The sequence below is a fragment of the Centropristis striata genome, chromosome 20 (assembly GCF_030273125.1).
Source record: "Centropristis striata isolate RG_2023a ecotype Rhode Island chromosome 20, C.striata_1.0, whole genome shotgun sequence".
NCBI classification, from domain to species: domain Eukaryota; kingdom Metazoa; phylum Chordata; class Actinopteri; order Perciformes; family Serranidae; genus Centropristis; species Centropristis striata.
The window spans coordinates 18,243,627-18,381,708 of record NC_081536.1 but is presented as its reverse complement, the minus strand read 5'-3'; the positions used below and the strand labels follow the sequence as shown (position 1 = coordinate 18,381,708).

The window sequence follows — 138,082 nt, the reverse complement described above, 5'->3', positions numbered from 1 at the left end:
TGTGGAGACACAGGTGCTGAGTCATTGTGACCTGCACGAAGGAGGTCATATCAACGACTCACTACAGCGGAGTGAGTCCTCTGTCACTCGACATGCAGACGAGGAAGATGTTGAGACCTCTTAAACGGACTTGATAGGGATTTCCTCCGCTGCCTGATGGAGTTGACACTTTTCTACCTCTGTGCCATTTCTGTGAGGGCACTTTACGCCATGCGTCAGTCTACATCACCCCAACCTTTCCAATGTGTCCGAGACCATTGCTGGGTAATTGAAAAAAATGTGGTAGGCCGAGGCCAATGTGACAACTGAGAAAGTCTGCTTCAAATCCTAAATAGGCTATCTGGGGTGAAACAGCAAGCGGGAGCAACTGAATATCACAAATTACAGCTATTTCCCCTGGAACCAATTTCAGCTTTCTGTAGCCTGAGTTGAATCCTAAATTTAGCATTCATTGAAAAGCAAAGGAACATGTCAATACTTTGATATTCATGGAGCGTTAAGGAAGACATGCATTGGACTGACAAGCGACTACATTTCCTGTGGTGTTTGCGACGTCCATCTGACACAGCCGAGGACATCCAGCTGTCCTCTAACACTTGGCCTTCGAAGCTGCCAGCTTTTAGAAGTTGAGAATAATTGAAATCTGAATGTGATCTACGACTTTCTAAAACTTATCCACAAGAATTCATTGGAGTACAAAACAGAGAAAAATATGCCGCCCTTTCTTGCCTTGGACCACTGTGGTGGCCTGGGTGTTTTTTGTCATTCATATCTTGTAACTCAAGAAAAAGATTTATTTTTGTTGCTGCTGGTATCAATTGAAAGTTAACCTTTGAAAAGTTTTAATACAAACAGTCTCCAATGTGGCCAGCAGCTTTGAACAGCTTCAAAACATGCAATTCAAAATCTTCAAAAACAGCTAAAAAAAGATTTTGTTATGTGATATTTAACCCTGTGAATGTATGTCTGCAGGGATTTAACTCTTTTCATCAGTGTCCGAAATTCATCCCAAAATACAATTTAAATTATCCCAAATAAATCCAAACTGTCCAATATTTGAAATGACTCTTTCTACAACAAAGTGATTGTCATAATTTAAAGTAATGTATGTCATATAGAAATTTAAATAAAATAATCATGGGAATGATGCAATTACATATTAGCTCCCATTTTATAAAAACATACATTTTATACACATTGATTTATTGAAATCACATGTATTCAATTCATGAATTAATTTGTATTATAATATCTGCAAACTGAGGGTGTTCATTCATTTTTATACTTGTTACACACAGAGTGTCGATATGGTTTGTGCCAATTGGTGATTATATATTGTGACTGAAGATTTGCTTTTTTTCCCTTGTGCCTAGAATCTGTGTTTGCTCACTCCTAAATTAAGCATCTCTTGTAACTCTTCAAAAATGTGTTGTGGTTTAATCACAGTTGTTTTTAAGGGTAGGTCAACCTTCTTCCCCACAACCGTCACAAAATTCATTTTTGTATCGCCTCCTCAAGTTTTTCTTCATTTTCTAAGCATTGTTAAAGCACTGTGCATAATTTTGGGTTCACGGGCACAATATTATCCCATTGTAAGGAATACAAATGAGCAGCAGGAGGCTCTTACAGTGCAGAGCTTAGTGGACGAGGGCCAAGCAAGGTCTCTCCTTTAAAAAGACAGTTTCATACACTTCCTGCATGCCTGAGGAGATATATTCAAAAAGCCTTTGTTCAAGGATGTATGAACTCTTAGAATCTCAGTGTTCCATTTATTCAGGCCATTGAAGTGCGAGTTATTTTCTTTGCTGGCTCAAGCAGAGAATCATTTGCTCCCTCTCCATCTCGCTGCGTTATGCGTTGGCCTCCAGGGAGGCAGAGTTTCATTACAGACGAAGCCCAGTTTAGCATGTTTGAAATGGCTCACATCGATCTGTTGGCACTAGTAGATCACTGACCAACATTCTGCATGAGTTGCAGTTAGGAGCTAAGTGTCTGCACCTGCCAGGTAATGAGGGCAGCTTTGATGAAGCTTAACCTCATCGCTTTTCAGGAGCCTTCTTTGTGAAACCGTTTGATCTCGAGAACCTTTTGATTTTCAACCGTCTGTTTTTGTATTTTTTTTTATTTTTATCATCTCCTCCTCCATTTCTGAAGCTCATTAGGTATGGAACATTTTAGTGCAGACGTTGATTTATGAGTAGATGCCAAATGTGATTCAGGTATTGCATCCCAGAAAAAAGTAGGTAAACATGACCTTAACACGATACAATTCTGTGAGGTATTCTATCCATCAAACACCTTTAAAAGATGTGCATTCAAAGCATCAACACCTTGTCAATAAGACTAAAAGATAATGAACTTCCCCAACAAAGCTATTCTTCAACCAATACCCTGAGAATCTGTATCACGTCTGCTGTCAAACTGCGTACTGCTGCATCTGAAAAATGGAAAGGCGCTTGACAGATGTGTACTGGCAAGAAAACACTCTGTGATTGTGTCTGTCCATCACGCGACACCTTGTTTCCTGGTCTCACTCCGGAGAATATGGGAGAGCTATAGAGTCTGAGTCGGAGTGTGTTAGTGTGTGCCATGGCTGACACGACGGTGTCCTAAATATTGGACAAGTCTATTATTTGTTGTGAGATAGAAGAGGATTGTACAATGACATCTAGCACTCAACAGACAGCGGAGGAGGGTGTATACCACACTATTTCTCTGTGCATCACATAAAGGTCTCTGATTTCTTCTTTTTGAGTGCTCTTCCTTTTCGGGCAGATGCTCCTGTGTGAGCCTCGAGGCTGGGAATAAACCACCTACACTCATTCGGAGCCATGTGCCAAGTCTCCGCCGAGCTTTAAATATAGATTTCCGACGAGTCCCCAGTTGTTTGAGGGTCTCTCAGGCAATAGATGTGTTTCCACACCCCACTTAGCCAGACGCAGGGAGTTGATCCATGCAGGGGAGGAAAGGCCCCACAGAGGTGATGGAGATACCTGCCACCGCAGCAGCACCGGCTGATCTGTTACTGACAAATACTCTCCCTGGGACATGAATCTCCTCCCGATGCCTCCAACAGAGCCGGGGCAGGCGAAGGGAAAAAGACAGAGGGGGAACATCCAAAAAGAATATAACATGCAGAAAAAGTAAAGTGTCTGAAGACATGTCCTGCTTTATCCAAAGTTTCAAGGGCAGATTTATCTCTCTAGTAGAATGAAAATGAAAAGTATGTAGAGTAGCTTTTCTGCTTAGAGAGAGACATTTAGGGTTTGATTTGGTCCAAGTCAGTTGAAGAGGTTGTAAATTTGGAGCGTTTTACCCTAAATTTGTTTTTTTTTTTTCATACAGAGAAAACTTGTACAAGCATAGTATCAGTGATGCAGTGTATTTTCAGCCAAGCCGTATAAAAAGATGCTTTTTGGATAATATTAAACGGCATGTTTACTTTTCACTTTCTCAGTCTTCAAGGAAGAGTATTTTTACTTGAATTGCCCATACCTAGAACCTTCAACCCTTAAAAGGGATGCAACATGGGCAAAACACGGCAAAAACGAGCCTACCAAAAAGTTGGTAGAGTGGTTGCCCATCGATCGGTGGTTCGATCCCCGACCATGGCGGCCTACATGCCAAAGTATCTTTGGGCAAGATACTGAACCCAAAATGGCTCCTGATGCTGCGTTCATCGGTGTGTGAATGATTTCCCAATAGTGGCAGGTGACTCCATTTAGTAGGGCTGGGTATTGTTAAGAACCTTTCGATTCAATTTCGATTCTTTAGGTCACAATTTGATATTGATTCGATTCAATATTGATTTAAATGCTTTGATATCGATTCAATAATAAGTAGAATTACACAAACAATTAATCAGAGTACCTGTTGATCATTTTAAAATCATTATTTACTTTCATGCCCATATGAACAGCCAAGGTATAATTCATAGCATTGTTGAGCAATAACACATCTGAAAATAAAGCATTAGCACAATAATACTGAAAACGGACTACAAAAGTAAAAACAAAATTTTAAAAAATTACAGTACTGTATTAACATTCAAGTAAAGTGCATGTAAACTTAAATTATATTTATTTTCTCTTGGCAATTGTGATATAACTCACATAACATTATGGAACAATAAAACAACTTAAAATAAAGCATTAGCAAAAGAAGATTAGAAGAGCAGGGTCTTTTTTGTCCCCTGAAAACAGCCTGGTTACTGATTGGATAGATCGCTAAGCGGGATGTGACGTAGTACTCTACACAACAACAACACACGCCATTTGTAAAAGCTGGCAAAGCAGAGTTCCCAACAACTAAATTTAGCAAGTATTTTTCAAGAAAGCGACTGGAGACAAATCCAGCGACTCCTTCTTACTCTTCTTAACGAGCCGCTAACGAGCCGGAGGCCGGCTTGTTAAGAAGAGCCGCCGTTAGCGGCAGTTAGCTACAGTTAGCTCTGTAGCAGTACAGTGTGTATGTGCTGCTGCAGGAGGTGTTCACTTAGCGATCTCTGTTTGTTTACAACAAGCACCAGACACTCTGTGCACAGTTAGCGATGTCGTTAATTCACAATCACTATGTTTATGATCTCCAGAGACTCTGTTTATAATTAGCCATGCTGCTTTCAGCTGCTGACGTTGTGCACAGTTAGACTACAAAAGTTCATCGCGCCCCCACTGGCCAGGAGCTTGAATCGATTCAGAGGATTTAATGAATCGATATTGAATTGGGAAAAAATATATTGCAATGCATTGATGAATCGATATTTTTGCCCACCCCTACCGTTTAGGAAAGCCTCGGCCACCAGTATGAATGTGCGGGTGAATGAGCGCAGTCTTATAAAAGCACTTTATAAGTGCAATCCATTTACCATTTACCATAACGCTTGAAACAGAACAGCCATGGCCTTGTTTCCTGACTGATAGAAAATACAGTAAGTGGCTCCATATGGTTTGTTGCCATTGTCCTCTTTTTAATCATGAGGTACATTCAAGAGCATCTGCTAATGCAGCAGAAATATAATCCTCAAATTCTGTCTTTGTTTGTAGTGTTGCATGTTGTCTTTCCATCAGACTGCCCTCACTTTTCAAGTGGATTGGAATTTATTTTTGTTATTGCTGTCTTTTCTTTTCTTGTTCACTGGTCATTGTCTTGTTGCATACAGATGAGTGAATTTCAAAGTGGAATCAAAGAAAACTGTACACCAGGAAGCCAAATTATGTAATAAAGCGAGGACATGTGACGTGTAAAATGTGTCAAACAGCATGTATCAGCAGTGTGTTGAGATTCATTTAACTTGTTCAGTGTTCAGGGATGGAGTGAGCCTAGCTGGACCACCAAGTTTGCCATTTATTTTTTTTTGGCCTGTAATCAGCATGCATTGGTCCCATCTGCTCTGCCACTGGCTGAGTGAGCTTCCTGTGACCAATCATACGGCAAACATAAAGTAAAAGCAAGCGCTTGTCGAAAAGGAAATGTTTCTTTGTGTTAAAGCTGATGGATGAATGTAACAGTGTGCAGTTTAAAGCAACTTCTCAACGAGGAGGATCAAGATGACATTTTTTATTTTTTAAAGGTGCCAACAGATGAGACAAACACACACTCTACCTTTGACAGCAACACCTAATCTTTGTCAGCGCTGCCGTCTGCTGACATCCCCCTGTCAGCAATGACACATAGTATATCCACAAAAAACAATGATTGGGGACTTAGCAACTGTTATCTCTCACATTACTGTTAGTTATGTTCACTATTTTACTTAAAGTGAGAATAAAAAATGCATTTATAATATATTTTAACTGTTTCTTCTTTTAACTGTTCCCCGCGACCCAGCCCGGATGGATGTTTCTTCAATGTATCATCTCTCAAAACTACTTCAAATGTTGTGCTTTCGTCTGTTGTCCAAAAGCTTGAGGCTTGTTTTAATGATATAAAGTGGAGATACATTATTAAAGTGCCTTGATTTTTAATAACAAATCACTTTAATTTGGCCCATCAAATCACTTAATAATTTATCTGGCTTACATTTGTGCTAAAATAATTAATCTTTTAATTGATTGGTTGGTTGACAGTCGCTACAGACAGTCAGCTCTGGAAACTTCTTGACTTTGGAGAAAAAAAAATTACTCAAATATTTGAAAAAATAAATTGATAATGAAAATCATTACTTGCAGCTCTCCAAGGCCAGTGGTGCAATCACATACTCTTTTTTTCCATTTCCAGAGTTGGGAAATAATATTTTATTTCAACTTATTTGTATATTGTTGCTCAGTGTCAAAGCAACATGTTGATAGCTATTTACAGTATTTGCATGACAACCAAGAATAAAGGAAACTGGAATATGATCAGGAACTGAACAGCACATGAATGCAGCACAAATGACCTATCTAGCAATGTTAAAGTGAAAAGTAATTTGTGTCACCACCCTGTGAGAGATATGCTCCAAGATGTAATGTTACTCGCTTAGCCTATGCTACACCCTTCCACCAGGTTTCATGAAAATCGGGCAAGTAGTTTTTTCCAGTATCCTGCTCCGGTGCAGGTATGTACCCTCACTAAATAAAACACCTTGCAAACAGCCACACAGATTCTTTGTCAGTCAGTAAAGCGATGGGTGCTCAAGGACATTAGAAGTAGTTAACATTACTATGACCCATGACCCTTTGCTGCACATCACCCACTGTCATTCTCCACCCTCTGCCATTTCAGTCTAAAGATTAAATAAATAATAATAAACCCCCAAAGAAGTAGGCCTACCTCAGTCTTTTTTTTATGTTTACGTCAAAAATCAATTTTTCTCAACTTTTCTTTTGAAATACTGTGTGTGCACAGCCTTGCAGTCTCACACATTTGTATGCTGATTATTAAAGTAGGATTCATCATTATCAGAATACAGATGTGAACACACTGCAGTTGAAGAACACCTTCATGAATCTGACATGTGTTAAGACCTTTGTTAAGAGCCTAATTTGATTAACACATTGGAAGATATATTGGTGAATGAGACCCCAGTGGTAGTTTAACTAAAAATACACACCACAGTATAAAAGGCTCTGTCACAACAGCTCTGCATCCCCGATGATACTGATGTGAAATCTCTTTTGTGATTGTAGGAGAGAAAGTGCAGAGACATCACCTCTAGAGCACAAAGTACACTAATGCTGCCCAGTTCTGCCACAACCAGAATAGCTGTACTTCCAACACTTCTCTTATCAAAGACTAAAGTGAACATGAGCGTCATATTTCCTCATCTTGAAACGGATAATAAAGTAAACCAGTCATAAAGTATCGCTCATGCTCCCCAGACTGTTTGACCCACACAGACAGGCTGCAGCTTCATATAACTCGCACTTGTTTCACGTCACTAAATGTCAAAATATCTGAAGGAACATTAAGGCTTCCCAGCCTTCCCATCCGCTTAAAAAAAAAAAATATCACCGTGCAAAGAAAAGCTGTGAAGCCATTCTTAAGAGTAAGGCACTCATCTCTTCTTAAACTAATTATTCAAGGCTGCAGGCACTTAACATTAGAAAGCCGGCCTGCTGTGCTTTGCATTCACAATGGCAGAATATCTATGATAAAAGGAGGATTTTGAATCTCCCAAAAATTAATTCATGTAATTCTAGCAAACAATGGCATGCTGTATTAAAGTATGCAATGGATTGATGACTCATTTAATTACTTTTTTTCAATTTATATGCTCAAGACCCTTTCAGTGGTATATTCATATCATGCTGTTCTTTGGCATGATTAGGCTTTTTGCTAGCCTTTAGAGATGTGCTTATACTGTCTGTCTTTTTGTGTTTCTCTCTTCGTTTTGATAGTGTCTGGATGTCTATAATCTGAGCCTGTGTGTGCTTTGCTGTCTGTGGGTGGCTGTGTGGGTGAGTTCAGATACATTATCCTCGAAATAGAGAAGGCAAGCTTAGGTGATAAATGCAGGTTTGAAGCTTGAGATTGAGATGTGCAAGACATTACAGGCCAACAATTTACAGCTCCACACTATGAAATTAACAGCCTAAGCATTCACCTCTCATAGTGATCCTTTTTTCAGAGAGTTCTGCACATTTCAAACACACTGAAAACTGAACAACATGGCAGATACAAGACAGCAAAAGCACAATAGTGGGATTTAAAAGTTAAGATGTGTGGACACTTTCTATACTCATTGAAAAAAGCAGATTCTAGAGCAGAGATAAAAGTTAATTAATAAAGTAGTCAAACAACTGCAGCTGGGTATTTAATACAATTTTATTTTCGATTACGATTTTGGCTTCAAGCAATTATAAAAACAAAATAACAGAGATAAAAATGAATATTGTGCCACATTCTGTTTCACTATGATGCTCTCATTTTGTCTTGTGTTTTAAATCAAGCGCAACCTGCCTTTCCTTTGCAGTTGTGCAGTTATATTGAATATTTATGTTGGAGGTGAACTAACATTGGACCACATTTGATTTTATTTACTTCTTTCTTTATTGCTTTTATATTATTTAGGCTATTTAAATGTGTACATTTCTATTCTTTTGTTAAACAATTATTTTTTCATTTGATTTTCATTTTAATTATAATTAAAGTTCAAGAAAATCCACTGGTACAAAACATGGGGTTTGGGGGGTTTATTAATGACTTTTGCCATTACCAAGCAGCCCTACATTTGACAGAAAATTAACCTGGAACAAATTAATTTCAAAGTAGTTGCAATTATTTTTTTTGTGCCATGCTAGCTGCATTGCTTTAAGGACTGCAGTTCTTCCTGATTTATTACTGAGTGTTAAGTGTTTGTAGGCAATTTCATATCTCCTTATCTCCAGTGGAAAAAACATCCTTGCATTTATTCTCATGTATGCATCTGTGTGCATGCTGTAAACGCTGGATAAAGTGAGAGATATCCATCATAGGTCGGTGTTGATACATTTGCAATAACTTTAAAAAGATCAGGCCAACAGTTTTAACCAGCACTACCAATAGGAGAAGGAAGAAAAGAAGATCTTCAGTATAAAGATCTTCAGTATAAAGAAGATCTTTATACTGAAGCAAAAGAAAATGTGCAGAGAAATTGTCTCTCTGGATCGTATAGTGGCGTTTAACCCCTGATGCCAACACTCATCTCTGATGTACTCAAACCCATAATAGGTTTGTTTAATCCGTCTTAGCTTTCTGACATGCTCTTTGCAGCTGAAGGCCAAAGGGCTATGAGTCAGCACTCAAGCTTTTCTCGCTTGCTCTCTTGTTTTGTTGTTTTTCTTTGCACCTGCCTATTTTTATTCTATCTAATGGTTAGGTAATGGTATTGAGAACAGGTGCCATTTGAGAACCAGTTGTAAGTAGACCAATCCATTGAAATAAAATGCCTCCGAGTCTTTCTGACAGCTTTGCATTGCAAAAAAAAAAAAATCACATCTAACTCATGCGTCTACACTGCAGAACGCACGACAAAAAGGAGTCTTGCTGGAGAGGAAGATACGGTCCAAAGTGCATCTTAATATCTCACACACACACCTTATCCATTCCCATCTTAACTAATGAAGGACAGCTTGGCACATGAGCTGGAATTTTGTCCTTAATTTACTTCTTACAAAAGGACAAGATAAAGCTGATTATTTAACAAGAAAATATTAAAACTGTGGTATAAGTAATTAAGGATACTGTTGACAGATTGTAGAGGTCGGTTTTGTTGACAGTTTTTGTCCTTTAATATCAAATATTGCTTTGATCTACCTTGAGGCCCTGTGTTATGAAGTAAAAATGTCAAAAGTTTGTCTTGCATCTTTTAGAACTGAAGTTACTGAATGCCCTTTAAGACTGTTTCTATTCAAGCACCAGTGTGGCAGACAGGGAGGTTTGAGGAGTGTCCCTGAGTGCTTTGTCTGACTTCATTCTGTGCAGATAGTCCTCCAGCCATCTGTTTGTCTCTTATCCACATACTTGATGAGAGGAAAGGTCCAATATACTGAAGAAAAGGCTACAATTTATTTTGCTAACCCATTATCAAAGCACTAAGTACCAGACACTAAAATACATCCTCTTAATTCGCCATATACATAACCTAGACCCCATTATAATTCATCAGTGCACAGTCTGTCACAAAGAAGAACTAATTCTTGCTTAACAAAATAAAACTCCATACTACCATCAAAAGGGCAGATTGTTGCAATACTTCGTCTACTTCGAGTCTAAAACAGGAGTCTGACAAACACACACACGCATGCACGCACACCATTGCATGTATAGGTAACCTTATCACAGATAAGCACTGCAACAAATGTCGACGAGCGTTGGTTTGAAGGCCAATTAGTGGCTTTTCCAACTGAGTACCAGACCTGTATAATAAAAGAGGCCTGACACTCAGCTCTTTGATATGCAAGTTTTCAAATTAACATGAGACAATTACCAGAGCTCAAAAAGAGTCCTGATTATCTGTGCCAAAACTGCAGGTGCGTCAGTCGAAAATAAAAATTAAAAAAAACAACAAAGCTAAAAGCAAACAGCTTGTCACATTAGCAAGGCTATGATGAGGTGTACATGAAGAAGGGTCACAAATAGCTCAATAAAATGTCAACTAATGTTTTTTACCTTTAGCTTTGCAAGTGTTATTTTGGTACTCAGAGCATTAGATAGTGTTCATCCGTGCTTACACCCAAGAATTATGTTTGTGGGAATACCCTCGTGTCGTTGAATCAAACTATTGACCTCATCTGATTATAATGTATTTGTGTGCATGAATGTAATAGTCAGTGTATAATCATTTATTTTCTATAATTTCACTTAAATCTGTTCATTTTTGCACTCATGTATGCAGGGGTATACAAAAATAGGCTTTTTACCATGTGGTTATTTCATACACTTACTATTATTGAATTACCAGAAAACATGCAATCTAGATATGATATGACCTATAGCAGGGTAGAATTTGGCCCTATACTCCATACAAAAGTGTTTTTGCAGAACATTATGGTGTCACAGTGAAGTTGGCCTTTTACCTTTGGGTATAAAATGTCATTACTTCATTATGCTATCCTATTAGACATTTCTGTCCAATTTCTTGAGTTATGGCCAAAAACGTGTTTTGTGAGGTCACATTGAATTTTGCCCAGCAACATATAATCACTACATCTTTGAGTCCAAGTAGATGTTTTTGAAAACTACATGTCGTGCCACAGCTGCAGCTCGTGTGGAGGCATAAAAACTATGTTAAGTTTTTTCCAAGTAAAACTTTTCTCTAAAAGATTTAAACTTTAAAAACAGGTACAAAGCTGAGATATTTGTCAGGTACAGAATGTAGCCTTCACACAGAACTGACTATTGCACCTCAACGTACACAAGGACATCTTTTCTTTTCTTTTTTCTAATTTGAAATCCTGCAAAGCCAACAAATTCCCCTGACAGCAGGCACTCTGAAATAGCAGACGGGTGATGTGTAGGTCGTTAAAAAGGTGATCACCAATGTACAGTTCAAACTGATCAGGATAGCTATGCATAGCAATGAGCGTCTGTGTGTGAATTAAGGCGTCAGAGCGCGGGGGTCCTGTCCTAGAGGAGGTAGAAGTCAAACAGCTGTCAGGGGATCCAATTATGGTCATGTTCCTTTGCCATCCCACCGTGCAACGCTCCAGTGTTGTGTATTCCCCCTCAAACCGTTCCTCTACACTCAAGTTAAGCCGTCTCGCCTGCAGCGTTTGTGAATATTTGAAAGTGTTGCCGCAGGAAGAGAACGAGGCTGGCATTTCTCCTTCAAGTGAAGTGGCCGGGTACCCTGGTGGCAAAAAGTCTCTCTGCCTAAAAACATAACACAAGTCAAGTGCACAAAAGGCCCTCTGTGCCTTTGTCACTGCTAAACTGTTCAAGAAACTCTCCTCCTCGTTGCCACAGCAGGTTCACGAGTTTAAGCAACAGTGATAGAAAGTGGATGACGAAAATGACCTAATGATACAAACAAACCCCTAATTGAAAGATCAGCTGTCAGAAGCATCTAGAGTAGAGAATCTAATTAATATAAATTTTATGTAAAACTCATTAAATTAAGTTGCATTCAGTGTACTTTAGCTACCACCTACACACACAAGCAGGCCTGCAACCAATTAGGAGAGTTAATGAGTAATACAGGAACTCGTGACATACCAGTAAACAGAAAATGTGTTATATTATTGCACTAACCCTGTTAAAACTGACTGAGATTTAAAGTACCAGCTGTCAGCTTTGGCCTCAGCAAAGACGTTCTGCAACACAGTCCTGTACACTGTAAAACTACTCACTTAGCCATGCCTAGTCCCTACATTAACCCTGCTACAACACACCAGGGAATAAAACCACAAACTGTACAATCACAATTAACAGTGTCCTGTTTATCTTTTATGCACCACTACAGGCATACTGTGCACACTCACAGGAACAAACTATTTAAAGCACTCGCGTCAAAGTATAGTACAGTAATGTCTTTGTTTTTCAGCTTCAACATGACAGTCAGGCTTTCAAGTTTTATGCAACTGTATGAAACAAAGAGTACAACCCACTAACTTTAAGAAATTAAATAAAAACAATTGACCCTTGGGGGAAAAGATGAGACGCACTATTTCACACTGCCAATGCCACATAATGAGTGAGGCTTTTGTTTAGGTAAATTGATCATGAAACGAAATGTAAATCTTAACACTATCTCTATCTCAATATCAAGGAAATAGAATGTTGGTGTATTGCTTCGTAGTCTACAAATTGCTATTAAGTTAAACTGTGCTCACTTTTTTTCCCATTTACATGCATTTAATTTACAGCACCTGGAAAAGTTTTCAGCCTGGTTTGAGCAAACTTAGCCTATTGACATACAATACTGCACCACAAACTTAGTGTACCCATCTTCGGGTAATGCAAAGACATTTTAACCCATTAAGGCCTAAAGCGCCTGGGAAAAAATGCCTGGAAAACCTATGGGCGATTTTCAAATGACCCCCTAAAACCTGAAGTTTTTCTGGAAATTCAACACCTACTAAATAATAGATTTTTCAGCCTCTGTAGCAGATAAAAATGAAATTCAAAAAGTATTTGAGAGCTTATACCCGTGGCTTTCATACGAAGTTGAGTTTAAATATTCCTCATCCATAAATACCGGTCGATTGGTTCCGAGGGTTCAAAGTCCAGATCAGCAATAAAATGATCGGCGCTGTTTTCATCAGATCGCTTCCGTCACTTACTTCTGAGCTCCTCCGATATAGTAGTCTTCCGTCATGATTTCAAAGTTCTGGAAAAGTCCGATGTTGCATTGCGACACTCCCGCATGTATTCTGATCATGATTCTGATGCATTTCATTGGCCAAGAGACCGAAAATAGGTGGAAAAAAATACAAATACTACAAAATGACATATCCGCTGTCCCGACCTTAATGGTAGAGTGACGCAACAGCACTCCCGGTTTTAATGGTAGAAATGCGGTAATGCTTTCCCGGCGTCAATGGGTTAAAGGAGTGATGAGTCAATTCACCTGTTTTTACCTTGTTTTTCTATAGTCCCTCCCTACGCACCCAGCGCCCAAAGGAATGTCCGCAACACAGCAAAAGAAAATACATTCAGAGGTAGGGGTGTGCCATATCGTATAGTTCATGATAGTACCGTTTTTTTTGTTTTTTTAAATGATGAAAAAAAATGTATATCACAATATTGGCAACATTCCTACTTCTTGATGTAGTGGCATAAGGGTTTCCTATTAATTACCTAGACTGTGTGCTGCGCTAACGTCACATTTCAAGCTACTGAAAGTATATTTATGTTCATAATATAAAGTTATTTTGCGTTGTGTTGCCATTGCTCAGCGGAGTGTCTGTCACCAGTTAGTCAGTCAAAACCCCGAGCCACCTCTCCGTCCTCCTGTCAACGTGCCTACCTGTCTCAGTCCTGTCCCCACATCATCTCTTTGTGTGGGTGTGCGCCAAACTAAATACTATCAACCTGTACGGGCTGGTCAGAGGTACTCTACTCTCGACTATTACTTCCTGTCGCTAAACACGTGCAGCTTTTAAAAAGGGCACAGTGTGTTAACAGCATCCAACACAGAATTTAAAAGAAGACGCCTTAAATAAACATACAAGAACCCTTCATTCTCCTTTACAATATTTCATTAAAAGACTATCCATGTCCTACTGGAAAACCCTGTTGACTGTGAAACATGTTATGTGAGGTGTTTGCTCACATTTAGCTCTCAAAGTGGACGAGATTGATGCATTTTACTTAAAAATGTAGAACAATTTTCCGGGCATGCCCCTGGACCCTAGATGGTTATTCTTATTATTTGCTAATACTCAAGAGTGAATAATATTTTTTTATTTATTTGGCAATTGTTGAGATTTGCAATTTATACTACAATTTAGATTTATGATTGGTTGTTATTTTGTTGTATGTCAAGAATATTGTTATCGCAAAAATAACCATATCGCCCACCCCTTGTCAGAGGGCAGGGTCTCTGCAGATACAGACACCATCACATGCTTCTAGTAGCTCATAAGTGATGGTTGATTATAGGGGTTGATAATATCACGATATTTCAGAGTATTTTCGCGATAACAATATTGACGATATTAAAAAATACTGAAAAATATATAGAAAATTATTTTTTAGTCTGTAGAAATAAATAAAAATTGTACAACAAAATACAAATCAATCATAAATCTAAATGTAGTGTAAATTGCAAATCTCAACAGTTGCCAAATACAAAAAAATTACTTACTTGAGTATTAGCAAATAATAATAAAAAATAACCTTCTAGGGGGTCTGTACATTTTATAGTACAATGTGATCAATCTTGTCCACTTTGAGAGCTAAATGTGAGCAAACACCTCACAAACACATCATTGCCTATTTTAATTAATTATTGTAAAGGAGAATAAAGGTTCTTCTATGTTTTATTTAAGGCATCTTATTTTGACAGTCTTCTTGTAATTTCTGTGGTGGATTCTGTGCTCTTATTTTGAAAGCTGCATTTGTATAGCAACAGGAAGTAATAGTAGCTTTTTGTGATTAAAACAACTTTAATTGTTAGCTAATGTTAGCTCGCGGCTAATGAACGGCACAATGCAACAGTGTGTTTGGACCGTTTGGACCTCTGACAGGACATGTTGATGTCGGCTCACGCACACACAGACGCACAGAGAGAGAGAGTGGGGACGGGACTGATACATTACAGACAGGTAGGTGCTTGTTTTGAACTTATTTATACAGTCTATGGTTTTGAAGCGCAGTGGGAGGGCAGCTCGGTATATTCAGTGCGTGTGTGTGAATGCGTGCGCATGTCTCGGAGGAGGACAGAGAGGTGGGTCGGGGTTTTGACTGACTGACGGGTGACAGACACTGCTGAGCAGAGACACAACGCAAAATAACTTTATATTATAAATAGTGTAGCCTAAATATACTTTCAGTAGCTTGAAATGTTGACAAGAGACTCTGGCGGGCCGCCATGGTCTAGGTAGTTAATAGGAAATTCTTATGCCACTATGTCAAGAAGTAGGGCATGTTGCCAATATCGTGATATGCATTTTTTTTTACCCATAAAAAAAATATACCGGTATAATCGTGAACAATACGATATGGCACACCCCTAGTTGATTATCTTTGTATCAGTCTGTATATTGGTTTTTTAGTTTTGAGGAAATCCTACTCATTGTGCCTTTAATGTTGTCAACGAGTGCAGCAGCAATAAACAGTAAGCAGAAACTCAACATGAGAAATGTGATAATGGCATGAAAAACAGCAAAGCATATTGTGAAATAAAACCCTCTGATTTCAATAATTTTTTTCCTTTTGCACAACAACTGTTATATAATATAACAGGGAAAAGCAATGTCATTGAGCTGTGAGCAGGACAGCAATAATATTTACATCTTTAAAGCCATTCACATAATTATTTTCTACCAAATTTGCAGTGAGCTTTGGGAAAATCCAACCAAACAACAACAACAACCACCCAATCAAAGGGTAAACATGTCTCAGGACCACTTCAGCCCACAACATTAATAATACTCAAATTATGAGTAATCATATTTCATCTCTGAGGAAATGAACAGCTTGAAAGAATTACACACATGCCAAACAACAAGAGAAGAGAAAAATACAGCCAGTACAAGAAGTTAATTCAACTAAAAAAACATTGCATATGGGTGTATCCAGCAGCGAAACAGCGGAAATTCTGCAGCCAGCAGAGGCCAAATGCTCATCATCAACAAGCAGAACAACACAACAGCCAGCAGCGAAACAGCAGTACAACACAGCCTACAACATGCAGGTGAGCACAAAAAGCAGAAACTCACCTTTGAGAAGTGAAGTGGTGGATTTAAGTCCAAAACTGCAGACAACGCTTGAGGAAACTTTGCTGCTGGTTTGAAGTTCCGTCTGAGGCCACAGGTGATGCGATTAGAGGCTAACGAGCAGAACGCAGCACGAGCGCTTGTCCACAAAAGTCCTTTGAAAGTACCTGTTATTGTCCGTGTTTGTGAAGTGTAGCAGCAGCTGTCTGAAGTATTGTTAGCAGCAGAGTTAGCAAAACCAGCAGAGCTGCAGAGTTTAACCCATAAGAACCCACGGTGACACGGGTCCAACAAACACTTTAAATCTTCAATAATCTCCTATATTCAGATTTATGCTTGACCTTAACTCATGAAGTCCCTAAGCGACACATACTCAACACCCTGGTGTGGTGGTCACGTGACTGTGGCAAGACGCGACTTCTCCAAAACGTGGCTGTGACTGGAAACACAAATGTGAAAAAGTAGCTAATTTCAAAAAGCTTATTTTTGTTACGAGGCTAAGTTTAAACCCATTTAACAATTCTAATCCGTTAATAGGGAACTGAACAAATTAAAGTCACAATTTTGATATATGCTATGGAGATGCAAATAAAAAGGCAAATGGTTATTTGTTTTTATTTATTATTGATTTATTCTTATTTTGTTACTTAAAAACAAATCTGAAAAATAATGTGTTGTTAAACAGCACTAATGTCACAATTTTTAAATATGTTGTGGAGATGTCTCTGTGAGCATAAAATGTGTCTAGTTTTTTATTTTAAAATAAGAAACATCATAAACATAACTACAATAAATGCCCAATGTATCGTATATGTCACATCTCAGATCTTTGACATTTAGGGGTAGAATTTCTACCCTTTTTTTTTAAACAACAGAAATGTGTTCAATGTGATCCACTGGTGGTCTGTGGTATATCCCCCATAATTTTCCTTTAAGGATTGCTGGGTCTGGGTAGCTCTGTAAGATGCGAATATGTCGCCACTTTTTCTCTATCTTTAACTGTTTCTGGAAATGTGTGTTTTTGATAATTTCTGTCTGTGAAATACTACTAATAATAATCTTTATTTATATAGGGCACTTTTCAAAACCTGCATTACAAAGTACAACATAAGTAAGGCTGTGTATTGGCAAGAATCTAGCAGTGAGATCCCCCTGTTGCATGATGGAGGGGTTGCAATTCAACATACTGCAATAGGCTGACTGCAAGCAAGGTAATATATTGTGATTTTTAATGTATTTTTTAAGAAAACTGTCATAGTTTAAAGATTACTACACCATATGCAGATAATATGAGAAAAAAATGCAATCAGAACAATGGAATGTGCATTTGCTGTTTATCACAGACCCTGCAACATTCAACATCATGTGTATCACAAAACATATTATCACAATACTCAATTTATGTATGTGTGGATGTATTTGTATTATTCTTACACTTCTATTCACAACAAAAACAAAATAAAACAGACATCAAATCATCAGGATTTAAAAGGACAAAAAAGCAACTTGGTTGTATAAAAACCAATACCGTGTAGGAAAGGATAAAAAACAGCAAAAGAGAAGACAGTCAGGTTCAAAGGAGATTAAAAACTCAAGTCAAATCAGGAGAGGCTCTCTGATAAAACAGAGGAAAGAAAAACACTCAAAGGATACGTCTGACTCAGTCGTCCTGATTTCTTCGGGCATGTCGTTCCAGAGCCTCAGGGCCTTGACTGTAAATGCTCCGTCCTCTTTAGTTTCCAGCCGGGCCTGTAGAACAGACAAAAGACCTCTGCCCGAGGATCTCTGAGTAACAGACCAAGAGGTCAGACATATAGCAGGGAAAGAAACTATGAGGGGTCTTAATAGTAATAATAAAATCTTAAAATCTATTCTAAAACATAAGGATAAGAGTAAAAATGCTAAAACAGGAGTGGTGTGATTTTGCCTCTTTGCTAGTCCCTTAGTCTATCAAGTCATTTCTGGTCCTCTTCCTCTTCCTGTCTGCAGGTTATGTTAGGTTGAGTGACTAATAAATAATCTCAAATTGATTTTTAATCTATTTAACATAGGGCACCAGAACATCTTTAAATTCTGGTGGAGGTTTGAAACTTCCAAAGATACTCAATATGTCAGGCTGAGTTTACAATATATCTATTTCATGAAAGGATGCAGACATAAAATTTTTAAAAAAGTAGTTTTAGGTTTAAATATTATGAAACTTCAATTAACAGCTCGAACACAGAGTATAAATGTGTTGGAAGAGATTATTTTTAAGGCGAAATAAAAAGGGTAACGTTAAGGGTTTTACCACACTGCTGTTAGAAGTACTCATGGTATAAATTTGCATAATTGAAGAGCTCCAATTGTCCACTTTAATATTTCCCTATGTCACACAACAATGTAGATAGATAGATAGATAGATAGATAGATAGATAGATAGATAGATAGATAGATAGATAGATAGATAGATAGATAGATAGATAGATAGATAGATAGATAGATAGATAGATAGATAGATAGATAGATAGATAGATAGATAGATAGATAGATAGATAGATAGACTTTATTTATCCCAAGCTGGGAAATTACAGCGTGTGATTTACAGTGTGAAATGTGCACTTTTCTCCATATTATTCATAAAACTACTCTCCCAAACCTGTGTTCTCTAAGCAGCAACCTGCAGCACTGCAACAGTATACAGTGAAAATGTGCAACATATATTTGACAGTTTATGATGAAAGAGCCTGGCTTCCTTTCAAGAGAAAACCTTTTGCACTCCATCTACCATTTTTCCAAGTTAATGACAGTGTCACGCCGCTCCTTGTGCTTGGCAGGCTGTTATCCACCCATCGTCTCTGAAGCGTGTAACCTCATTAGTAAGTGGACTATATGCAAGGTGTACGGAGGCTGCATGTTTTTTTGATGAATAGAGATGAGTTATGCTACTTAGTTTCATTTATTTGTCAAGAAGGGAGATGCCTTTTGCTTTGAGTCCCAAGAGCAGCCTCTTAGGAGCTTAAACAATGCTTAAATTTCCATAAAAGTGCCCCTGTGACACTTCTGCTAGGGCTTTGTGTCTGCCTTTGAAGTGGGTTGGAATGAACAGGGAAAAAATGGTGGTAAATATTCTAAAAATAACAAAACAGACAAAAGCACATTCGTTTCACAATCATACTTTATTTCCACAGAATTACAACCAGTAGACAGTGAAAACAAGGAAAACAAAGAGGTGTCTTTTTCATCTTGAACTGAGGTCAGCAGCTTTGTATGTGTGTGTGTAAGCGATGGTGAAGGTCTAAAGTCCAGATCAATGAACAGCATTGACTGTTAAAGAAGTACCTCCCAACATAGGAAATGGGATTTCACCTGCGGCCTCCATTGATGGTGCAGCGCCGTTTTCTGCTCTGATGTTTGACATTTTGCAGCTGACCTCCAGTTAAGCATTCAAGGAAAACACGTCTGAAGGTTATTGGTCTAACATGCAAGCAATTCTGATGAAAACAACATATTAAAGAAACATGGAAAAACATGGCAAAGCCCCATTCGCCACAAACATAAAATTAGCTGAAACGCGGTTATCAGATTTTTGGTTCAACCTTTTATTGCTGGCTTCCTAGAAAAATATGTTTGCAAATAGAGACTCTAGGGAAGAAAGAATTAAATCAAAAGGTACTGTAAAACTAAATAGCTTCTAAATCCAGTTAAATGCTCATTCAGCATTAACAACTAATGTCATTTAAAGTGCCTCGGATCAGAATTTTCAAAAAGCTTTATTTGCTTTTCTTTCATTTGCATAAAAGGTCGCTAAACACATGGTGTAGCGCTCCCTCATGTTTTTTTTGCTTCAAACAATATTGCACAGTATAATGGAGACAGTGCTCGGCAGCTGAAAGCAGCTGATATTGGAGATAGTGTAGTGATGAATACAGTGACCTTGCATATTATGGGAAGAAAATATATACAGCTACACTGCAGTACTTTATTTGCTAACACTTTAAACGTCAAGGTGGAAATTCAGCGAAGATGAAAACAACAACTGTTACTATTGAGTGGTGGATTTGAAACTGCTGTAATAGTGCATCAATGGACTGAACCGTGTCTGCTGTTGCTCCTTGTACAATAAATATACTAAACCACAAGTTAAATATGTGAGTAGTGTTACTCCAGAAATAGACAGAGGCATATTTGGAAGTATAGGCTTTCAGTATTTTACTTTAAAACCATCATTAGGAGCAGGTTATGGTGGCTAGGAAACAACTCCTCTTAATGTGGTTTACGATATTTTTTTTGGCTAGTTATAAGCAGCAAGGAAAGCAACTGTAATCCTGGTACAGTGGCTTACAGTATTTACTAATTTAACAGATATATAGCGTTCATTTGTACCCTTGATTGTGTCCACTTGACCAATGTCAGGTATTTTTTCTCCTGAAAGCTTTGCCAGCGAGGCGCTTACTTTTTCTCTGCAGTCTGCAGGTAGTGTACAGTAGAGGTGTACAGAGATGGATCTGTATTCATTCAACCAGCAACGTTATCCGTCTCTGTATCTGCATTCAGATGGAAGACCAGGAATGAGTTTAGTTTATAAGTCACATTAAATAAGCCGAATATTGTATTTTCTAACATAATATTAATTGGCAATCCCATAATTGTAATTTCAAAGCATCAAATTTATTTAATATTGGCATATAATAAACTATAAAGTATATTTAATTAATTATCGTGTTTACCTGCTTGTAACCAAACGGACGACACTGGAACATTTTCTATACCAAAATCTTGTCAGAAAACCTATAGATTTTGCATTTAAATAGAGGTATATGTTTATGGAGATTACAATAGGTGATGGTTATCTATAGGTTTGTCACTACAAGAGACTCCCTACATGGCTATATACACACAAATGCTCATTTGATGTATTGTAAATACAAAAATATATATACTATAGCAGCTTTAAAGTAACACTGAAAGCTTGAAACCACAAATATGCCACTGTTTTTCTACTATAGCTTCTACATATCAGTGGATGTCCTAGTTATGATTCAAGTAACGTGTCCTAGTTGCTGTGCATCTTCATCATATTGCAAGAAAAAATCTTTGATAATACATATTGTATGCCAAAATGCAGTCCTGTGCCATTCAGAGTTTTAATACAGAACAGCCCGGCCTTTCTCCTGTTGTGCAGTGCAGCTTAATAATTTGTGAACCTTTCGCAACACAAAGTGAATCAAGATCCTGCATTCGAATTGATCCGAGTTGCTACAGAGAGCCCAGTTGTGGTTTTGTTATAGCATAGCTCGCAAGACTGATTGGCTTGACTGCTAAACTGAGCAGGGACATTGATTTGGAGACGGGGAGTACAGCACAGGGAGAGAGCGATGTCACTGCCCTGCTTTCCCTGGCATGGGTTTGCCTTTGGCCTGTGGGCAGACACATCTCTCTCTCACATACACATATACACACACGCTCACACTCTTCCAAGAGAGAAACACTGGCAGCCAGAGGTGTCTGGAGACGCACATATACACACACTCAGACCCACAACACATACAGCGGGCAACATTGATTTCCTGTTTGGCATTACTAAGCAGTGAGTGACACAGCTGAGGGGATTGGACTGCTCTCTGGACCACAGTGCACACAAACAAACACGCTATGTATTCCATGTCCCTCTCCCCTCTAATACACACCTTCACGACATTTCATAGACAAAACATTCACGAGCAGAAAAGTCTGCCAGAAACAGCTTATCCTGATCATAGCACCTTCACTATTTCATCTCTACATCTATTATTCTTTGCTCCCTCCTCTCGATCTGTCTTCTTTTCTCTCCCCGTGCATCTTTTCTCCTCCTCTGTATGTGTCTTTTCTTCTCTGTTTTCATTAAAAGAAATGTTTTTTTCCTGGCTTCACAGATCGGTGTTGACTGCTTGGCTAGTTTGGCACAATGTTGAACCGTCCAACAGGTAAACACGTTTTCATCAGCCATATGGATCCACATTTCTAGCCTTTACCCATTTCCAAGGTAATCTAGGGACGGACACCTTTTTTTTTGGCTACAGTGGGCAGATGGATCAATGTGTACTTGGAGAGCTCATTTTGTGAGAGCAACCAAACACACACTTTTAAGCACTTTTTTACAGTGTGTGTACGCAGGTGCATTTTTTATAGTTACTGGGAAGTGTGAACTGATGTGTGTGTGTGTGCTCCCTCTGAGTTTCATGTCTCTTTGAGTTTTGTCAGAGTTCCTGTGCGTGTGCGTCTATGTAACTCGTGTGTCAGGATGTGTATGCGTGCAATGTGTCTGTGTGTGTCTCTCTCCCTCTCTGTCTCACTACGTCTATGTAGGGTGCATTATTGGACGCAGTAGACCGGACAGTGCCAGAGGCGTACACCAAGCGGTCACGCGGCGTGACAGAGAAGAGAGCAGAGTTGCTGTCAGAAGGCCTTTTTAACACACTGCTGCTCTCCGTTCGGGGACATTTCGGGAGCGTTTGACTGCAAAAGGGCTCCGCAAAGGAGAGATAAACACAATTCTCAAAAAGTCCCACAGAAACACCACTAAAGCCCCAAAGGCTCCCTACCTGAAAATACTGCACTAATACCTTTGATGTTCTAAAAGAGATGTGCAAGAGAGCGAGAGGGGGCGAGAGACAGGGGGGAAAGACGACAACAGCTAAGACATTCTCACACACACACACACACAAACACACACACACACACACACACACCAGGCAGCAGCTTCACACGTCTGATGACTCCCTGTTAGCTGATGTTTCCATATGTGGGTCATTAAGGGAGACAGTTCACAGAAGTCAGTGTGCATTAAAGCTCGGCTGTTAATCAAATTTTATTTTCTGTTACAATTGTGGTTTCCAATGATTATGAAACAAGACAATGAAGATAAAATGATTACTGGGCTGCTCAGCTGCTTCATTTTTTTCAGCAGTTCATGGTAGTGCACCAACATTGCAACATAGTTGCTTTTTATTTTTATTGAATTATTTTATTATTTTTAAATAATTTATTTTAAATAATATTTGTATTGTATTATATTATATTTATCGTATTAATTTCTCTTATTTTATATATATTTACTTTTTTTTAGTTCAAGAAAATTCCATGCTTAAATTAAAAAAAAATAAAGTTCAATAAATGCATGTTTCCAAGACAATGAGTAATCATGTTTAATGATCGTGATCTCAATATTGAAGAAAATGATCAAGATTGTTATTTTTGCCATAACCAGCAGCCCCACTGTCCAATGCAAAAATGTCACTCATAATAAGTATTTTGTTAACTCCCAAGTCTTTTTTTCTTTACTGTTATTTTTTTCTCAGCCTGAGTTTAACTTACATGTCCTTATATCAAATTATTATGTATTCAAATTAGATATTTGATCAGCTTTGTTACATGGTCATGTTACTCACTGTTTTCCATCCATTAATGCACAGAGTAGCCATAAATGATGGACATATACCTAGTTACCTGAACACACTTAATTGTTTGAGTGCTTTATTGCGCAGCTCTTTTCGCTACATTATGAAACCTATTTCCTCAGTTGCACTGTGTTTCTCCTAATCATACCTCAGTATGGTATTGTTTTTTTAAAGCCTATATTTCCATCTGAGCTGCATCTACACAAAAGGTCAGAGACCCCTTTTGCAAATACACACAGGCTCAAGGGTTCACTTGGGATGTAAGTACATGTATGCACCTCACCTCTGTCTCTCGGCTCTCACTTCCACACACACACACACGCACAAACGTATATTTTCATTCTCGGAGTGACAGCTCCAGAGCACTTTGACAAATTTGTTTTTTCAGTCGTGGCCCCTTGTTCCACTTCTGCTGTTATTTTATTATTATTTTTTTTCCTTTCTTTACCACTACCTTGTTTTTGCCTCCATCTTCCCCTGGGCCTTCTATTACACTGCAAAGGTCACATCCGTGTCACCTCCGTATTTAAAACCAAATGCACCTGTGTGTCAGAGGGCACAGCTGTGTGATGACAAGTAAACTTACATTTTTAAATTTAATAACAGCCAGTGGATATTCCAAAACAAAACTAAAGCCAACTTTTCTGAATGGGCATTTCTTCTTTTGTAAATCCTCTGAAAAATGTCATCAGCGTATTCTCAAGAGGGGGTTCGTATGATTTCTTACGAATAAACCTGCTGCACAATGCTGGCAATGCTTCAGACACAAGGTTGCAACACATTGTAACATGTGACTATCATCATTTTAAATGTTACAATTGCTGTTTTAAATGTTAACAATCGCTGTTTTCAACATGTTAATTTTGTAAAATGGTTAAGTTTAGACAGGGTTAAGTTTCAAAATACCTACTTCTGGACTTTCTGGACTTTCCGGACTTTCGACAACGGACACTGTTCTGCTAGTCCCTTCCTCGTCGATAAGCTATCTTAGTGGCTTTTAACATCACATTGCTTCATCAATAGCCAAAATTTTGTGGGACATCAACGAATTCCAGTGCATTACTTTTTGTAGGAATCACTACAAAACCTACATGAGATCACTATGGGGATTGATGTTAAGATAAGATCCTGCTATATACTGTTGGTATAGGTTGGAGTTGCAGATGCAAATTTAGAACAATACAGCAGTCACAATACCAAGATCCTGAATGGTCCACACAGGTTAAGGAGCTCAGTGTTTGTTCCTTTGACACTCAGAAGTTACAACAATCACACTGTTGTTATGGCCGGGGAGAGAAGGGGACAAATAACAATGTCAGAGTGATTCCAGTTTTCAGTTTTGATGGGTGGGTTTAAGCTCCTCAGGGAATCTTTGGCTTGGGGAGGCATGAGCGACTCGAAGGGATCAGGATCTTGGCCGACCTAGGGTCTTTGAGTGTCCCCTGATCAGGCTCCTCCAGGCTGGAGCTGGAGCACCGTGGATCCCTGCGAGGCTCTGATGCTCTGTGAGGCTGAAGCAGTGAAGTGCGACATGGACTTGAAGCCTGAACCTGGGGTCCAGCATTAAAGCAGGGAAGGCCTCTAGACGGAGGGGGCAGCTGCTTGGTCCGGTTTCCCAGAGGCCCTAAGGAACACCCCTGCTTCAGAGAGGCAAAGCCACCAATGCCCCCTGGCTTGAGTGAAGGGAGAGACACGCGCTTGTGAAGGCGAGGAGGCTGCAGCATGCGAGGGCTAGGCGAACCAGCAGATTTAGGAGAGACAGAGCTCTGCGGTACCACAGCAGGGACTCTCCGTTCATGCTGTGCTGCAGACTGAGTTGCTGATGCTGGACTGTCTCTGGCAGTTACCCCCTGTGGAGCCCCAAAGCCTGGGCGGCGCAGGTGGGTGCTGAGGAGATGACTCAGCTTGTCAGGGTTTTCTGGCCCGGACACATCTGCCATAAGGTCTTCAAGAGGACGGTCAGCGTCTATATGCGTTCCTTCTTCTGATCTACTCCTTGTGAGGTCACTGCGGCCCTCGGTGGGGGGAGTTTTTACTAGTCTTCCCTGGCGGAGGTGCTCGTTGAGGCAGGGGTTGAAAGGCTGTAGTATTTGAGGCTGCAGAAAAGAGGACAGAAATATCAATTTAAAAAATGGGTATAAAATAATCATGGACTAGTTGGTGTATAATGAGGTACAAGTACGAGTTGTTTTTAACATGTTCCAGAAATTGCTGGATAAAAAAAAATCCCACTTTTTTGTGTCTTTGATCCCTGTGGAATCTAGGCTTTTGAATATTTTGCTGCAGCAGAGGGAATTCAAAAGCAAAAAGCAAACTGAATATTGTGACTTTCTTTATTTACTCTTTCATATCTACTGCCAGTCGCTGAACTATTCCTAGAATGAGAGAGGCAAAGTCACAGAGGAAGCCCTGATTCAGCACTTAAAAACAAGCAGAATAACCTTGTCATGTGAGTGCGTGGGATCCACTGAAGTCTTTGACTCATTTTGTGATCGCTGCTGCAGAGGGGCTTCAAAACATTCAAACTGCGAGCTACGATGCCCGCTGCCTCTGTAAGACCGTGCTGAGTCGTTAACCACGTGAAACATAGACCAACCGTGGTGTTGTCCTCCACCAGGGGACACACAGAGTATGAACACAGAATCATGAACACCTGTACAATGAAATTCAATTCTGTAACAGCCCCTTTTACAATTACTGTCTCAGTGAAGCTTATTATGTTTGGTGTGTATTGTGTTAGAGAGCTGTTAATTATCCAGCACCACAAAACAACAAACTACAGCTTCAAAAGAGTTGAGTTAACACCTCTCTGACACAAAAACACAACACAATCTCATCATGACTTAACAGAGTTCGCAATTGTTTCAACACTCCAGTATTGGATTGGTTTCGATTGCACAAGTGTTCATGGTACATCTGTCGACTCCTCACACATACTAAACACACGGATTCACAGATTATAGATACTTTAGATCACAGCTCCACTTCTAAGACAGAAATGTAGCTAATTTATATTTTATTAGGGGTACACTATATGTCTGGCTGATAGCCAATGCTTTTTGTTGTCATTTATCACAAAAAGGCGAATATCGGCCCAAACCAATGTTCAGCTGATATACCGGTGCTTCCCTAGTGCCATAAGGTAACTTTAACCTTGTTTACAACAAGTATTCGGCAGCACATTTCCAGATAAGCAGCAGAATACAAGGCCAACGGTGCTTATTAGTCCGTACTACATGCAGCGAGAGCAGAGTTGCTCACATCAGAAAAAAAGTCAATATTGAACTATATGAATATCTCATACAGTATACGAGCACATTTTCTGAATAGCTTATGACCTCAACATCTATAAAAATCCTTCAAACCATTTCTTATGCCAGCCTACTTAGTTTAAGACAGATTCTGTACGGCGTGCTGACGGCATTATTCAGTTTTTACCATCAGAAATCAGAGGGCTGGCCTTTTTTTCCCCCATCAATGTCCAGTGTGCAGAATCTAAATCCACCTGGAACCATCTAAAGCTAGTAAAAAGCATGAACTCAGTCTTAGCACAAACATACCCTCTGTGAATTGAAAGTAAAAAGATCTCAAAGGATGTGGATATATAGCTGTGCAGGTCAAGCTGCTCTGCCTGGTTCTACCATCACTCATTTATATTGTGACTGGGAGTGGATGTCCGAGGCCACAGCTCCATCTCCTGGTCCCCTGCCACAATGGCTCCTCCAGCCTATTACAAAACACTTTTTCACCTCTTAATGTCCGTTCATTGCTTCTTGTCTTTCAAGCAAGAAAATGCTGTTTAGTTTAGATTTCAAAGTCTGTAATTTAAAAACTCTTTGACAAAGAATGTTTCAGTTGCACTTTGCAATAGCACTGATTAATCTGTCGCTCAAATCATGAGCATGCTGTTAAGCCTTTTCTTTTAGCTTTGACATACAGTACAGTTCCTTTTGTGATTCAGTCGGAGAGTGAGCACTCCCTATGGACAAATTGTTCAAAAATATAATGACACTTTGTTCCAATTCACAAATTACAAGTGTCACAATGTAAATTACCTAAATAAACCAGGCTTCATCAGTATGAATACAAGCCTTGTATTATGTTTTTAAGTTTGGTCAATGCATTTTATGTTAAAAATATTAATTGAAATGTCCAATCTAATAGGACTACATGAGATAAGAATGTATGATGCCTTTAAATGCAATGTTTGCCTTGAGTGCATATATTTGTAGCTGGGCCAGCTGGAGAGAGCCTCTGACAGTTACAGCAACATGCTGTGTCTGTGAGGTCAAAGTCAATAATTATTGGCATCTACAGCTGTCTGGTACAGATACTAATAATTAGCAGCAATCATTATGAGCTCTTCACTGCACTGCCAAGAAGTAAATATCTCAGCTCACTAATGATAGCTGTCACCTGAATAGAAATGTTCTTTTTAACCAAGAAAGATTCACATTTGAAGCACCTGGAGGATGTCAGACCCCACCATAACCAATCTCATCTGCAGACTCTCACTGTGAAAAAATGACTGCGTGATGAGAAAAGCAACATGCAAGAATTTGAATTGAAACGATGTAAATTATCCCTGTTATGTCTGCAGGAAGACAATGTGACTACAGCACATAAGCAGATCAGAGCGGCAAAATGGTGGCACTCCATTTCAAAGCTAGATTAGATCTTGTAGTATCATTTAATATAGGTAGTTGTAACCAAAAAAATAAGGGATTCGGATCGTTTAAGCATTGGAAATAGTGTGAGAGCAGAGGATGTGTGATTACTTTGATTTGTCTTTTGCTTGCTGTGCTTAACCGCTTTGATAGGGGAGTTAGAATGAAGGCGATAGCTCAGGACAGCAGTAAAATGCATTCACGTCCCATAACACAGGGGTATTCTTAAATGTTATTCCTTTCAATACACTCAATCCAAATCCTTCAAGGTGAACACCAAGAATAATAAAGCACCTGTTCAATGAATAAAATAGAGAAAAACAAATCCACACAGAGAGATTCACTCATGCATGCAAAACAGTTCTTATATAAATAATATGATAGGATGGCGCAAATTAAAAAGACAGAAAAAAATGAATGAAATGTGAAAAAATGAAAATTACCATAACAAAAAAGCATCCCTGTGACCTCGAAGTACAAATGCACAAAATTCAAACTCCAAATGAAAATAAAATGCAAATCATGCAGATGCTGATGTACAAGGGCATGCTTCAGTCATGTCACATGACATAAAAACCGCAGCCCAGCGTGCAGCAGGTGGGGGCATCATGTAGATTGCACGTTAAAGAAACATTACTGTACCACGCTGTGTCAGTGAAGTACTGCACTAGCTGCTCCACTCCTTTTCATAGGCATTAAGTGTGGGGGAGGCAAAGGTAGAAGAGAGAGAACATGGGAGATTCATTTTTAGTAGTGATGCAAAACAGAGAGGAGATGAGCAGAAAAAAAGGGTTAAAAGACAGGAAGAGAGGGTGGGATAAGATGCAGAGAAATAAAGAGAAAGGGGAAGGGGGATACAGATGTTTAAAAAACAGACACTTGTTGGAGTGAAGACATTTCAAATCCAGAATTAGCACCCAGTCCATGCTTGCAAGAAAATGCCACACATTAGCTCAACAAACAAACCAATTTAATGCAAAACATAATTACTGCATCCAAAATTCAGCACAACCTGCATGAAGAGTCCACTTCCTTCTCTTATTACAGACCTGACAATGTTTCATTCTAAAGACCTTCATTACTGGCAAGAATTCTTTGCTGGTTTGTTCACTGCCAGAGCTCCCAGTGGGATGTCAGAGCATCAGCGGTCAAATCCATTGTTTATCATGTTATATCTAAATATAACTGCATGCCGACTATATTTTACCGTGTTTCAGTGTCATTACCTCTTTCCTCCTACTGTTTTTCCTCCTACTGTACAGACTCTCTTTTGATATTCTGTGTTTCGTTTAATTAGACTGTGCAATCTACTGGTGGGAGCAAAGATGTTCCTTGATTGAATGTCGGGCTGTACTCACATATTTGTCAAAACAGTCTATAAACACAAGTGTACTTGAGATTGAAATAACCTGTGATACACTTAAAGAAAATACACCTGTGCCACATTTTATCACCTTCCCCCTCGATAGAAAGCTGAGCCCCACCGGGAGAGATCAAAGGAGCACAGTGTGGGTGCTTCTGTTTATTTCTTTCTTTTCTTTTCATCTTTTGCTCTTCGCTTTCTCACATACGTGTATTTTATAACGTCTATTTACCCATTGTCACGGTCTACCTCCTTACTTTTCTATCTCATCAGCACAGCACAATACAAAAGCTTTGTTGTGAAATTCACTGTTGTTGTAATTGTGCTGTCGTTGGTTTGGCACTCCTGTCTTTCTCAATAAGTCATATTTTGTTAATCTGCAGAAAAAAAATCGATCATGTTATGGTAGTGTGTATTTGTTCAAAAACAGAAGACAAATGCTATTGATCAACATTACATATATATTAACTTACTGCAGATTATAGCAGATGTATTAATTTTGTATGAATGTCTACAAATATTAAAACGTTGAGGGCAGTAAAGTGAGGGTTAGAAATGCAGGTGTCTGCAGGTTTCAGAAAGTCGCCAAAGTCAGCTAGTTTCTGACTGAACACAGCTAATAAAGGGAAACCTGAAACTATAAATGGGCAGCACGGGAAAAGGGACACCAGAAAATTAATGGTTATGGGATAAGAAGTCAGAGTGTGTTTGGTAGAACAACAAGGAAAACTATTTTGCATGTTACTAATCTTGTTCCGAATTAATCTAAAGGCAGACATACAGCACAAATCCTGCTGTAATTGCACAGTGGAAAGAGTTCAAATAGCTGGAGTAGAGATATTTCAGGAGTGCAAGAGGTTTTAATTGGAGATAAAGTGAACATTTTTCAGGCTATTCCGAGACCTCTGGAAAATGCTGTGTTGTGAGAAAAAGGAGGCTGCAAAGGATGTTAGTGACTCACTCTGTTTGCGCTGGGGCATGCTGGTACGGGTCAAGCCCTGGTGCTGTGCCTGCCACGGGGACAGCAAGGGGGTGGGCAGCACACCCTACGCAGAGAGAAACACAAAGCACAAAAGGCATGACGTACCAGAACACACATACACACACACACACACACACACAGAAGCATGCTAACATAGAAAACACACACTGTTAATGGATAGCCCAACTTACACAGTGCACAAAGACACACACAGGCAGACATGCACACATATTGATTCACAGACATTCAAGTCAGCGTTAAATCCATCCTAAAGATTTGCTGCATATTTTGGTTTAAGTTAATGAGTGTTAGTGTTAACATTAATTCTCCCTCCATTTCCCCTGAAGTAGCTTTTTTGTTGGAAAAATACTCTTATTCCACACTGTCTGACAGGGTCATCAATATAATATTTTGTATCAGCTTGTTTCAACTATTCATTGAAGCTACATACATATAGATGATGTTTACACTGAGTGAAATAATCAAACCAGGTTTATTCTTTTTATAGCAGCCCTTTTCCCTCACGTTGAAATATTCAATATAGAGCATAATTGCGCATAATTCTGCACCAATTTCCCGACAATTCACAACAATTCATGTCATATTTGGCGTCTATGGACACTCTGGGACCTCTACCAAAATTTAAAAAGTTCTCTGATTTAAACAATGTTTGGCTGCACACTGGTACGAGGTCTGTACTACTGGAAAAGTATCTTATTGTGATTGTTTTTTAATGATGTAATTGTGACATGATTTGTGATACTTGAGGGAATGGTGAGGTTTGCATAATAATTCTCATTTTTCATTTAAAAACATATCAAAATGATCATGGTGTGTTTTTCTTCAAACGATATTTTTTCTAAATGGAGAATGGTTTGGTCTCTAACAACAGTATACACTTACATGCTTCACTCCACATCACATCATTAAGCCATTGTTAATGTAAATGCTTGAGTATCTGAACAGAAATGTGAAACATAACATTACCTTTCACACCTTCTGCCACTATAATGTGTGTTTTGCTAATTTAGAGTACCCAGGAGATTATTTCCTCACATTGTTTGACATAATATTATACGCATTATCCAATAAAACATTCACTACCTGGAGACTTCCAATTGTCTGTCTGTTCTTTCTCCCCAGGCCACTCTAGAAACCATTTCTTCCCCCTACTGTATAATTGTTTTTACATAAATATCGTCAAATCCATTATCAACTATCCCTAGTGCCAAGTCTACAATCCATTATAGAAGAGCACTCCATCATAGGCAGTGCAAAAAAACAGGGTGACACTAGAAAGGACAACTTTTTCAACACTTTAAATTAAAAGGACACCTTTTATAATATGTTAAACAGTAACACTGATATGCAAGGATAACAAATTTACACTTACAATATAAGTGGTTACAGTGGGTGGCATCTGCATATACATCTAAATGAGGCATAATATTACAGCTGAAAACATAAGTGATATATTTCAGCACTTTTTTCCACATTTGCTGTCTATATGTTCTCATTAGTCACATTGTGCATTCTGTCTTCTGACCAGTATCTGCATCTCTGTGCACAAACATGTACCTGACAGAACACAAGCCCTTTTACTGATACCAAACCTATCTTCAGGTTAAGCAATTCATAGATCCCTGGCTCCCAGCGGGAGAGGCAAAGTGAAGGGGCAGCAGGGCCATCGCGTTAAGCCGACAGACAGAGTAAAAACTTATCAAATGCTATCTTTCCTCAATAGTGGAGATGGCCGCCGCTCAACTAGGACTCTAATATAGAGGAGAGAAGCACTGAATCTGCCAGAGTGAAGAAGGAACAGATAGAGAGAGATAGAAGAAAAGAAGGGGAAGGTAGCAACTTCCCAGCAGGTCCAGCCCAAGCTATTTCAGAGCCCTCCTAGTGTGTCTGCTTGAGGAGGGAGAATGAGTTCCCCTGATCTGTTCCCGTCCATGTTCTGCCTTGAACACCAACAACTGTTTCAGCGGGAGGTCTTGGCAGAAAACCTCCCGCCGAGGCTTCATTTGCAGAGTAAAACCTTAGGCAGTGAGAACAAGAAGGTATGTCGGGGGCTCTCGAACGATTCTAACAGTGTCTGGCAGCTTTATTAGACCTCTGCAGAAGCTTAGCCTGTCAATTTTTTACACTTTTCCATTGCTGTAAAGACTCTCCAATGAAGGGCTGACAGAGCATTTACAAGGCCAAGGAGACAGAAATTGTGAATACATTTCATGAAAACGTCTTTCATTGTTTTCTCACCAGAACAGAGACCCTGGGTTCGTTGCCTGGTAGTAGTTGCTCCAGCTCTATTCAACAACACAACAAGAGGAAAACAAACATGGTTTCGCTTCCTTGTTGCTGCTCTCACAACTCCTTCAGGTTGGTCTAGCTTGCACAATGAGGATGAACTTTGACCCTGGCACTGGGGAATAGCCACCCACTCATTACACTCTCCTGGTACAGCTCACGAGGTAGTGATGGAAGCATGAATCTGTCTGTACCACTCTCAGGGACAACAGTAGAATTTTGCAGCAAATCTGAAAAAACAAAACTAGACCTCCTTTTTTTTCTACTTAAGTTATCAGAAAAACAAGCTCAGCACATGTAAGCAGTGGCAAATAAGGTCCAGTCTGCTGATGTGCAAAACAGCATTAGGGAAACACTGAAATTTGAGGTAAAACTACCTTATTCAGTGTTTTTACAATTCTCAATCACTTGATATGTTTGTTACTAGATACTGGTAAAAACCTCCCCAACCATGACCTGTGAAGGAATTCTAACTCACTGCAACGATGGCATAAAATGTCCTATTGCATGTTTAAATCTGTACTTCACAAAGTCAACATTTTATCAGTACAAAGCAATTCAAGATCCCAATGTTATAGTGACAATGGTTGTGTTTATTTTGATAACAAAAGTGCGAAAAGCAGTAACTCAGAAGACACAGGGATCATGTGTGTAAACAAAAGGTTTCACGAACAAAAAAACATTTTTCTTTGGGGATGACATTTTTAGGTTGTACATTAAAAGAAGGTGCTTGTAAAGGGCTTAAAATACTTTGTGCTATGGCGAAAGGCTTGAACGACATTGCGCTGAAAACATGAAAAAAATGAAGGGACAGAACAATAATAAACAACAAATAAAATAGAGCAGTCGCCTTTGAAAAATCATTCTCAACAGAAATAACTGCCATATCAGTAATGGGTGTAGCATGTTCACTAGAGGCTCTCATAGTGATTTGTTTAGCGACTTCATTTGTGCAGAGTCCCAAAAGCAGATGGCAAAACTTGGCGAAGTAGGACAAGAATTTAAAAGTCAACTAAAAGTTTGCTATCGTACAACCTTTTCATCAAACAACAACAGTATTCAGATGAAACCATGATGCTAATCCCCTAATCCACTACACAGAGTTTATTGCAGTTACAGCTCACACCTCAGGTTGGGCCACACTGTTTCACTTCACAGACTTTGGCAATTAAATCCTCACCTGTCCGAGATCACTCTGCTGTGCATTGTGAATTAATGTGTGATGGTGTGTCTGTGATGCAAGGGGGCAGACAGACGAGGTGTGGGTGGAGAGGTAATGTCAGCATCTGAGAGGGGAAAACTTGTTCTTTCAACCTAGAGCTTAACACTGATCACCAACCTTGCTCAATCCTCCAGCCCGTCCATCCCTCCCATTCTCTCTATCTCTCTGTCTCTGTCTCTCTCTCTGTGTGACAGCAAATTAATCTAATTACATCTGAGCTAAGAAGTAGAAGGCTAATGTCGAAGAAAGAATGACGGAGACAAAAATACGGGGAGAAAAATCGCTGAAGCAAGACAGAAAGAAAGAAAATAACAGTGTGAGAGACCAGGAGCGATAAAAAGACATGAAGGGAGGTGTGAGAGGATAAGAAGAGGTGAAGAAGAGGATGTTTAAAAGGCAAAGAGGGAGTAGGAGGGTGGCTGTAATTATCTTCTCTGTCTGCTACTGATGAAACACTGCCTATTGTGTTGCCATTGTTTTCCTGCTGCTGCTCATCTGTGTGTTTGTTTATCTGGGTTATTAACAAGGTCGGCTCCCCGGTCCTCAGTCTGCTGAACTCATTGTTCAGTCACACTCAGTCTGCCCCGCACTTGAGTACAAGAGATACATGTGGCACATCCCACTCACACTCAAACACACACATGCACACAATCAGGGTCTCACGCACACATATGCACACAATCAGGCTCTCTAAAAACAAAAATGCACATTCACATACAAACACAAAGCTTGGCTGTTTTCTATTGTGGTACATCTGAAATTACTAAAACCATACAGCTCATGTTTTATTTGTTGCAAAAAGCAAAGAAGGCACAGAAAACATTTCTGCTGCTATGATTGCTCTGGGGAGCTTTTCAAGAACATTATTTTTCTACAAGTGACATTTAAGTAGTTTCTAGTGCCACTCTGCATGCGCGTCTTACTGCGACAAGTGTGTCCACTATTTGTCTGCTTCTTGTAAACCGACATATACTCATGTGATAGTCTGCGGCAGTTTTTATTTCCTAAGCATGCTTTTGGACTCAAAAACGGACTGTAAGCAGATTAAAATGGGAAGCTGCGGGAGTTCATTCCCAAAGCAGTTGGTTAGGATATGTTGCCAAAGCCTTCCTACATACTGAGAAGTAGAAGTTGGGAGATGAGTTCATCACCAACAGTGAAATTGGTTAAAGCAGCCTACAGAGCGACAGCCCACAATGTTTTGGTTCCTGAGAAAAATGATGTGAATGAATGGCTCCTGAGGGGAATATATGATCTGCTTGAAGATGCAGCTAGAATAATGAACTGCAAGCAAAGTCTGTCACAATAACTACTTTATGTTGGACAATATATTGTTGCAGAAAGAACTGTGATCTAACATTTTAAGACTATTTTATGCCACTGATATAATAGTAATTTAATCGCATAATGATGCAAGTACATGCTTTCTAAGAGCCATGAACCTTTAATTCTGAATACTCAGAAATGGGAATTGGAATGTGAAAAAATATTAAAATATCCTAAATAAATTAAACACAAATAAAATAAAACCACACAACCAAAACAAAAATGAAATGGATTCCCAGGCCCTGTTAACAAAAAAACACTTCAATATTAAGCTTTTGGCACAGAGGTATAGAGGGTCATTCCATACTTTACAGGCAATATTTTGCCAAACCAGCTCTTCAATGGTTAGAACTTTTGTTAACCTTGAGATCGTTTTTTTCTATTAATTCGGCTGCAACAAAGTCTTATAATGGTTGGGAAAACCCTGCTGTGTATTCATGCATCACTTTGACAAAACGTTAGCCTGCTGTACAACGAATAGTAAATGTTCAAAAATAGCCATGTCCAAGGGTCACAGGCTACAAGCTCACACTTTTGTTACACTCTTAATCTGAGCTGAAAGCACAGTGAGGTGTTTCCTTTAATCCTTGTTCAAGTTGCTGGAAAGACTCAGGAAAGACTGAACTCTAGACCTCCCAACACCAGGGTGCACATTACCCCGTGGGCACCTGATAAGACAACTAGATATCAGCAATAAACCTATAAAACGATTACAGCCTTTGGCCTTTGACATCGAAATTATTCTTGGCTGACCCTTTCAGTTTAGCACTCAAAAAACGCTATCAGAGGGCAAGAGCTACTCCAGTGCTTTGATACAGCAGTACTTTAAATGTCAGAGAAGCAGAAAATCAACAGGAAATGGCATTTCAGAGAAAGAAGGAAAAAAAACAATAACGATGACAGCACATTATGAACTTGTGTGTGTATTTGTGCATGTGTGTGTTAGAGAAGCAGTACTGAAAAGTGAAATAAAGACTTGATGAATGTGCGAGTCGGGGAAAAGAAAATAATATTTGTGAAACAAATGGCAAGGGTTACAAAGAGAATAGCTAGAAAGACAGGCTCACAAAAACACACTGAAATATTTTGTGAAAAACATGAGGTGAAAGCGAAGCATTGTTTGAGGAACACGTTGAACCCAGGCTCGCTGAAGGTGCTAGGTCTGTCAGTGCGATACCAAGAGCTTTGATACCATCTCAAAGCAAGAATAACAGAGAAGGAAACATCCCTTTCTCTCCATCATTTGTTTACTCTGTGCTCCCTTTTCTTGTTACCTTGTCAAAAACCGCAACAAAATAACTCACAGCTAGCCTTTTAGAGCAACCGTATGCCCTGAAAAAGTAAAAATGCAACTAATGTTTGTCCCCACAGCGTCGTAAAACACAGCACAGAAATTAGCCTGCACTCTGGTGATGACACAGTAATGTAGATTAAAGGGAGAGGAAAGGGAGAATGTCGACATCCAAAAACAGGAGGAGACAGACCAGAGAGAGATGCAAAAACTCAATCTGCCTCAGTCTCAGTGTGTTATTATACACCAGGCGCTACAGGTCACAGGTAGATGTTCCCACCATGGAGATGCTTCCTGTTGAGGGCAGCTACCCCTGCTTTGATGGTTGCCATAGCAACTGTTAAACCATATGCTCTTGTGGTAAGCAGGGACCTACTGTAGTTAGAGAGCGTGTTTGTTTTTTCTCTCTGTAGCATATGTGTACTTCAAAAAAATATATTTTTGACAATTACTTTCCCACTGCAGAGGCTGAGCCTCATTTTTAAAAATGTATTCCAATTATACTGACAACACAGGAAATCTCTTTGGTATAATTATCTAAAAATTAAATTATTTTCTATGTAATCTTCTTATACTGCGTATTTCTGCCCTCTTGTGTGAGTGTAAGTGTAAGCGTCACACACTCAGAGCTGAGAGCAGGTCAATTAGGGGAGTGTTTACTAGGCACCCTGCCTGTGGCACTCCTGCTATTGAATCAATACTTGGCTTCCACTCAGCATGCTATTGTGGCATGATACTGAACACATTGAACACATATCTATCCATTATCAACCTCGCTCTCTTGCTCTCTCGCCTTCCTTCTTCCTATAAATCTCTCTCCCTTTTTCCTCCCACCCTCCACCTGTTCATCCTTTTTTTTCAGTCACTTGAACATCAGCCTCATAACTCCCTGTTCAATAAGAAATCTGGGTATTAGGTGTGCAAGACACAGTGACAAGCCCACTGACATCCCAATAACCTGTATTCCATAGAGGGGACATGGTGTAATCATTGAACTATTCAGACATGGCTGGCCTAAGAGAGGCAGCAGATAAATGGGAAAATGATTAAGTGAAAAAGTGGAGTGACTCAGCAACAAACTGCACACTTGGTCACCAGTGTTTCCTACTGAGATGTGTACACCTGCACCAGGCAAGCGCTGATATACAATAATATCTTAAAAATTGTTGTAATAAAGTGAAACACACACGTTATTCTTAAACAGTTCCACATTTTTTGTTTTGCAAATCAAATGTGTGTGTGGTTATGGGTGCTGTGAATGTTTGGACTCACAGCATGGCTTGGTGGTCTCCAGTACGTCTGAGTGGCCTTGTCATAGTGATGCTGCATCCGTCTGTCCATTTGTCTGTCGCTCTGTCGTAGTGAGGGAGTCGAGGGAGCCCTCTGGTGGTGGCACTGACACCTGACTGGCCGTCCTTGCTGAGGGGGCAAGAATGAATGAATCAATGAAAGAAAGCTTATAACACAATAACTGAATGTGTTTTTTATTATTTCATTTTAACTTGGGCCACATTTTCTTACTTCTACATTCATGTGGGCAATAAAACTGTCACTCTGTAGAGCAGTGAAAGCACAGTGCAATTAGAACCACCTCAATAAAACGTTTAACTCCTGAATGGCTCAAAACTCGAAGGGGGCATATTCAGGTTCATACTTGTATTTTGGATTTGTTCTAGGTCTGGGACATAATTATATTTATACTGTGATATGAGACTAAATATCTTCTTCGATTTTGGTTATCATACTATGCAATAGGGCTTGTCTTTTCCTGGTTTTAAAGACTGATTTCTCTGAACTTACCCAACTATTTTATTATTTTCCTTTTCCCATTATATATACACAATACTGATGATTATGATCTATTTTTACCCAACCCATGAGCTTTTTCTGATACTAACCAAGTAGTTTTGATACCAAAACCAATAAGCTGCAACTGAAAATCATCATAAATCACAAGTTAAAAGGTCTGGTTTCTAATGGGATATTAACCCAAGTCTCCTGGGTGAAAGTGCTATGTTTGGCCCAATTATTCCCCACAGCTTCTCTGCATGCACTTTGTTGCTCGCTGTACTACTACAACTACTAAAAAAAGCTTTCTAGCAGAAGGCTTTTTGTCTGAAACCCATATCTCCCATGTGCTCAAGTTGTGGGTGGAGAGGGGGGCGGTATATTCTAATAAGTCTAGATGTGAATAAGAAGGGGAGCCAAATCTGAATAGCTTGTTGAATTCCATGTTTCTTTATCGAGCACTGAACTGAAAATGTGGTCTTATATTACATTTCATGGGTTGGTAGATACTCCAGACCCTCAACTGTATGTGCACAAGCACTAAAGAAATGTTCACGAGATATGTCCTTTAACAAATACTTAAATAAATACTACCTAGATACTTAGAAGGGCATAAAAAAAGGAAGAGAGAAATATTTTTTGGGTTGTAAACATTGCAGGTAAACCACCACATGGTTTTAAAATATCAGATTTAATAACATGAATAAACAGACAAAAAACCAACAACTAAATTTGACCCCCAGAAAAGTATTATCTCCTCCATGTGGCTGCCTTTAAATTCCCAAAAACCAATGACATTTAAAAAAAAAAAATCAATGAATATTTCTATGCTAAAGCAATCATTGTGCATCTCCACTTCTTCAGATTGAATGTGGAAGCAGATTACTGAACTGACAAGCATGATTGGCCACATCAGGCAAAATCAATCCCTGGTTGTAAATGGCTATAATTACCCTTACATGGTAATTTATAGATTCTGCAGTAAATTAGACTGAATGACATTTACCTTAAGCACATATTCAAAGAAAATTACCTTTCCTTTCATTTGTCAAAATCATTTTGACTGACTGACGGATGTGAGTAATACATCTGATTTATAAGCCTTTACCGTTAACTGCCCCTAATGATGCGCCTAATGATGTGCTTTATATGATAGAATTTTGTATTAAACCTCATATTCTTCTTTCTTATTCTGTGAATTTATAGCAGAGCAACATGTACTTGGCTGCAATGAAGATGGCTGAATCTGACAGAAATTGTTAGTTTTTTGCCAGCTTTGGTGGAAACTTCAATGCAGTTCAAAGAAGAAGAGCACATAATCATGAGCAGTCTGCCTCAGCAGCGGTGGAAGCAGCATCTAAAACTGCATTCTGTCAAGTCAGGCTGAGAAATCAGTTTTCTGTCTTTGATAGCTCCACTTTTCTCTCTCCCATTATTTCATTTCTCTCCTCTCTGCCACACAGACACAGACACACACAGACACACGCACACACAGTACACTGCAGCAGACTTTCTCCCTGCCACACACAGCTACTCGATTGTTTTCTTATTACTCCATTATGTTCAATTCAGTCAACTGTCCCCCTTCTGTCTCTCAGCAGTTTTCTCTGTAACACTTCGTCTCCCTCTATATATCTGACCCCTTACCAACTGTAATATCATCTCTTAACCAATTTCAAGGACAAACAGCAGGTCCAGACTTTCTCAGGGTGTTTTTGAAACCTATAGTTTGTTTGCTCTCGTCCGAAAGAGTTCATGAGTTTGATGAGTGTCAACCTCCAGGGCTTAAAGATGAAGACCTGAACGTGGAAGTGCCAAAGCTGCAGTTTCTTGAATGGCTACTTGAGGCTGGTTTGTGTGCTCTAACCCATTACAGAATGCAAGTACACCTGGCTAAAGAAGCCGAGGTTGGATAACATTCCCAACACAAAAAAAACCCACTCCAGGCTGAGACCACCGCCTCAAAGGGTCTTGGTGCAACTGTTTTGGTTCCCAACCGAGTGGGAATGCTGTGTTTACCCTACCCAAATGAACGGCACCTGGGGGGGAACAAACTAAAGTCTGATTTAATCGGACATAAATGCCCCTGTGTAAAAACACCCCGAGTTATCATGTGAACCAGATGTCTGGCAGTCTTCACAGGCTCTGACTTGTGTTGGTTCAATTGATGTTTTCTCACAACCCAAAAATTCAGGGTCTGTCAGCTCACTGAATTGATCCAAGACTGATGTGTTTGTTTTTCTGGCTTCATCATTGTTTAATCCTGTCCTGCAGGGACATCAGATGCCATGAGAACACAAACCAACTTCTTCATTCTTCTAACCTCACTTCAGGTGTCCACATAGTGCTTCCAAGACAGAGTCAACAGAGTAAATATCTCAGCTTCTCAGTCCCTCCTCTCTTCTTTCTACTCTCCCCCAACACATTCACTCTTTCAGCCTCTATACTCATTAATGTCAGGCAAAGATCTGAAAATAAGCCCCAGCTTTTTCTTATTCTCTTTGCTTGTTGCCGCTGAGGGTGCAACAATATTGTGCTCGACTAAGGAACCTGCTATGGGTGGGTGCTAATTCTAATTGGAGGGATAGTATATGGCAGGAAGGCAAGAGGACAGGCCCCACTTTGACATTTTGGTATTTCTAGATACGGCAGGGATTTGAATAATGTCAGCCAAGCATATGGTTGTTTGTCTAACAAGCGAGCTTGGTCAAGACACTAATGAATGTTAGAGTGGAGATGGAGTCAGCTAAAAGGGAACAGAACGGAGGTTATTGGTAACCATGAAGGTACACTGACAAGAGTGCACGTGGGAGTCCAGCAACATACTGAGTAGAAACTGAACTCCCACCTACAATGAAAGGTACTGCAGTAGGTCTTCACTGACCACCAGCTAAACGGTGGATATATGCACATGTATCATGTGCCTTCCACACTGTGTTTATCAATTCCTCTCTGTCTTCAACAAGCCATAAAGCACAGAGTGATTAATTTTATAAAAAAATATTTCTCCTGTCCTTGTTCACTCTGTTACTTTTTTTTTCCTTTCTCTGTCTTTCAAAAATCCAATAAATCCCTTATTAGTGTGAACAAAAGATAATTGAAGGCCATGCCCGGGCATTCTTAACCATCTCAGACCTGAATTGGTGTCATGAAGGTGAACTACTAGAAGAGAAGGTACATGTTTGCACATGAGAGCTACATAAAAGCAATCAGCAAACATGAGCACTGGAGCTATTACAGTCCTATCTGTACATGCTCAAGGAACACATGCCTCGCCCTGGTAATAACTATCTGAAAATGAACCTGTATTGATATTATACATGTAGCTCTGACCTTCACAGTGCATGAGCCTGGATCATTTTCTTGTCTGTGATGAGTGTCACCACAGTTGTCATTCGTAGATACCATTTTCCTTTCACTGGAGCTCATAAAAGCAAGTATAAGGCAACATGAGGTCAAACCCATTTGTGTCACTTTTCTAAGAATTCTAGCAATTCATTTATCCAATATTTTCATTCAGTTTCTCCTTATTGTTTTGCTTACCATGTATGTACAACACTAATTGCATGTCTGAAAGAGGGACCCCTCCTCTTCAATGCCTCCTGAGGGTTTTCCCTTTTGTTTTTGTTCCTTATCCAAGTCAAGAGTCTAACTATAGAGGGAGTCATCTTTTGCCTTTGAAGTAAATCTGTGATTTGCAAAAGCTGGCGGTCAATCATTTCAGCAATTATCTTGTCTGTGCCTAATCTCAGTAATAACTCACTATTAAGATACTACATTAAATATTAAAATACTATATTTAATTCCCTTTTTTCTCTGCTGGACTGATTATCATTTACCTTGCAATACTTGTTCATATATTTTTGTTGTATATCATACTTTGTCTTATGATACCACATTATATTTGATATTATTTGTTATATTGCTGTATAATACATCATGTTCTGTTACATTAAGTCATACTATATATCATGTTGCATGCACAATACTTATACCATATTCAGGGTGACGGTTGGCCTGCAGACCACTTTCTAATTCACAGTTACAATAAAGAGATTAACACAGTTTTTGTGTTAGTGCTTGAGTGTAAAAAAGGTACCAGAGTGCATAAAAACATTAAAATAGAGCAAACTTATCTTAAGTGCCATGGAAGACCCCCCGGACCCACTGAAATTGATCCAGGCTAATCCCCAAATGTCATAAAAACCCAAGACCTCTGACTGAAGAGCACCAAACTTAGTCAGAGGATTATCAAGGATAATTCTGATCCCACCACACTTGCTTTGCATTCTACTCCTATTTTAGTGTATGTGCCTGTTATTATTTTGTTATATTACTATAACGCATATCATATCTATATTAAATTATGTTGTTTCTGTTGTACTGCTAAAACAAGAACATTTCCCCACTGGGGATCAATAAAGGTGTATCTTATCTTAATACTTTTCAAATATCAAACAATAGACATCAACAGCATACGATACCTAAACTAAAAGATCAACTGTCTAGTGTAATTTCTGTCAGAGTATAAGTCAAACAAAAGATTTGCACAGTTTATTGATAGCTCCCAGCAAATTAAATTTAATAGAACATTGTTTCAATCCAACAGAAATCTATGTCAGGCATTGTCAAAGCTATTTGGTATTTGCTGGGAGCTACCAGTGCAGTGTGCAGATCTTTTGTCAGACTTTTGCCTTCATTTGTTTTCTGATTCAGTACCTGTACGAATTTTGTCAGATGCGTATGCTCTACACTCTTTTTAATGTTGAGTCCCAAACAGAAAGCAGGGGTACATTGTATTCCTGGAATTGAATGGTTACACTGAAACTATATTTCCCTTCCATCTTTTCAGACTTTTCACTTGTATCATTCCTGCTCACGCTAACTTACCATTTGTTCTCGCTGATGTTGTTGTAACTGTTGACACTGCAATGTGAGTTGAGCAATCGTCTTGTCTCGACTCCTCAACTCGTCTCTGAGCACCTGCACTTCCTTGATCAACTCTGCCAACTGAAAACACGCACACATACATATAACCGATTCTGTAACAGTAGTGAGCTACATATATATATATATATATATATATATATATACACACATATTTATATATACACATATACATATACATACATACATACATACATACATATATATATACATATATACATACTACATACATACATACATACATATATATATAAATATAAATATACATATATATATATATATATATATATATATACATATACATATACATATACATATACATATACATATGCGTGTATACAGCACAATCAATCATTGCTATGCAAGTTTCTTACCTGTGATGCAGTGGTATTGTCTTCAATCTCTTCAGGAACATCTGCTGGTGAGTCGGTATCCTCCAGCTGAAAACAAGCAACCACACACACATGCACAGCAGCAGGCGCACACACAGACACAAGAGTACACAGTGAGCTGGATCAATGACAATTGCCTTAGGCATGCCTCAAGAGCAATATTTCGCTACAGTGGAATAACTTTACTCTTTAGTATATACTCTGTGACCCTGAACTGTCTGCCTCCAATGTTACCTGAGGCAGAGCTGAGAGTGTTTTTGAACATTCAATACATTTATTTAATTGAGTGCAGAAAAATATCTATAGAGACTGCTTAAATAAGCGCAGCACTTTTGTATTTATTTTCAATGCACATCCAGAATTAATTTTGTATGAGCCGAATATTCAGCGCAACACTTCAATTACCTACGCCTGATTTTGATTAAACTTGGCGGATGGGTGTAGCATGGGCCAAGGAATTTAACATTTAATTTTGGAGCGGTTCTTAATTGCGGCACGGGGCAGATACACAAGTGTTTTCTCACTTTTGTGAACTTTGCGAGATAGGGCATGTGTGCTCAATTCATGTGTGGTTGGAACAATTGGGAAAAATAGTTCCCGACTTGGAAAGTTTTTGTTAACACCAATTGTCAAATTGTCAACATTTCGAGATAGGGCATGCCTTGGCAGAGTTCTGTGCACTCCGACTGCCCTTCTAGTTACATTTTTCCCCCTTAATGTTAAATGTTAATGTTTAAATTATATTTAATCTGGTTATAGTCAGTAAATTGTTGAAAAGATGTTTCACTAATTATAAAAGTAATCAAATAGTCCTTGTGGAAAGTTTTTAAATTGCTGTTAAAAAAAGATAAAGAAATATAAACGTCATTCCAACACTACATTCCACCTGCTCCTTATTCAGGTCAGGTAGATTAATTAAGTTAGAACCAGCATGTCTGGGTGTCTGATTGTTAGCACAATAAAACAAAGATCAATTAGGATTCAGCAAGTCTGGAGCCTCATTTTACAGTTGCTGCCTTGAGCGGAACATCGTATATTTAAAAAAAAAACACAATTAAGAACAGAGTTACTAATGGGCCGACAGAAATATTTTCCCTCTTGAGGCCATACAGCCAAAGCGTTTGACTAATTGCAATGAGCACAATGAACACATCTGAAGGAGACATTTGATTTAAATGCAAACGCAAATATCACTTTTAATGCTGCAGAGGGTAAATTGAGTTGAGGCATTCAAGATCATTTAATCTGTGTGAGATGTGAAGTGCCTGTGCCTCTGTGCATTTTGGCAATTTCCAAGATGGGTTGCCTGTTTTTGTAGGAATGTGGGTTTTGTGGGTTTATCTCAAATTCAAGAGCACAGATCTTTAGCTGACATCTTTTATTTCTGTCCTCTCCTCCCTTGTCATCCTCTCTTTTTTTTTTACCATTAAATGGATTTCACAGACTGACAAACTGAGAGAGAAAGATCTAGTAATCAATTTTACACAGGCGCAGATATGCAAACAGCAATCACAATTGTTCAACATAAATGGTATATTGCATATATAAACATCTAAACTTGAACATGCTGTGACACTACAGCGTATTAAAACCACTCGCACATCTTTCTTTATATACGGTATCTACAGTATGTGCAGGACAGTACTGTGTGATGATAGGATTCATTAAACTGATGTAATTAAACATTTAAAAACTTCTAAATACTTAAAGTGGAACCACATTAAAAATTAAAACTAGCTTAGTTCAGTTTTGTCAGAAAATACTTTTAATGTTGCACCTGAGGATAGTGATGAAGTGTACTCCTGGCAAACTTGAGAAGATTATTTAAACTAACCCTCTGGTAAACTAATAAAAACTGCATTAAATAGACATCAGCAGCTGAAAACAAAACCAAAATCCAGACAATGTTCAGTGGCACACTGCTTTATCCAGAATAAATGGTATGTAGAATGATGCACTTGATGTGGAACAAAATTTCACAACCTTTTAGCTGTACTGCTCGCAATATACGCTAGTTAGTTAGCACAACAAGCTGATTGGCATGCAAGTCAGTCACTATTGTGAGTGCAAATGGAACAGCTGAGCTGGTATACCGGTCTACAGGTTGCCAGTCAGCTACAACATTGAATTGTGTATAAGATGAGGGCAGTGATTTGCCACTGCTCACCGTTGTAGGTTACATGAATGGAAACACATCCAACCTGGTAATGTACATTTGTCAGCATCACCCAGGTATGCTAATCAACAGGGCGAGGAAAAAATGAGCTGAAGCCCAACTCCTTATCCTTGCTCCTTTCAAGCAGCTTTTAAAAATTATTAAAGCAACTCATATTCACTGGGATATAGCCAAGATGGAAGTAATTGTAACACTTGTTGTAATGCACACTTTTTCATTTTCAGTATTCTGCTTATTTTGTATTTTCAATTTCAATACATAATAGATGCTTTCCGTTTTATAGTGTTTGTGCAGGGTAATACAGAAGTGTTTGGAAATGTTTACCATATTTTTTATTGTTCTATTGAAAAATAATTCAAAAGAAATGTTTCCTTATACATCTTTTCTGCGTGACTAAACACACACACTGAACCTTGACTCCTTAATCATGGTATGAACCACACCACGTCTTCTGTGTACAGTTAAATAATGTATGTCTTTTTATGTGTAAATGTTGCCATCCTAAAGACCTGAATGCATGCATGCAATTGTGTCTGCAAGTTTTGTTACAGGCAAGCATACACATTTGTGTTCATTCATCTTTTTGCAAGTGCGTGTCGAACCTGTAGTAACGTTTTGAGCCTGAGAAGCTGGTTCTTGAGGGAGCCACAGTCCTGAGTCATGTGTTCGAGTGTGAGTTCATCCAGCATCGCCATGTAGCCATGCTGCCTGCCTTCAGAGGGGACGGGCCGTGAAGAGATCCTTGAAGCCTTGAGACCATCGTAGTGCTGGACGACGTGGGCCCTGAGAAAGAAACGAAAAGCCAGAGAGCGAACACGTCACAGACAGAAAACAAAATATTGTTGGCTTTGTGTTTTTACATTTTACATTTTCACTTTCTGCAGGTTTTTTTTTATTTTTTTTTATCTTTCATGCCAAAACAACCTGCTATCATTGTAGAAGTGATCAGGTCCACTCCAGCGATGATGTCTACGCCGCTGCCCCTGCCGACCAGCCCTCTCTGAGCGCTCAAAGTGGGACATCCTGTCAGCGTCTATATAGGAAGAATGTAGAGCACAGAGCCAGAGTTAAGAAACTTGTATAAAACCAAGTGGATGCAAGTGAGAAATTAGTGTTTGTGTTTGGGATATGCTGTAAATGCAGTATAGATGCAAAAAGTTTAAGAAAACCACTTGTTTTTCTGCTGTTATTTGTTGAAGTGAAAAGAGTCTACATTAGAGGCTGAACATGAGCAGTATTTCACAAAGCAAATAATTTGTTTTCTTTATCTTTCTCCATCATTTTCTGTCTTTTAGTACCGGTTCACATATACACAAACTCACACACAAATGCAAGAATAGGAGTACATTTTTCATATCTTGTGGTAATAAATACTGCTGTGTATATTTTCGATACTCTATTCAAGAATATCTGCATATAAATCATGATCTGATCCACCTCATTCTCTATTTCTATCAACTGTCTCCATCTGCAAATGCAAACACACATGCTCGCACACACACAAGGTGACAGGCCATTTCATTTTCAAGGAGGTAAAAGGACACAGTATTTGGCAGCACTCAATAGCATATAGCTGTGAAATGAACCATGACTGCAACAAAATTGACAACTAACAGAGCGTGACCCCCAGGAAATCAAAAGGACCCTTGACTTTCTATGTTCCAGATAGTCTTTAGACTGAGAAAAGGGAGAGAGAGAAATAAATTCTAACAGATTGAGAGACACAATCCAAGGAATGCAGCAGTGGTGGTTAAAATACTTTACCCCTGAGTGTCACCACATAGCACAGGAGCAGACAGTCTGTTTCATTCTGAACTGTTACAATCCAGGAAAACTTCTGCGCTCCCAATAACTCCTTTTCAGCTCAGAAAAAGTTATCTAAAAAGTAATATAACAAGAATATATTCCAACTTGGAAAAATAGTCCACAAAGAGGAGAGAAACTCAGACGGAGAGTGGGGAGAAGTGAGTCCTTGTCCCGTCAGCTGGTGAGCAGTTAAAGGGCCAGAGAGGGAAAGTGAACCCAGCTCCCACCCAGCCTGGTTCTGTCTTTGTTGACAGCCTTGTTTTTCTGGGAACTCCCTAGGAACTGGAGCTTGGGAGAAATGACTGTGGTGGTGGTGAGAGAGCAGCTGAGGTAGCTGGTTTGTGTCCAAGCTAGAAAGTCACCAGCTGAGGCAGGCAAGGGAGAAAGACTGGGGCCTCTCTCCTGTCACGGGACCTGACAACTGGATGAAAATATTATGTGAGGCCCCTTCTACCCTTTCCTTTTTTTAAAGTCCTCTTCTCCTCTTTCCCTCTTCCTGTTCTGTGGCAGCGTCAGGGTGTCTTTCATGGGGCGGAACACCCTTCCCTATCCTGTGTCTCAGGGCCTGCCCCGTGGGCTGGGTCTAACTGGACTCTTCAGCCTGTCTCACTTCACTCTGACTCACATGACACTAGCACTAGCCATGACATAGAGTGCTATAAATAAGGCCGCTTCCCAAAAAGGAGTAGGAAGGGACGACACTCTAATTTACATTCCTCTGGAGTGAACATTCCTCTTCCTCTCTCTCTCTCTGTCTCCATCTCTCAAAAACAAGAGATCACTGTTTACAGACTTAAGATTGATATCAGAGATGCGAAGCTGCCTCAGTAATGTATACGCAGTTGAAATTTTACAAGGCACACCTAGCCAAAATGAATGCAATCTAATACAACAAGCCTGCAATAAATCCTGGTTGTAATGTTCATTTTTTGTTGAAGATGTTATTCAAGGGGTGTTGATTCAACTTTATGGTAATTTTAGAGGCTTTATTTTATATCAATGACAGTATTCTAAATATTAGAAACACTTCTGAGTGGAACAGAATAAAATTCAACAGCGCAATAATCTACAGCCTCCAATATGACCATAAAGTTGAATCAACACCTCTCCAAAACACTTTCAATAAAATCTGAAAATTATGGCATTTATAAAGGTAGGATTTACTGGAGATCTGTTAGAGTGGACTGCATTGCAAAGTGTACTAATACATAAATAAGCAGCTGTGTATATGAGCATGCATGTGTGGATGGTAAGCACTTTTAACATTTAACCAGCAATCAGTAGTAACAATTACAGATAATATAATTTATATAATTGTAATAATTGCTTTTTGACTCACTTCTAGGCCAAAAATAATGGAATTTTGACTAGTAGAGAGTGTAGTTAAAGATATTTAATGTAGAATTTTGATATTAACAATTGCTTTCCTACCAGTGGAAATGTTTACTGTAGATGTCTAGAACTAAATCAAACCTAGTCAAATTAGACTATTGATTTCTATTCAACTGTTTATGGATCAGTCTTGACATGCTCTGGGTTAGGGTTAGTTCTAAGTCAACTATCCATTGAGTAGTTGCATTCAATTCTAACTACTAATATCGACAACTCACTTTTCACCCATCAAAATGTTAATAACTGAAATTAACAATTCAATTCCCACTAGTGGAAATGTCAAGTGACTAGGTTAATTTTTTTAAGCATTTTAAAATAGTTTGGCAGATATCACAGACAGCTACTATTCTGTCCATATACTTGTATGTGCACATGGACTATTGTAAGTTCCCTATTCATTATGTCAGTAATTCCACATTAAAACAAGTACATTAAACGCATTAGCCACAAATGGGACTTTTTATAGAGCTCGCTTCAGGACTGACAAGGGAAATCTCATTATGTTTCATGTCAGGGGAGGTCAATATTCATCAACCCTTCTGTCCCTCTCCCTTCCTCCTCTCATGTATGTGAAACACTAAACAATATCGGATTAGTCCATTATAACCTTGTCAATGCCTTTATTATGTGTTAATAATCTGCGACCTGTTTAACTTTCACACCTACAAAGAAGCTATTTTGCTCAATTCCAATGAGATTGGCAACTGATGACATTTACAAAGTGAAAATGAGTAAAAGAGATAACTACAAAGACTTCAGTAGATATGATCAAGATGGGAGCGGACGTTGTTATCTGGGATTGTAAGCTATTAAACTAATCATGCTAACACAACACTGCTGCTATCAAAGCAATCAAATGTAAACTCTGCTCTTGCTATACATGCACTGTGGATATGCTGGTACCATACGCCAGCGTTGGCCATCTGTTCATATAAACAGAGCCACACAGCTGGATGAATACTGCTCCAAGTTCGCTTCATACCTACCTGTCACTCAAGGTCAGTTGTGTGGCAGTGGTGGAGATGTAATTAAATAACTCTCAGCAACTAGATATTGAAGAGTAACAGCACATAATAGACAACAAGGTATCCATTAAAAGATTTTTAATGGATGTTGCAGAGGCAACTCTTCACCCAAGGCAAGGCAGGATTCAATTTATTCAAGCCATCATATGCCATAAAGGGATACTGCTGCAAATAGAATTCCCAGTCCTTGGTAATGCATTAATTTACACCTATGATCAGAACAGTTTTGCTGGAGGTATCCACTTATTTGAAAATAATGGAAAACGTGCAGCCAATGAAACTAAGGCATTTGTCTTGGCCAGAGAATAACCTCACAAATTTAAATCCTGTATAGGGTAACAGCAATTAGTATTTATGTGTGTCTGTGGGTGTGTGTGCTGACCATGCAAGCCATCCTCTGGGAGGTCCACATCCAGCATGAGGTCATCATCATCCAACTCTCCTGTTCCCAGTGGCTCCAGGTTGTTCAGGATATCCTGAAAATCACAGGTAACCATCACTTGTTAGGCATTAGATAACATCACAGGTAAATTATAGGCACATTGTGAGTGCATTAGAGTCATTATATCATTTTGCCTCTGGGCAAAAGTGTTTTTGTTCAGTACGACCAACTGCTGGGAGAAAAATATCTCGACACCAAGGGCCAGATACATGCAACTCAGAAGCGAAACAGAAAAACACATATAGAACACATAAAGGCACACATATAAAGATGCAGTCTTTGGCTGATATTAATAAAGCCTTGTAATTTAAATTGTGTGTATGCAAATAAAGCAATTCCCAATTTTCCAATTAGCCAGAAATGGATGTTCAGAAAAATCATGTTTTCATATAAATCATGATATTTTCGTCCTTGGTCTGGCATTAGTAATGCCTTCCAACAGCACCTAAGCAGCTTTTTGTTGCTACAAACCCATATCACTTTATTACAAGAGTGCTCAAAGGTTTGATTGTTGCTGTGATACAAAGCATTGCTATTCATTTTTTACTGTGAAATTAAGGTGGTTATCTAAATGATAAGGAAGTGGACACAAGAGCAGGAACACCTTTACAATGCACTGCTCTTGCAGTTATTATGCATCACTGTTTTTAATTGCATTATTTTGCATTACATTTTTATATTAATTTGCTTGATGTTATCTTTTTATTAATATTTATTTTCATTCCCTGTAATTGAATAATTTGTCATTAACAATAACTATTTATGAAGCGCTGTCAATTACTTTTTTATTTGATACTGTTTCACATCATTCTCTCACTCCAACAGCTCAGATTATTCCATACACCAACAGATAACAGACACAGATGACAAAACAGCCTTCTGGAAAAATATCACTCAATTATGAATGATAATATAGAACACTTTGAAAAGAAAAACACTTCTCATTACAGCCTCAGAATATGCAGTTAGTCTAACTGCTGCGCTGCTGTCTACCGAATAATTCAAAGCATACCCAAAAGCAAAGGACTGAATCAATAGTTCAAAGCTTTATTTTTCAAGGCAATTTTGTGCTTCATGAAACTAAATTGACAGGGCTTTGACTAAAAGACACAAGCATAAAATTACTCATTATAAGAAATCTCATGTGTTCCACAATAACTGGCTGGTTAGTGTTATTGTTTCAGACTTAATGAAGAAGGAAAATGAAGGAAATAGAATAAACAACGAATAATTCTGCAGTCCTCCAAATACTGTCAACCAAGATGTGGGTGGAATATTTGTTGTTTGAAGAGTATATGTACAAATCAACCCGTCACATCTGTTTTATTCAATCTCACTTCCAGTGTCCTCAGATTTTTTGTCTCTTTTCTCCTCCCCCCTGTTGCTCTCTTCTCTGGACCTTGTAACTCCCACCTACTAAATATAAAGAAGTTAGACAAATACTTGATAAAGCAATTCTTTGAGATTAAAAAAACCCAAAATGATTTAACCAGGGTAGTTTTACTGGTAGGGATTCAGAAACAGCTGACTGGTAAAATGTTAGTGATATACTGACAACAGATCATGCAATACAGTACTGAGGTAAAGCATATTCTACTGCGGCGCCAGACATTTTACCTCTGGATCTTTTCAGCTGTCTTACAGTTCACCTGTATGTGTTAAAAAGCCTTCACCCTCCATACGGTACACCAGCTACACAACAAAAGCAGCAAAACAGCAGCAGCTGCAGAGTCCTCCATCAGTGTCTACACTGTATTTTTTTTCAGCCAGAGTACCGAGGCGCACTGTGAGGTGTTTGACACAACTCAGTTCAGTACAAAATTATACACTAAGGTGTGCAAGTGGAAAAACACTCCAACAGACTCAGAAAGTATCTGTGGGCTGGTGTAGTTAAAATGAAATCCTATCGGTTTCGTCAGAAGGATGACACCGGGACACATCCAGTGTAGACAGCGTCAGTCTCAAGTATATTATTACACAAAATTTCATCACTCTTGCCTAAAATCATGCAAAAGTTGAAACAAAGGCTGTAGATAAATGATGTGTGGTGAACCACTGTTTTTTTTTTCATGTTAAGGGGTCTCTTTCTTTTCAGTTGGTTAAAGATGTATCACAAATGAGACATACTGCCAAAATCAACTTTATCGTGACACCACCATTATCGTGGGAAATAAATTGTAAGCGGGTTAAATTTAAGATTTCATTCCTATGTTTTGTCTTACATTCTTACCTACTGCACACACTGCAGGAGTGAATTGTGGTTTAATAACTTATTGTAAGTCGCTTTGGACAAAAGCGTCAGCTAAATGACATGTAATGTAATGTAATGTAATAACTTGTTCGAGGAGCCAACCCACTGCACTACCTGAACTCCAGCCACCCTGTATCCTTGCAGTAATGTATAAACCTAAAGTGTATTAATTATAAAAAAAATTGTCAAGAAAACACTCAATAGTATATTTTTTTTTCATTCCAGCAACGTTAACAACACTCTCCGTGTCTGCCTTTCATTGACTATTTTTGTTGTCATTGACTGGAGTGTGCGTCTGGAGGAAATTCAATTTCAAACAGTCCAAAGAAGTCAATTCAGCTCAATAATTTAATAGGCTTTATTGGCATGGCATTTGAGATGTTCTGCCAAAGCAAAATTCTGACTATGAAAGACAATAAATTAAATTGAGTGGTTAGCATTGTTGCCTCACAGCAAGAGGGTCGCAAGTTCGAATCCAGCCTGGGGCCCTTCTGTGTGGAGTTTGCATGTTCTAGTCCAGGTCGGCGTGGGTTCTCCAACAATCCAAAGACATGTAGTCCAGAGTTGTCTGTCCCTATGAGTCTGCCCTGTGACAGTCTGGTGACCAATGAGTTTGGATAACCAGTTAAGGGTAATGAATGAATGAAATAAGTAAATATTTATTTTATAAATATATTTATTTATTTTTTGTAGCAGGAAGTGCCATATTTAAATGCCAACACTGTGTTTTCTTTCTTTTTCCCCAGTGAGGAGGAATTCCCTTTCTGTCAAGAATTTCACGAGAATATTTTGGTAGGTAGGTAGGACAGTAGGATATGGGCTTAGGTTAATTACTGAAATTGCATAACAACAAATGTTCAACAGTAACATTCAGCCTGTCCTGCACATCAATGTTATATTTTTCTCTGCTGATGAGTTACTCACGACTGCACTCTGACCTCTTCCATGGAGCCTGAGAAGAAAATCAATTCTACCAGACAAAGAGCATTGTATCATATTGTTATGGAGTATGAGAGTTACTGAAAAATCTTCCTACTACAAAGAGTGTAAAAACTATGGGGAAAAAACTACTGCACAGCTCTGCGGCTGCTAAACCTGCAGTAAATTAACAATAAAAAACCTGTGTAACTCTAAAAAGCACCCACAGTGGATGAAATGCACCTCTAACTGTGCTGCACAGCATATTGAGTCTTGGTAATCCTGTGCTATTTGCAGAAATTTAAATGAGGTAATATGCATACATTTGCTGCAAATTTGGCCCCTTTCTGTGCAAATGAGCCTATTGCAAAAAACAGCCCAATTTTCAAAGGTCAGTGCCATTAGCCACATGCATTTACAGTGAAATTATTAGCATCTTTAGAAACCAGATGGCAACTGAGTGAATTTATAAGAAAAGTCCTCTCAAACTCATTAATTTTAAGAAGTGTCATGAGAAATAAAGGCTTCAAGCTTCCCTACATCATTTTTAAAATATGTGAGAAAAAAAACAAGTTAAAAATAACATTCACATAAACAAATAAACAAATAATTTGTACTAATTTGTAGAAATAAATCGTCCTTCCCTTCTTAAATCCTGCTTGCACTTTCTCTTTCCTCTTTCTTCAGAAGGATTTAATGGAAGTGGCATTATGACTCAGGGTGACTCTTGGGGTATCTGATGTTATCCCTGCACATCTGCTTGGAAGTATATTCACTGCTTAACCCCTCACAAATGGTGCATTGGCCTCAATCACATTGTAATCAGATGCAAAAAATGACAAGAGCTTCAGCTGCAAAACTTTGTGGGCGTGTGTGCACTGTTATCATTATAGCAATATCTTTTGTGAATTAGACCTTGAGACAGGGGCAGAAAGCGGTTGCAAGTAATTCACAATTCATGCTCTCTTTGTGAGACCATTAATTGTGAATTTACCCTTATGTTATTTAATAATGAATCCCAATAAATGCATGAGTTGTAGACCATCAGATTCTGCATAGTCAATATGTGTTATGAACTGGTATTAAAATGCATCTGAACCGCAGCTTTGAGCCAATTAAATTGTAGCGGTTGTGCTTGCTCTCGCTAACGGAATAATGATTTGACTTATTGGAGTATCTAAATTTGACACATGACATGCACATTTTCGATCCATCTTAAGACACCCCGAGATGCTACATCAATCCAACCCCTGCAGCATGCATTCAGAATTGTAACAGCCAAGGGAAGTTCTTCCAACATACTCAGTTTCATGGCATACTCTCTGCTCCCCCTGAAACATCTGATGAATCTTCCAACAAACAGGGACGGATCAAACACTGATTAAAACATTCAAAATCACTGGGAAAGTTTGGAGGCTAAACTTTTCTCTCTTTGACAGTTTGCCCTCAAATAACCCAGGTGTCTGCACAACAGACTTGCAGAGCGATGTTAAACCTCATTACTGGAACCTTAATTCTACTCATTGCTTTCTTGGAGAGTATCTTTTTGGGATCTCTGGTAGACATTTGGTTCTCGTGAGCTGCATGCAAATTTACATCATGGCACACAATCAGCCAAAAAGGCAGTAGGCAGTAGTAGTAGGCAGTTCATTTCTGGTTCAAACAACTTAAGAAAAACACAAACTTCAGCATTAGGTAAATGTCAAATTAATATGCCAGGGAGAAGTCTGTTGACTGACTGCATTTGTTCTTTTCAGTCTTTCTCTTCTCTTTTGTCTCACAAGAAGTATCCACTCTTTTCAAACCAGCACCTTTCTATTTCATTAAACCTTAGCTGAGTTACTCTATCAAAGGGGAGGGCTAGAAATCAACATAAAACATATTTTTCCAGGATCATTAATTTTCTGAAGGTCAAATACTCAAAATAATGTCCTAAGAAACACTGAAATACTACATGATAGCTTGACTGGATTTGGGAGTGATGTGCTCAGCTGCTGTTGCTGTGCATGTGTCTCTTGTGTGACATTAGCACCCCTACTTAAGAGTATAATTTTTTATACTCCATATCTTGGGACTCGCTGGTGGTTTTGATGGAGGATATGTCCTCTACCCCAATCATTTCCAGATGTCATTGTAATCCATTTACTCGACTCATTTGCAGCTCTTGAACTAAGACAGTTTTTCAACAGAAAGTCAATTTTCATTGTCTGTCTTACTGAATATTATATAACCACTGTGTGAAATGTAATGTAATCTAGTACACCCACTGTCAAAGCCATATTGGTGCTATTGGTTATACAGGGGTAATTAGGTGTCTGCTGTGAGCTCTAAGTGTTTGAGAAATGAATGAACGGAAGGAATCTGAACATCCAAAGAATGACACCCAAGTATGGGTTTATGAAGAAAAATACAGAATACCAGAAAATCTTAATTAAAAACTGAATGTATTGATTCTACTTTAATTGTCTTGCCTTTCAACTGTGGCTATAATAATAGGCACCCAGTCAGTGTACATTTTACAGAGGGAAGGTTTAAGGGAAGGAAACAGTACAAGCTGTCATCAGAGAGTGGTCTTGGTAAAGGCTCAAATACTGAATTAAACCAGTTCCAAATAAAAGCTGGAGAAAAAAATGAGGGAAATAAACACAACATTACAACAGCAACACATTATGACTTACATGCGTTACAAGTTTTCATTAGACAAAATGCCGCCTCATTGCCCAGCAAGAGAATGTTGTCTATCTTTGACACTTGCTCAGCTGTCTGTTTAAAATCTGGTCAAGTTTTTTCTGCCCCAATCCAAACCATAATTTAATATTAGTCCTGATCACATACTTCTACTTTCTGAGATAATACAGCTGCACAGTGCACACTTCAATTAAATTAAAGTTATTCAAATCAATCCACTGTATGTGCTTGACAACTGAAAAGCTCTGCTTTGCGTTAAGAGATCTGCCTGTGTCCAAGTAGTTCCTTTAAGTTTTCGATCTCTTTCTTTCTTTTCTACAAAATATATGATGGCACAAGCCCTCTCTTTTTCCTTGTTGAGGATGGGAGGACACAGACAGCAGAGGAGAGTTGAGAGATTGTGGCAGCACTTGTTGCATGTGCATTAAAGCTTTGCAGGTAAAATCCTCTTTGTGACAGTTAACAAAGGTTTGGATGGGCTTAACATGGTTCAACATGTTGTGATGGACCCAGATACCGAGTCTTTTAGATTGGATTGCAACATATCCATTTAAAAATGAATGGAAAGTTATATATACTTATACCAAACTGTGACTCCTAAACCATGGCAGAAACGGCCCATGACACCTGTGCACTGTTATGCCTCTACTAGTAAAATCTTGCTACAAATGGCAATATCATTTCAAATAACAGTTTCTTTCTGTTGTGTCATGCTTTGCAAAGGCAGAGACAATGAAACAAAGGCAGTGCGCAGGAGGCAAGCTGAGTAAAATTGTTTAATGAGCGACGGCTGCTGCAGAGCAGAGCAAAATAGAGTTAGGTAACCCTCAAATCAACAGTATGCTTTTTCAGTGTCTCTTTTCCCCCATTTCATTCTGTCCTTGTATATTGTTGACAAGATGACAACAATATGCTTCCTGTGTTAGAGTGTATAAACCTTAGACATAAAACAGACTGTCTCAGGAGTCCTGCTTCACCCAATGCCAAACAAGCACACATCAGCTTTCTCTGCTCTCCAAACAACATGTTTTATAAGATGATCACAGTTTGAAATGGTCAGATCCATTTTGTTGCCTCTATATGGTGTACAACTACTGCTCTGCTTGATTTGAATATATATAATGATGACTGTATTTTAAGAGAGTGAGGTAATGGGATGCTGCCAATTATCTAAACCCTGCAGTTGCAAATAAAGCCATGAGAAAATCAAAGCTTTTTAGCAAATTCAAATTCTGAACGAAAACAGATAGATCTCCCTCTCTCCAGTCCACCTTTTTTTTTTCATTCCATCTGTATATATTTGGCTGTATATTGAACCAAACACTCGCTCTAGAAATGTAAATTATAGTCCCTTTCCTTTCACAGAAGCCTTAACAAAAGTGGACAGAGCTGGTACCACTATCAGGAAGAACAGAGGCACTATCCATGGAAGACTACATACTGAAATACATCAGCATAATTTAAAATAACATAAAGAGTGTGGAATGTAAATTAGAATACTGCAAGATGAATTGGACATAAAAGGGAGAGAAATTCAACTAATGAAGTGTTTTATATGTCAGTACTGGCACTGAGGAATACATCAATCAAACAGTGTCTTCTGAAAACGCAGTTTCTGTGACATTAAAATTTAATAAAATGGCATACCATCTTTTTCTACAAAATTAAATTAACACTGTAGTCCATAATAATTTGGACAATGACAAATTGTCTATTATGTTGGCTCTGTATTGCAGCACATTTAAACTGAGATTTAAAAAAAAACAGCTCTTGGCCAAGCTGACTCATAGATAGGTGCATAAAGTCTATATACTGTATACTATATATAAAATGGCACATGTATTATGCATTAGAAGCCTGATGTAAAAACTAAAGCAATCATTCTATATATCACTTCTCCCTGCGGTAATTGTCTGTTGGTGGTGATGCTTTAAGTCTTTTTTTGACACTCATAAACTTTTGTGTATGAGTGTTTCCTGTTAATGAGATTCCACAACTTTATTCCACAACTGAGAATTTTTGTGAAAAATGAAAATTAAGTCTTATTATGAGATTACACTAACAAATGTATGATGTCAACATTTTCTCAGCTGTGGTTTCTATCAGAGGTTTATAATGTAATGCATTGAAAGTATAACAAGTTATTTGTTTAAGAAAACAGGCTTCTGAATACCTTTGTATTGTCATTGGTGCAAAATCGACATAGAAAAGGTCCATTTTCATTCTTGCTGAAAACTTCACTATATCAGCCACCATGGCGATATATGGATTCTTCCCCTCTAAAATCAGTATCAGTCTCAAAAATCCTGGATCATTGTGTGGATGGTATCATTGTCAATCATGTAACTGCAGGTAAAGTATCGTGAATAAGCCAATTATACTCAATAAACCAAATTTGTCAGTGAAAATGGTTCTCCTTTTCTGTTGGTGATCAGGTAATATATTATTGTCCTTATATCTCACATGGGCCCAATAAGCAGCCAATTTAAGATTAACAATATGTGAGGGCCAGTTCAAAGACAGAGTGGTTATAAAATGCAGCATGGTAATGATCTGTAGTAAAATAATAGTCACGACTGTGGTTGGAAACTAAAGGAGTCATGATGGGTAATGATGGAAGTCTAGGCTGTAATTTTGGGAATGAGTCAGAGCGCAGCTGTCACAAGTTGTGCATGATGTTCTCCATTGAAAGCGCTGAATACACAAAAAGAGGTCCACAAAAAACACTGTTTACCTTAAAGGGCTGCTGCTGTCAATTTAAAATCAAGACAAACAAAAGCAGGTGAACTATAAGCCTCATTAATGCAACAGCAGCATGTTTCATAAATGGCTAAGCACTCTGCAGACAAAAGGCTTAAGCACCTCACTCATTTAAACACTAATGAATTGCCCTGTCTCAACCTGGCTCCACAAAAGCCTAAAATTAGAGAGGAAAAAATAAATAAATCAAGTATAAGAGACAGCGGTACTGCAGCTTTCAGGAAGCAAAGGGAAAAACTAAAGGATTACAGAAACACCATGAGTTTGGTTGGAAAAAATAAACGGGGGGGAGAGGGAGGGAGAAGGTCGAATGGATAAAACAACTGCAAGAGAAACCAAAAATCTGCTAGCATAAAGAAAACAGGAAAAAAAGGAAAAAAAGGAAAAACTATCCAAAACGAGAAGGGATCAGGACTAACAGAATTGAAAGAGGCAAAAGGGAAACACTCGGGCGTTTTTCATTCAAGGTTTCATGCTGCGAGGAGGGACACTGGGCTGTAATTTAAAAGGAAATGTATTTCTTCTAATGAGACCCACTCCCAGACACATAAATAATGAAATCAACAGAACAGTTCTTAAGAAAACAGGTCCAACCCAACACTTACTGGAACAGTCTGACTAATTCTGTAAGTTACTTATCCATTTAAATGGTTGAGTTCACATTAAGATGAAACCTCGCACTTGAAGATACATTGTTATTATAATGTAATGCAATACAATATAATATAATATAATAACCCAGCAATGCCTACTACATTTGAGACTGTTAATGTGTGTGGATGAGAATCAATAAGTGCTCAACAATAAAGATTGTCTGATTGCCCACAAAAGTAAAAGTTTATAGCCTGTTAGTGAATCTAACAACTTACCTGGTGGTAAAGAAGAATAAAACATATTGTTCTTTCCTGAGCTGATGATGGATGTACCTCATGAATGAGTCATCTATCTTGCTTTCATCTCTGTTGAGTACTGCACATACGCAGTGCAGATCAGGCAATTGCAAGAAATGGAAACTGCACACATGACAATTAACTTAAGTCTTGTTGTTGTCATTTGATAACAAATTGTTATTCAACATTTAAACAATTGTATAGCGTCAAGACAGTAAAAACTGACCTTGGCAAGGCGATTTCTGACCCACTCAACCATGTCTAATGTTGTATTCAACGTTATTATATCAAAGGTGGACCTAATATTTGGTATTTCATTGTATTGGGAGTATATTGTGAGTGAATTGAATCCAATAGCCCAACAAAAACCAAATATCTACAGCCAAACTCATTATTCCATCCCTCGTATTGTGGGGTTTAGTCCACTGCACAGGTGTTGCTATTTTTGTGTCCATCTTGATGTAAATAGCAGAAAGCATCTAAACTACTATTTCAGCCTCAGCTTTTCTCTGTGTCCCATGCATTTATGAGTGCTTGTGAGTTGCCTGACAAAATAAAATAAGTAATCTCCAATATTTCAAAAAATACTTCAACCATTTAAATATAAATCATGCCCAGGTCTACTGATGCTGCACTGCATGCATGATAAATTGTACTGAGGCCCGGGATACATTAGCAGTCACTGTGAGAAGTGTCCCTCCATTTCACAATGCCAAATTTGTAAAGCTGGTACTGTACCCGAGCTGCATGGTGCATCATGGGAATGTTATTAACAGCTCAGGTAGCCCACTCCTTGATTTTGCACAGAGGCATAAGAATGCAGATAGAGCCATATATAGCCAGAAATATACTGGGACACACAAACCAGGAATACTTACACGCACACAGTGTTGTCTTAAGGATGCACAGTGCCTCCAAGTGGACTGAGCACACCACTGCAGTATAGTAAACTAGACCTGTTAAGAGCTGAATATCTCATCCATTCTCTCATACCAACAAGAAATGAACAAAAGGAGAGTTTTGTTTATATAAATGCTAAACACACGAGTTGCATCCTCTCTAAAGAAGGAGTTTATTGTTCTTTTTCCTTACAGCCATGATTGCATGCCTTGTCTTTTTACAAGTCATTAAAACTGCATCTAGTTACCCTGTATTTCTTTTTCTCCAGCATTTAAGTCAAAGCAGGAGGCCTTTCACATGCACAAGACCAAAAAAGAAGCTTTACTAGCAAATCCCTGACATTTAATTAAACTACTAAAAAAACTGTATTAAATATTGTTTTAATGCCTTGCCTTACCTACCACATATATCATGTAGGATATTTCTGAATTAATTACAAACCTTTTTGGACACAGACACTGCCATGTGAAAGGATTATATTTGTGGCTTTTGTTCTTCTCATTTCAAGGAACTATTTACTCATTGAACAAAGGAAGAATTAGTGTGAGAGAGAGAGAGACAACCAGATGGAAGGAAAATAGGAGAAAAAGGGTGGAATAGTGGGAGCTCAGTGCATCCAATTACAGTAAGTGGGCTCATTTCCTCTAATCAAATAGCTCAGTTAAATATCTCAAAGGCAGATTTCCCCATAGAGCTGATCTTCACACATCAGCAATCCATCCAAGTCTCGCCCTTTCTCTTTCCGGTTCTACCCTTTCACTCCTTTTTTTCTCTCTTGCTCCCACTCACTCATCAGATCTTTCCCTCTCTTACAACAAGGACTATCTCTATTCCCTTCTTCTCTGACCATCTTCTGTGAAAGATGTTACTGCCTATACTGCATATGTTCAGTAAGAGAAGAGCTATGAGAAGAGATAGCTTTGGGAGCGATACAACATAAGATAATGGCATTTTCATATTTTTCAAAGAAGGTTTACACACAAGATGGCTGCTTCTGATGCAATCACAGCCTCCAGCTTCACTCACAGGGGACTTACATCCTTTACGTAAACACAAACTAGCAGCCCTGTGGAGCTTTTATACTGGTAGAATAGAACATCATTGCATTTTGTCTGAACATCTTTCCAATCACTCACTTTTTGCACAAATATTTCAATTACAAAATGATGTGATATTATCAAGCGCAATAATAATAGCTTAATCAAGTCATGTGAAATGCATCTTCACATCTGTACTTCTGAACTGTTTGTGGCACATTCAGTTGAAGATTTTCTAATCTGTTTATGATTATTCTCCAATTATGTAATTCTATAAAGATTCAGCAGTACTACTGAGAATATCATGTGCATATTAGGGGTGTAATCAGCAGTTTCATCAATGATATGTCAATTGCTGATATCACAAAGTCTGCCACGACACAATTTCTATTTGATTCAATTCTGGGGGCTGCAATCAATATGAAACAATATTATGTGCCCCTTTAACAGAGTCTTTTACATCAATATCAAGTCACAAAATCAACTTAAGTGTGATTTGACAATTTTATTGCTGAGCTTTTACATAAATTTAAAAGAAAAACAATCTATTATTTTTAAGAGAGGGGAAAAAGCTCCCTTATTGTCTTCTTCTTGGCTGCTTTCCATTATCTCCCCTGCACAAGCAATGTTTGAATGTTTAAAGAGGAGGTGCACTTGGACGGAAATGTTGACACAGACATACCATGGGAATTTCAAAATAAAGGTGTACCACAAAGATAATGTTACACATTGAAGTTTTCACCCTGTATCGTTGTTTTTAGGTAATTGATAACTGAATCAATGCAATGAGTCTGATTAATGGATATTTACAGTCCTAGTACATATACACTAAGGACATAGGTTAAAGTTGACCATGTTATGGTTAAATACACAAGCTGAGATATTGTCCATCAAACAAGTTAACCACATGATGATAGTTTGACCAATCTTTAGAGGTGGAGAAAAAAATCAATACAGCATAGTATCGCGATATTTTGCATGGCAATATTATATCGATTCATGGCCGCCAAATAACGATATTTAGTGTTCCGGCGGCCAGTATTTTCGCCATTTTTGTTTTTTTATCTTGAGGCCGTAGCAGGCTCAATTTATGGATAATGGTACCATATGAAACTAGAAGATCTAAGGATGCGTCAGGATATTGTGTCGGAAACTTTTTCAAAATAACGCTGCAAAGTTAGGCTTTTTTTATGTTTTATTGAAAAAATTCTGAGCAGTGAAGCTTGAAGTTGATTGAGGTTTAAGAAAATGCTGCAATTGTTGTCGTCCATACATGTTTGATATTAGTTAAGTTCAATTTGACTGAATACTTTGATGATCAGTCTGCAGGTTTGATTCTCATTATGGAGAAACAGGACTGAAGTGAGATGAATAGACTGAGAACTTTCTCTCATTTGACAAAACTATTCTGGATTTAATTTAATTTTGTGGACACAAACTGCAGTTAAACAGATAAATCACAATATATTGTATCGCAGTACTCACCATACCACAAAAATGCTAAAAATTCCAATAATATCGTATCGTGACTCAAGTATTGGGATAAAAAAATCGTATCACGGGGCCTCTGGTGATTCCCACCTCTACTAATCTGCTACATGATCATGGCTACACACACACAAACATTAAGACATGCCGAATGGCTCTTAATCAGATACACATGACTAAAGCATGTGTGCTTGTACTGACAGCAGCAATGAAAATACAGACAGAGCATGCAATCCGCACACACACACACACACACAGACACACTAATATAAGGATTTATCCACGTTTTCTTATTGCTAGTTGCTACAAATCCATTATTGTGAGATAAACATGTTACATTTTTAGTGACTTGAAACTTGTGTCAACATCACATGGTAAAAGTAGTAAACACATAAAGCTTATTATATCATTTCTAATCCAGCTCATTTTAAGCTCTTTACACATTCCTGAGATCAGGTGCTGTGGTGCAGAAGTACAGAGAAGCAAAGTGAAGGCCAGCGATGCTATTAGCACACAGTTTGTGGCCAGGTCAGCATTCCTCTCAGGGAGAGAGAAGCCTTGGCATGAAAGCAGCAGAAAGAGCTGGCAGAAACCTCCAGACAGTTTTGCTTTCCTTTTCAACCTTTGTTCTGCTCGTTTAATCCCTGATTAGAAAAGGAAATTATTCAAAAGTGGAACTGATTAATGGACTAAACCACATACAGTGTGCGTCATACTAAAAAGGCCTGAAATTGTAACCAGGTCTACAAGTGCAATGCTTGATAATGGCCTCGAAGTATATTAACACACAAAGTCAACCCTCTATTAAGGGAAATTTAACTTAATAGCATAACAAATATTAATATTTTACTATACGCGGCATGTCAAACACTTTGAAGGATCAACTATAAAAAAAGTTTTCAAATCAAAGACCAAGGATTAAAGGGGACCTATTATGCTTTTCCTTATTTTCTTTCATATACGTATATAAACATACGTTTTATCTCACCACTTACTTATATACAGTACATATATATTCAGTCAGTGTGATTATGTGTTAATCTACTATCAGTTTAGCTCCATGAACATTATCTGCATTATGCTTTAGAAATGTGTATTCTACATTTTGAGACTTTTGAACTGTTGTCTGTTGTGTCCATCTATATAATGTACATCTCTTCTCTCAAGGTGTCAATCCTTTTACATTTCTTTCAACCCTCTCCCTTTTCAATACTACTGTACTTGGAAGTTATCCCACTTCTCAGTCACACAAGCCCATTCTTTGCCAACAAGCAATCAGTTAAAGCTGCAACAGCTTTAAGTGTTCTCTGAAGTTTTTAGCCTTAGTAACCGTATCACTGCTGAAGGGTTTTGGCTGCTCTCCACTCCTTTCCCAATCTGAGATACGCTACAGAGCAATCTGCCAGTTGACATTAGATGGGAAGGAGTTGAGAGCATGATGAGCTTGTTGGCAGACGCTACAACAAGTGTGCTTACTTCCTAATCAGCTTTATATAAACAATTTAGATATTCTACTTCAAAACATATCAGAGCAGAAACTAGTAGTTGATTTACTTTTAAGCAATCTTGAATTAGTTATCAACAGAATATATGATATTAGTCTGACAGTATCCACATTGAGGGAGCTAGTAACTATTTAGATCATCAGTGTTTTTGACTTGATTTTTTTTTTCTTTTTCATTCTCACAGCAGTGGGAAGTCATGAAAACAGGGACAAATAGTTTAAAGAAAGACCAGATTTAGTACTGACAAATCATCAAAGGTTTTCCTGCATTGCACATATTTATGTCAAAATTCATCAAAGATAGAAACTGGGACTCACCACGCTGTTGAGTTCTGAATCATCATAGCTGTCACATGGATGTGTCCCAGGCACCCCAAGGGGCTCAAGACCCTCCTCATCCCACATGTAGGTTCCACCAGAGCTGTTCGAAGGTGACATCTCTACAGACGAACCCTGAAGAACATCACCATGGTCTGGAGACAACACCAGTGCTCCCTGGGAGTCCTGCATAGGGCTTTCTTCTTTATGCCCTGTAGAAGTTACATAAATACTTGACAACTGACACAAATTTAACACAAACTTTTTCAATTTCCTTTAAATTCAGCACCAAGTTTTTTACCTGCTAGATCCATGTCCCAGTCAAGGGTCTCATTGAGGAAGTTATGTAGGCGTGTTTGAGTAGTGCTGCCAGTTTTCCTGTTGTCAGGCAGGTCCACATCACTTAACACATCTCCCACACAGTCAAAGTCATCTAGAAACTCTTCACTGGTGTCGCCTCTGTCTAGAGATGAGGCAGAAGATAAGGACATGTCCTCCTGAGTCTCACCTGCTGTCTGACCTGAGCTCTCTCTATGATCACCACTTCCTCCTCCTTTTCCTGCTCCAGAGCTTCCATCACTTTCACTATGTGAGTGTGCATTGTTAGACACACCATTCTGCTCAATGTCTACTGCTATCCCTAATAGCCCTCCACATTCAGGGGCAGTTGAAGGTTGTATATCCCCCTTGACCCTACCTGGAAAAAGAGGCTTCTGCTGTTTGGCCTGCCCAGGTCGAGCCAACCTGTAGCCCAAAGACCCCGCACTGCTGCCCAATGATTTGGTCAGCACACAGCTGGGGAGCAGAGGCTTCCTCAGAGCGCTTGGAGTAGTGGGAGCTGGAGGAATCGAAAGGGTGGGCAGAGAGGAGGCAGCTGAGGGAGTTTTATTGTACTGAAGTCCTCCACCTAGACCTCCTAAGCCGCCAATGCTGCCATTCAGGCCTCCAAGTGCTAAACCTACTCTTCCATTGCTCAGCTGAGGGGGTTTGAGGCAACTACTCCGAGGAGGCCGGAGCTGGGTGTTTGCTAGAGGCTTGGCTAGCTCCACAGCTCGGTTAAAGGAGAATGACCGAGTCATAGGCTGACTGGTGGGCGAAGGAATCTGCTTGAAATGAGTGAAGCTGTTCGAACGCACCATGTTGTCCGCTGCCAATGTCTTCAGGCTGTCACTGGATTGGGACAGGCTGTCTTGAGAGCTACTTCTAGGAGAGCTGGAGTCTAGTCTTGGCCGGACAAGGCGGGATTCTGACCCTGCTCGAGCAGGAATGCTAGAGCCATTTTGACCCATTTTAGGACCTCCATTCAGTGGACTTTGGCCTAGCTTGGTCCCTACTTTGGGACTCATCTTCAAAGATTGCTTGGGGATGGCCTTGGGACTGGAGACGGCCACCATCAAAGCACCTGACCTCCGCATCTTTGGTGTTGCTGGAGAGCCATTCTTTACATCCTTTACCAATGAGGGAAGCTGTGCCTGAGCCTTGTCTTCAACTCCATCCCCAGGACTGATGGGGGTGGCTGGGTGCGAGATGGTGGTCCCCTCATCTTTTTTCCATTTCAGGGAAAAAGGAGAGGCACGGATAACACCATTTGGGCGTGTTACTGGGGGGGTTGTTTTACCATCCTGGGTCGGAGTGGTTGGCTGTGTGGAACCATTGGACAAGGGGCTAGCGCCACTGGCCGAGGATCGTCCACCAAATTTAGGCAATCTGGATACCATGGCAGACCTGATGAGTGCTTTTTCTTCCATTAGATGCCAACAATGGCATGGAGGAACATGGGATCACACACAACTAGAGAAAGAAAAAAGAAAAAAACGAGAAATGATTAGATTTAAGTTGTGAACACAACATCTGTAACAGTGTTCTAAATGTCTGTAATGATAAACAGTAATAATACTAAGGGTAGTCCTGTCCACCTGCTGCAGTGGTTGCATGTCTGTCTCCCTTTTAAAGGTCACTGACTGTGAGGAGCATTAGGATTTAATCTGGCAAGATTACAGGGTGACTTGAGACTTTGTCACGGCAAGTCTGGTTTGCTGCTTGAACATAAAGGTTAAATTAATCTCTGTCTTTATGCAACTGGTACACAGCCACAAATGTCAATGAAATGTGGTACATCTGATTGCTAATACTTGTAATTCTATTCAAAGCAGACAGATATCTGCAGTTTTATCTGTTTGAGTCCACGTGATCTTTAGATAAAATCACGCAAAACTTAAGGGTAAAGAAGAAGAAACAGGAAATTCTTAATGGGAAGTTAATAGAATAAAGAGCTTAAACATTTTCAATGCATTTCACACATGACATGACCTGTAGCTGGCACTGATATTGGAGGATATGGCGCCAACATGACTAGCCAACAAAAGAATGGGCAAACGGATAGACAACGCCTGGGGGACAAGAGGAGACCAGTGCTGGGAAGGTGGCCAGCACACTGTGAATGGTGAATGGAGGACGTACAGCATGTAAAGCCAATGGAGGCAGAACACAGGGCTATTTCCTTCTACTCATTGTTAAATTCATTCAATTCCAAATCAGCCATGTGACAAGGGTACATGTGTTGGTGGTGCACCTGCATGTTGCATCCATCTGGCTGGTGCTGGAAGATTATGAATAGGAAAGTTACTGAGATCCAGATGGCTGATGAGGTTAGCAGAAAGTGATCCATCTGCATGAGGGAGCAAAGCAGTTACTAAAACTGTCTGTTGTACCCAGTAGAAATTAAATAACTGTTGCATCAAAAATAACAACATTTACAGATGCAAACTAACTTTTAAGAAGTGCCTCTGTAATGTCTATCCACAGTTGGTCACGCCATTTCTCGCATGCATGTGTATCCTTTGATAAACTGGCACAAAGACACAAAGGCAGATACTGGAGCAATAATCCATTCAACTTTTGAAGGGGTGGGGGAGGGGTGTTGTGTTACAATGTGGGTCTCCTTCTCTGGAAAAAGCTCCATACCACGTTGCCCCACATTCCCATGCACAGACACACGTGTCTACAATCAAAGAAACACACTCATTTCTACCACAGAAGTCTGGCTATGCCACCGTTCTAATCTGCTTCATAAACACACATGGGCACAAACGCAAAAACACAGTTGCACACACGCAAAATCAGGTCAGAGTGTGCAGGCTGGGCAGCCAAAGCCTCTTTGCCCTGGGGAGGGGGTGGTGACTGTGTGTGTCTCTGTGCGTTTAATGGGTAACAATTAGATTATGGGTTTTTGCTACTGTGAATGGCCTCAGAACCTCTCAAGTTTCATTCACATCCAGCGTGGCAGATCGCTATTACAAAGCAGCAAATCCACACACTGTTATTGCAAATGTGTATTCATCTGGGTCATCTCACTCATCACCCAGCCACTGGAAGATATCCGTCTGCAGAGCTGGTGTTGGCCTTGATGTTTCTTTTCCTTAAGTCACCATAAAGAAATACTACATCTAAATCTATACTTGTCATATTGTGGTTTTGTTAACAATATTGGGCTGCTGCATTAGGGATGCACGATATATATCGGTACAGATAAATTATTGCCTGATAATGGGGAGCATATATTATTATGTTTAATGCTGGTAACAAAACTGTAGCTGAAAAATTATTGGATGATAATATATAAAACAAAATTGCTTTTATTTACTTAACAAGAGCAGCATCTGCAAACTCCGAAGGTGAAGAGTGAATCCGTTTTTATGTATTAAAATGTGTTTTAACAAAACAAAATAAGGCAAACCTGCTAGTCAGCTACAGACACAATATGGTTGAAACTCAGCCCTGTTCAATAATACTAGTACCAAGACAGGTCAGCTCAAGAGAACCACCAATAAACAACAAACATTCTAACAGACTGACACACATTCAGAGGTAGGGCAGTAAACCGTGCAGGCCATCTGTCAAGTGCTCATATCTGAAGGTCTGCCCCTCCCCCCAGAGTATAGTCCTGTAAATAAATATCCCAGAGCTTTAGCAACATCATGTATAAGGCTTGCACTAAACCCCATATAAACCAAGGCCAACAACCAGCCTGCTGTGGCTCTGTACTGCATATGCAACAACACATGAAACCTTGAAAGTGGGAAGGGATGAATAATGTAAAGAAAACAGTCCAGGAGTCCCACGGAGTGCAGGGTTATAATCATAGTTATATATACTGAAAACATAATACTACAGGGAAAGTAAACTATGTACACTGCAATGAGAAACACTCTTACAAGCCTAAGTGCTGTTGATTTTTATTTTTAACCTGGTTTAACATTGAGGTCTGCAGAGATAGTTTAAATAATTAAGTTTATTTTTGTTTTCTGGTCTGAATTCTTCATTACACTGAGAATTGTTGAACAGCAAGAAACTGTTTAATCTTGATGTCCCAAAACCTCTATGTTTATAGATTTTTTAAAGGTTATGGAGCATATAAACATCCTTTATTAACAAGTGTATGTATGGTCTCTCCATGGTTTCAGTCAAGAGAGTCTGAGAAAATACATAATGAAAGGGAAAACAGAAAGAAGGAGAGAGAGTGAAAAAGGATCACAAAGAGAAGACGAATGGACAAAGAGACAGACTGATACGGTTAAATAGAGTTAGAATGGGGGAGACAGAGAGACAAAACTTCAGGCAGGTTCCCACAGATAGATCTTCTGCTAGACCTGAAACTTAGCATCTCAGCAGTCATCCCTGTGTGTGAAATGAGCAGGAAAGTGAGATGACATCTTTTCTTACTCTCTGACAAACAGGGAATGCAGGCTCTCTGTCTGTCTGCCAGTGAAGCTATTTGGCCTTACTTCATTTCCGACTCAGAGGACAACCAGACAGAGAGCACCTGGCAGAGATGCGGGAAGGCTGAAAAATCGGATCTGCAAGAATAAGGTCATTCATTACTCCTCTGGCAAAGCTTTCACTTTTGAACCACACAGGCACTACAGAGATGCATTCTTCAGGAGTAACAGGATGGATGCAGATAGGACGCGACAGGCCGAGGGCGATGATCTATTGGGTCATTGGGGCTACGCATGAATGAAGGTGCTCCTCTACACACAGTAAATCCCCTATCCTGTTGTGTATCCCCACACCCGGTCTGTCCCCGTCTCCCAGTGCTCATAGTTCCCTATCATTACAAAGTCTCGGTACCATCTCTCAATAGCAGAATGCCAGATAACATCCATCTTTTCTCTCTTACCTTTCCTCCATTCAATTTTGAAAGATTGATGAGGGAAGAATTTTATTCCACTTCATTCAGACTGTGGAAACCTCAGAGAAGGATCCAGAGTAAGGGATATATATAAAAAAGCAATCCCCTTCTCTATGGCATTTTAGAAAAAATAATAATATCAACAACTGTAATTAAAATCAGACATGATGGGTTAAAATCCCTTGCTGGTAGCAGTGTATGCAGTTATTGATGACTTGTAAGCTGTATATTAGACCTTGGTATAAACTGTGACTTCTGTATATAGTAACACCCATTACTGCAAATCATTTTCCAAAGTATAGTATTACTTTTTAGAATGTTATAGGGCTGTATCTAATAGTTTGAAACTTCATTCATACCATTGATATTCAGATTATAAATCAACATTTGAATGCTGCGCAGAATTATTGACACATATTCCAACAACTCCAGTGTTGTCCAAAAGCCAAATGTATTAAAAAATGAAAGATGTAATCGTAATGTCTAAAATCACAATATGTCTCATCTAACAGAATATACTACTTCAATCCATATTTGTTGGTGTTCAGCAAAAACATAATTTTCACTGCACACAAAGAGAGGCACACACCTGTATTAACCTGATGTTCCAGCAGCAATCTGACAGAACCATATATTACATTCACATAACCACAATAACAGGAAAAAAAATCAATTTCAGCCCAATTATAATAAATCACAAACAAAAAAGAGTCCTGGATTGTTTATGCATTTCCCTGCCTTCTGTGAGAGATTTGTTTATATTCATTTTAGTTGTGAATGAAAATCAACTTTGAGAGAATTGTTCCATTAAATTTAGTCATCATTGCCAATTTGCAGCTATTGCTGTAGGATAACATAGTTTTAAAGAACAGATATTAAAAAGTGTTAGAAGAGGAGGGCCACCTTGCCTGAAATGAAGACCACCTCAGCTAACACTGTGGAAAACACATAAATATTATAAATATAAAGTAAAACAATCTTCAGAAAAGAAGAGCAGTAATATTTCACACAGCACATTGATATTCTGAGTGAGTCTGGCTATTGTTTAGACCATCATCAACAACTTCCTGGGGGAAATTATGTTTGCCTTACTTGCAAAAAACACAGATTGAACATGTTTCATTTGGGATGTCTGATTTTCAAAGAAAAAACTTTCTGACATACTGACCACTTTTTTTCTTTGGTGATATAACTATCTATTTCCTGTGTTAAGTAACTGATAGCTTATAGTTACATTTCAGCTTCCTTAATACAACAGGCAAACAAAAAGTTTTCTCTATTAAAAAAAAACTGGATATCTGTGCAACTGTACAACTGTACGGAAAACATAAGGAGGGTCAAGATGGATGGACGGATGGATGGATGGATGGATGGATGGATGGATGGATGGATGGATGGATGGATGGATGGGTGGATGGATGGATGGATGGATGGATGGATGGATGGATGGATGGATGGATGGATGGATGGATGGATGGATGGATGGATGGGTGGATGGATGGATGGATGGGTGGATGGAATAAGCGTGAAAAATTGTAAACTGGTTCATTCTAGGCATGGCAATTTGTTGCTGTTCATCTTGGTAATCTGTCTTTCATAGTACTGGAACAATCAATTATATGGATCAATAAATGTATAACGCTAGTCCAAAGACCACAGTATGTCACCCAGCTGGCTCCATGATGACACACAACTTTTTTCTATCTAGCAACACACCAGATACAAAAATGACCACTATCTAAGAGCTGCTTTCCACTTATTTTAGTCATGAAGACTCTCAACAAATCCAAAGGGCTTGTTACAACCAACCACATTATTGCTAAAATAAAAAATATATAAGTATTTATTTATAAATGTATATATTTATATCTAGGTCTTTTTAAGTATCTGATCTGACAGTGCACAACGTCATAATAAACGACAATCAAGTATGGCCGATTTTCTCACCTCCTTTTGAAACTAAACCAAAGAGGAGCTTCATTTACATATATTGATGGAGCTGAGTGTCCCAGTGGTGTAATAACTAGGACAGTCATCTGGACAGGGCTGTAGTGGACCATAGCTCTGTCCCTGAGGAGATTAACAGAGTGCCATTAGAGCAGGCTAATAGAATGAGACAGGGATGGAAGCAACACTGACGCTAGGCTAATGTGTATTGAGTGAAAGCAATACTGGGCTGAGCTACACTGATGCTACGTGATGCTAATCCAATGAGACAGCATAGAGGGGTTTGGTAATGCTGTATACTAACTGTGGCAGATCGAATGGCAGAGACCAACAGAGTAAACAGTGAGTGGAAACCACTGGATAAAGTTAAGGTGTGGCAAGCTGCTACATTAAGGACTAAAGCATGTACACATTGCATGTTGTAGTATACTGGACCACCAAGCATACGGTCAAATACAGACACAATGTCACAACAGGTTTTTACTCATAATGTAAAGCGGTAAAGTAGATTACAAAATATTACCTTAACTCAGTGAACTTATGTTGACAATTCCAATCAGTTTCATCCCAGAGTCAGTCATTCAGATAAAAGCTACACTCTGTCATATCACTCTGCACTTTGTTTCCTCCATCATCTGAACTGAGAGTAAGGTAGCGCAAGAGAAAAGAGCACAGGAACAGGAAGACACTCTTCAGAGGTCGATCTGTCTGCTGCCTGGCTCTCTCCTTGCATATGTGCCTGTTTGTGTGTGTAATGTGACGTGTGCGGTGTGTGTGTGTGTGTGTGTGGTGTGGGTGGAGAGAACACAGCCTTTATGGGTGTGTTTAATATTTGATAGGGCATCTTTTAGGAGCCCCACCCAGTGTTCTGCAAGAGGAGAGGACAGGAGAGGTGAGTAGAGATGTTTTGGGGGAAATACACTAAAAGAAGAAAAGGGAAACATTATAAAGACTTGTTTACAAAAGAGATTATCTGCAGCAGGAGGAGAAAAATGATCAATTACCAACAGTAAGGCACAAGGTCTAAAAACTGAAACCACATAATCCTTCCTGCTCAAGAAATTTTACCATCAAGCTAAAGTAGCAATTTTCAGTGTGCATGCTGCAGCCCTGTAATGTCATGAGATCACCAGAGGCGATGATAAAGGGAAACAGATCCTGCCTAGCACTCAGCTGCTCATGAAAAGTCACTCCAGTAAAAAGGAATTTGTTGTGGGTCTCAGAAAGATTCAATGTGAGTTCAATTTCCCTTACTCATTTCATGGTTGACAGCATACTGGTTCCACTCAGTCAACCGTTTCCAGCTAAGTGCCAGCAGTAAAACTATACAAGCATTGCCAGTTTCTCAATATCTCCTGTTTAGTGTGTCACATGCCCTGATAAATCACAGCATGTAGCGCTGATCTAACCCACATCAGCAACAATAAAAATAAATGGCTAAAAGAGAATGTTTCCAAGGACTACTTCAGCTTTAAATTGCCTCATGCTGCTCATATTAACAAGCCTCAATCAAAGTCTGCTGTTTAACACCTACTGTGTTATATTGGTTTGAAAGCTAATTCAAGACTCAAAGTCATATGGTAGAAAATGTGGTGTGTGTTCAATGGCGGAAAGACAGATTTTTTTTCTGGTGCTGCATTCATTCCAGATATATGCACAGAACCTACACAGTGACAAAGAAAGTTTAAACCAAAATGAGTCATACTTCTGACTAGTCACGACACAGAAACACCTTCATAAAGTCCTCATCATCCACCCTGACTCATCCATAAGAATAAGTCCGTTGCTGCGCTCTTTCTGAGGTGTGATGATGCTGAGCAGTAGAAGTCCTAGCAGGACTTGGCAGAATCTAATTATCTTCACTGTAAGAGCCGCCAGATGTCCACACTCCCATCATCATAATCACATTCCTCCTGACACTCCTCCTCGTTCTGCTTTTTATGGCTTACAGTTTTAGGTGTATGTGCACGGCATTAATAGACAGACATGTGAGTATCTGTTCCCTCTCCCATATACGACCTTCACTTGAACCACACTGTGAGAAGCCTGCAGTTCTTTTGACAGCTCCATTTAATTCTCACCTTCTGATTGGCCACATGGACTAGGAAGCCTGATAAGTGTCGCCAGGCAACAGCGCAGGTGTCAATCACTGTCAGCGAGGTCATTAGAGTCGTTTATGCAGATGGGAGCTGAAGGCAGGGTGGACAGCACCCCAAGGCTTACTTTACTTATTGAAGCATAATCAAACTTAACTGAGATCCCAGAGTATCTTATTATTGATTGATCACACAAGTGAGACATTGCACTGCTGCTGCCAGCAATGGACTAAATTAGTTGAAAGATAAAACTCTCACCTGAACTGACTTCATGGTGCCATGGCTGAGAATCATTGATTACCCCAGAGTTTATGTAATGTTACTAGAATTTTGTTTCTTAACTACCTTGGGAAAAATAATGGCATAAGTAATATAATACAAAATAGGAGGACCAATGTTTTAGTAATAAAATATACTATTTAAGATAAGATACACCTTTATTGATCTGGGGAAATTCAGTTTTGCAGCAGTACAACAGAAACAACAAAAACACATAAAGATAAGTGTAAATAGTAACAAAACCAGCCATTTTTCAGCCATTCTATATAATTTTCATCCATGTATCTTATGTGACTTTTACACACCTGTAAGAAAAAATAAAAGATGAAATATGATTGCTTGTCTCCAGTGAATATACCTGTGTTCTACTGCCAACCATCTGACAAATGCAGCAGCAGCATCTAACAGCTGCCCTCCGGCCTAATGAAACATTATGGTCTACAAATGTATAGATAATTAAGGTGGGGGGTTCTGTAAAGCATACAAACTTCTGCCTGCCTGCATATAAATAGCAACCTTTTCCCAAAAAACTTCTGGTTCTGAAGTGGTACCTGCTGTGCACCATAGGATCAATAATTTACAGGGCCCCTTAATTATCCCTATCAGTGCATTTGGCCCCTAACAATCATGTTTAAACTATCAAGTGAGATCAGCCTTGGCTACAACTTAAAATAACCAATGGCAAACATCATGATTTAACCTTGTCAGCAAAGAGTTCATGTGCATGTAACATGACCATGCAGCAGCTCCACCTTGTCACTGAGCAAGTGGATGTGTGGGATCACTGTAATACATTTGTATCTGCAGCAAAAAATTCAGAGCAAACATCAGATAGACACTACAAAGCTGAAATTAAATTTAATGAAATGTATATCAGCAGCACAGAGGAAGTAAAGTATCCTGTTGTGAAGGCATAATTTATGTTCTGTTATTAAGATAGACAGCTAATTTCTCTGTATGATGTAAAACATGACCAGAAATTAGTCTACTTCAAAGCTTCAGTGAGAACATGAACTCTAAATAAACCAAGTTTTCAAGTTTTTAAATCATTCAAAGTTCAGGCACATGTATAGGATTATGCACCACCATCACAGCCCCCTAAGTGAAAGATAAATCCTTCATAAGGCTGTTTTCTCACATGATTTGTGAACAGAAGAACAAACATAGAAACATTTACATAGCAACACAGACTCAGGGTCATATGTGGAGTTTATGACCAGTACAGCAACCATCTGCTTTCCTCCAAGCTTTTCTATAAGCAGAACAATGAAATCAGTTTCTCTGCTGTATCAACGTTTTTTCTTCACACTGACATGTGAGTTCATCTGAAACAACTTCAGCTTATCTACTCAATGCGTCTTTTATTGAGCATTTGTTTCATTCCTTATTGCTACATGTCCCATTGCAAAACACACACAAATAGTTTAAATAAAGCTTTTAATAGATCATGATCCTGGTGGATTTATCCTCTGTGAATGGACAATACACTGCCACTTCCTTTGTGCTCAACTTCCCTCTTTTCCTGTGCCTCCTTCCTTTCCACTTGCTGTCAGGCATTGCTTAACAAAAGCTTCCCCTGATCTCTACTATTTTCTGAGGCAGCACATGTTTGTACAGTAACTAGCAAACAGTCTCTGACATGAGGCCAGGGAGAACAAGGCCTCCTCACAACAAATAAGACCACAGTTGGTGGTTAACGTTTATCAAATGTCATGCCTTTGTGTCCAATTCTTCACAGGGTTTAGAGCCGTTAGGTCAACTGATTAAACTTGGAGGGAATCCGTCCAAAAAAGTGTCTGTTACAAAAGAGTAACCGTTGTATTCAGCTCAGAAGCCTTCTGGGATAAACTGGCTGAATACTTATTGGTGGTGGTTGTGGCTGGATGCACCCCTGCTGTGTAAATTGCTTGGAGCACAGAAAGGCAGCGTAGCACAATGAACTCCATTATATGGTGATGTTAGATAGTGCAGATGAGCCTGCCATGCAAACACAGCATTTGAATATCGCCTTTGAACAGGACATGAGTAGGCTAATATGTGAAATGTCCCTACAGTCTCAACAACATTTCAGTGTTGTCACAGTGTGTCACAAGAAATATCTTGTTGTCCTGGGATAGCTAAAGTTTAGGATTCACAGTGATGCAGCAGTTATAAATGACCAAAAAAGAGACCAACTGGCACAGTAACATGAGAGCAAAGACACTCATGTTTTATTTACTGGCTAGTGTTCTGGAAACAAACCATTATGTCTGAGAAAGGCATCTATTTTGAACAGATGCATGCAGATTGCAGCAGGTCACACACTGTGATTGGGAGTGACTCAGCAGTTTGTGCAGAGATGCTAAAGTCAAACTTTCACCTTCAAAACACAGCTCACAATCTCCAGCACATAAGTTGTCCAATGCCTGATCCCAAGGACATAAAGACTCTATAATAATATCACATGACTCAAAGCCTAGAGGGATTATTGAATGAGATTTAAGGTTTTATGAAGAGCGACCCTGCAAGTCGACCTGGTGTAGTGCATGCTTAAAGCAGCTCCATGAAGCTAATAAGACACAGAGGAACCTGATAAACCCTGGGGCATATAATCTATCTGTCACATAAACTGATATGAGCCATAATGACAGCTGACATGCTGACAAGTGCAGACACCTGGTGAGCCACTGAATATGCAAAGTTTCTGCACTTATTATAGGAAGAGCATGCCATTCAAACATCATATAATGTACTGTCAATAGAAAAATTATGACACAATGACTAGAAATATGTGAAGTGCTTGTATTGATTTCTTTAATGTATAAACAAATTATTATTTTCTCATATTCACCTCTACTTAAAGGCCATGCATACTCACACGGGTGTTTTCACTTATAGCTAATAAGGCTTCTGTTCAGGTAGATATTCACATTGTTTGAAGTTGGACACTGTCAATCAAGCACAGACTGCGTACACGACCACACACTCCAGACATGATTTCTAATGACGGTGTGAAAACACCTGTGTGGGTGAAGATCATGCACATTTTAATTCTCCAACAAAGCTGATGACTGACATCAAGATTTATTTAGTGGGTTGAACAATAACACATCCTTCCAATATATTCAAAGACAGAAAAAATTATTATTTAAAATAATGTTATGATGAAACTTGTGATTTACACCTCTTGGAAACTGGACCATTTTTGGCATCTGATGTATTCTGGTTTCCATTTATTGTCAGTTTGATGTAGAGTATTATTAACCAATTGATTGGGCTTTGGTTGACTGCTGTTAAGAGTCGGTGTAGAGAGCAAAAGAGGCAGAACACATTGGTTAAAATGAAACCTCAAAAGCAATTGGGTATTGTCTGACAGTGATTTACCTTTTTAATAGCTTAGCTAACTTAGTTAAACTGGCTACTTGTGAAACAATCTGGTCGTATATGTTGACTTTCAACTCCAATTCCTGTCTTGTATCTTAGTAACGATCAGACTGTAAACAATGATGGCCGCAAAGAAGAAGTCTTGGCCCAGTTATCCAATTATCCAGATAACCGCTGGCTAAACCGGAGCCCCAGAAATACCAGTCCTAGCCCCAGAGGATAAATCGTTGTCAGACCAAGATTGATTGTGTTATTAGTAACACCTGTGCTTTTCCTTCAAAATGTCGGCGAAACAGGCCTAGTCCATTCTTAGTCAATATTTCGGACATTTCAGCAACGTTGTGTGTTGACAACAAATCATCAAGCCTATAATGACACCCATCTGCTGCTACCACCCTGCACTGTGTCCATAACGACACCTGTGCAAACACACTATTTGGAGAAAAATAACAGAGCGGACTCATACACTGTGAAAAACAGTCACTCAGCCCATTCCATATAATAGTATTGCTTCTGTACAGGAAACTGTTGCTTATCACCTACAATCTGATATAACAGAACAGTTAAAAATGTGCCACATCACAATACAAATAAGGGGATTGCATCACTCAAGAGGATTCTTTTTGATAAAGGTTAAGGTTTTAATGTCAAAGCACTTAAGCATCTCTCTTCACAAACTGGGTCAGGCACGTTCTTTCTACTCAGCCATGCCATATTCAACCTATTCCCTGTTGATCCACTGATGTTGTAGGTCAAGTTGGTCAACATTTTTCATTTCTGCCTTTTATATTTCTTCTTCCTCTTGGTAGGCTGCAACTATTGCCTCTTCAAAGACTCACCACAGACACAATGTAAATGAGATAACATGCTGTAGCTTATGTTCTATATGCATTGCATTTAGTTATAATTTTTATTCAAAGGGCATTACCTGAACTTTGGTGTTTTTACCCCAAGCGCCTGTCAATTTCTGACCCTGTGTCAGTGCATCTGAGATCCTGTGTCTCCACGCTGAGCTATTCCAAGCCCTTAAACATCTGCGGTCTTACCAAGGGAACTGATAAGCGTGGCTAAGTATAGCTCTGATGATAGGCCACATACAGAGAGTAGAGTGCAAGGAGGATCAGAGAAAAGTCAAAGTCAAATGTAGACGCTAGGCTCTGAGCACAACACACACAGGAAAACATGCACAAAACTATGAGCACAATGCATTATCCTAAATGACCTTATCTCTGGGAATGTTCATTACTCAGCTATTAGATCCACTCATTGATTTTGAACTAGAGTCATTGGGGTAGAGGATGTAATGTTGGAACTATACAATCTGTATTGTTCCAATAAATAAGAAAAAAATATATAATATTGTTGCAATACAACACGCTCAATGGAACAGATGCCGACAGCTCATGTCGGACGGTTTGAGGCGCTGTTTAACATTCACCTTGATCTACATGGGCCCCATCAGACTCGGATTTCTGGCATTGCCATACAAATGAGTCAACACTAATCTTTTGGTCTCAAAGTCACCCTTAAGGGGCATCACAGTGTCTTGGAATGACTGCTATGCACTTGGTAATGTGTATACTGTGTATCTTCACGCATAGCTAGACGCTGACGGTTAGGGTACACATGAAATCAGGCAGACAACAGAGACCCAGTGAGGGAAAAACCCTCACATATTGAACTGCGATCTGGGGGGTCTTTAGTAGGCAGGCACATAGTGCAGACCTTCAGCTGTTGTTGGGGGGAATCAGATTGTAAACACACCCTCAGCCAAGGTGGCGCTTCAGGACCTATGCCAACAGGTGCGTAAGGAACACACACATTGATTTGCATGTGTGTGTGTGTGTGTGTGTGTGTGTAACCCCACCCAAACACTGGAACACCAGAGTAGTGTCCATCTCACTTACACTAAGGGGCAATCAGTCATGCTTTATCCTAATGTGTGCTGGCACGTTGATGCCGTGGCGCTTTGCACTGTCTGGGCGGTAATAGATCACAGCCTAAAATGGTATGCACACATAGTTATGAGACTTGATTGACAGCAACTTCAGTTGTGGTACAGAAATATGAATATGTGAGGCTGCACCGCATGATATAAAAATCTTGGTTAAATTTGAACTCCTGCCTGAGTGGAGTACGAAGGCTCACGAGTCATCTTAAGTTACCCTTTAATCCTGCCATGTGCATGAGGAACATACTTCCCAGTGGTGTATCTCAAACAAGATGAGTTCCCCTCAAGTATTGACTCATATACAGACTGTAAGACACTTTTCAAGCATAAAAAACACTTTTTTACAATGCATCTACATAATGAGATCATGGTTCACAATTCCTGTTGTACCTTGTTATATAATAAGTGACTTTTTATTTGCTTATTATATAAAGGCCTGGTCATAATCATTCATGGTACACTGACTATTTCCAGGGCATGTTATGACTGTGGGGGGTGATGTTGTGACGTTAGAGAACATGGCCTCTTCTGCCTCAGTGGGCATCACTGAGATACACTACCTCGTAAAGAGGCTCTTTGGGGGTTTCCTCATCATTTTAAAATAAAAAATAATACTTTTCTACCATACAGTCCCCACACATACATAATAAGAGCAATTACGGTATGTATTACTACTTTATATAGCTATCACATTACGTATACTTGTTTGCCTATCATTTTGCAATCATAACAGGACGTGTGTGACCGAATGTGTATAATGTGCTTGCACTTACCTGAATTATGCAGTTAAAAGCATGTTTACAGCCTGAACGATGGGTCAGCAAACAGTCCACTTGTTCGTTGTCTTGTGAATAACATGTTGTAAAGTGAAGTAACGTGACTAGAGGTAATCTTTCACTTTCCGTTTAGTCTTTGAACGTAAAGATTCATTGATGAAGTGATAGCGAGCCCATAGCAAACAGTCATTGTAGTTCACTGAAAAGCTTTAAGCTTGACATACTAATATCAAGTCTGTTCAGTGTTGAGTCCTATACACTTTTGACGAGCTGGCTGGAAAAAAAGACACGCAAAATGTGGGGAATTCCTCGCGTTTCCATGAAGTACTTCCACTTTACGGTTAAAATCATAGCCCGGCGCTACTCTATCACTTAGCCGCTAGTTTAACTGTCACGATGTCAACAACAACCAGCTGATGATACCGAACACTACCGACTGAAAAAAGACGGTCCGTAAAGCGACGGGGAGACGTAAACAGAACCCGGACATGTAAATGTTGTAGGGGGAAATCCGCATACAAAGCAATGAGGTGATAGTCTTGTAAATAAACTAACCACCGTGGGTGACCACACGGTGCAGACTGACTTCCCAAGGCAGTTCATCATTCCGACATCGTCCTGTCGCTTCCAGCTGGGCGGAGCGTTTATGGAAGTCACCTGGGTCTCAAAGGGTGACACTGCATGCTTATCTGCTACTGTACTATTTTTTTTTAACATTATTTATCTATTCGCTGTTTTTCAATTGGTTTTCGCAGACTAAATGTATCAAATAGCTCATTTAACCGAAAGCAAACTGGAAAGCAAGCGGTTGACGTGACGTAATACTAAAATATGACGTAGAAGCATGAACAGCTGTGGTGTGGTGCTCTGTGCACGTGAAAGGAAAAAAAACAAGTGCTTTAATAAAACATAACAGAAGCATAGAGCAGAAATGCTCTGTTACAATTAAACTCCTGCATTTAAAATTTCACCTATGTCAAAGTACATAGTACAGGGATGTGCAACTTAAATGCTGGAGGGGGCCCACAATTTTTCATAAACACTACCACAGGGCCACATATAGGACCGTGCACTTAACCAGATATGATGAAACTGCAATTTTAAATATGTTTACAGTGCAGTAACTTAACATATTTCATGCTCAAATGCATTATAACAGTATATATAGGAAAACAAAAGGTTTGAATACCAAATAAAAAATAACCACTTACTGTGATTTCTTTTTTTTTTCAGTGCAAGAACAGCAGACCAACATTAATTGCAAGAAGTAATTTTGTGCATTTTACACTGCACTTTTAAGATTTCATGCTCAAATGCATGTAGTACTGAGGGCTACTTCAAGTGAGGGTGCGGGCCCTATGCGGCCCCCGGGCCTCCAGTTGGCCCATCCCTGACATAGTATCAGCATCAAAATATAGGCTACTCAAAAGTACATTTTGGAGTTATATAGTATAACTATTGATGCATTAATAGCCTAGGTATATTCTAGGTATATATCCTAGGTATATATATAATATGTATATTCCTTTTATGTAACAGTTGGTAAAGGTGGGACTCATTTTAATATTTTCATGTATAATACAAGGTTGCCCATAAAGTTGAAATAAAATATTTTGACCTCTTCCCATGAAATGATTGTGACAATGTGATAAACTTTATTAATCAATACCTTCCAATTTTTCCAACTTTATGGGTGTATATATACTGTAATACTTTGTACTTATACTACTGGGTAGCTTGTGAATTCAATTAATAAAGTATTTTTGGTATAATTATATCAGAATTTATTTATTGATTATATTTTATTGCTTGTCTAAATATGGAAAGTTCACCCTAAAATACATATTTGTCCTCTTACCTGGAGTGTCATTAATTAATCTAGATGATTTTTTAAGTGAAGAGCCATAGTCCCATTATTTTTATAGAAGCTTAGTTGCCCCTATAAAACCCATTTAAAGGATGCCTTCTTAGCATATGTGTTGTTTTGACAACACAAAGAACAACAATACACATGAGATAAGGCTTCACAGCTCCCCCAAAGTAGTAGTTTTAAAAATGACTTGACTTATGCAAACATGTAAAACATGCAGTGTCACACCTTAATTTGTTGTCAAGCCCATTTTTAAGTTATTACCTCAGCAGACTTTATATTTAATGCAGATGTTGTTGGAGATGATGTAACTTTAATTTCACGACATGGAAGTATTCTTTAGTTAGTTTAATTTAAGCTTGTTTTAGAGTTTTCTCCAATCTAATCAATCATTCCTTTATGATCTGCCTAAAATGACCTTAAATTTAAGGTACAGATCATTCCACAGATGAAAACCCCTGTTTGTGGTCATTTCTGTTATGTAAATTTTACAAGACAGTTGGTCAAGACAGGTAATGAAACAGAACCTGCCTTGAGGCTACTATTATTATGGTTGATGTTGTGATTTGATATTGTTTCCAAACAAATTAGTCCCAACCATCTGATATACACTGACTATGAGGCCTTCAGAGCCCTGGAGGGTGTTGGGTCCTGGGGCAATTGTTTACACTGCAGAACTAGCAACCCTGCCTTACAGAGCACTAACAAACTGCTGCTGCTTAACCAACAAACTCCACACAAGGACTTTCAAGGATATATTTACTTTATCTTTTATGTTTTACCAGTTCATGTTTTTTGTATCATGTTTTCTCCTCAATTTAATATTCAGCGTTTCTTCCATACTAAGGGAGCTTACTCAGGGAAATGTTTGAAGCAGGGTTTCATTAAATATTTTAGGAGGAAACAGAGTCTAAAAAACAACTTTAAAACTAAAAGTGTTTACAAAACTATGGCCTTCCCTCATGTAGGGAGAGAGACTGACACATAAATTCTTTGACTTACATTTTGTGATTTAACCAGTAGGCCCACAGAATTTGTGCCAGTCATCCAGTGAAACTGTTATTGATTAACGTCACCACTAGAGTGCAGCCTTTTCACTATTATTGCCTTAGACAGTTCTTTTTCAAGGTGTCTTCCCCTTCACACATATATTTCCTTTTACCTGTGTGTGTGTGTGTGTGTGTGTGTGTGTGTGTGTGTGTGTGTGTGTGTGTGTGTGTGTGTGTGTGTGTGTGAGGAGGTTGATTGTGAGAAAGAGAAGAAGTACCATATGTTCTATCTGGGTTGTAAATCTTTCTGTGGACCAGTGCCAACTTGAATGAAAACCACCCCACTTCCCCAAAAACTCATCTGCTTTTTTTCTCCATAAGTACAGCTCTTCACCCCATTTTCCAGCAACATTCAAGTGCACAATGTCGTCAAGGAACACTGAGTTCAGTTACCTGTGCACTCAGTCAACTGCAATCAACAAGGAGCTAATGTAAAGGGGAGAGAGTCAGACAGACAGAAAAGCAGAGAGGAGGGGTTAGATAAGGCAAGAATGTAAAAATAGATGGATCAAATGAAAAGAAGAAAGTAAAGACTGCTGAAGAGGGCTGTAAAAAAAGGATACACCCTCACAGGAGATGGTGAAACAGAGAGACAAAGGTACCAGGCAACAAGGAGAAGAAGGAGAACACTAACAAGGGAATAACAACAGAAGAAAGGAGTGATAGAGGCCCAGGTAAGATGGGTTTTTTTTCATGCAGCCAGGGGGATAGAGAATGACTTGTTAGACGATAATAACTTCCTCAACTGAAATCCTGAATGTCCTCTTAGTGTAATCCAACCCTCTGTTTCCTCTGTGATGGAAAATGATTGTTTTCTTGAGATTCAATGAGCTGCATTGTTTCCTGCTACATTATCGGAATGGCTGGAAATAGAGTAATAGTCACGTAAATTACACCACAGAAGAAAGGAGAGAAAAAAAGGCATCTATTAATGGAGCATTATCTGGGTAAATTGATAGTCCTTCAGTGCAATTTATTTCTTAGATTTTAACTCAAATGTAACTGATATCAGAAACGTAAAGGTAGAGAGGTTATGCTGCTGGAAATAGATATAAATATGTATAATCTTATCCTTTTCAGTCTGGAATGTTCTGCAGAGATAACCATAACCAGCTCCGTCAGAGTAAATAATCAAATATTTGTCTTCCTGCAGGATAATTTGTCAATTTCCTTTTGTAGCCCTCTGGATGTTTCAGCCATGAACCTGAGCTTGACCTTTGCTTTATTTCTTCTTCTGAGTCTTCACATATGTATGACCATGGTGAGTCTGCGGCCTATCTCTAAATTTGCTTAAATGTACAGTTCACCCCATAATCAAAAATATATATTTGTATTTTATCTGTAGTTCTATTTATCAGTCTAGATTGTTTTGGTGTGAGTTGATGAGTGTTATTGGCTGTAGATATGTCCTCCTTCTCTCAAATATGATTAGATGACACTTGCAACTGTGGTGCTCAAAGTGCCAAAAAAGAAATACATTTGGAAAACAGGAATGTCTTTCCAGAAATCAAGACATGGTCAATTTAGATAATCCATAGACCTTGATGTGAGCAGTTTTATGTAGGAACTTTACTCGTATGGACTGTTCTAATAAACAGTTTGCATATTGCTACAATATGTAAGGAACTAAATTTAGCTATACCATGAAATTGTGTCCGTTTATGTAGCATACAGATTGCAGACATAGTGATTGTTGGTGGGATGGGAGATGGCGGGACAAACCAAGGGCTTTGATCCGGGAGACCCACATTTTTCCCCTTGTACACTTCTTCACTCATGTTCTAGATAACCAACAAGTTCATTAATTTAAAGCGAACATTGTTATTTTTTCCTAATGTTAGACAAGTGTTTTTTCTTGCCAAACCTGCAACTAAAGAGCACTTATCTTCAGTAACCATTACATTTCTGATTTCTGACTTTTTTTGTGCTATGAATGCCATCTAGTTCTGTTCTATTCAAGAGAAGGCAGACATTTTTCGACACTCTGCAACTCACATTAAAACAATCTAGATTGATAAGCATAAAGACAGGTAAGAGGAGAAAATATGTATGTTTGATTTGGGGGTGAACTGTCCCTTTAAATGTGCTGAGTTACTAGCTCGGCACAAAGCTTAATAAAATGAGATTGTTTGATTGTTAGATACTTATTGCTCATAGTTTTCCATTACTTTTCGGCTTGTCCAGGCATCAGGTATGTTTTGTATTAAGTGTTTGAATAATCATTCATGAGCTATGGAAGTGTGGCTCCAGAATTTTTGGGTCAGCATTGCACCTGTTTTCCATCTCTTCTGGGAGGACTTTGGGGGCAGATGTGGACCTGGCACTGACTACAAAGTTTCTGTAAATATAAGTTTGGGTTGGGGCGTATGAAGGAAGATGGATCTGATATAGAGGCATACCATTTTCATTGTAGTTTCATCTGATGCCTTTTTAATCATTGACAGTACACTAAACTTGAAGCAGTTGACATTTTTTGGATTATTTAGATTAGATAATAAGCCTCTTCACCTGTGGTGCATCACACTGACATAAACAGAATATTTTAAGTTTAAGAAAACAGGTTTACAATGACAGACAAGTTTATACCTGAGGTTATTGCTTGCCCGTGGAATGGCATGAAAAGAAAAACATAGATTTCTTTGTCTAGAATATGATAGCAAACTCTGTGTGTGTGTGTGTGTGTGTGTGTGTGTGTGTGTGTGTGTGTGTGTGTGTGTGTGTGTGTGTGTGTGTGTTGCCAGGGGGGCAGAGCTCAGCGCAGACAGAGACAAGCTGAGGAGAGCCTGAGACCGTATATCGGCAGAGTAGAGCCAGGTAAGACTTTAATGTACTGTACAGTGGAGGAATTCCCTTTTCTGACTGAATCTCAGTGAAATTTCTCCTACAGACTTAAAACGACAATGACCCAAACAGTTATTACTGCTACAGTAATTTGCATTATAAACCATTTTGACTGTAATTTTTGTAAAATATAATCATGTGTAGCAATGATTAAAAAGCAGATGGTTGTCATAATAAATTTGTTTTTTAACTTTTTCTCATTTTCTTTGTTTTCATTCACCATCCTGTGACATTGCATTATCTTAAATAGACCCTTTTGAGACATTCTAAAAAACATTTAATCAGCGCTGAAAGCTGTCATCAAAACAGGCCTATAATCAGGCAAAGAAAAAACTGACATAACAAATAAAAAAGTGTGGTTACAAGGCTGTTTTTTGTGATTCAGAAAAGCTTTGTGAGCTGCTAAAATGCCACAGTCCAGTGGGATCTTGGTGCCAGGTGGTTCAGGAAAACGGAGTCCTTGTCCCAAAGTGTGTGTGTCCTCAGTCCTGTCCACGGTAAACACCTCATGGCATTTAAAATGATTCTCATATGAAACTAAACGAAGATGTAGCTTTTGGGCTGCAATCACAGCAGTTTATTTAATCCAGCTGTGCACCTCATATAAAGTTTTGCATCTGGGCACTGACTCATGCATTCAGGCAGAGGGCACCAGTGTGCAGTGTTCTGGGAAAAACCTATGGGAATGAGTGTTTGCTGCATAAAGAAGCCTGCAGAAAGAGACGTCGCACTGGACTGGCTCACAGAGGACCCTGTCTGGGTAAACACATACTCACACAGTATTAAATATTACACACAGTTTCCACTGTGTACTGCAGCCTGCCAAAGTAGCTCTGTTATCCTTCTTGATCAGTCCCCAAGGCTAAATGCACAGAGGAGGAGTTAAGCCAGTTTCCATATCGTCTCCTGGACTGGTTTCTGCTCCTGAGTCGTATGGGGGAGTCCTATGCACCTGCTGCCCCGCCCCAAAGCTGCCTCAGCCACACCAAGAGGACACAACTAGCACAGGTAGCTGAAACTTTGTCCTTGATGTGAGCCTAAGAAGCAGACTGACACAATAAAGTCTGCACCCAAGAGGAGCTGATTGTAGACTACCAAACATGATTTATGATGATGCAAATGAAATCAATATCCACAACAAAATGTAGCCTAGTGCTAAAAGAACTACAGACAGGAGAAGAATATATCAAGGGATCATTTTCACTCCCTGTGTAACCTAGCACTGAGCATTAAGTTGTTTTTGACACCAGACACCATCATATATAAACTGCACTTCATGCATTGTCCAGTGAGAAATCGATGCTAACAACCTACCGTAAGTGGCAAGTTCTTGTGGTACTTGTGGTGTGGTCATCCACACAGCGAGACAGGGCCTCTCAAGAACACCATGTATAAATAGGATTTGGTCAATAATCACTAAATTATTCAATAAGATGGTGAATGGAGAGATAACTTAATATCCTCCCGCCAGCCACCTTGACCTCATGGCCTCAAATGAATTAAAAGAAACACTTGTGCATTATTTTTATGATCTGAAGAAGTATACCTAGTTTTATGGGATAGAACTAGTTTTGTGGCACTTTATACATCTCCAACCTTGTCCTCCAATAATGTTAATTCTCGCATTGGGCAAAAAATTCCATAAAAACAGCCAGGCTATATTTTTAGTGATGCTTTGAGCACATTGGAGAGGGACCTTTCTTAACCTTACCAAGTAACATTAGTTTTGTTACCTCAACTTAACCAACTGTGACAAAAAATAATAATTCAACTAAGATTCAGATTCAGAATACCCTATTAGTCCCAGAAGGGCAATTCAGGTTTATGTATAATACAGTAAAGGGAATAAATAATACATTGAGACATCAAAAACAACCAAAACCTTTATCTATCTAATAGTATTTTACATTATGATGTTTAAAAAAACACAGGTAAGAAGTAAAAGTGCATAAAACTATTTTTTACTTAAAGAAATTGAATCAAGATGACCCTTCAACTTTCTTCTACAAAGACAGTGAAGAACAAAATTCAACTACTTATGTAGTCTTATGTTTATTGAGATGAGACAGACTATGATACTTGTGCTCACCAGATCCAGGTCTATGAATACACATGTCCCCCTCAAACTATGTTGTTAATTGACTTCCAATAGTAAATCTACATTAATTTGCATAAATCACTTATATTTGTGCACTCCCATGTTGATAAGAGTATCAATTGTTTCAAAAATATTCCTTTAGGCTACATTTTGAACAGATAAAAAAGTTGTGAGATTAGTTTGCGATTAATTTGCAATTACCTATGGACAATCGTGAGATTAATTGAAATTAAATATTTTAATTGATTGACAGCCCTACAACAATAGAGGTTAATTTCATTTGTTGCCATATAAATTAAATAGGCAGTGCAAACAATGATGAGTTGAACATTTTGCTTCTTTTCCACCATTAGTTTTATTCCCCTCTTCTTCTCTCTCTTTAGCAAAGATTTAGCATACTGGACAAGAACAATGATGGCAAGTTGAGCCGCAAGGACCTGAAGAAGCTGCGTTACAAGAGGATGCCACTGGAGCACTGCGCTACACCTTTTTTTCTGTCAGTCCCACATCCACCACCAAGATTTAGATGTTGAATAACAAAAGCAAATCATATGATGGTTAACCTAGTTGAGGAATGTTCCGTCATAGCATTTACATGTTAGATAATTATTAATTTTAAGTGTTGCATGTTGATCTATTATTACATGGCCTATTTGATAAGTAGATAAAATCTTTCTTGCCATAAGGTGACTGAGTAGTGTCTAATGAAAGGACAGTGTTGCTCACCATCACCTCATGTCACACAAAGGTTCATAATGTGAACCTTCTGTCTCTTGCAATATGTTACTTTCCAGCTAATTACTGAAACACCAAGGGTTAAAAATGTCACACAGCGATGCATTTCGCCCCCGCTCTGCGACCAAGTTGCACCTCCCACCATGCTGTTCTCTCTGCACGGCATCTAACCATTCATCCTCCATGCCAACACCCGCTTCCTGTGTCCTCCTCCCCTCAGATCTCATGACCAAACCATCTCTCCATCATCCTACTCCTCCTCCATGTTGAAGCACTTCTTTCCCCCTTCTGTGCTTCCTACTTTCATCTTCAAATGCTTATCCTCTGCCTCCTTCTCTGTCAACCCTTCCTTCATTTTCATCCGTCCATCTTTTCCCCCTTTTTTCTACAATCAATATTCCCACCCAACCCCCCATTTCTCTGCCAGTCTGCAGTGACAGATTTTGTGGGAGTAGGGCTGGCTGTGTCAATGTCAAGCCATTCCCAGCAATGATAATGTTTATTACCCACTGTGTCTCCCGCTGCCCATGGATTAACACAAATTGAAGAAGTACCCTTCAGAGATAACGCTGCAGGGTGAACTGAAAGACAATGGCTGTTGTAGAGCACCAATGCAGTGGTTTCCATATTATATCATCTCTGTATCTGTCATGTTGTGTGTGCATGTAACAAGTGCATGGGTCCATAGGAGTTAAAATGCATGTCATGTTATGAAGTCAGCATGTGTTAAACTGTGCTGTGTTTTCAGGTCATGTGACCGTAACAGGAACAGGAAGGTGACCCTGCGAGAGTGGACGACCTGTCTGGTGGATCGCTCTGAGATCTGGTTCTTCCATTACATGTGTGAGTCACAACGTTTGCCCAATGTTGTTGTAATTCTTAATGGTGACAGACAGATGTTGATGAAGATTATAGCATACTTTAAGTAACTTTTTACTGTAATCGATTAAAAGTAGTGTACTGTACTTGATACAGAAGAGCAAAGATTCTCAACTAGAAATTTTGCATACAAGTTTTAAAATTAGGTCTTGAACATTCTCCTTTGGAAAATCATTTAAGAAAAAAGTTGCAGTGGAGGTCAAGATATTGAGTTTATAGAGTTTGACTTACACACATTAATTAACTTTTCTTTTTTGTAATCTCACTGGAAATAAAATATTTTCACATATTGCACACCGTTATGTTGGCTGAAATAAATTCAGACACAGTAGATGGATTTCAGTGCAGCATTTTTCAGTGGTATCCATTCTTTTATTTTAATTTCAATATCTAGTAATCAGTAGTGATAAAATTTCACAATTTGGTATTCAGTTCAAATCTTTGTGCCCATTATTTGCTTACATAAAGTGCCCCTTTAATATTTTTTGACATTCCCTGCCTCCAAGAGACATGTCAGAGTTAATAGTAGTTCAAATATTTTGTCAAAAACTGCAATTTCTAAGTTAAAAAAAGCCAGTTGTTCATAGCCTGTTTAGTTTGTCTCACTTATTTCACAGGCTGTTAAAAAATAATGCTAAATAATGTTTTGTTTGTTTGTTTTATCCACAGCAATAAGAATGGGCTCCAGAGAGCTGTGCCCTAAAATCAAAGAGAACTACCTTTGACATGAAAATGGCCATGATGCCTTCCTCCACCTCCTGTATTTCTTTTGTAATGTAAAGAACTCACTGAAGAGAACAACACCACAGTAATCTGATTGAAAAGCTACAGGATGGCATCTCTACACACTGCTCACGCATCTGTTTAACGCCAGTATTGCAGCTTGTAACACAGTGATTTACAACCTCATCAAATCTGAAAGTCTGCTGCTTGTCTGTGCGTTCATGTGTGTAAATAAATGTCTGGACGGACTGACCACCAGTCTTGTTAATTACATTAGCTGACATTTGTACATTTGTGTTGTAAAAGAGCAGAGGCAATGGGCAATATTAAGTACCAAATTACATGGCATGCTTTGAATAACTAACTAAAGGGGAGGATGACAGCAGTGCAGACAGACAGCGTGATGTACACTGAATGACAAACTAGATGGGAAATGAAGATAAAAGGGGGAAAGAAATGCTTAGCATGGGATGACGTGACCAGAGAAGAGACAAAGAGATAATAAAGGGGGTGAAGGGGAGAAGTAGAGGAAAGTGTCATAATGCACTGGAGGAGAGCGAGGGAAGGAAGGAGGGAAGCAGAGTGACTGAAGGAAGGAGAGAGAAGTATAAAGTGTGTTTGTGAAAGATGGGAGGAGGTAATGCACTGTAAATGGGAGTTGAGAGTAATGGAGTAATGCATAAAAAATGGATCAGAAATGAGGGAAAGACTGAGAACGGGTAGTGAGAGGGGGGAAGGGATGGCTGAGAAAGCGGGTGGAACTGAGGAGAAGAAGAAACGCAAGAAAAAAGGTTTTGATGCTGCAAAACATTTCCTTTACAGTCGGCTCTGTAAATAGCAACTCCGAGCATGATGCAGAATATTTGAAACACTTGACCTCTGTCAAGGTCAAAAAACTTGCATAATGCAAGCTTGCTGACTTTTTGTACGTATGTACCATCTATAATACATGCTGCTCTATAAAAACTCTTGTTGCATCTTGTTTGTTTGCCTCTGTTTTGTGTGTGAATTTGTGTATGCTTTTGCTCGTGTTAGCGCTACAAGATCAGTAGGAGAATGTGTGCATGTGGCCTGGGGATGGTTCTTTGGTATGACTGGTTTCTCTGGACTAATTAGCCTTCAAATTTACCATGCCTGAAGGATGAGGGGGGTGAGAAAGAAAGATGTTGAGAAGAAGATGAAGAAAGGGGGAGCGATTTCAGCACTCGATGTGAGATGCAGATTCAGTGCAGACGCGAGGCAAACGAGGACTGCTCGCTCTACGTGTCATGCAGAAAGAAAGTGCATCATCATAAATATGAAAACAAGATGTTTTCAGATTTACACTCAGAAACTTTTCATAAAGTGCCACTGGTGGGCTGCAGTTTTCCTCGGTGTGAAAAACAAGTTTAAACTACAAGAAAAACAGGCATGAAGATGGAACAAAAGCAAAGGAGATTAACTGTATTGCACTGAGATGGAACAGTATGTGCTAATGATGAGTGACCTGCGGAACGGCTTGCTATTGGTCACGTCTTTCTTCTTCTAAATATAAAGTCCATGCCCCCACTACCACCTCTATCAACATCATTCTTCAACTGTTCCCTTATTCCCCAGGGACTACTTCCTTGCTACGGAAATAAAAATAAAATAAAATGAGCTGTTGGGGCCACCCTTGGAGGTCCAGCATAGCCTCCGCGCCTCCTCCTCTTCTTTGTGTGTCTTTATACCCCCCTTCCACTGTGCTAATAGATTCCCTCTTATTACTTCTGGACCACCATCTCCACCTTTCCATCCCCCCATCCAAACACAGAAAGGGCAGTTGTTGATTGATCCACCTAATCCTGCTTTACCTTCCTGTCCCCACACACACACACAGACACACAGTTCACCTCCACTCCGCCTGTCCTCCCCTGTCACACCCCATTTGGATATTAGAGGAGATAGATATCTGTGTGCCACCCACCTTCTAACCTTGTTCTCTCCCCTCCTCCTCCTCCTTTTGGTGCTGATCAGAGATCTGATCTGTGATGGCTTGCTTGCATCACTCTCTCTCACACATTCACACACATGCACACACACACACACTCTCCCAAGGGACTCTGACAGCACAGGAGCAGATGGGCGGCTGGTGATGACATGTTGTTAAAAATAAGGATTCCTGTTAACCCGTTGTCAGCTAGCACTCCCTCCCTCATGTCCCCCCGTTTCATCTCATCTCTCTCTGTCGATCCCTCTCTCTCTTCACTTTTACAACACTGCCATGCAGGGTATTACTCAGTACCACAGTCAACTAACTGTGGCAGTGAAAGCACGCAGCCTGAGACCCCCCGACCCCCAGAGCATGATATTTAATACATGGTTGTCATAAAGACGGCCCCTTGCATTATGCATGGCTTGTAAGCAGACATCAATAATAGATGAAAAGGCCAGTTTTGCAGTTTCTTTTCATGCAATTATGCCAAATGAAATTTTTACTCTCACTTTCTGTCGCTCTCTTTGCGGATGGAGTTTGTCCGGTGACCGTATGTTGATAAATTATTAAAAGGCAACACAAGAGGAGAGGAGCTATGCGGATCAAAAGAAATATTCAGGCCAGTCACGATGGCAGTGAAACAGAGAGAGGATGTGTGTGAGAGCTTGTGAGCGTGGGTCACCAAAGCTTGTGCATCAATTCCAGGTCTGACACATGTCCGACAGCTGTCCAAAGTCTTAAGAAAACAAACTACGCTTGTTTCTTCGATCAGTTTCTCCCCCCAACAAGCAGCATAAAAGTTGTTTGAACGCAGCTCATATACAAAGTTGTGTGTGTGCAGTAATCTCTCTAAGGTTAATCACCATCCAATCTTCAAAAGCAGCCGCCATATCGTGCTCTGCCAGACTGCCGACTTTCAGAACTTCTTAGGGACTGTAAAGTGGGCCAGTGAATGGAGAGAGGAAAACTGGTGGCTTTGAAAGAGAGTCCAGCCGCAGCAAAGGGTCCTCACTCAAAAAAAAAGACCAGTTGTGATATATTTATTAATAGCGCTCATGTGCCACATTTTTAATTCTTCTTTGAAGTGATGTTGCAGACAGAGATGGAGAGGAAAGGAGAGAGGGGGGTCTCTCAGATTTTAGCCTCTGGTCAGACAATATTCCCTCTGGGTGGAGTGGGTCCTATTCAGTGCGACCTCAATAGCCCTACACTGAAGTACCTGGTGAATGAGTGAGAAAAGGCCCCATCACAGACTGGAGGGGGGGAGTTAGCACACAATGTGGCGAGCCTCTTTCTATTTTCCTAATGATATTGATTAAAGAGCTCAGGAGAGAGAGCACCGTACATGAGGCCCACCATTGTGTGCAGATGAGAGGGCTGGGTGGGGTTGGAGAGCCACTGATATGAATGCCCTCAATCCTCTGAGATTTACACTTGAACTATAGGTAGAGGACATAAAGCCTTTAATATGGCTGTCCTATATACAGACTTTAAAGGTAGACTCGGCCTGGTGGATTTCCAGTTCATTACACTGTGCCTTCACTATAACATGCAGGGGGCACAGATTTTTAATTTTAACTCCACATAGCGGGGGATTTACTCTGAAACCAAGCCCCAGGGAGCAAAACAAGCTACATGAGAAAAATAAGTAGAGAGGGGTGTGAGGGGATTTATTGTAGTCCACACAGTAGGCATGAAGCTACAGTTAGCTTGGCTTAGCTTAGCACAAAGACTATAAACAGAGGGAAACAACTAGCCTGGCTCTGTCGCTCCCTGCCAAGTAATTGTCCCAAAGATATAGTTCAGTAAGACCTAAATTTATTCAACTTTTGTTTTTGCACAGATTAGACAAACAAGAAATAATGACTTACTGAGCCAGGCTAGCTGTTTGCACCTGTTTCCACACTTTTTGCTTTGCTTAATTAACCATGCCTAGCGTGCAGGCCAAACTTCTTATGTACTTTTTATTTTTGATGTTTTGTTTTGTTTGTATATTTATTTTGTTGCTGCTGTGGCACAAATATAATTGTTAGTGACACAACCAAGTGATATTGACTGTGTGCCTTGTTTTAATTTTTCAAAATGTCATATCCACAGGAAAAAACTTTCTCATTCTATTGATTTAATCGAAAAATATATATAAAGATTAAAAATGTGAATATTTAGCTGAACAAAAAGTTTCTTCAGCACTGTTTGAAAAATGTCAGAAGTCCAGTTTTATTTAATTTATAATGGTACATTTTTGAATTTATTTTCAAACCAGAAAGCACATTAAATACACTCATAAATCCATTTAGCGTCTGATAGGCCATTCTTATTTTTAAACATGTTAATTTAGAGGCAGTCTAAGCAGCTGATTGATGGAGCGATTAGGCCACAAAGACAAGGTAACCTACAACATGCTGTCTGAAGCCCCCTCCTAATATAGATGTTATCAGACCAGCCGGAGAATGGTTAATGTATTTAACTTTTACATCACCTCCCCTTTTCCTAATGCTGCTCTGACAACACAAACCCTTTCTCTCTCTCTTTCTCTCCTTCTCCTCATCACCACCCCCATCCAGCCCCCTCACACTCACCCACTCCTCGCTCCCTCGCTCTCAGATTGCACATACAGATACACAAACACGCACAATCACACATGAGCCCATTTGAATTGCAAGTGAGCTCTGTTCACTACCAGAGGAGGTAAACAGAGGGATCAAGTGAAAAGAACAGGAGGGGGAAGAAAAAAGAGCGGCAGAGGGAAAACGAGAAGAGGAGAGGGGGACACAGGCTCCACTGACTGGATGACTTTCACACAGTGTTTAGCAGGACAAGCCTCCACGTGTGAAGGACTGAGAGACAGAGAGTGAGGAGAGTGCCTAGGGAATCTTGCACCACAACAGGAGCTGGGACAGCCCTGAAGGGACACCTGAGCCCTGAAGAGACACCTCCTGAAGTAGGGAGTGAGCAGCACCCCATGGGAGACAGAGTCAGAGGAACACCCGACAGCAACCTGCTGTCGCTCCTCCTCTCCTCGCCACCGGCTCTCATCCCCTTCTCCTCCTCCTCCTCCTCCTCTTCCATCCTCGCTCCCTCTCTCATTTGATCCCATCCCTCACTCCCTGCGCAGGAGAGGGAGAGTGTGCACTGAGAGAAGGTAAGGGAGATGCATGCATGCATGTTGTTGTCCTTGCAGAGCATGTGTGTGTGAGAGTTGCGTCAGCGTCTCATATTTCAACTGGATGTGTAAGTCAGCAACTTGTTTCTTTGGATTAGTTCTTTGTGCGTTTTTTAAAAAGCTGAGACAGATGCAGGGCACTTTTCATTTGTTGCAGGATCGTTTTCATCTTGACAGCATGTTTAAAGGCTGTGCTCATCTGAGTATTTTATTGCTCACTGTGTCTGGCTTTTCTCTCTGACTGCCAATAATTCTCTTGTCATTTAAAAAAAAAAAGTAGGACTGTGATCACAGAGAAAAAGCAGATATAAAGAAAGGGCATGATACTGTACGAAAGTGCAAAAGATGCGGACAAAAACAGACTGAAAGTAAGGAAGGGTTAATTTATTCAAATGTACATGCAGCGAGGTAGAAAATCAGCCGTAAAATCCTATCAAGTTCCATGGATATTGCATTTTTCCCCGCCATCATCTCATCAACCCCCACCTTGGACCACAGGCCAGTTCTTTGCCCACAGTAGTTTGGGGGGACAGCGGATCCTGCAGGGACCACCCCATGCCATTTAATCTGTCCCTGCCCACAGATAACAGAAGGCAGATGGTGCTGCCAGAGCACAGGGAGATAGAAGATAGTGAAAACAATGTGCGGACACATAGCACGCAGCACTCAACCTGTCCCTCTGAAACTGAGCCTGCATCAACTTCTAAACGAGGGGGCCAAATGAAGTGAAAAGCAGGCAGGAAAAGAAGAGCAGAGAGAGAAAGAAAAAGAGAAACAGAGCAAGGATGAAATATCTTTAATTAAAACCCAACTGAATGCAGTCTGTTGGCTGTCTGGGATAAACATAATGGAAAGAGGAAACTCATCTAAAAGAGAAAAAAAAAGCAGAAAGTGAGCCGGACCATCAAAGTCATGAGCGCCTGTGTTTAAAGGGGAGTGCGTATTTATTTATAGAGGGCGGTGGTTAAGTTCACTAAGCTCCCTCTCTCTGTAAGACCCAGCCTTTTTGCCTTATGAAAATTCAATTGGCCATAATTTGCTGAGGAGCCATATGCATATTTTATCAGCGGGTGCGTTTTGAAGAAGCAAGCCCGCCAAGCTTTTTTTTTTTCCGTCTTCATTTTTATCAAGACTAAATGATGGGGAGTGTGAGGTTGTGCAGCCGTCTGGTAATATGTGACACATTAGAACCCATTCGACATGGGGGCTAAAGTAAACACCAATCAGTTTCGTGTGTCTGGCTAAAACACCGAAACAAATTTAATGGAACCTTGTTGCATGGCAATAATATTTTTTTTCCTCTCCTGATTCCAACCCTCTCTTTTGCAGTTGCACTTTCTCCTCTTCCTCTCTCCGTCTCCTTCCCTCTAATTACTCCGGGATCCAACATCCTCCTCTTCTTTCTCTCCATTTCCACAGCCTTCTCTTCCTCAGCCTCCCCTTCCTCTCTTCCCTCCCTCCCATTTGAATCTGCCTCTCTCCCACTGCATGTCTCTCAGTTAAAGCTTTATGGGTCGTTCACTCCCCTCATTCTTTGCAAGGATAATGAGCAGGCGCCTCTGTGCGACTTTGTAGCTGTGCGACGGTTTGTGAGTTTGAATCTCTGCGCGTCCCGGGGCCCGAAAGACTCAGATGTACCTTCTGTAGCCGCCTCCATGGTTCCACTGTGATTGTCATCTGATCTATAGGGCACAGCACTGACATAATACACCTTGTTAAAGGAAGGCAGGGAGTGTGTTTGTGAAGTCTCTGTGACTTTGAACAAATGTGTTTTCTCTGGGGAGCAGGAACACTGGGACCTGTAATCATCCGATCCACTATCACTAAATCATAACCACACACACAATCCCACACCCGTATATAAATACACACAGGAGAACGACAGGAGATAGAAAAACACTAATAGAGTGTAAAAGAAAAATAGAATAAAAGACGGAAAGAACGAGAAAAATCTGATACAAGCTCTTGTTAGGTGTAGCGTTTATGTATGCTGATTGGATCTGACTGCATCAGAGCACCTCCAGGTGTTGTTTGTGTACCTCTCTCCACATCAGCATGGCATCACTTTCCTCCTGATAAAATGGCTGCTAATACCCATGATGAAAGATATTTGGAGAAAAGATTCATTTGAACCCCCTCCCCCGACTAAAAATAGAAATGTAGATGTAAAGACATTGACTTCAGAGTGATATTAGCAACCCACTTCACACTTTGAAAAGTAGTGCGATTTTTAACAGTGTCAAGCTGTGCTATACACACATATCCCAGAGTAATATAGCATGGCAATTTTTATTCCACTGCATGAATAATTCTGTCTGAATAGGATAGGATGTTTCTTCATATCAATGAATCATCAGCCGCTACAGCTCTTTAGTGTCTGTGTGAATGGTACAGTAGAAATTCAACCAAGTGTGTTTGAGCGCAGCACTATGCGTGTGTGTGTGTGTGTGTGTGTGTGTGTTACTGGTGGGCTCTGATTGATGTTCCTGACCTTTCCACCATGCGTCCGCAGAGCTCGGGAGATATCTAAGACGTGGTGACTGAGGAAAGTCAAAGAGTGAAAGAGACAGAGAGCAAGAAGCAGCCATGGCACTCATGTCCTTGTCCTGGTGTCTCGGTGCAGCCTTGGCTTTGTTCTGTGGCACTTCGTGGCCCCAGGTGCACTCAGCCCTGGCACCTGAGAATGAGGTGCCACTTCGTCCGACGACATGGTTCCCAGAAGGAAAGATCACCTCCGTAACTCTCCCCAAAGGACGGACTCGCAGGTAGGGTAACAGATGGGATGGGGGAAAGGTATGAAGCAATACGCTTTCATGTTGTTGGTTGCCTTAAGCCTGCAACTAACAAGAACTGTCAAAGCTGCTCAATCTAATCAAATATTTAGAGTCATTTTTAATTGTCTACTCTAGTGATTCTGGACTTTTACTACTACCTTCTGCCGTTAACAAGGATTTTGTAAAACACATTTTGAGCAGATCAATGATACTTCTACAATGTTGCAAGTAAAAGCTATGCATTACAATTTTTTACTGATACTATTTAAGACAGGTACAGACTCGAGTCACATTACTTGGACCTGAACAAGTCACAGATTTGATTACTTTAGACTCGACAAAAACTTTTGACTTTAAAATACTTGATACCTTCCCCAAAAGCCAAAGATTAAAAAATATATAATTTAAAAATGTGCCACCAATCAATTCATTTACTGAATTCATGTCCATGATTAGTTACTTACTTTAATTACCAGCGAGTTGACACTTAATGAAATAAAAGTAAAGTAAGTAAAGAAAAAAAAACATTTTCAAAACCACACTAAATGACTCCCTAAAGTGACAGTTTAAACTAAAATGTATATGAAAAACTCAACAATAATGTCTCTTTCCAGAAATGATGAGCCTAGGAACTATTTTCTCTCTAGTTTTCATACACAAACTGCTGTGAAATAATCCACAGAGTGTGTTATTATAAGCCATATAGTCCTAATATATTCAAGAAAAAGCAGACATCTCTACGGTTGATATCTCAAGGTTAGAAGCAAAATAATCAACTTTGATTTTGGGATGAACTGTCGATTTAGCAGTAAAAGAGTTAAAAGAAAAGAACAGATTTGTCCTCATTTGCAGTTCATTGAAGAAGCATGAATAAATCTTGAGGCCTGCTCATCAGATTTGCCCTTGTTTCCACTTCAATACCAAGTCACCAGCCATCCACCAACCACCTTTTTGGAGACAGTGGCTGATTCCAGCACCACTGTAGCGAGAGCGAGAGGAAGTGGAGCCCATTTGGCCTGAACCCTGCACACCAGTGCCAGTGCTCGCTTTCTGAAACTGGGAGCTGAAAATTGCGAAATGCATCTCCCTGTGTGCTGCAGTCTGTCCACCAGTGCAGTCATGCAGAACCGCACGGCAAATAATGGAGGGAAAACACAGATTCGGAAATTAATCACTCTATTAAATAAGCGGCAAAGCGCCCTTGAGAATGAAAGTGTCGCACATCTGTTTGGAAACAACCACCATCTGCACAGAATCATGAATAATGATGTTTGTCAGGACGGAGAACAAATATTTATAAACAAATAACCACAGTTGCTTAATTTTCATGAAGGGTAACAAGCTGTGAAGTAATGACATGTTACATAACTGTTTGTGTTTAAATGAGACAGACTTCTTGTATTCAGACACCCTTGTGGAGGTGAACAGTTCAACATTGACTCATTAGTTTAAAACAGGGATTGTCTGAATTAAAATAAGACCGCAGCAGGAATGTAAAATGTCCTTTCACTGTCACCTAAAATGCAAATCTGTAATCCAACATGCAATAACACTGTCCTTAAACGCTTGATCATAATAGGGGACTTAAGAGTTTCAATGCTAAGCACGATCCCAGATAGTTACAGCAAACAGGCAGATATCCATCTGGAATTGTCAATGCAGCCTTATCATCTGATTCCCAGGTCACCTCTCTTGATCTGATATCAAATGACTGATCAGCATGTAGGCAAATGGAAAGAGGGCAACTTGCATGTTGAAATCTTCATGCTTTCCGAAAGCAAAATTATCACCCGGCCACTGTATCTGCAAATCATCCAACATAATGAAAGAATGTTGCACAGTATGCACCGCAAGATATCTTGTCTTCTCATCCATCACCTCACAGCTGAATCGAAACAGGACGTTATCTTTTTGACATTCCCTGTGATGAATCAAACAACTTCTTTCCACGGTTATCTGTGGTGTTTTCTCCACAGGCTATACTTCACACTGAAGAAGAAGGCCCCGGCAATGTCGGTGACTGTCAGCCCCTGTGACCTCCCTATCGAGTGGAGCTTGGCAGCCCGCACCCTGAAGGACAAACCCCTCAAGAGCCTGCAGTGTGAGTGAACAGTAGGACCACAACCTGCACCTTCAGGCACTCACTTTACCCTGAAGATCATCTCTCCTTCACGCTAAGACGATCAATTAGATATTATCATCACTACATAACAGATAGGGGATTTGGTAGAGGGCAATGACTCTAATCTTACTTAATTTTGTTTTTGTACAAGCCACTTTACTTTTTGGAAGAAGATGTTTTTACAAGAAGTTGTAGGCTACAGGTAGGTCTACAACTCACACTGTGTAGAAAATAATGTAGTCACAGTAATATTACCCACTGATTTGTGAACTCCGGCTTTGAAGCATTGAGTTTGGCATTTCAGTCCTCACCATCCTGTTTTTTTTGTCTGGCACAAACTGGAGGTAGTAGATAAAGCTAGATAGCTAACTAACTTGGTTACCAATCAAAATGAACAGCCAACCCATTAAGTCAAGTGTGTTTGTGTCCAACCCATTTTATACAGTCTATGGTCCAACCGAACATTTCTATATTTATAAAATGTACTATGATGAATTGATAACACACTGAACAGGTCAAAGTTTTAATTTTAAGGTAAAAACAAACAGTGTGCCGTGGTAGTAACATGCCAGTCACAAGGTAGCTCTTCCCTAAAACATACCCTGCTTTGTCGTCTATTTTACTCTAAATGGGACCATAATGTACAGAATGAACATCGTGCTGGATTGAAGAAGACTTGAAACTAGCGACTGAGACGATAATCTCATTAGGAAAATGTTTTCTAAGGTGAGAAATTATTTTCAACAAACTTAATTTTACAAACACTGGAGTCGCCCCCTGCTGGTCATTACATAGAATACAGGTTTAAATTACTTCGACATTGGGACCACTGCAGTAGTAAAAATGATAGACCTATTAGAAGTAATATAATCTATATCAGTTTTACATTGCTTGTTTGCCCTTTGGTGTTCGAAGCCTGGAGGTCATAGCTTTAGTTTACCACTGACATTATATCACGTTTAAAGACTAATAAACTGAGGCCCCGTTTACACAAGGATGCTTGCGGGTAAAAACGACAAAATATTTTATCGGAACTGCCTTTCGTTTAGACGGTGACGCCGTTTTTTGGGCTTAAAAACGCAAAAATCTGAAACCACCTTCCAAAGTGGAAAAGTTGAATACGCTCCGCCGTAGCGTGTCCGTCTACACTGCCAAGACGCAAAACTCTGCTCAGATCTGCTCACGTCACGTACACATTTACGTCACATACATGCCCCAGTACAGGAAAATAAACAAACATGTGGGATTATTTCCATGCGTCGGACCTTCAAGCTGCTCTGGCAGCTCTAATAAACTTACAGGAGTCTTTCCACCAAATGTACAGGATATGTACAGATAGTATTAGTGAACAGAGAAGGATCTGTAATTACCTCTATCACATTTTGGATGCACCGATTGGTCGGAGGCGAGCCAGACGGCTTTGGACCTGGGAGATCTAGTGGATGGTGGATAACTTTGTGGAAGGAGTAGCTGATGAAAATACGTGGTGTGAAAACTTACACATGCCCAAAGATGCTCTTATCGCTTTAAGTGATGCCGCCTGGCATGCATACAATCCAATTCCACACACTTTTGCGTCACCGTATGCGCGGATTAAAAAGTGAAGACGCAACGCCATTTTTGCGTCTTCTGTTCAGACCGTCATCATGTAAACGTAGCCTGATTCCCTTCCACAAGACATATCACAACTGAGGCCTTTTTTTTTTGAAGAGCGACTGTCTCCAAATTTTTTCTTTCACAAAAGTGACAAATGCTCAGGGTGAATACTTACAACCTCTTCACCCTGAGCAAATAAGCACATTGTACTTTAAAAAAAAGCACAGGAAATGCTATATATTTTTCATAAATGCCACCTACAATCTCTGACAAGGACAGAGACAGTGAGTGTAATCGTATCTGGTTGTCACATTGCCATTAATTTTAAATGAGGCTTTCAAAGTCTCATAAAACACACACATCAACGGAAAAGCACTGCCAACTTCTGATTCAAAAATTGACTAAACAATCAAATAAAATTGAGCTCTTAGTCTGCAATATTTTGTGCTTAGTAAACCAAACAAATCAAATAACTCAGTAGATTAAAACATGCAATGGAACAACAGAATAACAAAATGGCTTCAAGCTAAAGCCAGGACAAGAAGTGCTCAGTTTAAATCAAAGTAATTAAATGTATAATCTAAAAAGTTGTGTATTTCCGGAAAATATGCCATCGAAAGTTCCATGAGCACTTTTACAAGTTAACTAAACCAGCTTCTCTACATGGTAAAATAACATTATGAAGTTATAAAATGACACATGAATCATTCAGACACTGAGCTTGTGGGTCCCCATCGCCAGCCTGAATTATTCACTTTGATTCTGTAACATTTGGTCTCATTTGAGGAGCGACATCTCGAATAGCGAGACAGTGAAGATGAGGGGTTACAGGTTTTTTTTTTCGGGTTTACTTGCTGGTTGCATCACTCAAGTGAAGAGCGTGTACTTCAAAATGACAACACTTGAGGTATGAATGAAAACACTAGCAACCATTTTTAAAGTGGCAATTGACATTGTGTTTATGTATTTGTTTATTTATGAGGTGATTAGTTTCTTTATATCAGCCAGCTCGTGTGCAATCTTTTGTTCTTGTTTTAAACAATTTGCGGTGCAAATTAGCGGCAAACCCCCAGAATCCTTTTCAAAGTGAAATACTGTGTGCTCCTCATGTATAACTGTGTTCACAAACCAGAAAACAGAGTAGAAAGAGAATTTCTGTTATTATGGTCTTCCGGTTATGTCTGTCCAATTACAGTTGGTGTTCACTGAATCGCGCTACTTTCTTCAACTTAATTAGGGCCTCGGGGCAATCGCACCGAGCACTACTGTTATACTGTGGATTTCTTCTTATTCCTCTTGCGGACGCAATTTCGTCCCGCTACTAGTCAAAAAATTATACAAATTATATTTCAAAACGTGTGGTTTGATCGGGATCGGTGTGCTATTACTTTTCTCTATGGAATACGAATTTTTCGCGACGTAAGTCGCGAAAAACTGCCCAAAATTTTGCATTGAAATGAATGGGACGGCCGAAAGAAAATTAGCAAAAAATAACATTAATTGAAGATTTTCAGACGTCTACTAGAGACTCCATTTAAACTTTAAACAGTAGACACAAGTCTTATGTATTGGTGTATTAATTTGCATTTCGATAGGTCATATAGTTTTTTATCAATCCCTGTTCAATGACCATGATCATTTTTGGAGAAATTCTGAGATTATAATGGGTGTGTATTGCACGGAATGTTCGTGTCAGAGTGTGTGATGTCATCGCTCAGAGTGTAGAGGGAGAGGTAAAACTGTCAAAAAATAAATTTGAAAACTACGCTCCAGGCCGCAAATTCCACTCTACAGAAATAATTTATACATAGAAATGTAGGAAAATTTGTCTTCTCACTCACAATCCTCTGGTAAAGCTGTCAGAGTTATAGTTTGGGCGTACGACGCAAAGATGCGCCACCAAAACCACCAACAGCCTCATTGGGTCCCATATTAAAAACGCATTTAACTGTTTTTTTAGATCGCTCTAACAAAGCTGTTTTTTCATTTTTCTTAAAAAAAAAAACATATGTAGAGGTTCAGGAAGAACTCAGGACGCTCAAAGTGAAGTCGGATCAATGATAGGTATTATGGTTTTGCCAAAAATGCTTTCTGTTCAAGGCCAGAAATTTCACTCTGCCCACCTCTGGCTGCTGTCACTCTGCCAGAAGATTCCACAGCTGTTAATTCCGTTGATTGCTCTGCTCTGATTGGTCGACCCCAAGGCTTTGATGCTTTGATGTGATTACAGTTACAGATACACGCACGCACACACACACACACACTGGTCATTTAATGTAATAACAGTTAAAGATACACGCACGCACACACAAACTGGTCATTTAATGTATTAAAGATACACGCACGCACACACACACAATGGTCATTTAATGTAATATCAGTTAAAGATACACGCACACACACACACACTGGTCATTTAATGTAATAACAGTTAAAGATACACGCACGCACACACACACTGGTCATTTAATGTAATAACAGTTAAAGATACACGCACGCACACACACACTGGTCATTTAATGTAATATCAGTTAAAGATACACGCACGCACACACACACACTGGTCATTTAATGTAATAACAGTTAAAGATACACGCACGCACGCACACACGCACGCACGCACACACACACGCGCGCGCGCATAAGCGCGCACACTCCTCCAGATACAAATGTTTCACACACACACACACACACATTTTGAGGTTAAAGGGCATAGGTTGCTGTATAAATAAATACTTGAAGAGGAATAGTATCATAACATTACTAGTATTAATTGTTTGAAATCTTTGAAGAATCTCATCATAGTGTACACACACCGGCAGTAGCCCCCGTGGCCCTTTCAAAATTTCCCCCAGAGGAAATTTTCTAGTTATAAACTGTTGTTGCAAATACTTGTGTTTCAAAAGTTTGAATACTGGATGCACAGGGTTGGGAATAATGGAACATTATTTAAGTATTATTTATTATAACATTTACCAATTTATATTGGTGGTATTCTGAATACAATTACTGTCTTTAAAAACAGATTACTTGTTGCTTTGTTTGTCTGTTTGTCAGCAGAATTACGTAAGCACTACAAGCCTGATTTTCATGAAACTTGGTAAAAGGGTGTAGCAAAAGTATTTTAAATACATTTATTTGAGTAATCTAATTCAATATGTTACAAAAAAAAATTATTCAGTAAACTGTATAATATACATTAAAAGAAACCCTTCCAACACTGTTTGCAATATATCTCCAATTTCACTGAAAAATCAGTGTCTGTGCTCTGGAAGCTGCAAGTCTCTACATCACGCTTGTGCTAACTTCATACTTTTGCTTTTTAATGTCAATGTCTTACAGAAGAGCACAGAGAAACTTTCCCCCTTTATGTGAAAACAGCCTTCTAGTGTGCTCTACTCACGCAATACTCTGCACAGTGAAGGTCAAACATCCAAGTGAAAGAACAATAAGCAAAACACATTGAAATGATCAAATGTTTATGATTATATTTTCATTTTATATTTCTTTTCTCACAGGGAGCACCAAAAAGAGTATGCCTGAGGTGTGGTGGCGAGGTCCTGGCTCTGAGGAGAAAATGTACAGCTTCACAGGCAGTACAGTTGACACCTACAGGGGTCCTTCCCATCCCCATGTTTCCATCTACATCCTGAGGCTGCGCTCCAAACAGCAGAACAGCAGAGCTACAGTGTACTTCCATGAAGGCCTGGGCCCCTCAGGCGCATTCCCTTTGCTCCCGGCTGACCCTCGAGCTCACACATTAGGTGTAGGCATGACCAGTGTCACCCTCAGCTGGGCGCCGAGTGCCTCCATCACCAGCCTCCCACAGACGCAGAAAAGTTATGATTACTGTGTCCTTGTCAACTCTCAGCAAAACTACCCGAGTCTTTGTGCTGCACGAGAGAGCATAAGGAAAAAGCAAGACCAGAAAGAGGAAAAGAAGGAGAGGGGGAGGAGAGTGACAGTGTGGCCAATTTTAAAGGAGTGGTGGTGGCAGCAGTGGGACTCTTATCCTGAAGCTCAGACTCCACCTTCCTCCCTTGCTGATGAGTATGCTGACCTCCAGTGTGCGTGTCAGGGGACAGAGAGTGTTTGCACCGTCTCTGAGCTCCTGCCTGACACCCAGTATTACTTTGACGTTTTCGTGATTGACAGGCTGAACGGGACCAGCATGCCGTACAAGGGGACATTTGCTCGAACGCACGAGGAGGCACGGCCAGCGATCATAACGCTAAGAGAAGGGGAGCTGAGGTGGGTGACCTTCCGCGACAGAGGCTCCAACTCAGAGCAGTTCTTCAGCTTCCGTCCTCGGGGCTGGCAACAGAGTGGCCTCCTCACTTTGCAGAGCTGCGGTGGAGGTGAAAAGATCAAGGTGACCGTGTCCAGTAAAGGTCAGGTTTTGACCTCGCAGGGTGTGGGGGGAGATTTAGTGCACATTTGGCTCCAGGGAAGTCAGTCATATCTCATCCACTTGGAAAGAGAAGGAAGTATCACTGGCCAGATCTCTGCTGCTGCAGACCCAGCTCTACCAGCAGGCCTGATGGCTTCTGTTAAAATGCAGACCTCCTCAGCCTACCACCGCAGAGGTGTCCCATCTCTGCCCTCCACCTTGCAGATAAAATCCTTCAACCGGTTGCGTGGTTGCAACAGTGTCACTCTGGCGTGGATGGGCACAGAGGAAAGAAGCTTGTACTGTGTGTACCGTAGAAAGCTGGGAGACCGCGAAGCAGAGGCAGGGGGGGCGTCAGCTCTAACTGCGCCCTGTCTGGGACCAGAGTCCCGCTCTGATACCGAGAGGGTTCTCTGCAAGTATTTCCAGGAGCTGAATCCTCGGCGGGCCGTCACTACAGCTGTGATCGGGGGCCTGGAGCCAGGGATGGCCTATGTGTTTGATGTCTATCTAATGAGACGCTGGGGGATCCCTATCAAGTACGCCAGCAAGATGGTGAAGACCAGGAAGGAGTGCTGAGCTGCCGCCCCCTACAGGAGGTTTTTGGACTGTCCCAGATGGGGTGAAAATGCATCGGCCATGGACATGCTGTAGAGACTGACCATGAGAGCGAAGCCATTTGACTGTTGTGGAGAGACTGTTACCATAACAAGGACATATTCCCCCTGGAGGAGTGATGGTTTTATTCAAACTCCACTTGGAACAAGTGGATGGAAAGCATATGAGAAGGATCTGCACACCAGCAAACGTTCATAACATTTACAATACAACTCTTGTGCTTTTGTCATTTTGTTTTTCATTGTTGATCATGATAATGATGTGCCAGTTGTCCAAGTGCTTATTTTGTGTCAGAGTACAAAGGACATAGGTTTGTGATGACAGAACGTCAACACAAAAACAACAACAGAGACTGTGCCAAATATGCAACAGAAACAGATGGGGCAATAATTGGATAACATCTGAGACAGGGGGTTTGCAGTGTATATCTTCAGTGCTGCATATTGTACAGGCTTATAAACACAGATGGGTGCAATCTACAGATGCTTAGTTCAAAGTCAGTGTGTATCTTTGTGTACTGCTTTCGCATGAAGCAGTGAAAAATACTTAGTGACTTGCCTCATTGTCTTTGATGTATTCTTGTGCTGCTTCAAACGCACCAATAAATACTAGGGTATCTGTAAATTCTTGACTGAGTGATGCGTGTATGTATACTGGACTGTCAAATTAGATTTCTTACTACCAAATTGTTTTCAGATAGCTTCCACTTTTACTGTAATAGATGTTTAATCGTGCAGCTCAGTCCTATAGTAATTTGAAATTTAATTCCAGGGAGAATGTGTTTGTGTGTGTAAATGTGTTTATTTTAGTAGCCAGATGGAGCTGCTTTGAAAAGACTCAAAGGAATCTTAAATAATGTTTCCGATAGAATTACTGTGGCTTGAATTAGTCCTGCCTTGTCAGGTTATTATCTCTCTTAAAGACATTTCTGTCCTTACTGGCCATCAAATAATTTCTATACTACACTGTATATTTACCAAATAGCAACCCTGAGGAGTCAGATCAAATATGACCTCAGTACATAATTACACAATTTTAGTAGTTTCATTTTGATACTTTTGAAATAGTTAAATAATTGATATACAAATAAACATTATCTAAAGAAGATAGGTAACTAAGTAAAATAACAAATATGTGCAGAGATAATGTATTGTTTCTTCAGTCTTTAAAAAAAATAGCTTAAACGAAAGGTTGTTTTTTTCATTAGCTATTAATGTGCTGATTTTTTTTACCTAATTAATCAATTCATAATTCAGTCTATAAAATTGTATAATATTGTAAACAATGTCCATCCCTGTTTCTCAAAGTCTAAGGTGATGACTTTAAATGTCTCGTTTTGGCAGTCAAAACCCAAAGATATTTAGTTAAATATGATATAAAACATACAAAAGAAGGATAATGCCATATTTGAGACCCTGGGTGGGAAAATCCTGTAAATATATTGGATTTATGAATTAATGGGCTTATTTCAAGTGAACCAACAACTCGACCCTCTTTCATGTTTTCCAAGTATATGGCTTCTCACCTGTGTAGTTGTGACTACAACTGGAACCTATGTGGTGCAGTGATCCATCTTTTCCTCTTCATGTTCTTAGATTATTTTAGATTATAATTAGATTAGCTAGATTTTAAATAAATACCACATTTTGAAATTGTATGGCGTCTCACCTGAGTGTCGTGGATTATCAAGTTCCTAGTCCTGCAAATTAACCTGACTTTGGATAAGCGGTTAAGGATAATGCCAAAATGAATTAAGTATCAAGTTACTGTTAGATTTGAGTTAGATTTTCCACCAAAATTTGCAAGTATATGATTTCTCACCTGTGTGGATTCCCATGTAACTATTCAATGTTGCATTTCTAATTGATGCTGAATCTCCTAATCTCACTCACCTCCTTTATGATGTTTGCTACACATGAGTTGTGATCGAGGAGCTGGTGGGCATTTTTTGGTTCTGGTTCACTGTGGTTGCTTTCCTCATCAGCAGGAGTCACCATAAAGGTCTCCTGTCTCTTAAAAAGTTGCTCTCCCTCCTGACTGGTGCAGAGTTTCTCCTGTACCTAATACATCTGTGGAGGCTCTTGGTCCAAACTTTTCCTCTCCTGCATACAGTGCTGCTGGTGGTGGTGGTCAGCCAGAACCTCCTCTTGCTGTGGGAGCTCTAGAGGGACAGACAACAACAAAAATAAACTGTGATAGAAAGAATCAAGTGAATATTTGTGAGCAAATTAGTACCAATATATATATATATATATATATATATATATATATATATATATATATACATATATATATATATATAAGTATACAATATAGAAATATAAATAAATATATACAAAGGATGATATAGAAATTAAATTTCCCTGTTTGTGTTATGAAACTTATTCAGATTTTATTTCGTGTTTCCAAACGATATCCTCGTACTCGTGGATAGTTTTTTCTCAGTAACTCTATAGTTTTTCTGCGGCCGCAGTTAGTCGGTCGTTGAAAAAATCTCTCAACGGAAGACAGTTGATAAATTAAAAGTGTAATATTTATCTACACAAAGATATTAGCGGCTTATTCGACTAATGTTAGCTAACTATTTTCAGGGAGAAGTTTTCACAGGTAAGTCGATTTGTTTTTTGTTTTTCAGATCTTTATTAACAATGAAGGAAATACAGGCATTCAGTATATAAACAAGACATACAAAGAAAAATGTCAGTTACAGTATCTGAAGAATTAAATATATATATGAAAAATTAAATAACATAATAAGGCACATAGGGTTAGGTGTTACTGAAATACTGGGGTTTCTGAAAATAAGTTTTTAAAGTGTATGAGAGTGCGTTCACATTTCTTATTTGACGTCAACTCTAAAGTTTCGATATAAAATTTCAATTATATTGTGAAAACACTAAAGTTAGGGAAGAATTTGTCAAACTTCGTCTTGTGGATGTGAAACTTACCCATCAGAAGCATAAGATTTGTTACCTCGTTGCTTACTGACGTCGTGATGTCATTGCGTTTTGACGTTTATGTTTGTAACGTAAGCACGTCGCTGTACGTTCGAGTGAATGTGACAGTCTAGCGCGCCAAATTGATACTGCTAACAAAGGATACACAAAATAGGACTCCTGCTTACTTAACAACAAAACGTGACTGTAAAAAATCGGTAATTTGCTTGAGAGGAAATACGTTACCGGATTAACGTACTCGGTCAAAGCTGTCACGATGGGTTTGCTCGAGCGCTGCCAGGAGCTCTTTAAGACCTCAAACCTGTACGAGGTGCTGGGCATCAACAAGGAAGCAGCCGAGGCAGAAATCCGCAGGAGCTACTACAAAGTGTCGCTGAAAGTCCACCCAGACCGGGCTCCTGAGGACCCGTTAGCCACAGAGAAATTTCAGGTAAACTCTCCTCGATGTTAGCTGTCAGACGGCATAAACATAATGAACACAAGCTAGCTTTACTAGCTAGCTAGCTAGCACAGCTGATTTAAGTAGAGCAGTCAGTTTTCTCCTACTTCCCCTGTGCAAATGCTTACTTAGTTTATATAATGCAGTGATAGACTATTATGATACATATATGTAAGGAACTAATGATGCGTTTGGCCAGTTCCCCCCTTGCTCTATTGGCCAAAGTTCATGCTAGTTTATGTGCGTTTTGAGTGACTGTAGCTAACATTAGGTGCAGAACAGGTGTCAGGCAAGTTTTGAAAGACATGCTTCTTTTCTTTTGAGGCTGATTATCCAGTAACCAAAAATCTTAGATGTGATATTAACCAAATATCAGCAGCATGATAATAAAGATTAGAAGAGGGCCATATGGATAACATTTTAGGTCATTTTGTATGTATGTTCATGTCACAGTATTGACATAGTGTACTGAATATGTACTGTTTAATAGAATTTCTCAAAAATGTATAAAGATCAGATAACCAGATACAAATGACAGCATCTATTTTGACTGTCCAGTGTGGAGCTACAGCTAGTAGTCGACTAATCGATCAGGAGATCGACATAAAATTAATCTGCAACTATTTTGATAATCATTAAATGGTAAATGGGGTGCACTTATATATCGCTTTTATCCAAAGCGCTTTACACTACACACTACGCACATTCACCCATTCACACACGTGCGACCTGCCACCATTCATTGGGAATTCATTCATTCATTCATTCATTCATTCATTCATTCAATTTGGGGTTCAGTATCTTGCTCAAGGATACTTCGACATGTAGATGCCATGGTCGGTGATCGAACCACCAACCTTCCGGTTACTGGACAAAAGCTCTACCAACTGAGCCACAGACGCCCCTTAAGTAATAAACATAACATTTTCTGGTTGTTTGCTGAGTTTATGCTTTTTTTTGTCATACATGATAATAATCTGATTAGTTTGTGATTGTTGGACTGTCTGTTGGACAAAACATACCATCATTAGATATTACCTTGAGCTCAGGGCATGTTCCACTATTTTCTGTCATTTTATTGAAAAGCGATTTATCGAGATAGTAATCAGTATTGAAAATGATCATTAGTTTCAGCCCTAGACCAGTGAATTAACTTCCTCACAGATAATGATGCTTCATACAGTGACAGTCCTGTTAATCCAATATTGCCAGCTAATCAATTGCAGCATTGTCCATAATGTGCTAATCCATTCATAGATATTAAAGGAACATCTTTATTATTAATGATGTGGCAAAATTTGGCTTTTGACAACTGTATCGTCATATCACCTTAACCTAATATAGTTTTAAAAGCTGATAGTATCCATAGTTAAATGCAGGTCCACATCTTATTTTATATAACTTCCTTGCATGAATTGTGTAATAATATGGTAATGCCCTAAAATTTGCACCTGAGTCTCACCTGATTTTTTTCCCCTTTCAGGTGTTGGGAAAGCTGTATGCAGTGCTGAGCGATAAGGAGCAGAGAGCGGTGTATGACGAGCAGGGGGTGGTGGATGAAGAGTCTGACATTCTGAGTCAAGACCGCTGCTGGGAAGAAACCTGGAGACAGCTTTTTCCAAAGGTAATGGAGCACAGCAGGTGCTTTGTTTAATTGTATTAATTTGACCATGACTCAATAGTGAGTCATGCACATTGCTTTGTCTTTGTGTTGTACATGTGATGATATGACACCTCGAGTGAGTCACTTCTATTCCAGAAATGTTATTGAAGTCATGGATTATTTGTCACGAATAAAAAAATAATAAAATTACACACATTGCCTTGACCGTACATGTTTTTTCTCTCCATCCATCTAGATTACAGTGCAAGACATCCTCGAATTTGAGAAAAAATATAAGGGCTCTGATGAGGAACGGAATGATTTGATCCAGCTGTATGTGCAGCACCAGGGAAATATGGACGCCATCACAATGTCGGCGATGTGCTCCTCCCAGGAAGATGAGCCCAGGCTCTGCAGCATCATCCAGGCTGCCATCGACAGCGGAGACGTTGAATCGTTTCCAGCGTTTACTCAGGAGAGTGACAAGAAGAAGCGCGCTCGTAGGAAGAGGGTGAGAAATATGTTGGTGTTAAAGCCACTAAACCTTCTCAGCACCTTATTTGCCTTATTTACTTTATATATTTTTACTCACAAGATTTTTGGATGGCCAAAAGACTTTCTACTTAATATGTCAGTCCAAGTAATGTAATTGCACTTGACCCTCCAGGCTGATCGAGAGCGACAGGAGGCAGAAGAAATGCAGAAAGAGATGGGGCTCGGTGATGAGGATGACAGTCTCGTGATGATGCTTAAGGTAGCACATGCATACACGCATGTATTGTTAGGAGTTTGTTTGTTTGTTTTTCTCTCAATAACATATTTTCCTTCTTATTTTCCAGCAAAGACAGACGTCCAGAGAGCAAAATTTCAACAGTTATCTGTCAAACCTGGAAGCAAAATACTGCAAAAAAAGTGAGACGTCCAAGAGGGGAAAAAAAGGAAAAAAGTAAAAGGCATACAGGCTTTGGTTATAGAGAGAAGTGTATATAAATAGCAACACTAGTTAAAAGAAATCTTTTTAGGTTAATAAGAGTGTTGGAGTTCATGTATGAGCAGCTGCCATGCTGTTCCCTTCAATGTGTCCTTTATCTGGCCTCTGTAGCTCATTGTGATGCTCATCAAAATGTTAATGGATCTTTTATTTCTTATGTTTGTCTTTTGTTGATCATAAATCACAAATAAATTCATATTTATATACATTTGTGCACAGCTTTTTATTATTTTGTATAAAATGGAATCAAAGAAAATACATTGAAGAAAAGCTTTGATTTCAAGCTTTGTCACCTTTTGTAGCATGGCTGTCTGATATGTTTTAATAACTAATGAATGGAAAGCTACCCTTTTGTGTGGTAACTCTGATGTTCCCTGTCAAAGCATCCCCACTTGGCTTTACTAGGGTATAAAGAAAAATGTATGTCAAATACAGTATTTTGAACAGATACAATTAATTAATCCATTACTTATTTACAAAGTTTCTTCTTGTGTTCCTACATTATCGTGCAGTCATAAAAGCATGTGAGCTGCAGAATTGATCCGCCACCACGTTGCCCCTTCTGATTTATATGATTTAAACTGAGATTCAATGGAGAGATAAAAAAGGAAGCTTCTCTTGTTACTATGTGCAATGAGAGGCAATTGGTTAACTTTTTTTTTTTTTTTTTTTTTTTTAAACACAGGGTGGTTGAAAATTGTGTCCTTATAAAAGATACAGTACCAAACTCTCTGATGTAGCATCAGAGAGGTAAAAAAAAAAAAAGTGCTTTTTTTCCTTTCTCCCTGTTTGGGTGGATGTGTTATTTCCTGCATAGTCATTTACCAGTACAACAACACACCACAGAGGATAATATACTGTACATTCACATATAAATAGATATATACACATTCAGATCATACATTCAAAGTACAAATGTCCACACATACAGATCATACTGTACATGAATGTGCAGTTACTGTGTGTTTGGCAGCCACATAAGCTGATTTGTGAAATACAAAAATAGGCCTCTTAACAAAAACGTCACCAAAGCAGCATAATATGAAAAAACAAATCTTGCTACTTCTGTAAAAACAAAAAAATGCTGAGTGGGCACAGATGCTGCGGATTGCTGCACTTTGTTCTGGTGAATAACAATGAATGGCTGAAAGGTCTGGAGGCAAACTACAAGCCGGGTCTGCTGGCTCTGGATGAGATGCCTCCCCGGGTGTAAGACCGAGGTGGAACTGACACAGGCACCAGTGGCGCTGTTTGGAAAAAGATGGGGAAAAACCTCAAGTTAATGATAGTGAACCATTTACTAAAATCATCCTACCAGCAGGTAAATCTTACTTGCGGCCGGTCTCTTTTATTCATAGTTTTTAGAGAGTTTGATTAGCTTCTTTAACGTACTGACCTGGGACAGGGGTTTTTGGGTCTGGCTCCTCTTCGTCTTTGATGGGTGAGTGACCCAAGGGATGGTGGGAAAATGAGTCCAAGAAGGACGAGCTGCTGATGCCAAGACTGATGCCAGTCACGCCAATTCCAAGAGAGTCTGGTGAAATGAACGAATAAATTAATGAATAAGTGATGCACTTGCACAGGCACTGGGTATGTACAGTACTAGTACAGGCAACAAAAGTAGGGTAGTCTTAACATACAGTATGATTCACAGCCAGATGATAAACATTTTAAAAACGTATTAGTAATAGAATAAATGTACGACTGTTATTGAAAAAGATTCAAAAACCAAGCAGCGCTCATTGGGTAAGACGGATGTTTTCAAGCCTTGCATTATAAAGAAAAACTTGCTTATTAAAGTTGAAACAGCATATATTTGAGAATATGTGAAGGCTCTTCATTATTTATCTTCAGATTTAAAAATTCAACAGACTATCGAGTGAATGACCCATTTCTGTAGGTAATGCAGTTTCTGAGCTTGTAGAATTTGACTTTTCTTCTAAATTCTTGTTAAATTCATATATTGCAACTTCTTTAACAGGAGGAGCATTCTTGTTTTTTGATCAAAACTTAAACTGTTTTAAATACTAAATTAAAAGACGTGGATAAATGACTGAAGTAGATAATGAAAAATTGTAGATCATACTTAAAAATTGATAACTCAAACCATCAGTGCAACTTGAACCTGAAGGGTGGTGTTGATGAAGTGATCCTTGTGTTAATCTGAAAAGGCCATCTGACCAAAACAGTTGGGAGCTACTGTAGTAAACTACATTTCTTTTCAAGGAGCATTTAAGAAAAAAATAATAATTATATATATATAGTTATATATAGTTATAGTTATAGTTACCTGTGGCCACAGAAGCTCTGCCTGGACGCCCCTGCCCAATGTTGTCCAATACTGTGAAGGAACGACGATACGGAGTGTCCGACTGAAAACATTATAACCAGGGGTTAAACATACCATCTCTGACACTCAAACCATCAAAAATAACATTGTCACTGATCACAAAATACAGAATATAAACTTACCACTCATTACTTAAGCCATGTGCTTAAGACCCAGTGATGGGTTAAAAAAAAGAAATTATCTTTATTTGCAAAAGACAAAAAATCCCTGGCATGCCACCTGAGACTAGTGACAGTATGCTGTGTAAATGTATGAGTTTGTGAGGATAAAGAGCGTCTCACCCTGTATGTGTGAGTGGTGTTGGGGCGAGAGAAGACGTCCAGTAGGTGGTGACGATCCCTTGGTATTGAACTGCCAGCTTCGTCATTTATAGCACTGTGTGCGCGGCTGGACGGGCCTTTCTGACACTGGTGGGATGGAAAAAATTGACAAATATGCAACAGTTTTTTTGCAGAGTTGATCTCAGGTGGTCCACAGCATTTGAAAAAAACTCAACCATGTGTTTAGAAGATGTTACAATACAACTGTTTTTAGGCTGAATACTTGACACCTTCATGTTGCTGGTAGATTATTAAAAATTATTATCTATTCAGGAAGTCTATCAATGTCAGCGTAGTCGGGTTTCAGTGGTGTTGAACCCTACCTGTGCAGGTTTGGACTGCTGCCCTGTGTGAGATGACTCTGGCTCTCCAGCGCTGATGGGGGGAAGGAGTGTGTTCCTGCTCAGAGGCAACAGCGGAGATGTCAGCCGGTCGCTTGCTGTGGGTCTGTGGGAGGAGACACAAACTTCAGTAAAGTCAAGTGTAGATAGAAGGTTCTACGCTGCATCTATGGCGCTAACATATACTGAAAATGCCGTGGGAGTTGTGAAAATTCACAGCTTAGGTGTAAGGATGAAAGTTAGAATTCAACTTCTCATGATGGTGTAGATACTGATTTTAATAAAGAACAGATGTAATAAGATAAATGTACATACTGTTTGTTTTTTGAGCCATAAACGGCTGAAGCTATCTCTCCCATTCACTTTCTTGCTGAAATTTAGTTTAAAAGATCAATCCCACTCTGGGATATCCGTGTGTTAGATATGAAGCTGGAGCAAGAGATGGTTTGCATAGCATTAAGGCTGGAAATAGGGGGAAACAGACTAGCTCTTTCCAAAGATTAAAGAAAGCCACCCACCAGCACCTCTGAAGCTCATTAATGTGTTGTAATATGTTTGTTTAATCTGTGCAAAAACCAAAGTTAAAAAACAACAAGTTGTATTTTTAGGGTGGTGATGTGCTGGATTATTTCTTTGAGAAGCACATTGTCTGACTGGAGTTGAGGTGAGTCTCTGGAGTTGAAGCGATGACAGTAAAGTAAAAGTTTTTATACTTGGGTCTTCAATCTTCTCATCTGTCTTGCTACAAGAAAGCAAATCAGATAAAATGTCAAACTATTCCTTTAAAAACAAAAAAAGTAAAAAGAAAATCAGCCTGCTCTGCACTGGAAGTTTCAGGTTTCTTTTACGGCCTTTGATTAGCTTTCTTAATTGTACATCCCTAATCTAGCCCAGTGTATGTTTGAATCTCAGATTTTAGGGAAGTGCATAGACATCAACCCCTTCAGTAGAGGAATGTGAAAAAAACAACTTTCTAGTAGCAAACTTTGCACAGATACAAGTCATTATAGTCAAGGTCAGACATCTTAGGGGACATAAACATAAGAAAAACACACTTTAAGAAACAGTCTTTGCTGAATTTTACAGGAGTGACTTTCCACATGAAGGAAAACTACGTGGCACAATTAACATTGTTACTTCTTCACCTGCGGTTCATACCAAGTTCATCTGTGAAGTTGGTTTCGCACATGAAACTTCTATCACCACCCCCACCCCATTATTCTGCTGCACAGAGCCATAAGGCACAAGTTGAAAGTGAGTCTGTTTTCAAAGTAATCTTGCTCTGCTTCTGCACAACTTCAGAGACAATGGAGGAGAATGAGAGTAAAAAGCACGATAGGAGTTTGGGTGGGGTTGGCAGGGTTCCCATGATGCTAAAACTCACAGACGTGTCCCGCGGATGACCTCATCCATGGATCCCGCTGCACTGGACTGACTCAGACTGGGAACCAGTGGCAGGAGGGTTCTGGGAGGAGGGTTTCTGCGCCGGGCAGACTGTGCTGGACGGGACAGCGAGGAAGAGCTCTGTTCCAGGTTTCGGCGAGGGCGAGGTTTGTTGGAGGAGACCACGCTGGAACCTGGTCTGTGAGACGCGCGCTCTTCTGGCTCCCTGTATGGCAAAGAGAGAGCGGGGCACAATTGCTAAATGTTGCATTGCCCTTGCTGCCAACTAACTGTGTACTCTGCCAAACAAGGTGTTAAGACCAGGGACAGAAAACAGGCATGCGTGAGGCTCTGTCCTTTATAATGTGTTTTCATTGCCATTCGAAGATTAAAATCCCATGTTACTAATATACAAATGTATGCTGGATGTCGTGGATTTTGATTTAAATTTTCTGTTTTGCACCAATGCATTGTTTCGATAAGTAAAATGTGTGCATACTGGTTTCTATCCAGCACGCCCAGGTTTCTCTGCTGCAGGGGGATGCTGTGGATCACGATAAGGTCATTCAGGTTGTGCTGCGTCGCTGTTGCTCCTACTGGGACCCTTCCAGCCTGGGGAACGGTGTGAGATGAAGTAATGATAGTAAAGAGACAGAGAGGGAGGGTAAAGGAGAGGGAGAAAAGGGAAACAATGCAAAAAGACAGAAGTGAGAGGTGATAGAGGATGAGGGACATAATAAAGAAGGAAAGACAGGTCAGATACTAATAATGTATTGTATGAAGGTAAGTGACCACATGGTTAGTTAAATACATATGCACAATACAGCATATTGAAGTTATTTATCATGCAGTGATGTCAGGAGGACCCCATATCTGCTATGCCACCAACCAAAAATCACATTCACAGAATTTAAAATGCAAAAGAAAAAAAACAATTACTAGCAAAAAAAAAGCATTCCAATATTCTCATTGTGGATGAAAACAAAGATCTTAAGAAAATCAAAGTAGTTCATGTTGAAAATAAGTTGCAGTTAATCAAAAAGATAAAAGGTGTTGTTAATCAACAGGCACAAGCACGTTATTCAAGAGATAAAGATAATGAGCCGCCATGGACGGCGTGCACACAACACGCCACCATTTTGGCTCTAAGTGAGGGAGTTACATACAGTGGAAGACCTTTTCTGCTTTTTGGATTTCCGTCTGGACTTGTGCTTTGAGCCCCTTGACTTTGTGTTCTTAAAGGGGAAAAGGGCATGACCAAAGGAAGATAGTGGATTAGAAGAAAGGAAGGCAGAAGAACATAAAGGGAAATAATGGGAAAAAATAGAGAAAGAAAGAAAGAAAGAAAGAAAGAAAGAAAAAGAAAGACATAGAAGGGGAATAATAGACAAAATAAACATAAGGGTACACAAAACACATTGGCAAGGTGAAGGGCAGAGAGTAAGGAGGGAAGGAAAGAAAACAGTGATACAAGTTAATGAACTGGAAGCATTGAAAGGCTGAAAGAGCAACAAGCAGGAGTGGAAAAAGGTGACAATCAAGTGTGGACTGAGGAACCGAGACAGGTGACTATAAAGCCCACTAAGACCTAACAGTTAGGGATGCTGTGCAAATGTAATATAATCTCCTCAAGGATAATATAATTCAAGGTCAACTTGAGTAAAACATGACTTGTACGACAAAAATTATGCTCCTTTTCATGTTGCAAATTATATTTATATATATATTATAATTGTCATTATATTAAAGTGAAGAACTCTCCAGGGCAAAATGTAAATTATCTCCTAAATACAGTAATTGGAGGTGTATTAAAAGGTCACTATTATTATAATTATTCATCTTTCAACACATCTATTGAAAGCCCAAATAGATGACTTCTTTAAAAAAAAAGTTTTGAATTGAAAATGAAATGAGGCTCCCAGTATACTCGCCCAGATGCGTCCCTGCGCCCAACACACCACTGACCTGGAACTGCAGCCCAGCTGTGAGCGGGGGCACCCTGTTCTGGCCCAGTTTGGGCAGCATCGTAGGCAACATGGAGAGCAGCATGAAGGGATTCTGAGAGTCTTGCTGCACGGGGCTCAAGCTCCCAGAAATCTTTTCATCATCTGCCAATCACACATACAATCACTTCCAAATACTGAACATATGAACGGATATCTGTTAATATAGTAATAAAGCCTTATATGGCCCTACTTGAGGTGCAGCATTCCCAGTGGCGTTGAACTAGCTCTTTCATCCAGCCAACCAGCTGCCGCCACATATCATCAAACAGCAGGTCGAGAACAGCTTGACGTCGACACCGGTATGGAGATACAGGGGGCAGACAGTGATGCCTCCGACCTGACTCTGAACAGTCCTGCTCCCACTCCTCCTCCCTGCAGAAGATGGATATAGTGAATCATTTCAAGGTTCAGATTTTGATTCTTGAATATGGACATGACTTTGTAGCATAAGCAAAGTGCGTAACTCACAAGTCCTTGCTATCGAAAGCCAGATATTCCTCCATCAAACCCTCCACTTCAATCACTCTTTGCTTGTCATGACTGCTGGAGCCACTGGTGGTGCCAAGAGCCTCATCCAACTCTGCTGAAGAGAACTTAATCAGCGCCGCTCTCCTGCCCTGCACGTTCAACCTTTCCCCCAAAGACAAGGGCACACACATAAATAATATTAATATGACACAAGCCAAAATATTCTGGATTTTTTCTATCAGTGATAAATAAACTTGAATCGAGCCGAAAACTCCAACTTCACTTTTTATGTGCATATTGATATGCATTTATGTGCATTATTATTACATTTATTTTGTATTATGTGAAACAAATCATTTAAATTATTATTTTCTAGATGCTTTTGTGTGTATTTATTTAATTACCCTTGTTTTATTTTATTTAATGTTTCCTTTTATTATAGGTTAGGTTTATGATCATTAATATGTCACTATATCACAATTTTTATGATCCCCCTTTTTTCCTACAAATTAATTTACGTGTATCTATCCTCTTACAAGTATCTTTCCTTCATTTTATTTTTCATGCATGGATGAAATTGTTAATGTGACTAACTTAATTGAGCATCATTTATTTTGAATAATAAAACAAATCTGTACAAAAAAGGAAGAAGGAAAAAAAAGTGATGGACACAAAACTCCTATAAGTCAACTAAAAGTAGTAGCTCAAGCAACTATTCATCACAGCTAGCCAACATGACCCACAAACGTGATTAAGAAGTCTGAGCAACTAGGTCACCAAACCACAGAGTCAGGCAAGCCTCCTCTATAATTGATGCACGAACACCAATCATCTGGACAGTTGGCCAACAGCTACTTAAGATAGAGAGACATAATACTTCTGAAGACTTCTTTAAGTAATATAAAAATAGTCAGTAATCAAGGAAACATAACTAAAAACTTTGACCTTACAACAGTCAAACAGTGAGTCAGTGCAGTTAAGACTTACTCTGTTCCTCCCTTATCTTTCTCCTGGGACTTCACACTGCTTTCTTTGCCTACTGATGAGCTGCTGGCAGGGTTGCCTTTCCCTGGGGTGGCAAACCACTGGAAGCCCTCATCACTAGGACTCATCAGCTGTGTCCCCAGGATCCTAAATGACACACACGTAAACACACAGACACACGCTAGTAAAATAATTGTGTTTTTATCCAGGTCTCCAAAATCAGCATAAATCTTTGACCCTATACTACTGCTGCCCTGAAGTAAAAGGTCAGAAGGTTGGTAGGAAACTGTGTAAAACTAATACCTGAGATGTGGAAAACGTGTGGCCCATTGCTGACATTCATCCTGCAGCCCCTGGAGTATCCCTCCCCCACTGCCTCTCCCTTCATACAGCTCTTTGTCGATTTCCTCAAACATTTGCTGCACCTGCCGTGATGCTGCCTTGTCGAACTCCTATGGGACAGAAAAACAAAGGAGACAGAGACACAGGAAGGAAAACTAGTCAATCCTCTATTCCCATACACCAGCTCTGTGGCTGAAAGCTGCTGCTTTTCAGTCTGTTCATCAGTTATTGGCAAGGCATCATTATTTTCTTTTCTTTTTTTCTTTTTTCTTTTTTTTATCTCAGAGCAAACTTCAGTCTGCATAATAATTAGCCACTAAGGCCCATCGCGATGTCTGTATACATTTGTGGTCAAGCAGGATTGTTCAGTGAGAAAGAAAAAAATAAGTGATCCTGGAGTGAGTTAGATTGAGTAACTGAGTTGGGGTTTATTTTCTTTCTCAGAAGTAGCTTGAGGACAACAAACTAAATAAATCATGGAGTCCTGGAAAAGTTTTGTAGGACCAACTGAGGCTAGAAAGTACAGCATAATAAAAATCCTATACCCAGTGGAATCCCGCCTTGCATATACAAAGGAGTAGCAGACAAACAAGGCATCTACCATTCGATACATTGACTTTTTTTATGTTGTTCTATGATGTTCAACAGGTTTGCCCCAAGGTGACAAATATAAGTAAGTAACTCAAAATCTGACATCACAACATGCATGAAAGTGCATGTGGAGTCTTTTTATTTTCGCAACAGAATAACAGAGAGGATGAAAAATGCTAGAGGAAAAACAATGTTGTGTGCATGCATGCTTGAGTATACGTGTTGAGTGGCAGAAAGGGCTGGTTGGCATCATCACTTCACATTGAGATCTCAGGAGTGGACTTACATCGTAGCCCCAGGAGAAAACAGAGCTCCTCTCTGTGGAAATGCCAGTGCCTGTGGAGCTATGGATACCTGACCAGGACTGGTTGGAGTCTACTGAGATGACGGTGGGACAGTCAGAGTGGCCTGAGGCAGCTGATGTCTCTGAGCTACAAAGACAGGATGAGAAAGTTTTGAGGTTTACGCACAGTTTTGAGAAGTAATGTTCCACCATGTTTCATTTTGGGCACAATCTATGTTTCCAACCCTCTTCCCACTGCAAAAAATCCCGTTCACATATACCCATTGAATTTAACAAGTATATTTAAACACCAGGACTCTCTGTTATGTGGCTGCATAAATCTTACTAGTGGTGGTTGCTGACACAATCAAAAGGCAAGGTTTCAAGTGGAAAATAAAGGGCAAATGTCAAAGTAATTGAATATTCCAACAGCTTGACTCATTATTTATTCTTTTAACTGCACATCTGAAGGAGGCAATGTGATATCAATTAATCCAATGCTTCTGGGTGTCTTGTTTCACAAAGCAAGAGCCCTAAGAAGTAGCCATCCACTCAGAACGGTATAACATTACAAAACACACAACCTAGAGTATGTTTGTGTACTAGTTGCAAGTGATGTCCTTTTGGCCTCACTTTGGCATTCTCAAGATTCATCTCTTTTAGAAACAAGCCGGAACTGCCTGTCTGTAAAACGACCAGGAGTTACCTGTTGTGAGCTGAGACAGCTTCCTGGAGGTCATGGAGGTAACGCTGAGGCGTTTGGTTGTCGTCTGCTTCCTCTGGGAGTGGGTGGTGGTCGAGGCTGCTGCGAGACAACCCGCGACTGCATAAAAGACAGATTGAGCACATTTATATAAAAGTCTAATGAAAAAAGTGAGTTTGTAATCACATTTTCGACAGGCCTCAGTGATGTGTTTAATGTCCTTGTCACAATAACATGACAAAACAATCATGAAAGTCAGACTGAAGCAGCTGATTGTCTTCCTAAGTGGTTAAATTCAGACACAAGTGAAAACAGAGTTATATGTCCAAATAATAGAAAATCTATGAAGGTCATTTTCTATATACAGGTGATCTTTATTATAATTTTTGTTGATGTATCTATGAAAAGGTAGTTTTGCATTGCCCTTTAAATTAAATATTACAAGTGAAAACAGGGCAGCCATTGGGTTCAGTTAATCCAAGTTTAGTGTAAAAAAGCCATTTGAAACCTAAGACTTTCAAAAACCAACACGTTAAATGCAAGAAACAACTTACCTAATTAATTTAAATAATCTAAAACGTTTTGGTCTGATTTCGACATGCATGGCTAACTTCAGTGTAAAGTAATCAACTGTATGGGTAATACAACAAAACATGCAGAACCACTTGTGGTGCTTGCTCTTGTAATTGCATGCATTTACCTAAAGCCCACTTTAGGTAAATAAATGCAATTACAAGAGGACGTTTTTTTTCTTTCCTTCTACACTTCATTTTCCTTCCGACTATTCTCCAAGGCATGACATCATGAAAACAATGAAATATTGATCTTTGTTCGTTGTAAAATGAATGTAGAAACCAGACGACAGACCTTGATGTGACAGATGCACTGCAACTAACTGGATCAATAAAAATATTATTTTACACTATCATTTGATAGTCAATTACTCATCTAACTTTCCTCCAGTGAATAATAAAAGCATTCAGCCTCTAACATCTGGGGAAAATAAGTGCTGAGCCTTTTTATTTTCGGTACTCACATTTCAAGTTTGTGCGATACAGGTCTTCTGTTGTACCGTGAAATCATTCTCCCTTGTCTCCGTTTTATAGGCTCCTGCCCTCGGCTGTCATCCTTTCCTCCGCGTCCTGGACTCGCTGGCAGCAGTCTAGAGGGAGGACTGACATTTCCTCCAGCCCGCAGACAAACACCCTTTTAGTGCAGGGAAGCTGGACGTGGCTTTGGCTACAGATGCTAGCGTTGTTTCTTACTGTTGCAGCTAATGTTTGGAGGAGGCTACGTCTAAAAACAAGCTAGCTAACGTTCAACAAGGCACGAACGGCATTGTGAAATGCCCCAAAAGACATAACCTGGTAGATTAACCTTGCTACACTAAATTAGCATATTCCGTGGTCCAGGTTTACATCTTAAATTATAACATTAGTGAAGCTAGCTATCGCCTATTCAGGGGATGCTCTTGCTAATGTTAGCACCACCAACAACAATAATACGGCTGTCATGGATACGCAGCTCCGTGTGCCCGTGGTCTCACGGGAAATAGATTTCGGACTAACAGAAAATAGCCTTAAGATTATTGGCTATTACACCACAACTCCCAGAATTCATTGCAAAAACGTGATTGCGTCCCTGAAATATATCCGCTTTCCGTTGGCCGTAGGTGGATTATTATGGTATGGTTTCAACTGAACTCTAAATGCGTAGTATGTAATTAATTATTTGGGTTTTATTAAATTCATTAACAATACGTTTAATGTATTATGTAAATCTGGGATAATATTGGTTGTTTTTTCACCTGTAGAGTAGAAACATTTTATTAATATGAATGTAGGAACTTTATTTGTTACGCAGTTGTGGTAGTCGAGGATAATTCACAGTGGGACCTAAACAATGACAGATGGCGTGCTTTCAACGTTTGAAGAAATAAGAAAGGTTTAAGGTTTTTCCTCATTTTAAAATTTCACCGGACTACATCGACATAACAGGTTACATTAAAAGACAAGACAAGGTAAGGCTGACTGACACCTTTGAGAGATTATCCCCATAATTAACAGTAAAACATTGTTTTTGGCTAGTTGTTACCTATCCTGTAATGAATGCTCATACTTCACCCTCACTTTCTATTTGAATCCAGAGACCCTCTTTAAAAAGCTACTACAATGGACGCCCTGCAGAGGAGAGAGATTCAGGAGGACGTGGTTCAGTATAAACTCTTCCTTATCCAGACAGACGGTTTGACTTTACAGCAAACTGAAGAGCGTCTCACACATCTAATAGAAGAGATTTTAGCAAAGGTTGCTCCACTCCTGATTCAATACATCTGGCAGCATCAGTCATTCAAGCTAAAGTATCATCCTGAGAAAGGTAAAGTCTTTGGCGACACCTTGGAGAAGAATTTATTTAAATACTGGTACCTAGACTAAAGACTTTTTTTGACAGATGGTGTCCTTGCTCACATTGGAGGTAGCACTCAGTTTGGAGACAATGTGGAGGATGAGTGGTTTATTGTTTACCTTCTGCAGCAAATAACAGAGGCCTTCCCAGAGTTCGCAGCCAGGTGAGACAACATTTTTTTTTTGTAAATAAAAAAGGAATAATTTGATTGGTATACTACAGTGAACATGAATCAGGTTCAGTTGTTTGTCGTTTGCTTCTTTTCTTCATGTTTCTGTGTGAAGAGTTGAGGACAATGATGGGGAGTTTATTCTGATTGAAGCAGCTGATTATCTTCCCAAGTGGATGAATCCAGACACAAGTGAAAACAGGGTGAGTCGACCAGATGAGATGACACATACTATGTTTTCTTTAAATTGTTGGTGGTCTTTTTAGAGGACCAAACCAGTGGCTTTGTATGTCTTAGTCCTTTGAATACAAATCAAGCATATTGCACTTCACTGCTGGCCACTCAGTTTGTTCTATGACATTCCACCTTTCATCAGCCATTGGTTTCAGTTAATCTGAGTAAGGTGTAAAAACCTAGTAATTTGATCCGAAACATTTGGTAATCATCACTTTGTAGATTTCAGTTATGATCTGGGACTAGTTTCAAAACACTTATTGGCATGCTAAACCCAACACTTTTAATGCTAGAAACAAATCAACCTTACCTCGTTAACTAAACATAATTCATATAAAACATTTTGGTTTGATTTCGACATGCATGGCTAACTAGTGTAAAGTATTGGCTTTTATGGGTAATACAACAAAACATGCAGAACCACTTGTGGTGCTTTTTAAAAATCTTTCTCTTGTAATTGTGTGTATTTTAATAATATTTTTTATAAAGTGTGAGCCTTCATTTTTACACTCATTTACTTTTTCAGGTCTTCCTCTACAGGGGAGAGTTGCATGTTCTGCCCTGTCCCTCCAAATCCAGTCCAGTGGGCATCTCAAAAGACGTGGTACCAAGTGTGGCACAAGCTCTAGCCCTACTCTCCACCCACCCAGAGGCCTGTAAGGCAAGCCCTAAGATTTGTTCAGCCCTGAGGAAGCGATTAGAGGGGTGAGAGGAGGTCTTCTTATAATACAAATTGTTTTTGTAATATTCAAATGTCTTGCAAGTTCAGCATCATTAAAAGTACATTAATCTCTACTCTACTTAGGTACCCAGAAAAGATTAAAGCTGGCCTTCATCGTGCCCACTGCTTCATACCCTCTGGTATCGCCATGGTGTTAGCACAACGACCAGACCTGGTCGCCCCTGCAGTGTCTGCGTTTTATCTGCGCGATCCAGTTGATCTGCAAGCGTGTCGAAGCTTCAAGACCTTTCCTCCTCACACAAGAGTCCTCACCTCGGTAAACATAATTTAAACAAATGAAAGATTGATTGTAGCAGCCTACCCAAAGAAAATCCAATATTTGAAGTAGTAGTAGGTTTTTATAAGAAAATTTCAGCTTTTGTGAAATAACTTTTATCCAAGCTATAACTTGGCACTATACTGTATGTTTATGTATCTCCAGGTGACATTCACCCGTTGCCTGTATGCTCAGCTGCAGCAGCAACAGTTCACCCCAGACAAGAGGAGTGGCTTCACTGTTCCTCCTCACTCTCATCCCCAGTACAAAGCGCATGAGCTCGGCATGAAACTGGTGAGCCATCATCTGTTTCTTCTGATCTGTCTTTTAAATGAAAAGTCAGTAATGAAGGGTTTTTAGTGTTGTGTTTAATTATATGTCTATTCGTCTGTTTGTTTTTCCCAGGCCCATGGCTTTGAAATCCTGTGCTCTAAGTGCAGGTTGCCATCATCAGAGCCTGATGCCCCCGTCAGTTGTAACCCTCAGTGGAAAAGCTTCATGGATAGTCTGAAAAAGAACGGCTACTTCAGGGTCAGTCACACTCTTTTAATGTTGAGGTCAAGAATATTCAGGTTACGTATAAAGCCACACATTGTTTACTGTTTTCTATCACTAGAGACATTTTTGGCTTCTTAATTCTACATTTTACAGTCATTTTGGTTTTGTTCATGCAAGGTGTGATTTTTATATTATTTCATACAATAAGTCTATAATAAACTATGTAGGCAAAATTCAGACACTCAGACCCCTAACTTGCTGCATCTTGGATATAATGTTTACATAGAATCTTATGGCAATGTATTGACTTGGAAATGTTTGTCCTTTTAAGAGGGAGGGGATCGGAGGGATGCAAAAGGGTAAAATATGCACTGTATTGAGCATTTCTCTACAGTTAATTCCATTGTTGTTAATTGCAGGGAGAACTGGAAGGTTCGGCTCGTTACAAAGAATTGACAAGATCTGCTGCAAACTTCTTCAAACAGTCTGTCGCCTCAAACTCAAGGTGAGGACTGTGGCTTTGCATGCGCGTCTCTGTGACCAATTCTGTGTGAATATGCCTGCCTGTGACATCCAAGTGTCTCTGTCTGAATATATTGTTGTACATTCTCTCAGTGCTTTGTCACCGGGTGAGGAAGTTCTCCAGCTGCTGCACAGCTGCAGTCTGTTTAACTTGGAGGAGCTGAAGAAACAAGAGTCACAGCTCCCCCAAGAGGACAGTGAGTGAAAATTCATCTTTTGACTATGAAACACTTTTGCAGGCGTGAAAGGTAGAGGAGGTAGAGCAACGTGAATTTGTCTGTTACATTTGGTTTAACTCAAATGCAAACAGTGATCAGAAATAAAATACTGAAATGCCTGAACATGGAACTTGGAAATCTTTCCTGCAGCATAATTTATGAGAATGTTTGCATGTACTTTGTTAATATTTCCTGCACAAAAGAGAGGTTTAACATTTTAAAAAGGCAAAATGTATACTGTGTGTTGACTTTGACTTTTAACTGTTTTACTTACTTAATGTAATGTAAGGCTTAGACGAATGACATTGCTAGAAAGTAGATATTGTCATTGTTTCTGCCACCTGGGATTTTCTGCTTCCTGCCAATTCCTTTCAGTTTTTTGTGCTTTTGGAGTGCATCCTCCATTCTCTAGTCTTTCTCTCTTTCAAGCATTCCTATAATTAGTTTTTCTTCGTGTCTATCTCCAGGTGACAGCTGGCTGGATATCACAACTCAGGATTTGGAGCGTATGTTGCAGGAGAGGAGTGGGGGGAGAGCTGATGTTGGCAGCCAAAACTCCAGTTCCACCAAACACACTCAGCATGTCGAGGGTGCAGGGGAGAGGAGAGAGGAGGCGAAGGGCGACAAGGAGGTAGAGGAGACTGGTTACAGCCTGGTAGCAGTCAGTCAGGGGATGAAGAACTTCCTCAACGCCATGTCGTCACATGAGGGAGCTGAACTGCCCTGGTGAGACAGATTATCAAAGGCACATTTTTTGTCCATAGGTTATGTGCATTGTCACACAAACAGTCTTTCAGTTAAGGTTTAACATTGCTTTTTTTGTTTTTTTTAATTTTCCAGGAGCAGTTCAACTCAGCCTTTTAGTTTGGACCCTGACTCCATGGCCAACGCACTGGACAGACTACTTGGTATGTCAAACTTCTGAAAGATGAGGAACAGTAAAAATAGATTGCCACATCTTCCTCTTTTTCCTTAATAAGTCTGCCTTTTAATTTTTTCATAGGAAGCACAGAAGAGCTAGATTCAGATGATCTAGATGATGATGATGACGACGACGAGGAAGAAGAAGGAGATGAGGAAGAGGAGGAGGAAGAGAAAGAAGAGGGGTGCTCTGATCATGCAGAGATGAATGGGACAGAAACTCTGGATGGTCTCAGAAAATACATGGACCAAATGGATCAGGAGCTGATGAGCACTAATATCGGACAAAGCTTCAATGTGACGGTAAATTATTTAATTACTTATCGACATGTTCAGCCTCAGCTTTAAAATATTATCAATTCTTAAAACAGGTGAAATAATGCACCTAATGAATCTTGCAACGTGTGTTTTACTATATTTGTCCTTTTTGCAGAATTACAACAAGGCAAAGTCAGACAATGGCTCGCCTCATCCCGCTGCCACGGATGGTCTCCTGGGACATGGAGGGGTGGAGGAGACAGAGGAGGAGATCCAGCCTCTGGACGTCGACCTCAATTTGGTCACAAACCTTCTAGAGTCCCTCAGCTGCCAAGCCGGGCTGGCAGGACCGGCTTCTAACCTGCTGCAGAGTCTCGGTATTCACCTGCCACCGAACTCTGACTCCTCTTAAAAAATATAAGAAGTCTCAGATACTGATGAGGTAATAATACACATCGAAAATACATCTAGTGGCAAAGTATTCATGGATGTCGAAGATGTCCTGGAAAGGCTTTATTATGAACAAACACGGTTTTGTCTCAAATTCAATGTTTTACTGAAACTGTTATGAATGAATAACATGTCAGCTACATTTCCTACATCATAAACCATTATCAAAAACCCTTTTGAATGTGTTTAACCCTGTATTGTTTTTAGTGAATATTAAATATACACAAATAAAAAGTTAAGAGTTAAAAGGTCACACGTGCACTAGAAACATTTTTAAGGGATTCACTGTAGTTAAGATTTATTTTGAAAAATTACTGTTTTTGTCAAAGGAGTCTGGTGGCTTTAAAGATGTAATACACTATAATACACTATGGATAGGTACATCATACGACCTCACTCAAAAAAAATCCACATTATGCCTTTTTTAAGATGAGTTTAATTAAAAAAACACTTGACACTTCAAATTAACATAATGAAATCACATACAAGGTTTTACAATATGTTTCTCCAGTGGAATTATTGTGCAAACGGTGGCATAAACAAACAAAGTTTCTTTTTTTTTTCATTGCGTGTCCCCATCAATTATGTATGATTGGGACATGCTTGTGGCAGTGTAACATCAAAGGTTGAAGTGTTAGATATTGTATGTCTTTATTCATGTTCTTAAATCAGGTAAGCCAAGTGTCTGAAAGTCTTGATTTAGTATTTTGTAAAAAAAAAAAAAAAAAAAAAAAATCTGTTATGACATATTTTTGTCAGGTTTATAGAGGATTTTTTAAATACATGCTGCTTTTTGTACCGTTGGTGTTTTTTGAAAGCAGTTACATTTGAGAAACAGAATAAATATTTTTGGAAATAAAGTCTTATTTCATTATCATTTCAGTTTATTAAATGTATTCAGAGTCCCTTCAGTGCACCAACATATTTTATTCTCACATTATTATTTAAGCATGTCAAATATTTACTTATATATATATTAAAATGTAATACATACTGCGAGGTAGCTAATTGAATAATAATATAAGCATATTCTTAAATTAAAACAATTTAGCTTCTGATACTGACTCATAAACTCTGGTCCCTTCTCAGCTGACTGACCTTAGCAGTCAGATTCATTCAAGGGCAACTTCTACCAACCTCTGGTTAAAAATTCATTCAGTCAGTCAAAGGTCCGAGTTAAACTATTTTTAACACTGTTTACTAAATGTTATAAAGCAATTCAACAGTCTGTGTCCAACAGGAGTAACACGTCATTGTCGTCCCTTCTCATCCAAACAAGTTGTCAGAATCATTCAAGGACAAACACAGGAGGTAAAATCTGTTAATCTTAAATACTGTTAATAAAATTATATCACATATACAGCAGGGTTTTAAAGACTGCATCTGCTATCAAGAATTCGGTTTCACTGTTAATCAGACAATGACTTTAACAGGCTGTAATGTGAATCCTGGGTATTAAACGTTAATTTGCAATTTTCTGCAGTGGTCCCAGTAATATTTGTTCCTAAAGTTCACTGAAGTAGCATATCACATTACATGGTTAAGCTGCATATGAGTCAAAAATTGAGGACTGCTTTATTTAAGTAAATGTAACCAGAAATTCATGATTTTTTTTAATAATGTGTTGTTCTGGACTACTCACCTAAAGGGATTTTTTCCTATTTCAATCACTGTAGGGAATCGTAATATGTGTAATTATTCTACAAGATAATGCTGATTTTTTTGGGCAGCAGTCATGGCATTAATGCCAAGTATTGTTTTATTCGTGCTGCTGATTTGTAGATTTTTAGATTTAGATCATTTTCGCTGGTTTGAAACCTCTGCTCTCCCATTAAGGCCATAGTCTATCTATCATCTTTTTAAAAATCACCTAATGTTCTTTCCCTGACAGGAACAGGGTGATCTTTGTTTACTGGGTTTGGTCATGTTTATACTCTGTCCTGTCCATTACAGATTTTCAGTTCTCTGAATTTGTCTCAACGTGGCAAATATTTTACAAACAAAAATCCTTAAAGTCCTTGCAACAATGTAAGTGACAACATTGAAAAAGTATTAAGGGAATGTGGACTACAGGGTCGTTAAAGTAAAAAAGTAATGCAACAATGTTGAAAAGTAATTTATCTCATTTCCAAATGAGGGAATTTTGACCTGTCAGCTGAGTACTGGTTAACAAAAGAAACTGGTCTTTGTTAATACACTTGGCCCCAGCTGTAAATCATTTGCTTATTATACATTTGCTATCATGGTTACAATGTAATGTGCGTTGCTTCTGCTGAAGTTTGTCTTAGTGGCTCAGTAGGACAGGTTACTGTCAATGGAGATAAGAAGGTGATATAACTTGGTATTTTCATAAAATAAAATGATAGTGTGGTTATTGATTACAATGAGTGTATGTATGCTGCGCTGTTACAGTATAAAACAGTCAATCACCGTTCCCACTTCATTCGAGTGAAACTACAGCAGCTGCAGGAACGGCTGCACGACCTGCCGTGCAGAGTGCAGCATTGAAGCAGCAAGCGGTGAGACACACAAAGCTGACATACTGACCAGGAAGTTCAGCACCATCCCCAGCAGGAGAATGGCGAGCAGATACCCGTGAAAGAGCAGGCTTTGCCAGCTGCCGTGGCTCAACACCTGCCAGGGACCGTGTGGGTGCAGCAGCCACAGGAGGCCCAGCACCCAGCTCTGGTTGACCAGCTGGGTGTAGTAGATGTCAAACATGGAGGCCTGGGTGTTGGGAGAGTGGTGGCGCTCAGCCTCGGACACTTTAGCAAGCCAAGTCAGGGACAGACTGTGGAGGATTAAAGCCAGAGGTGCGTACATGTACTCCAGAGGCTCCACACCTGACAGACCCTGAGACGCTGCAGAGAGAGAGAAAGTAAATCAGAGGTCTGTTTGTTCTGAGGTGAAGATTCATCACCTCTAAGTAACATCTAACCTCTTTACCTGTGATGACAAAAGATGTCCCACCCAGGATGGAAATCAGAACAGAGCTGTGGATTGATGGAGGTGATGCCAGCTTCTGCGAGAAACTCAAGGCCACTGTTACCATGGGCAGCAGAGGCAGCAAGAGCGGGAAGAGGCCAGCGTACGAGCTGCTCGCCTTCGCCCACATGGCGAGAACAGCGTGGACGCTGTTACAGATAGAAGGCACCAGCAGCCTCTCACCCAGCGAACTGGAGTAATGCTTCAGAGGCACCAGATCTACCACATGGAGGAGATTTAAGACAAGGAGAGAGACCAGAACCTGGAAAAGATTTTAATTTTTTTTTTAAATGGGTTCTGGTTATTTTATATAATAACCAATAAATAAAATACAAAATATATATAATACAAGTTAAAATATAAGATATAAAAGTATAAAGTAATCTGAAAACGTATTCACATTTAAAGGATAAAATAATTTAACTATTTATTTTAGAGCTGTCAATCAATTAAAAGAAGAAAACTAATACTATAACTATGTAATAATCAAACAAGTTCCTCTAATTAATTGTGTCTGGATATTTGTCTGGAAAGCAGAGACTCATGGGTACCAAAGAACTCATTTTCAGTCAGAATTTCTTGAAATCAGAAGCCAAGGGATCCCTTTGAAAATGGCCATGCCTGTATTTCCCTCATGAAAATGTACCCTAACTTTGGAGAATTATTTTGCCTCCTCGTTGTAGTTTCATGATACCAGTATCTTCACTGTGTCACTGTAAACTCATTCACTACAGCCCAACATGTATTTCAAATGCATTTTAAAAAAAATGTAAGTCATTAAATATTCCAAATGAATCGCAAAAAATGTACGGGCCATATGTCCTATAGCTCTCAAGCATAATGTGTTTCTTTCATGAGCAAAAATAAACACATAAATGGAGGAGAAAGACCCAGGATGTGCTGATAAAAAGTAGCAAATCATTATCCTATGATTTATTGATGTACAAGCAGCATGCCACATCACATGAATGTAAACGACTTTGCCCTATGGACCATATGTCTTTCGGTCTTTGCAGCCCCTCCCAGCGTCTTTACTTCAGAACTTGTAAATCACAGGTGTGTGGGGCTTTGTTGATATAAACCAACTGATGTTTGTTTGCCAGAGTGTTACCACAGAAATCCATAAAGCCTATATTTATATTACACTTCATTTAAATGTATATTAACACTCAAGGTCAGTCGGTACACTTCATTCACAAAATCATTTCAGCCTTTGGACAGGGTGACATTTACATATCAGTCCTCTGGTCAACCATTTGGTTAAACATCTATCCTGCACAATGTTAATCAACACTTAACCTCCTCTGTCACTAACATTACCTCATATCCTGTCCTGATAAAGTTAGATTAGCCAGCACATTTTAAAGGTGACAATAATTAACTACAATCCAAAATAATAAATTGTATTTATATTTTAAATAATTGGCTTAAAATTAGACATTATTATCACTATTACTATTATTACTATTACTATTATTATTATTATTTGGAGTATGATTACCTTTTTTAATTCAGATTTACATTAATGTACACAAATACTGTTTTTTTTTACATAAATATGTTGCAGTATCAGCATAGTTGTTTGATATATTTTACCTGTGTGGCAGAGACTATAAATGTACATTTAATTGCAGCTTGAGCAAATATCCAGCTGTCAGGATCCACAGTAAACAGCCAGTGAGCTACAGTGTGCAGCGTATATCTTTTTAATAATTTATAAATACATGTGTGGTTTGCAAACAAAGAATGCCTTAATATTTGAGTGATTAATTCAGATTAAAGTGTGAATCCAGGCAGCAGGCACAAACCTGGGCAAAGCAGAGAGCCACAGCATAGGGGTAGTGGTACTGAGGGATGAAGATGCCGGCCACAAAGTTTCGGAGCTTGTCTGCCAGGCTGTATATCACCACAAGCACCAGGCACAGGGTGGGAACCAGGGGCTTCAGTGCATGATTAGACGAAAGGCTCTTTGCCACTGAGGCACACCATCCCGTCCTCCACCTCCCCAAACTGCACACAGAAATGTATTTTATGAATTACATATAGACAATAACACTGCTGTGTAGTTGGGTAAAGATTGCATATTAGGTTTACATAACAGAAGCCAATTTTACTCAGCCAGAAACTAAATGAGGCTATGACAAAAATGAAGAAAAAAAGATTTAATACCAGGTTGTTCTCTAACTCATACCCTCCTAGTTTTTTATCCTGCTTAATGTTTTATTATGGTTACCTGAAAAAGGTTCTCCGGGAGATAACCTCTTAAAAATCGCACAGAGGCAAACGCAAAGCTCCATTTTTGTTTTATTTGCCGCTGTTGTCCTATAAATCTCCAGTTCATGTCGGCACTTTTCTTTCTCTTGTTGCTGTTGCTCATTTTGTCATATCCAATCTATTTATGTTTAAAGATGCTGCCGTGTTGTTGTTTGTTTTGTTTTTGTTGGTTTGTTCGTTGTTGTTTCTGTTTTGTTTTTTGTTTTAACTTTTATTCTTTTTTTCTTGTATACCAAAAAAGCATATATAACTATGATTGCTTTGTGAGTAACATGTATTCTAACCAATGTGAACTTGGCAATAAAAAGAATATAAAAAAAAACAAAAAAAAAACGCACAAAGGACCGACAGGTTTACATTTCCTGCAATATGTCCTACACATATACTGTATACATATGCAACATACAGTTGAGTTTCTTATCTGCCTGGTTCCCAAAATAACAGCAATAAAAGCAAGATGAACTTCCCTTTTACCCAAAAGACATGCTGTCATTCTGTGCAGAGGTTGCTGCTGGAGTCTGTGAGAAATTCACATGACAGCATTAAAGAAAAGTATTGAAATCAATTTGTCCTTCAAGACATCATAATGGAATACCTTCATTATCGACCATTGGTTCCATAACATCCTTATCTGTTATTGCTGTACTCTTATGCTCTTTACAGGTGTCTAAAACTATTTTAACATAAATGTGTCTAATCCTATTCAGGACTTGATTGTCTTATTGAGTCTTATTGTAATATTGTTAATTTAGCGGTATGTGTTTTAATTTTTAGGTAATTTCTGTTTGTATTTTTATTTAAAAAAATATTTTGTTTTATTATTTAGTCCAGTTGTAAACTAAATTCCCCATGCTACATTTAACAAAGTTAATTGTGTCAGGAAATACAATTTGTGAGTCAGGAAATGTAATAAATAAAATAAAATAAATAATAATAATAATAATAATATTTTTTGAATGCTATCTAGCCTATATAAAAATATAAATCATTCTTCTGTTACTTTCTTCAATACGATATAGAAGACCTTTGTTGCTATTTACAGGAATTTAACAGGTTTAAATTAGCTGGTGTTACCTATACGATACCCTATAAGTATATCCATGACTTTTTGAGAAACCTACTCAAAAACCACAAGCAAAGAACACATATTTAAGTTACAAGGGCTGTATAGACCCAACTTACATGCCATTATATGTTGTGCTTATAAAAAATGATTGTAATAATAACATCGGGAAAGTAGCACAGTAGCCTAGTCGCTGCTTGTCTGCCTCGAGCACGTTTTTCCCGACAGAGCCACGAAAAATGCGCAAGAGAAACGTACATGTTACTCACCATCTGAAATTCCTCATGAAGCCATATTTTGTCCAACCATTTCTTCTGAGCTTCTCACACTACTACCCATAATACGGCTATAATAACATTAAGACTTAACCCTTCTCTTTAACAAACGTGTCTCTCCCACCATTCTGCTGAATGAGCCTCACTGGCATTCACCTCATTTGTTTTCTCGCTGTGTCCAGATGGACTTTGGTCCTGCTCTGTTTATCTTCCAATAATTAAATAAGTAATATCAGCTTACCTTTATTAAAGGTCTCGAAACCCCGAGAATTATAGCACACATTTTTTGTGTGGAATCCATTAGCATCGCAGACACATTTTATGACTTATAATGTGTGATAGTGAAATAGTAGCCTTATGAGGGGAATTTGACCTACTACGTTGTCATGTTATGCATCTTAAATTTATAATAGATATTTTTATTATGTTTATTTATATACTTTATGTTTATAATAGAGTAAAAAACACAAACAACATTTTTTTCAGTTGACACCTGTTTGTGACATTCCTGACACGTCCCTCTCAGCTTTATGTCCCCTACCCCGTCTCTGTGTGGATCCCTGTACTGTAGCTGCACAGGTCATTATGGAGTCACATGGCTGAATGAGTGAGGGTCAGCTTAAGTAAACAGACTCATGAGGTTGAGATGGTAGAGGCCTGTGTGTACTCTGCAGCAGGGTGGGGGCCTCTGATTGATCAAGAATACTATAGCAACAAGCCTGAAAGATGCTTACTTTAAAGGCTTGGTGTTCCAGTTAAAGCTGGGAAAGCGTTAAAAAAAACCACACACACACACACACACACACACAACAATAAAACACCTGCTAATCTTGTGTGTACATATTACATATAAGCCATCTGATATGTATGACGTGTGTAACTGGATATTTTGAAATGTGTACATATGTGTGTCTACACTTTGAGCCATATGTGTACACAGATGTGTTATATTCTTTTCACAAAGTGTACAGCAGTTTGTTGGTAATAAGCTCAGGAGCACAACAGGGGGCAGTCTTACTCAGTTTGAATGTTGGTAGACACATATAACCTTCTCTCA

The 138,082-nt window shown here is 39.3% G+C and overlaps 7 protein-coding genes across 10 annotated transcripts; 4 read left to right on the top strand and 3 right to left on the bottom strand.

Annotated features, from left to right (window-relative positions):
- Positions 1–22,197: 22,197 nt before the first annotated feature.
- On the bottom strand, positions 22,198–81,812 carry ccser2a (coiled-coil serine-rich protein 2a). 3 transcript variants are annotated; one of them, XM_059359304.1, is made up of 11 exons: positions 81,179–81,812; positions 66,276–67,369; positions 65,880–66,041; positions 65,579–65,790; positions 50,765–50,858; positions 47,084–47,192; positions 46,762–46,942; positions 43,966–44,031; positions 43,535–43,654; positions 38,129–38,275; positions 22,198–25,794 (listed from the first exon to the last, which is right to left on the bottom strand). In XM_059359304.1, exons 2-11 carry the CDS (start codon positions 67,324–67,326, stop codon positions 25,060–25,062), a joined length of 2,877 nt encoding a protein of 958 aa, XP_059215287.1. In that variant the 5' UTR covers positions 67,327–67,369; positions 81,179–81,812; the 3' UTR covers positions 22,198–25,059. The 3 variants fall into 3 exon arrangements, with proteins under 3 accessions (XP_059215287.1, XP_059215289.1, XP_059215288.1); XM_059359306.1 differs by adding an exon at positions 30,690–30,774 and having other exon boundaries at positions 25,584–25,794; positions 65,880–67,369; XM_059359305.1 differs by lacking the exon at positions 22,198–25,794 and adding an exon at positions 30,020–30,774 and having other exon boundaries at positions 65,880–67,369.
- Positions 81,813–87,600: 5,788 nt separating this feature from the next.
- sparcl2 (SPARC-like 2) lies at positions 87,601–91,378 on the top strand. Its single transcript, XM_059359990.1, has 5 exons — positions 87,601–87,701; positions 87,795–87,949; positions 89,423–89,535; positions 90,523–90,617; positions 91,323–91,378. Exons 2-5 carry the CDS (start codon positions 87,875–87,877, stop codon positions 91,376–91,378), a joined length of 339 nt encoding a protein of 112 aa, XP_059215973.1. The 5' UTR covers positions 87,601–87,701; positions 87,795–87,874.
- A 5,013-nt stretch (positions 91,379–96,391) lies between these two features.
- On the top strand, positions 96,392–108,389 carry ndnfl (neuron-derived neurotrophic factor, like). Its single transcript, XM_059358847.1, has 4 exons — positions 96,392–96,472; positions 99,006–99,258; positions 101,244–101,368; positions 106,504–108,389. The coding sequence occupies exons 2-4, from the start codon at positions 99,080–99,082 to the stop codon at positions 107,952–107,954; spliced, it is 1,755 nt and encodes a 584-aa protein (XP_059214830.1). The 5' UTR covers positions 96,392–96,472; positions 99,006–99,079; the 3' UTR covers positions 107,955–108,389.
- Positions 108,390–110,995: 2,606 nt separating this feature from the next.
- dnajc9 (DnaJ (Hsp40) homolog, subfamily C, member 9) lies at positions 110,996–114,191 on the top strand. The gene is made up of 5 exons (XM_059359191.1): positions 110,996–111,380; positions 112,873–113,013; positions 113,249–113,503; positions 113,660–113,746; positions 113,832–114,191. The coding sequence occupies exons 1-5, from the start codon at positions 111,207–111,209 to the stop codon at positions 113,940–113,942; spliced, it is 768 nt and encodes a 255-aa protein (XP_059215174.1). The 5' UTR covers positions 110,996–111,206; the 3' UTR covers positions 113,943–114,191.
- A 138-nt stretch (positions 114,192–114,329) lies between these two features.
- fam149b1 (family with sequence similarity 149 member B1) lies at positions 114,330–125,253 on the bottom strand. The gene is made up of 16 exons (XM_059359189.1): positions 124,791–125,253; positions 123,758–123,874; positions 123,055–123,199; positions 122,139–122,287; positions 121,839–121,982; positions 120,852–121,013; positions 120,574–120,755; positions 120,343–120,485; positions 119,544–119,612; positions 118,877–118,989; positions 118,379–118,603; positions 116,977–117,100; positions 116,615–116,740; positions 116,274–116,355; positions 115,380–115,517; positions 114,330–115,230 (listed from the first exon to the last, which is right to left on the bottom strand). The coding sequence occupies exons 1-16, from the start codon at positions 124,835–124,837 to the stop codon at positions 115,148–115,150; spliced, it is 2,049 nt and encodes a 682-aa protein (XP_059215172.1). The 5' UTR covers positions 124,838–125,253; the 3' UTR covers positions 114,330–115,147.
- Positions 125,254–125,336: 83 nt separating this feature from the next.
- Positions 125,337–131,288, top strand: ecd (ecdysoneless homolog (Drosophila)). Its single transcript, XM_059359190.1, has 14 exons — positions 125,337–125,774; positions 125,901–126,130; positions 126,206–126,323; positions 126,445–126,532; positions 127,090–127,268; positions 127,369–127,561; positions 127,727–127,855; positions 127,967–128,092; positions 128,479–128,564; positions 128,675–128,778; positions 129,267–129,525; positions 129,640–129,707; positions 129,803–130,023; positions 130,154–131,288. The coding sequence occupies exons 2-14, from the start codon at positions 125,926–125,928 to the stop codon at positions 130,388–130,390; spliced, it is 2,013 nt and encodes a 670-aa protein (XP_059215173.1). The 5' UTR covers positions 125,337–125,774; positions 125,901–125,925; the 3' UTR covers positions 130,391–131,288.
- A 942-nt stretch (positions 131,289–132,230) lies between these two features.
- si:ch211-248a14.8 (uncharacterized) lies at positions 132,231–137,228 on the bottom strand. 2 transcript variants are annotated; one of them, XM_059359188.1, is made up of 4 exons: positions 137,009–137,228; positions 135,222–135,423; positions 133,375–133,675; positions 132,231–133,289 (listed from the first exon to the last, which is right to left on the bottom strand). In XM_059359188.1, the coding sequence occupies exons 1-4, from the start codon at positions 137,020–137,022 to the stop codon at positions 132,883–132,885; spliced, it is 924 nt and encodes a 307-aa protein (XP_059215171.1). In that variant the 5' UTR covers positions 137,023–137,228; the 3' UTR covers positions 132,231–132,882. The 2 variants fall into 2 exon arrangements, with proteins under 2 accessions (XP_059215171.1, XP_059215170.1); XM_059359187.1 differs by having other exon boundaries at positions 137,020–137,228.
- Positions 137,229–138,082: the final 854 nt, after the last annotated feature.

What these genes read in the sequence shown, in the direction of transcription:
- ccser2a (XM_059359304.1), bottom strand. Translation starts at nt 67,326, where the DNA reads ATGGAAGAAAAAGCACTCATCAGGTCTGCCATGGTATCCAGATTGCCT. An exon ending in CCCAGAGGATGGCTTGCATG is followed by an intron (nt 47,193 to 50,764) that starts GTCAGCACACAC and finishes CTTCCTATATAG; the next exon opens with ACGCTGACAGGATGTCCCAC. An exon ending in CACTTCTACAATGATAGCAG is followed by an intron (nt 46,943 to 47,083) that starts GTTGTTTTGGCA and finishes TTTCTTTCTCAG; the next exon opens with GGCCCACGTCGTCCAGCACT.
- sparcl2 (XM_059359990.1), top strand. Translation starts at nt 87,875, where the DNA reads ATGGGGGAGTCCTATGCACCTGCTGCCCCGCCCCAAAGCTGCCTCAGC. An exon ending in AGAGGACACAACTAGCACAG is followed by an intron (nt 87,950 to 89,422) that starts GTAGCTGAAACT and finishes CTCTCTCTTTAG; the next exon opens with CAAAGATTTAGCATACTGGA. An exon ending in CTGGTTCTTCCATTACATGT is followed by an intron (nt 90,618 to 91,322) that starts GTGAGTCACAAC and finishes TTTTATCCACAG; the next exon opens with CAATAAGAATGGGCTCCAGA.
- ndnfl (XM_059358847.1), top strand. Translation starts at nt 99,080, where the DNA reads ATGGCACTCATGTCCTTGTCCTGGTGTCTCGGTGCAGCCTTGGCTTTG. An exon ending in CCCAAAGGACGGACTCGCAG is followed by an intron (nt 99,259 to 101,243) that starts GTAGGGTAACAG and finishes TTTTCTCCACAG; the next exon opens with GCTATACTTCACACTGAAGA. An exon ending in ACCCCTCAAGAGCCTGCAGT is followed by an intron (nt 101,369 to 106,503) that starts GTGAGTGAACAG and finishes CTTTTCTCACAG; the next exon opens with GGAGCACCAAAAAGAGTATG.
- dnajc9 (XM_059359191.1), top strand. Translation starts at nt 111,207, where the DNA reads ATGGGTTTGCTCGAGCGCTGCCAGGAGCTCTTTAAGACCTCAAACCTG. An exon ending in GGAGACAGCTTTTTCCAAAG is followed by an intron (nt 113,014 to 113,248) that starts GTAATGGAGCAC and finishes CCATCCATCTAG; the next exon opens with ATTACAGTGCAAGACATCCT. An exon ending in GTCTCGTGATGATGCTTAAG is followed by an intron (nt 113,747 to 113,831) that starts GTAGCACATGCA and finishes CTTATTTTCCAG; the next exon opens with CAAAGACAGACGTCCAGAGA.
- fam149b1 (XM_059359189.1), bottom strand. Translation starts at nt 124,837, where the DNA reads ATGATTTCACGGTACAACAGAAGACCTGTATCGCACAAACTTGAAAT. An exon ending in GTATCGCACAAACTTGAAAT is followed by an intron (nt 123,875 to 124,790) that starts GTGAGTACCGAA and finishes TCTTTTATGCAG; the next exon opens with TCGCGGGTTGTCTCGCAGCA. An exon ending in AGCAGAAAAGGTCTTCCACT is followed by an intron (nt 118,990 to 119,543) that starts GTATGTAACTCC and finishes ACCGTTCCCCAG; the next exon opens with GCTGGAAGGGTCCCAGTAGG.
- ecd (XM_059359190.1), top strand. Translation starts at nt 125,926, where the DNA reads ATGGACGCCCTGCAGAGGAGAGAGATTCAGGAGGACGTGGTTCAGTAT. An exon ending in CAGACACAAGTGAAAACAGG is followed by an intron (nt 126,533 to 127,089) that starts GTGAGTCGACCA and finishes TTACTTTTTCAG; the next exon opens with GTCTTCCTCTACAGGGGAGA. An exon ending in CTGAGGAAGCGATTAGAGGG is followed by an intron (nt 127,269 to 127,368) that starts GTGAGAGGAGGT and finishes TACTCTACTTAG; the next exon opens with GTACCCAGAAAAGATTAAAG.
- si:ch211-248a14.8 (XM_059359187.1), bottom strand. An exon ending in TGGCTCTCTGCTTTGCCCAG is followed by an intron (nt 133,676 to 135,221) that starts GTTTGTGCCTGC and finishes AATCTTTTCCAG; the next exon opens with GTTCTGGTCTCTCTCCTTGT. An exon ending in GACATCTTTTGTCATCACAG is followed by an intron (nt 133,290 to 133,374) that starts GTAAAGAGGTTA and finishes CTCTCTCTGCAG; the next exon opens with CGTCTCAGGGTCTGTCAGGT.